Genomic DNA, 105437 nt, shown 5'->3' on the forward strand with positions numbered 1-105437 from the left:
ATGTGCTGCACCAGCTATAGTCTGGGAGCCAATCGTGGTTCAATAAGCAGAAAACTTTTAAGGTCTTAAAAGACGTCTGGAGGAGATCTTAATGATCGGAATTCTGTAAGTTTGTAGAAGAACTCCAGAAGGAGGCAGAGACTAGTGGTAAATGTAAAAGAGTTTGAAATCATCAGGTGTGACATGCAACTCATACTCCAATTTATATTTTATTTCAGTTTTATGACAAATTTTCAAGACTCATGATCCGATGAATGTCATTCATGAAAAGTTCCAAAGACCCTTAGAAGTAAAATTGTTTTAATTACTTTTGGATAGTCACATCTCTCTGAGACAAAAGCTGTTAATCAGAACAAAAACACACCTGAGTGAGCTAGGAAATCATAATAAATATAATCCATTGCATGATTTTCTTTTCAACGACGACTGCTCCTTAAAAACGTGGGCTCAGCAAGGACATTTCATTTTTTGTTTTTGTGAAACCCAGCAGGGTTGGCTCCGTGTTAAGACGTATTTCCTGCAGCACAACAAGGGAAACTTAATAACTGAACGCAATGTTGCTGCACAATAATTTGACCAAAACAAAGTGATAATTTAAGAGTTTCTTTGAATGTGTAGCCATCGGTCCCCAGCTCCAGACATAACCACTGCGTATGAGAGGTGGGCCCCACATTAACTAACTGCTCATTTGATTTATTTTTACAGAAGAGCTCTCCTCAGTCTAATACCCTAATCAGCATTCATACCTTGCCGTGATGATTCGGGACAATGCTTTTTTATTGAGGAAGTGATCTCACCCTTGAGTGCCAGAATCAGCCTTTTTTTACAGCCCATCTCCTCAGGGCCTCATCCATCACCAAGGTGTCTGGGCGACACGGCCGCTAGACACATACTAACTCATTTAAGGAGAGGGACATACAGGGATATATCACTCAAGATCACTAACTCACTTACTGACGGCTGATGTGCTGAAACATCTCCGGCCTGTTCGAAATCCCTTGGTGCACTCCTTGAGTTTTAACCACAGGAAAATAAGGAGATTATTAAACTTCTGCTGACAGATAAGGTGGGAATAAAGGACAAATTCATTTGGATTTGGATTTGTCTTTCCATCTATTCAGCCATCTTTATTCTTCAGGTTTTGCTGGCATTGTCTCCTCTCCTCTCCTCTCTTTGTATATACGAACAATATCGAATGCTTCACGTTACGGAACCAATCGTGACTGAACGTGACTGAAAGCATGCACGTTTCTCCAGTTGATCGTTCCTTTATTGACTGTAAACTCAATCAAAAAGCATGTAATGCTACAAAATAAATGCTTGTTTAATCAACAGTCTACCGCAGGGCGTTGCTCATCATCACTATATTTTTCCAATTACATTTTTAAAATGAGTAGTGACGGCCTAAAACATAGCCCTAAGAAATACTGGCACACTACATTTTATTGCAACACTTCATTTTATTGGAACACATGCTTCGTTTTAAAGGTACTATGTGAAGCAATTTACATGTATTAATTGTTTCGTATTGACAATTGCCGAACGGATTTTAATGTGACTTACATACTGAGATATTCCCCAACTTTCTCGGTGTCTCATAAAAGGCCGTGGACTTGAGATGTCTCGAGTCCACGTGCCATATACCCTGCAGTGGAAATGTGGCACAAGTAAGCAGCAAAATAAGTGCAATAAATTGAGCAAGTATAGTATCTCGAAAAAAACGTCCAAAAAAAATCATGCTATACTACGTCAAAAAAGTTACATTTTCTTTAAAAAAAAATAGTAAAACAAAAATTGTAACGTATTTGGAAAAATGTGAAAATAGTCTTATTATAGTATGTTGAAAGAAGGCAAAAGAAGTCATACTATAGTATCTCGAAAAAAGTCAAAGAATGTATGTTGAAAAAGTTAGAAAAGCTCAAAGTTCAAAGTTAGAAAAGTATAGTGAGTTGAAAAAAGTCAAAAAAAGTCAAAAGGAATAAAAATGTATTTTTCTTAGTATGTCAAAAGAATTCATAGTACAGTACGACGAAAAATGTCTTAAATAAGTCATAGTATTGTCTGTCAAAAACGTATGGTATAGTATGTCGTCAAAAAATCCATAACAAAATGATGGTATAGCATTTAATTAAAAATGTCACTTTGGCATGGAGGTAAAGCATTATGAATGCTGTACTCGTATACATTATGCCCACCACTTGTCACCAAGTTGTCATGCAAATAAATAAACAGCTATAAAGTGTTTTAGGGACACTTTTACAGCAGATGTCATGAATACATCACAGTGTTAGATGGAGGCAAAACAGAGGAAAGGCTGGAGGCAAACACAAATCACCTCAGTGTAGTCGGCCAAAGTTACATATTGAAAATGTCCTCTTTCTTTGTTGTTTGGTGACAGAATCAGTAATGCATACATTTCAAATGGTAAACTGTGATTCTAGGCTCTAGTGAGCTGCAATATCGGTGAAAAGCTTCAGAGATAAAGAGTAAATGCTAACAGTTTAGCGTAGGCTTTTGCTAACCTCCACTGCTGTCACGGCTGCTGCAGGTTAAATTATTAGAGCGATTGATTCTAGGCTAAACTAATAGAAAGATGAAGGAATGGCCGGCTGTCACCAACGTAGCATGAAAGCATGGTGGAATTAGAGAGCTAACTAGCGGACAGATGACTACTTAGCTGGCTTGCTAATTCTGCAATGCTTTCATGCAACTTTGGTTAAAGAAATTGACCTGAAAATATATATAACAGAACGAGCAAACAAAACTAACGTGTTTAGAGAATTATACCATCATTATAAGCGCATCACATCTTATGCATGTGCTTATAATGCATACATAACCTTCATATGAAGTGCACTGCATGTTTTTTCAACGTCAAGAATGAACCTTCCAACTCAGTGTTTTGAGTTTTGAACATACATGTATTTGAACAGTTTTAAACCTGCTTGTGAATAATATATCATTCTATAAAATGACAGTTACAGGATTCTACAGGAGGAGTCATACATGTTCACACATATGTTGATGAGCAGTCTTGCTCTATTTTGTTGACAAAAATGTCCTAATAATATCCTTGTATCTGCTCACAACTACATTATAGTGTGTTTCAAACCATTTATCAAGTGTTATATATACTGCTTATAAATGCTAAATAGGGTTGTTTGAATCAAAAGCATGACCCAAATATTACATTTTAATTTTAAGGTATACATTTTAATGATTGTATGATGATGCGATGAGTCAACCCACCTCTGCTTCCATCAACAGGCATCTGATGACCAGCACTCCCCAGAGCCACTGTTAGACTTCATTACATTATAGCCGTTAATTATAAATCTCCATCCAACTGGGATCTGATGGCCTAAATGTGCAATAAATGTGCTAACTTGGAACTGACAGTCCATTGTCAAACAGTGCAGAATAGACTGTGCTCACTTACCAGCTCTTAATGAATTTGTTTCACAGGCGTTCTCCTCTTTATTGAGAAAGATGACACTCAGATGATATGAGCTTTGCATTAAGGGGATCATCTTTATTGCCTAAGAATCCACCTGAGAATGAAATAACACGGCACGGCTCATCCAAACAAAGCTTATTTGCATCCTTAAACATCTCTGTTGGCATAAGACATGACGTATATACAGCAAAATACAGTACATACATTTAAACCAGCATATTGCTGCCTTCATCTTGTCACAAAAATATGCACATTATATAGCGTCACAGTACCTTGAGTAAAGTAAGGAGAAAGACTTTTACTCATCGTACTGAGCTTCCTTTCGAGTTTAATCCCTTCATTTATCGGGTGCAGAAAAAAAGACAATTTTCAGATATAACTACTCTTCACACAAAACACGCTAACAGATTAACAGAGCGCCATCACCAGTTCCCCCAAACTTTATGGCTAAAAGGAAAAAGTAGTGCACAAATTTCATCCTACACAGACATTCTACCATAGAAAGGACATCAAATGCCTCCCTAATCCAGATTATACAGTATGGCAGCCATTTTACATAAAGTTATACCTACGGGTCTACAATAGCTCTACAACATTATGATCTTTAAGTACGCACTCCAATTATGATCATGTTGCCTCGAATTTCATGATATGGTATACATCAGTGCTGTAGCAGAGAAGCTAGTAAAAATGATCTTACTACGATATCATTTAAAAATCTTTAAAAAAATGATTATCCACTGTAATTGTTTTAATCTACTCTTCATTAATGCCACATTAGTAAATAAAAAACAGCAAACGAACAGAGCCACTTTTGAATAAATATCACTTTGCTGTCGTACAATTGTATAATGTATCATTAAGTACTCTTTCCCTGAAATTTGCAACTAAAATCAGGAGGCCGGTTATTGTTTTGTGAGATGCTGATCACTTAATAGCTTCCCTTTGATTATTTATATATGAATGTAGTGGATAGATAGATACGTTATGCCATACACAACACAGCAGGGATGCAGGTTTACATGAATGACTTACAGGCCACATTATATTATTGTGGACATATGCTGGTATTAATAGTTTGAGTCTTTACTCTTTGGCAAGACTTTCCTCTTAGGACCCATTTACCTTTTCTATACAAAAAGGACAAACGAAATGAAATCATTAAAAGGCTCTCTAAATGCACTAGAATGCAGATTAACAGGTTTCAAGATGGATGAAATAATCCATGAGGATATTCAAGTATCAGGTGGTCTTTTGACAGAAGAAGCTCTACTTTTGGCATGTTACTGTAAATATCTCGAGAAGGCGCTTTCTCCTGCTTTAATGACGTCTTGTCTGTCTGTCTGTCCAGCCGCCTTCGGCCATTCAAAGCAGGTCAACGCGCTTAAATTAGTGTCAAACAGTAAAGATGACAATGTCCTCGTCGTCAAGACACTAAATGCAAATTCGACGGCTCCGCTCAAACTGTTGTTGGGAGAAGGAAAAGATGTTGCTCTAAAAATGCTCCATCTGCTGGAACACACTTCCCGGGAGATTTCAAACTTCTTTTTTTTTTTGTCAAAGCTGAAATGGACAAATACATGGTGTCAAACCTCACCATTACCCGTTATCCTTCACTTCCTGTCATCCTGACCCCCTGCATCGGGTGTCCGGACAAAAGCTGATGGCCGTCTGTGTTCGGGTCAGGCCTTGGCCTCCAGCAGTTCGAGGAACAGTTTGTGCATGGGCACGCGGCCGTCCTGTTTGATGCTGCAGAAGTGCTGGACGGCACGAGAAGCCGTCTGACGGAGGAGAGGGAGGGTCATGATCAGCTTGCCGGCCCGCCGAGGGTCCTCGGGGCGGTGGGTGGCCTCATGGTCCTGGAGGGCCCCGTGAAGGACATCCTGGAGTCTCTGAACTGCCTCTGAGTCCTCAATTTGCATGGAGTCTGTAAGGAAAATGAAATTGAGGAATTCAGGTTGGGAGGAAGAAATTAAATGCTATTTTTTTACAAAGTAAAAGCAGCATTTCGAAAAACCTGATTCGATAATTCAAATAAATGGCACAAATGGGAATGCAATTAGTGTGAAAGTGATTTTGATATAAACCAAATTACAATATGGGACAAATTGAAATTGTGAAATTGAAATTGCTTGAAGAAAAGTCAACGAAAGGATTAGGATTGATCTAATACCTGAATTAGCGAGCGCGATAGCCTTGAGGACCACAAACTCCTCCTTCTCCAGCCCCATAGTTTTATACTTCTTCACCAGCTGCAGGATGGCGTTGTTGAGGTCGAGCAGCCCGGCCAGCTTCGACTGCTCCTCGTCCATGATGTAGTCCTCGGCGTACACCAGCTTGTCCTCCAAGGCCAGCGAGCGGAACACCACTCTAAGAATCAAAATCTCCATCCAGCCGCTCTGCAGTAGACTCATCTGGTCGGCCAGAGAGAGGGAGGGGAAGCCTAGAGGGACGAGAGGATCAAAAATTGACCAGGTACAATTGATTCAATGTTTTTACCAAAACACTGAACACACCTGGTCTAATAAAAGATGCTATTTGGTTGCATTGTGGTAATCAAGCAGACTGACCCATACTAGCGACAAAGGGTATTTCATCCTCTGCTGCACAAATTATTCTTTTAATCTGTCCCCAGCAAGTCCCCCAACTTTATTAAATGGCAATACTAAATTGCTGAAGAACCCTTTTCAATAATTTGGTTAAATTATTTATTGTATTGTATCCAAATTCCCTCAACTTGCTATTTCTAATTCTGTTCGTGTCATTTCTCACAGTTTCCCACATTAATAACAATCATGATAATAATCATAATCATTTGTATTCAATATAATAATGTCATTGATGATACAGATTCCCTCATAAGAAGACCACATTGCAAAGGGCATAACAAAGGACAGGGGGAGTGAATAGGGGGTGAATTTAATTACACTCTGTGGGACACACCCACTTTGATTGACAATTACACCCCACAGGAGCATGATTAAACCTGGTCACGTCCCCCGCATAAACCCGCATACACACACTCACACACACGTTTACTGTAATTAAAACAGATGATTTTATAGAACGAGGGGAGGAGGGGGAGGCGTTTGTGTTTTTGACACCATCGGTGATTGTTATCAGGATCCACTGCTCTTTACAATCACCACCGGGACATGAGTGGCGCCCGTTTCCCCCACTATCGCTCCCTGATTGATTGGAAACGCTGTCTGTGCACAATTTTCATTGGTCGATAGGGATCAGTATTCTGGCACAGGACCATTGATCAGGGACAGAGACCCGTTTGAGAGTGCGTGTTTAGCCCCGTGTGATGAAATTTCGGATAATATATTGATATATTTTAAGGGCAAATACTAGTTAAACCTTCAATAAAGAGAAATGCGCGTGTTTTAAAGGGACAGAGTGAAGGACACTGAGGGCGCTGGGGAGTGCTGACATTTGGGGGGAATTCTCTTGCCAGTGTTAATTGTATCATATCAACAGCAACACGCAGCCAGTAACACCACAGCCGTCTTTAACGCACGCATACTTGACAGCCAACTCGCAGCACGGACTCAAAAAGGGCCAAAAGCAAAGAGGGCAGTTGGTCTTTAGCCAGCTCATCGGCCAGTCTGGCCCTCAGACTTCAGACCACATCACCGTCAATCTGCTTGATAAAAGCGGACACAGAAGAGGGGGGGAGCAGCCAGGACAGTTGCCCCATCGCACTCACCTCCCCCTGGGCAAAGAACTCAGATGGCCCAGGCCACTTCGCCCAGGACCCTGGTTCTCCCAGCGATGGGGGCCTTGTGGCCTGCCACTCATCCAGAGCTGATGTGACATGGCCATTACGCTGCTAGAAGGGGGCAGTCTTTTCTTTTAAATATCCATTCTCTGTGTGTGTGTGTGTTAGTCTCCTCTATGTTCCTCTCTTTCTTTGTCCCCCCGTTAGTTGAGCTGTCGTGGTCTCTTTTACCTCCTAAACCTGCTCCTTGAATGATGCCATTGTCGCTTCCTTTCATTACGTCTGCTGTCACTCATTTTTGCCATTATTATCTTTTCCCTTCATCCTTTTTGTCTTTATCTGCCATATCCTTTGTCTGCATCCCTGCCTCTGTCTCTTTCTGTTAAATTGAAAAAGCTAAAATTCCCTGTCACTGGAAGAACAGTGCTTTCAGGCAACAGTGTCATTTTGTTTGCCAAAAAAAACAATTAATTTATTCTAATGAATAATTGTCTGTAAGGCTCAAACTCACATTTTATTCTCAGCACAGATGCATGCTATTATATTTAAGTCAAGAAAAGGAGCAAGACGCTACAAGAAGAACATACAGATGTTTTGGTATTCTCTGTTGTGTGTATTTTTGTACTGCCTCTGTGTAGTTTTTTTCTCCGACCAAATGAAATCCTTCTTTGATTCATATTTCTATATAATCTCTAAAGTAGAAAAGAAGAAGAAAATGCTCATCATGTTATCCGAGTACAAAATAATGTATTCAATTTAGTCTGACAAGCAACCAAAAATACATTTTATAATGATTTCAAATAGAGGAAAGCTAATTCCAGTATTTGTAAACCTGTGAATGTTATGTTGTTGATATTTATAACTGATAAAGGACTTAATTGCCAATTGATTTCCACAAATCTGTACATATATGTATGCTTATTTGCTTTCTTGTCGAGACTTAGATGAGAAGATTGATACCACACTCATGTCTGTCCGTTGAATACGAAGATACCGTCAGCAGCCAGTTAGCCTAGCTTAGCATAAAGACTGGAAACAAGGGGAAACGGATCGCCTTGCTCTATCGGCAGGTCACAAAATCTGCCTACCAGCCCCTCTAAAGCAGTAACTTATTGAAATATTTGCTGCAGTCCAGCAACGAACAAACAAACATGTTAAACAGCTTATTGTATATTTATATTAGCGGTTTCCCCTTGTGTCCAGTCTGTATGCTAAGCTAAGCTAACCAGCTGCTGGCTCCAGCTTCACATTTATTGTACAGGCATGAGAGTGCTATTGATCCTCTCATCTAACTCTCAGCAATTAACTGACACTAATGAACAGTAACAACCTGCCTGCTATGGACAGGTCGTTAAAAATCCTCTCGTCTTTTTTTAAATGGATGTGAATGGATGATCCTGAGCCTATTTATTCGCCTCCACTGGCCCGATGGAAGTGCGCCTTCTGTTGCATTTTATGTTGTTTTTAGTGACATTTCATAACTTAAAGTAAAAATAGCTTGACAGTCGGATGACTACATGGCTCTCTGTCTCTCCGCCCCCTCAGGTGGGTATCTGCTGTGTGTATGGGCGCTCTCCGAGCCAAACCCTCCACTGGCAGAGGGCTACAAATACACCCATCAGTCGGACTCCGTGTGTCTCGTGCTCTGACAGTAAAGCACCGTCAACGGGAGAAAAGAGGCAGACAGCAACAGCCGTGGGGGGGCGGGGGGGGGACACCAAACACCAACACACACTCTAATGGTTGCTTCATGTCCACTTCTTAAGAAAGAAATACGGGGACAAATATAGCAGAGACACACACACACACACACACACACACACACACACACACACACACACACACACACACACACACACACACACACACACACACACACACACACACACACACACACACACACACACACACACACACACACACACACACACACACACACACACACACACACACACATGCTTTGTTTGTTTTGTAAGCATTTCAGAGATAGGACATCAACAAAAAAACAGGTGTTGTTATGTGTGTGGATAACCACAGCTGATAAAGCAGTCACAGCTTCAGTTAGAGAGAAAAAGGACTAATGGTTATTGCTGGAGAATAATGATTAATTTAATTATTGATTAACATATTGCTGGCTGAAACTTTGTGGTCTGCGCTAGGATTTAAAATGAATTAAGTTTGTAATGACCCATCCACTGGTAGACCACCACTTTGACAAATGACAAAGACTAATGAAAATGCCCATCACAACTCGCCTAAGCCTGCGGGTGACATCTTCAAGTTGCTTGTTTTGTCAAACTTACAGTCCAAAAGTCAAATGTATTCAGTTTACAATCATAAATTGCAAACTGAATAATATTGGGTTTTTGAACTGTTGGTCGATTAAAAGTAAGACATCAACTTGTGCTTTGTAAGATTGTAATGGCAAAGAAGAAATTAGTTTTTGTTGGCCCAAAACACACATGTGAACGTGCTTCTGATTAAAGTGCAAGTGCTGCTTTACCATTGAGAGTGCAGTAAAGGTCTCCAAAGCCAAGTATCAGAAGCAGACCTGCAAACCTCTGTTGCCACCGCATACGATTACAACCGCCAACATAGCTGCAGCGTTTTAATCCCACTAAGCTGTCAGAATGCACTTCCCCTCTCCTTTCCACCCTTCCATCCAATGGAAAACAATTTGGACATCCCTTCTGCTGTTCCTGTGTCAGAGGAGAAGTTAAGTGTGTTCCAAGTGTCAGGAGGATTTCTGTAATTCAGAGGCGGCCCAGGAAATGAATTAAAACTTCCAGGTGGCCACTGCTCATCTGATGATATATTAGGAACAAACGGTCAGCAAGGGCATGGCACACACACACACACACACACACACACACACACACACACACACACACACACATAGAGGATGACAGATAACACACAGCCGCGCCAGCATGCCCTCTCTCCTCTGGGCATCTTGGCCACCACAAATCACAACAATCTCCTACTCTGATCAGATTATAGACTTAATGTGAGTTAATGCGTGCAGTGGAGTGTGTGAGCCAACAACTGCCTGATTGACTGCCTGCCTGATTGACTGACTGATCGTACCTGGGATGTGTTTGGCCCAGCCGATGTTGACCACCAGCTCCCTGTCAGCCAGGTCACACAGTGTGGTCAGAGCCTTGATGTCGCTCTCAGGTACAGTGGGGTCCGGCATGGCGAAGATGCCCTCTGGCTCGGCCACCAGCAGCAGGGACACCACTTTGTTTTCCACCACACCGCCAACAAAGACTGAGAGAGAGACGGAGAGAGTAAAATCAGATTGTTATCAACATAAACACCTTTATTTAATCATTATACAACCAGCTGATATAGCCAGTTACACAAAAGAACATGCAAACAAACAGCTTTGGAAACAATCACAGACCAAAAAAATTCCATGAAATGTTTTTGCCGCCGTCCAGTGAAAACAATGTATCTCCAAATTTGGTGATTTTGAATCAAAAGGGATGCATTGTACCTTTATGGGTTAAGAAAACATCCTCTTAAGCTAAATAAACCATTTGAAACCTCATAGGATTACCAAAGACTTCCATGGCATTATGTAAAACAAAAAGTTTTTTGAAGTTTTGAAGAGACATTCATCCATTCAATGCGTCCCACGTCTCAATTCCAAAACTAGGGTTGGCATTGATTCATGCCAACTCATTAGCAAATACAAGCTATAAAAATGATTCAGTGTTACAACAGACAACATCACAGAGAGCGTGATGTGACTAAAGGAATCCATTAACACAGACTGACCGCTTAACAGCTTCAGTCATGTTCATTATGCACCTCGCAATGCTTATGCGTGGACACTTACATGTTTTTTTCTGAGGCAAGGCATTCTGTGGGTGCAGATACGGGCTGTTCTCAGCGTCTATTCTCCTCTTGTACTTCTGTCTGCCACCTCGGACCCGGTCCAAACGCACACCTACACAAACATAAACATAAACACAAGAATATTAATGATGCATTTGGCATCAGAATAAATATACATGCCGGGTTGTCCTTAAATCACAGGGTGAAGTCACTCACACGCACAATTTATTATTATTATTTCAGGTATTTGATTTAATGATTTTAAAAGGCATCTTGATAATGAGATCACATCGGGTAAAATCCTTTATAAAAAAATATAAAAATAATTAATAATTGTTTAGAAATTCTGTGGAAACTACAAGCAAAAGTAATCAGATTAAGTCATCATATTTTCATTAGCAAAGTGACTCCAAACACTGACTACAGTTCAAACAGATAATCAGTTATCAGAGAAAATACTTCGTATTGAACCCGGTCAATTATCAGGATGTCGCCCAATCATCTGCTCCCGTGTCTCAACGAGCCCAATGAGACATGAACGTGACGTGTCTAATGCTTGCACATGCAGCATGCGCCCTGAAACACGACACCCAAGAATTTCAGAGCAGCCGATGACAACTGCTGATCTTAACGAGCATTGTGGTAGCCTCGTCGCCACGGTGATGGGGATTTAAGAGTGTGAGTGTGTGTGTGTGTGTGTGTTTGTGTGTGTGTGTGCACGGGGAGTAACACCTAGCACTGAGAGTAACAGTCACCAGGTGTATCTCTGAAGAAAATGTGTCCAGCGAGTGTGAACGTGACTCAGGGAGCCTTCAGTAGTGGTGTTGGGTGTCCTGATCCACACACAGGCCATAGTGACCCTGAATAGATCTATAATGGCACTCTGAGGGTATTATTCGCCCACTTGACACCTCACAGAGACACCTCATCCCTTTGAGCCCGCTGCCTCCTGTACATATTCTTACTTGTGCAGATATTTATGGAGCGCATGCATGAACATCCACATTAAATAACATAATGTCCTTTTAATCACGCTTGTGACATATCTTGTAGGGTTGAAAGGGTTCTTCGTTTTTTTGCATCATTGGTTTGAAAAGGCACTTTGTGTCATTTTATTGTTAAGCCATTACAATAACAACAATTTTATAGAATTTCTGCTGTATTAGTTAATGCACCATGAACAGAGATAGGTGAGATGGGAAGAGGGGGCCACTAATAACAGAGCGATGGAGTGAAAATGTGATCCGTGACCTTTTCTATAAGCCAGCAGGCTCTTCCACAAGACTACTATCAAATATTATGCTCAGATGTTGTATGTTTACTTCCACATTTAAAGACATTTTTGACAGATAGACGCATGTACCTTTACAGTGCTGTATGTAAGCCTATTTATCCTGCATGAGCTAAGCATTTTATGCAAAAGTATTTCACATAAGGGATTTCTGTGTTGGAGTTTTTCCTCTCGGCTCTTCATACTGGTTTGAAGTGGCTCAATTGAAGAGAAGTGATATGACGTATTTCGCTGCACCAATCCAGTCAATCAATATTTGAATCAAAGTCCAGTCCAGAATATTTTATATTAATTATTAATCCAGAGAACATAAATTGTAAGCCAGCCCAAGACAAGAAATGTACTTATGTACTTATTGTAATCAAGATAAATGTGATAATTTATCATCACATAGATTTGAGATCATATCGTCGAGACCTACGTCATACTTTTGGGAATCCCATTTGGTCCAATGATGGTAAAATAGGTGAAACGTGAGTTTGCAGTTTCGGGGCTAAGAGGAAAAAGTGAAGAGCTTGTACGCGAGAAGATGAGCGGCGAAATAAAGAAGACATTGGTCAGGCAAACTCAATACCTCCATGTCATGGGGGGGGGGGGGGGGGGGCAAACAGTAAATGTGGATTATCTTGAGCACTCGGCAGGTGGCACTCCGAGGTGTGAGGCGAGGGATGAAGGCGCTTCCTTGTGAATCAGATTACATTACACTGCAGTCGTTTAGCAGACGCTTTTATCCAAAGCGACTTACAATTCAGATTCTATCTATACACCACACCGTAGGCACAGCGACGGGAGAACTTTTGGGGTTAAGTGTCTTGCTCAAGGACACATCGACGTGCGACTAGCGGAGCCGGGGATCGAACCGCCGATCCTCTAATTGAAGGACGGCCCTGCTCTCCACTTAGCCACAGTCGCCCCAAACACAAACAGATCAAACACAAACAGATCAAACACAAACTGCTAGCAAACACTGGATTAACTCAAACTACTTTGGTCACCTAATATGTTGGAAAAGTGTGTTTTATACGGGTCTATTCGTGTGCGTGTTGGCGCTCAGGTCTGACAGTTATTCAAACACACACACACATCAAGCATCAAGGCTAAGTGTAACTCTTCACAGTGGAATGTGCCGACAACAAAAAGGCCAAGAATAGCTTTGGTGGATAACAGACACACAAACCTCCTCCCTGTTCGATAAACACGGACTACTTAGACATTGATCTATTTTTTGCAGCTTTCATCACTCGGCCGTCTTCCGAGGGTGTCTGGATCCTCACATGGGAGGCTTTACAGGTTCCCAAAACGCTCGCAGTAGCCTACAGCAGCATCAGGAACACGGACATCTAGCCACTCATCCGGACTGATCCAGGTTATGGTGTTCTTTGGCAGCACTGCCTCCCGCCTCCATCACTGCTGCCATCATTAGCATGTGTTCAGTACAAACAATCCCCGCGCTTCACAAATATTGTGACAAATGAAGACAGCGCTACTGTGGCGTTACATTCCCAGCACGCTGCTTCTCGAATAAAAAAAGGAAATGGAAAGTTGGCACACATAGTCTCTGCGTTCTTTTCTCAGAATACAGATTAACACACCTGAGACCAGATAACTTCAGGCAGCAGGAAGCGGAGATGAGTCGGTAAAGAAGACTGAGACAGAGGACCCGCTGCACCACTGACCATATCTTAGGAGCATAAAACATTAAAACACAGGATCATACAGTCACATCTGTATGATAAGGTGTATTTTGAAAATATTGCGTACATTTGGCCAACATACACGTTTTTACTGCCCTTAGAAGCGACAGCAAACTGTAGCATTGAGCACTAAACAGGGCTTAATCAAATCACGTCCCGGGGTCTATATGTCTTTTAGCCGTGTATTTAATACGGCTCTGACTCTACCCATTAAACCTCACAGCTCCTCTGTCTCGGCCTTTACTGCGGCCTCTCCGGGGAAGAGGGGCATTACGAGACACGATGAAGCGCGTTATGAGGGCGCTTACGACAGGAGTTACGAGGGGCAGTTCGCATTTCACGGAGGTCCAGGAATCCCACAAGGCATCTGGAGGAATTTACGAGGGGGGAGGGAAAGCAAAAGGGGGTGGCGAGAGGAGAGAGGGAGGGGAGGGGGGGAGGGGGTTGAGAGACGGACTGGGATGCTGTTGATGCCCCTACCCTATTAAAAGCGGCTAATTTACAAAAATTGCGGACACACAGTCACTCACAAAAACACACAGAGGTGTGCGCATAAATGTGAGTGCAGGCTGACATGTGTTTAAACAAACTCATATACACAAACTGATACACGTGTAAAGATGCAATAACTCTGTGTGTCCATAACTCACAAACACACATTTAGGAACACGGCCGCAATAAACAGATGCTGCTGTGTGTTTGGAGATGAGTAGGTGGGATTAAAGGATCATTCAAGTTTATTACAACTGGGATCGTATTTTCATAGTTTTAGCCCCCATTTCTATTGGTTGTGATAAGAATATACGTGGGATAGTAATTGCTGAGATCGGGGAATATGGCGACATCAGCACCACAAAGTCCGACAGCGCAAAAAAGGAAAAAAGTCAGTGATCAGTCGATCACACAGGTTGTAAAGAAGTCAACAATTGAGACACGTTCTCACTTTATTTGGAGGTACAAATAAAAGTGAGTGCACCCAAAATGATGGTAATGAAACTGTGTGTGTGCACTATAGCTCTAGGTTGGTCTAGAATGTTTACGACAGTTTAGGTTAAAATGTAACGGTTGACTTTCATTTTGTCTTCCAAATGTTTGGCTGACATGCAGCTTTGTATAAAGGCCTGAACATACCAGCATTTAAAATGCTAAAATATTGCATCGAAATCAAATCCAATCGTCTCATATCGCGATCTCGATACAAAATCAATAGATTGCCCCACCCTATAGCTTGCTGTGTTGTGCAATCTAATTTAACTTAACCTCCTCTGTCAGAAGCTGCTTCACAAAAGGGGTCGAGGGTACAAATACGTTTTTTGAATGAACTTATTGTCTGCTAACTGACCATTTTAGCAAGCTGTAAGCAAGCATTTTCCTCTTTAATAACTGTTCAATGAATAAGATTTACTATCCCTTGGTCCTAAAATTGTAGCCACCACACACACAAACACACGTGTTTTATATCTTCTCCCGTCTTGATTATCATCTGGAGGCCCCACACAGCGTGCAGCAAGTGGCCGGTACAGTAGGAGGTTGCTAATGTTTTCCTTTTTGAGTCACTTCTAAATCTGGACAGCAATATGTCACCAGACAGGCACACAGTCAGACTAGCGGAGCACCTGATTGCTGTCACAGATTCTCTGTGTGGTATGTATACATGTCACCACCGTCGGTCCATATCTTTGACCAAATGTAACGACCTTCTGCAACATTATGGGTGCAACTAATGACAAATTTCATTATTAATTAATCTGGCCGATTATTTTCTTGATTAATTATAAAATATCAGAAAATAGGGAAAACCGTCCGTCCCAGTTTCTCAAAGTCGATCCAAAACCCAAAGATATCCAGTTTACATAAAACAGAGAAAGGCAGGATATGCATGGGTATTAATACGGTTTAGTAGGGCACCACTGTGTCCATAATTCAGATTCTGAAATAAATTGTATTAAAACGTTGTCAAGCACAAAGCAATAAACTGGTTAAGTTAGGTTAATTGTCCCACTCTCATTACATTTCCTTGTCAAAATGTATCTCAAGCATTTCATTTAAAAGTTCCTACATTTCTATTTTTGTAGTTCCTAGCAATGACTCGCTGCATTATCTAACTAGCTGCTGCAGGTTTGCACACACACACACACACACACACACACACACACACACACACACACACACACACACACACACACACACACACACACACACACACACACACACACACACACACACACACACACACACACACACACACACACACGCAAATTTCCAGAAGTGATTTTTGAGGAACACTGGCGAGGTAAAGACACAATCGAACAATTAGTAGCCCTCTCCTCCATGTCAAAGACACGGCTATGCATTGTTCAGCCTTGTGTTTACAACACATACAAAGACCTACACGCACATCACACCTGGCACGAAATGTCTGAAGTTTAACTGTCAAAGGTTTCAGGTTTCACTGGAGTCTACAGAACTACTGTACATGCCGCCGCCAGTTTATCAGGTGAGACGTATATATAGTGAATCTCAGCCGGTAATCAGGGTGTTGTTTCCAGGAATGCTCAACATAGATATTGACGGACAACGCAGACTTGTGTTAGCCTTCACTCGCTGGGTGCTTTTTTTTTTTTCTTTCTCTCAGCTGTCCAAAGGAGAATGTTAGAACTGCTGCCAAGACTACCAACCGATCAATCCCAGAAAAAGCTAACTCAAACAATGTTTTGACCCAGGTCTAAAAGTGATTTTTGGTGTAGTGCTGACCTTCTCTCAACATGCCCACAGACAGACATTTCACGAATCGACAGGCCTGGCAAGATTTCCTCCTTCTCTTGGTGATTTCACATTCATTGGACGCTGGGCAGCTGTAGTCGATGTTACCTGGAGGAGAAGAGAGGAAGATAAATAAAAACAAGTTGCATTGAAGCAATAATTCAACCGTATTGTTCATGTCTTCACTTCACTCAGATTCAGTCAAAAGGTAGATGTCACTAAAATGTGTCACAGCACAACATCTTAAAGGGGAACTCCAATGATTTAATATCGTACTCCCATAAAGTTGGGGAGAGACATATTTTAAAAAGTATGGTCATTATTGAAGCAGTAGACGCAGGGATATCCTGACTTTTACTTCCTGGTGTGGGTCATGCATCGAAAACACAGGATCCTTCCCATAATGCAGCTGGAAAGAGTCTTTCATTAGACTGTCCCTGCTTGGTAAATACTCACACCTTTTGAACTCTACACCTCCAGTTTTTATGCCTCAGGCTTTCTGTTAATAAACGCGTAATGTCATGCAGACACTGAGATGATGGCACTGTGACACTATGACGTCATCAGGATTATTTTTCTCTGACTTGACAAAGCTCCCTCCAAGCTACAGAGGACATTATACAACTTCAAACATAAAACAAAAATGCTCATTCAGTCCCTCAGTGCAATCACATACAAAAGCACGTTGTCTACACCTAATTGGGAGTAATGTGCGTTAACCCCGATGGCGTTCGGCCAGTTGTAGGCGCTCTCAGCTGCCACCCTCGATTAGAAACAGGAAGTATCTGACGAGCCAGACATCAGATCTCCTTGGTTGATCTGACAGCCGTTCATCCTGTTTGCCTTTTGAACCCATCGTCAGTCGCCAACCTCTAGAGGCCTAAACGCATCACAGCCTGCTGGATCCTCGACCTGGGCGGCGAGCCCACAGAGCACAAGACAATCCTTTTAAAACACCCACACCGCGTGCCACACCGCATGCCGCTGCCTCTCGACTTTTAGGGGCGAAGCCAATGTGCACACATTCATCACCATAATGTTATCTGAGGCTTTAAAGCCTAAACTCAAACATGTTGACTGTATACACGATGCACTGAAAGTTTAACCGCGTATCAGCTGTTTGCAAACAGGTCTTTATTTCCTGCAGTTTGAGGCAGGGGGCGGAGGCTGTTAGCTAACTGATCGGGTTTTGTTTATACCAAAACAAATGACTGCATCTGCACCATGTTGCTATCAAAACAGGTTTATATGATGCAGGAAGGCATTATCAGCAATGCACACTAAACTCTGTTACTAAGTATAAAACTGAATATGTGTGTGTGTGTGTGTGTGTGTGTGTGTGTTGTCTCTGTCTTACCCTGGATGGTCCTCTTGAAGAAGGCCTTGCAGGCTTCACAGGAGGCCACACCATAGTGGTAGCCCGAGGCAACGTCGCCGCACACCAGACAGACACGCTTGGCCACCGAGCCCAGCATGAATTCACACTTCACTTGGCTTTCTCCCTCCACAAACATCCTGGATAGAGGTGGAGAGAAAGAGAGGAGGGGAGGAGGGTAAGGGCACACATTAAGAGGAACGTGCTCAGATAGTAACAGTACTTCCATTGAAACGCACAAAATAAAGGGGACAACGCATTGCATACACCAACCTATTCACTCCTGCATTGTTGGCCAACCCCGCCGTGTGACCATAGAGGCCCGGGGAGTCCAGTCCATTGCTGTGATTGTGGTGGCCTTTGACCAGGGCCCCGTAGCTGGAGTTTGTGTCCGATGAGGTGCTTCCAGGGCTGGGCTGGGCCGGGCTGACGTCCCCCTGAGAGCTGGGGCTGGAGGGCTCACGCTTTATAATGGCGGGACAGGTGGGGTCCAAGCCCCTCACTGACATCCTGCCGAGATGTCTGGAGAAGAGGGAGGGGAAATTTGATTGTGTATGATCGGATATATGCATCTTATTGTAATATTCATGATGGTGAGAGATTTGACTTTCAGGTCAGCTTTATATAATGAGTCACCTTGGTAATGCTATAAATATTAATGACTGGCTAGTTTTATTAAGTCAGGCATAATTAACACAGATTGGAAGAAACCTTACGATGAATCTATGGATTCATATATGTATTTTCAAACCACATACAGAGCATTAAGCTCATGATATTTCTTTCAACGACACCCTTTTCTCCCCCTTCAACAGTCCCCTTCGATGCTTCGAAGACCTCCGCCTCTCCATCACCGCGCCCCTCCATTCATGCATCCATCCATCCCGGTCCAAACTAAACTGGCCGTTTGTGATTTCCAATCCCCACGTATGCAAAGCCGCCGTCCATTGCACTGCTTTGTTTTTAAAGAAAGAGATTGCTTAAGCAAACGTAGGGAAATAGCCAAGTCAGCAATCATCCGCCTCGTCTTTCGCTCTCCATTGTCTCTTTGTGTCTCTCATCATTCTCGACCTGTCAAGCATTACAGCTAACCTGTTGTCACAACAGCTAACAACTTGTATTTACTGTTAGGAAATGTCAGACAATGCGGACAATGGAAATAATCCATTGAATGACACATGAACAAATGCTTTGTGGTGCATTAACTGATATTAAATGTTTGTACTAGTTTGTTGCATATTGTGCATGGACAGCCAACCCCCAAACCACTTAAAAGGACAATAAAGAATGGTTTTAAGAACGACACACTTGGCTTTTTCTGTTGATAATATTAAAACACAGACACAAATACATCCATGTCTTGTGTCTTAGCATTGCTCACATACTTTTGGAAGTATTTTCTATGAATACATCCATTACAACGGCTCAAAATACATTTCCCTGCGTGCTAAAGTGTGCATCATTGCTTTATTATTGGATCAAGATGTGACTACAACAGACTCTCTGTCACCACGACGAGGAGAGAAAAAAGTATCTGAAACCAGTTGAGGTGTGCACCAGGCTCACAGGCATGTGATCTCGGCACACACACACACACACACACACACACACACACCTCTCATCGTGGCGTCAGGCGTCCATGTGTGGATGTAAAAATAAAAACCATAGACAGGCTCCCACTTCTCTACGCACACTTCAGATTCATGTGATCAGGAACATGTTCAAGCTCCATGCGCACGTGCACACACACACACACACACATGCTTGCATACACACTTACAGACACATTTTAAAGCAAGTGTCTTCATAAACACCCCGACACATACTGGCATGCAACTGTTTGTTGCCAGGACAACTTTAAAAAGACCCCTGCTGTCTCACTCTCTGTCACACACTTCCACACAGACACACACACACACACACACACACACACACACACACACACACACACACACACACACACACACAGTATCTCCCACTCTAATCTTGGCTTTGGATGTCCAATTCAGTCTGTTTCCTGCCATGTAAATCAGCGTTTGCTCGGCCACAAGTCATTTGGTAGGCAAAAAGACTGGCTGCTTTTAACCACCTCCAGAGTAAACCACGGGCACGCGCTATTGACCCCTCTACAAAGCCACAAAGACCGACGCACAGACGCACAGCAAGAGACAGACCGACAGCAAGATACCAGCAGAGCCAACAGCAGACTTCTCTATAAGGAAACAAACTACAGCAACGCAATCAGCACACGCTGTCTTAATAATTGTCATCAATTAATTTTTTTATCACTTATGGGCAGTGCAACAATTGTCATGTTTTCACATCATGGCGAACATGCTAGCAAACATTTGCATAATTCCTGTCTCTTTAGCTGCTAAATGCTGCGTTATGTCAACTAGCTAGTTGCTCATGTTTGTCACTTTTTACCTGAAATCTGCTGCCCTCTACGGCAGCAACCTGAGAGCAGAGAGTGAATCACAACAGTGAAGTTGTGGACCGTAAAACCAAAACAACTACGGAGGGTTGAGATGGTGTTAATTCACTGGTTTTTTTTGTTTTTTTTAGACAGAGTTTAAAAAGCTTTAAACATTTGGTTTTGTAGAACAACATTCCTTAAGATAAGGTAGCCAAAACAAATATCATTTTCTCATCATTTACTGAATTTCAGGTATCGTATCAGCGCCTAGTTTTGAAAAATTCCCAACAATACCCGACTCTTAAGCCTTAAACTGAGTCTTAAACCCACCAATTAACACAACATATTAACCCCCCTCCCCCCCTCCCAACTTTCACCTCTCCAATCCACTTTGAAGACTATAAAAACAGTACGGCGAGGAGATTTCAGACTCACTGGTTTACTTATTGGCTATCCATCACAGGCGTCCATATTGCTGTGTCAAGTCTCTGACAGATACAGAGTGAGATATACTTTGTGCTCTCCTATTATAATGCATCACGGGGAGGAAGACGAGGAGGAGGAGAGGGGTGGGGGGGGGGGGGGGTGTTTTGCTTTCATAATGAAATGGCATTAGTGTGGGGTGATCAGATGTGATGTAATATTCACTCTGACAGATTACTAATCTACAACTCCACATAAAAGCCCATCAAAAGACTGTTGGTGCAGCTCCTGCAGCGGCATGCAGCGGGGATAAATCAGAGAGGGTGGGTTTTTGTGTGTGTGTGTCAATAGGTTATTATGTGTGTGCGTGTGTGTATGTGTCAATGGGTATTCAAAGTTATCGTACCTTACCCCTTTGTGTCCCAGAATTCAAAACAACTCTAATTGCACCTTGGCAACAAAGGCCAAAATTCAGCGTGAAACGACGAGGAGACAGAAAGAGAGAAGAAGAAGAGAGGCGGGAGGAAATTACAAGAGCGGCAGACAGATAGAGGGAGTGTGAAAAAGCCAGGGAAGGGACAGAAAGAGAAGGGGGCAGTCCTGTGGCTCATTAACCTGGGGGTGTTGAAAGAAAAGGGAGAAGGCAACACTCACTTCCAAATGAGCGGAGTCATAATGCAGACAATGACCCGACGGATGAAGGAGGGAGGGAGAGAGGGAGGGAGGGAGAGGGAGAAGAAAACAAGGAGGGAAGGAAATACAGAAAACAAGAAGGAAGTGACAAAGAGATATAAAGAAAAGTAAAAGCAGATCTACAGGCCTTGGGGAAGTGGAAATAAAATGCAAAAAAAACACAACTACTGACTAACCTTTTAGCCCTAACCCCAACCCCGAGGAGCAGTTATTTAGGTCAGTGGGGTCTCAGTAGTGGTTCTTTTTTTTTAGTTATTTTTTTTACTAATAAGCCAGTAGGAGATGAGCAGGGATCAGTGGCACCCCAGGCCATCCGTAAGAGCCTTAGTCAGGCTTTGGACGAAGCTGTTAGCAGGGAGATGAGGTGCCTGCTGCTGGAGCTTTGGACCCGCAGGCTCTGGAAACATGGATAGCGTGCCATACAGGGGATCATCTCATGCCCATCGCTGCCTTTTCCCCTATTCTTTATCCGGTCGATTCTGTCACCAGCGATCAGCCGACCTGTACGTCCCCACATGTCTGCTCGTCTTCTGCCTCGCTGTCCCCATCTTTCCCTGCTATAGGCGTTTGTTACTTTCAAGCCCCAAAATGCTTGATGAGATGTGTGATTATGCCACAGCTGATAAAAGCGCAGCAGTGATGATAATGAACATGATTTTTTTTTTTATGATTACAGAAAAGGTTGGCAATCAAAAAGATGTCCCGGGGTAATCAAACAACTGCTTCGCAGGCGTTATTTTGCTTTGTGCATGTCGGGAAGGTTTTCTTTAGATGAAGTCTTACTCACTCACCCTCTACAAACAGTCTGAACAATGTCAACTATAAGCAATGCAAACAAGCCTCCACACCAGAGAAATGTTCATCCAAATGTCCCCAAAGCACAAAGAAAGAAACTTTATGTTACATTTTTATTTCCATAAAACTTTTCCTATTATACCTCAATAGAGCTGAAAGGATTAGTCAATCAACGGAAAACTATCAAAAATATTTCGATCATTGATTAATAGTTTAAGACATTTTTAAGCAAATATAACATTCTCTACTTCCATATATGGAATTGTGAAATCTTTTCTGCTAAACAAAACAAAACGAGCCATTTTTAGACGTCGTCTTGGGCTTTAGAAAGCTGGAGGAGCGTTAATTACTCTTTTCTGATGTTTTATAGACTACAGGAGGAATTCAGTAATCCATAAGGAATAACCAGTTTATTAAATGCTGCAAGATTAAGGAAAAACTGCAAGCCTTAAACTAGTCATTACTGGCAAATATTTACACCGGCTTAATTCAAACGAAGACAAATCGCAAACACAAGGATGCTTTTAAACGTTGTGGCATTCCTCTACAAGACACAAAGAGTCAGAAAACTGACTCTCTAAAGTATTTAAATCACCTGAAAAATCAAAAGCGTGCACTGTAGAATACCTGTGCAGCACAAGCAGACACATATATACGTCATAAACACACACACACACACACATACACAATGTCCCACATATCAAACATGAAATAATATTTGATCTCAATCAAGACATCATAAGGAAGCAGTCAGTCACCTAACTTTCACACTCAACCTGTGTGACACTATGAGAGTACACACACTTCTTGCTCGGTAGAGTCGTTTTGAAAGGTGAAAGTACTTACTCTGTGCCAGAGTGGTAGGTGAAACACTCTGGGAGGTAGAGGTCGACTAAATCCATGTGAACTCTGCCACCATGCTCTGAAGATGAGAAAAGTGCTCGTCTGTTTTCTCTCCTTCTCTTTATCTTTGGTCTCTCCTCTGCAGATTTCATAAACTGTGGCTGTCACCGCAGTGCTTGTCCTTTTCTCTTTACTCTGCCCCCGAACTTTGTCTCCATCTACTGTCCTCTCGTCTGTGGTATAACACCCTCAGCTCCTCTCGTTGTCCCTGCGTCTCGTCTCCCTGTCACTCGCACTTCTCCTTGGCCACTGGCTGCTTTTGAAGTCCTGACTGTTGTGACTAGCTGGCTGTGTGTGTGACAAGGGTCTCCAAGCAGAGCTGGCCCTCATGAGCCACACCATTTGAATGGCCTTCCCTCTGAAGGCTGAGCTGCCAGTTGATTGGCTGTCCTCTGAGCCAATGAGAGGCGGCCTCTCGCTGGGGCAGGTGGATGTGACAACAGAGGATGTTTTGGGGCTTAGCTCTAAGAAATAACTTTATATGGGAATGTAGAAGGTGAATTCTCACATTAATAGCAGCGGTTATTGTTTTTATTATAGTAGCTGGGAAACAAAATAAGGGCTCTAACTAAATGATCTGTATCTATGTGTGTATGAATACAATATACTGCCACATACATCTGCACAGTTGTATGATCTTAATCAATTTATCCAATCTAATGCAGCCCATGCTAAGTTGAGTAACATATTAATAGATCCACAGTAGATATATCCACTTGAAACATCAGTTATAGGCATTTACCAATGAAAAATATATTATTGTTAATTGAACATATTTGAGTTTTGCATTATTGGTTGGAAAAAACAAGAATTACCACGAATATTCTCATTAGTTGTACTCAGACCCGAAGAAAGAGCTTTTGATAATAAACATATGGACCACCACGCATACGCACCGTTTGTAACCAAGCCTTAACTGACTTACTGCTCATACTTTTATCTGCTTTAATCAGCTTTGTCTACGTGCCTGATGTCGTGCTTTCGGCCTTTCACTGACATCACACACGTGCACGCAAAATAAGAAACCCAGTAAGTAGTGCTTGGCATGGGAAGAGGGTTAACAGGTGCAGCAAGATGTAGTGTGATCAACAGAAACACAGGAAAACAGAACTAAATATACAAATTTACTTTGAATTTTGACTGTGAAAGGTTTTCAGATTGTCCTTCCTTGCCTTATGTTCAACCTGATTGGATGCAGCGAAAATTCAGTACATATAAGATTCAACATTTAATAATAACAATATGGTGTATAAACCAATATCCCCTTAACACACACAAGCCCACACTTACTCTCATACACACACACACACACACACACACACACACACACACAGAAACACATCTCGACACAATCACATTTTCTTTCTTTTTTGTTGTTAATAATGTATAGTTTTGTTGTTATTATATATCCTATCTTGTAAAAAAAATACCTTGTCAACAATATTACATGGGCTTTCTGGCTCTTCCTGCCCTGTGATATTATATATCTCTGTTAAGTTTGTGTATTTTTTAAAATTGTTTAAACTATCCTCCAATGAGAGTGAAGTTACAGTAAGAAGCCCGGTGTTAGAGGAGTCAACCTGTTGTCACTACATCCTAATCAACTTAAAAGACAGACGCATAGGGGATCGGTCAGAGTCCATGCCAACAAAAATCCCTGTATGTGCAGAAAACAAGCTTTGGGGAGTGTTTGTCTGTGTGGGGACACACACAGATACACTGCTCAGCCTTGTTGAGAAGTCATGGGTCAAATTCAAATGATGATGGTGAAGTCCCAGCACAGGCCTCAGTGTGGATGCTTGAATAAATGAGTGATATTACAGTATACAGTAGAGTGCTTAATATATGCTCCTTCCACATTGTTCCAGTTGTTTCTGCATCAGCTTGGTACAGCAATGAAGTATTCATCAGTGTACAGGCACTGGACTATATTTTGTATGTTTTAAACTAACAGAACATAAGAGTCCGATAGAGATTCAAATTTTGTGAATTAACTTCCTCACTTATCATAAAAAAAAACGTACAACTTACACAAACTTTAACATACGGTGATGGAAGAACAATAGTCATACATTTCCCAAATGATAACAGTTTGAGCATCAAAAATGCACAAATGCCAAAGGGAGTTTGGTACAGGTAAACCTCAGACTTCCTGCTCTTTTCATGTCAGTCTCGGCCCGTCTCTTCCCCTCTCGTCGAGATGACGTCGGGCTCGTGCTTTGAGCTGACCCTCACCTGACCAACCTCCACAGGAATGAAATCACCTGCGCTAATCTGCCGTGCAGATAAAGGCCCAGACAGCAGACTGCAAGGAGTGGGGCCTTATCTCCTTACGCACCACATGAAACAGCTCGCCAAAGAGCAATACAGCAGCCACATACACCGACATGCAACACATGTAAACAAATGAAACGCGAGCACACAGGGAACACAAAGGAGAGAGCACGAATAAAAAGCCATGAAAGATAAAGAGAGTGTGTTTTTCTAATGGTACATAATTTTATCTCAACCATAAAATGCAAAAAGCCAGACACTGAGTGCTACTATCGTATCAAATCTCCTAAAGTTATTGCATCACATAAACCATTATCTACACTGAGAAATTATCTTTTATAAACCATTTAGGAAACCAAATGTTGACGCTAAAGCCAAGTGGCTCTTATCTCTCGGTGGCTTTTAGTTTGGCAGCTGCCGTCAATGGGTTCTTTATTTGCTCAAAGAAAGCTGGGGAGTTTTTTTCAGATATTCAAGTTGAAATCAAAACTCGAGATTAATAATTTTTATCAATGGTTGATATTTTCCTTGGCACCAGCTCAATGGCCTTCAGACGCACCACAACAATATTTAAGGCACACTTGAGTAAAGCCAGAGTGGCGTCAAGCGAACCACTTGAAAGACCCGACGCACCCGAGTAGTTTGTTCTTCTGATAATTGACTCATTACTGTGTGCCACTGTACAAAAGCTTTTTTGTTGCTTCTATGTCAAAGGTTCATGTTGTGCGAGGTAAAGTAAATAAAAAGGTTACAGACTGAAAAGAAGCAGAACTCATTGAACCTAAATCGGTCGATTGAACCGCTATCAACAAAGAGGTTCAGGATAAATTCAGATCAGGGGCTGCACGTGACGACTATGATGTCAAATAATCCATCACATTTTCAGCCATGCTAGCGGCTAGTCAGTCTATCAGTTGGTTGGGTCCACCATTTCAGTCCAGAGTTAAATGTAATAATAAATGCGATTCCTAAAACTTTCATCTAGCGCCATCATCATGCCGGGATGAGTAAACAAGCTCTGATGTAAGGAGAGCGAGGTTATTGGGACACCTTCGAAACTCCGAGAAATACCCTTCCATTACTCGCAAACCACTGGAAATAATTTGACCCCTGAACAGATACAGGTGTCTGCTAACAATTTATATAAAGATCTTTTAGAGTAAACCTTCACTTAGTGACTTCACAATGGATCTAATTTCATGAGGAAAAGCACAAATGGACTTTCACACTGCAGATTTAAAAACTGTGAATAACTTGTGAGGAATAGTCAGAAGGTCTCAACTTTGAGGTTGAATGTGAAGAGGGTGTGGCTGAGTATGAGCATGGTGAATGGGCATATATGCTCTGTAACCTGCTAAAGAAAGGCACTGTCCCAACTGTCCCCTCGTGTCACTGCAGTTTTATATATTTGTATTGGCCTTGAAAATCAGTGGCGATAAAAAGGAGTTTAAGAGTTACTGAAACCAATTGAAACCCCCTGCTGAAAGTCAAAAATGTATTTAGTAACCAAATAAAAGGGGATAAAAGGGAAGCTTGTAAAGTCCAGATGAAATAAAGACCTATGGGGCTTGTAAAACAACATGTCAACCCAAATGACAAAACCGCAGAAGACAAATGTCAAGGAAACTGAGGACAAAAACATGAACCATAACAAAATCTAGTAATAACAAGAAATGGAAACAATCTCAATGCAGCAAATTAAATTGAACATGCATGGCTGCAGTTAAACGTCAAAAATATTTTTACACTGCTAAAGCTGAACCGAAGACAGGAGCTCAATAGCTGCTCCGGAGGGACGCTGCCTGTAACAGAGCGCCCAGCTGCCAGCTATTGACCCACACACACCAGATGCATCACGTTCTCTCTGACCAAAAGCAAAAGTACAAGTGAAGCAGACACCCTTTGCACGTGTGTGTGTGTGTGTGTGTGCGCGTGTGTTTTCACCCTTTTCTCCTCATCCCTAAACTCACGGCCATCAAATCTCAGCCTCCAGGGACAGCTGTCGGATTGACTTCCAAAACTGGACAGTCACTCTGCAACTCCAACCCCCACCACACACACACACACACACACACACACACACACACACACACACACACACACACACACACACACACACACACACACACACACACACACACACACACACACACCAGTCCTCAGATCTAGTGAGTGTAATCTGCTTAGTTTATGCCTGACTCACAGTCATCCATCAATTACTGAGACAGAGGGAAAGACTATTGACACTGTGTGCAAACACCATTGTCTCGCCGCAGTGGCACAGTACATCTCAGACACTTCAATGGTTTACAAAAGGAGTGGAGGGGCATGGGGAAGTAAAAGTGGAGAAAGAGAGAAAGGAAGAAAGTGGAGAAGAACAATAAGACGAAGAACATGAGAGAAATGTGATATAGAAATGGAGGAGCTTTGTACAGTTCCGCGTCTCTAAATAGATGGATGGGAGGGAAATGATACATAGAATGATGGATTAAGTGACAGATTGGAATAGGATCAGTTTCATTGTATTGATCCGTTGCGCACTGTACAGGGATCAGAGGTCACACACACACACACACACACACACACAGCAGAAGCCCAAGAAAGCCTCTGGGAGAAGCTTAAAGCAACGTAACCAAAGAAATGTCACTTAGAGCTACTGAGACCTGCTGCTGCTATCCTCGGAGGGTCAATGCTCTTTAAATAGTTTTCACTTATCTGGACATCCTGCTTTCCCACTGGGGAGGAAGTTCCGTCAGTGCTGGGACACGTATGTATGCACAGGAAGGCACTCGGGCAGGCAGGATTTCATTAGCGCTAATTCATTTTATGAGTATTTGAGACTCAATGCACGGAGAAACAAGGTGGACTTGCAGGCTCTTACGGCTGGTTTACAGCCTAACAACTTGGCTGGACTGCCCTCTAGTGGACAGATTTATTTGCCATTCACAGCAGCTTTGCTGCCTCGAACTGACCACAAGCCTGATAAGAGTTGATTATTTAAAAGCACTATTAAGGACTGTAATGGAATTGTAATGTGACTGAAGTTTCGCCTGATTATGGCCAGCACATGTCATTGTTTCCCGCTGTCCAATCATCAAGGCCATGTTGTCTTCTGGCACGTGACCATCTGGAGGTTCTTAGGGGCGATTATGTAACCAAGCCTATCCTAACAACACAATGTGGATTACTGCAGCACGGCCCATTCATACTCTCAACAACCTATCGGATTAAGAAGTCAGCCTCTGGTCTCCAGCTCATTAACCTTTACTTGCGATGGAGGATTTTGACGTTGGGTTATTGGTACTTAAGTAACAAATCTCATTACTTCTAAAATGAAATAGATTTTACTTGATTTGAACAGATGTGCTTCATACACATCCTTTTCACAAGTAACCCTCCTTTTACACACACACACCTGGTTCCCAGACCAGTCTTAGGTGAGGAGCCACGGATGCGGGCCCAACACACACATAAAATCCTGGGAGTCAGCACCACACACCTACTGCTGATGTCAGGAACTATTATACACACTTTCACATAACCCCACACACACACACACACACACGCACACACACACACACACACACACACACACAGCATGCCGTCTGATCTATCTCATCATATCACTTTTATCTCCACAGGTGGCAAATTTAGCCCTCTGGCTCACTGTCAGCATGTCTAGAATAAACAAACAGACAGACATACACAGAGACCAAAAGAGCTATCCTGTCATGCTGGTTCAAAAAGGAAAAAGTCTACCACAGCTTTAAGTCTTCGCCTTCTGGCTTTCTTTCTATCTCCCCATCTATCTGGAGCCAGCCCTCTAACGTGGCCTAACACATTCTGTCAGCAGCTCCACAGGTGAGCCAGTCTCGGCTCACGACAGCGTCTCACACCACGGAGAGCGAACGCCAATGCTCGTCTAGCTTTCTCTGATTCCATCACCTCCTTCCCTTCCTCTTTTTAATCCTTCACACAGTGTCGCCATCCCTTCCTTACTGCCCTGCCTCATCTGATCATACAAGATGCACCCCGGGGGTCGCTGCTGGAATTTCCTTGCTTTTTTTTCCTGCAAAATGTGACACCGGGCCCATTTCATCCTACACCACCCTCCTTTCCAGGCTTTGGAGGCTTCCTGTAAGTAACCCAACCTTGCGGTCATCCTTCAGCCCACTCAACACAGTCCACTGGTTCCTGGCCACGCCAAGGTACGCTAGTCAAAATGTAATTTTCTGCAAGATTACACATGATAATGACTCGCTTTTGGAGGGCCGCCATAAATGATGACTTCCAATTATAGATGCACAACTATCGATCGGTCAACAGGAGCAGTGAGGAAGAGGAGAGGAGCTGTAGAGATGTACAGTAATGTTGTGTTTACTGACATCTCTCTTGACGCCCCACACACACACACACACACAAAGACACAGTGGACGCTGCTGCAGGCGAACTAGAATAGCTGAATAATTGCAACTGAACTGCTTACAAAGTCTGACATAGGCTGGAAAGCAAGTATTGATGGGAGCCAATAAAAAGCCTGAGAAATAAGTTCACCTGGGAGCAGAGTAGACCTTCACCTGGCCACACACACACACACACACACACACACACACACACACACACACACACACGCAGATATATATTGTGCGCACCTCTGTTTCCATTCAAACACCACATTGGACTGTTTCTAAGCAGACAGAAACAAAAACACATTTCATTTGCTCCGATTACAAGAAGCTTGCACCTACTTCTTGCCATTCGCTCATCTTAATGCTTTTGCTCAGCACTTACTGTCAGTTTCATCCACTGGCTGGATGGCTGGTCCTCCGCTCTACAGCTGCAGTCAGTCAGTCAGTCTCAAGGACAAACGCTCCGGCTCTCCTCGCCTCCGGTCTCTGTAGCTCAGCGATGCAGCAGCGCACACACACACACACACACACACACACACTCCAAACACACACAAATACATAAACACACACACACACACATGCATTCCCCTCTCCCTCTTTCTCTCCTCTCAGCGTCTCACTCTCATCCAGTGCTGAGTTTACCTACCTGCCTATAGCTTGCTGGCAGGGGGAGTCCTGAGAGTGTGTGTCAGACGGAAAGTGTGTCTAAGAGGGGTTGGGGGGTGGGGGGGCAGGCAGCGTTCCCTTATATGCAGAGGGAGGTGGTGAGTAGAGGGGAGGGTAGAGGACACACAGCGCTCCTGTATTCCCATAGATACAGAGGAGGGATTTCTATTGCAGCCTTGCAAAGACGGGAGACAAGAGGGAGAGAGAGAACAGAGGGAGGGAGACAGAGGGAGCATCATATTTCAGCGATGTTGAGTCAGCATGTGAATGTGATGCATGTGTTGATGGGAGTTGGGCATATTTAGAGGGCATGTTGTGGATTAAAAAAAGAAAGCTGCGAGTGTGTTTGTGCGAGAAAAGCCAACAGACTAGAAAGTTCTCCTAGTTTGTATCTAATCAGTGGATGTTACAAGAGGCTCAAACGCTGACGTACAACCATGAATCAGCTTCACCACCACCGGACGTAAGATGTTTTTCAACAGGTTTCATGTCACAGTTGTATTTCCATCTGATAAGTAACCACTGACTGAGAGAAAAATGAAACCCTCACGAAGGTCTCTGTGGCAGCTGTGAGAGCTAGCGAGTTCTTTTTAAACATTTATTTTTGCCTGTCTGAAATATTGGCATCACCAATATCATTGGCTTTTAACTTACTACAGGTACATCTGTATTGACGTGAATGTTGGCCAATTGGAAACAAGACAACAGGAAACAGCGAGCCTGGCTGCGTCCAAAGGTACAAGGGCCTCTAAAGCTCCGAAATGAAGACGTAAGACGTTGCTTGTTTAAGTTATATTTAGCCAGGTCTCCAGGATTCAATGTTGATATTGTACGTTTCTGCAAACCACGGACAGGTATTGTTTAACTTTTGCAAATCGGTCAGAGAAAGTGACACAATGAGCTTAAAAGTTACGTGGTATAATAACTAGTAGGACAAATGAGAAAGTTACCGAAGATTGGGTGGGTCAAACAAACACGAGACTTTCACGCAGGAGACCGCCGTTCGGGTTCCTGTTCTTATTTAAGCTAGTTACAGTTGTGAGGTTACCAAATATTGTTTTAACACAATTCATGATATTTTTTCAAACCTAAACCAAGTACTTTGTTGCCTAAACCTCACTTCAGAACGTTAACCACGTGGCATTGTGCGATTCTGCAAGCGTGACACAAGACTGATGGTATTTATGAAACATATTTTTGTTTCAGAAACGTTAACATTTAACGTATCCCCTGGTTTGCAGACATTTCTTTTGGGCTACTTGGTGGCCTTTTACCACTTCCGTTTTTCCGAAAAAGATCCGTATTGATTGCTAGACTCTAAACGATGCTGGTTTGTGGATTTTGTTACATTTGGACAGAACAAGGTTAGCCCGTTTCCTGTTATGCTAAGCTAAGCAGCTGCTGGCTTCTTATTCATCTTTTCATCCAATTCTCCGCTAGAAAGAGAAGCACATTTTCCAAGCTTTCACACTACTCCTCAAAGGGATGCTTATCAAAGAAGTTTGATTTGGGTTTTTTTAATATGCACACAGCAAAGTACGTAATTATCCGTTTTTCACGGGAGATAAATATTGGCTTCAAGTTTAATACTTTCACTGACACCTCACACTTCTCTGAACAGGCCTGGTGGGTAAAAGAACACCCACATGGTGCTCAATGGTTACAACAGAGCAAAGGAAAATAATATACTCACAGTACAACTTCCTGCACATTTATAAATTCAGAATTTCAATTTTTATTTTGTTTTTCCAGACATTAACTCTCTAGCTGCTCTTAAAATAATTTCAAATCTGTGTTCAGGACAATCTATGGTTGTAGGTAAACTTTAACCCAATAGCCCAAACAAACAAACAATGGGTCTAAAAGTAAATTAAAAAATATAATTAAAGTAGCACTTCCTCTGTTTTTAAAGGACCTGCCGCTCACAGGTGTTTTCACTTCTACCTGATTAGACCTGAAGCACAGCCTACACTCGCCATTAGTGCTAATTAAGTGGAAACACCTGTGAAACAAACGGTATTAAGGACCTTTATGATAACAGCAATATATATATATATATATATATATATATATATATATATATATATATATATATATATATATATATATATATATATATATATATATATATATATATATATATATATATATATATATATATATATATATATATATATAGAGAGAGAGAGAGATATATATTCAACTTCTGAAGACATTGAAAAGAGCTAAATTTATTAATTCTTTCACTGGGATTTCCATAACTGTAAGGAGACGCTGAGGGCTTGTAACCAGACAATAAAACAGCCATTTCTTCATGTAATGTAGGTGAAGTCATTGAGCACGGCTATGGCAGGCTAAATACTGCAGTATAAACACGTGTCAGGATAAAATACCGAAACAAACTGCATAAAATAGTCAAAAGTCAGCAAGACTTTGACTCCTGTGTTTTCTTAGTAAATGTCAGCAGAACCTGCAGCAGCCACAGCTGTACATGCATACGCAGTGGTGCTACAATCAAGGGGAAAACGTGGGTTTGATTTAATCTTTTTCTTGTTCTTGGGTAGATAAAAAACATTCTGATGATATGACTTTTTCCATTAAATGAAGAACGTAATAGAGGGGGGGGGGGGGGGGAAGATCCAGAGAACACACATCCATACAGTGTACTTTTACTTCATTACCTTAAAAAGAAAGAAAGAAATCTCGAGGTACGACCTGCTCAAACAGCCTTTGATTCCAAATATACTGTGCAATATTGGACAAAACCATTGATGGTTAATCCACTAACCAATACCGTTGACTGAAAACAAACCACACTGTCATCATCGGCTCAGGATAACATTAACTATGGAGGCGTCAACGTCATTTATTTTCTCCAACATGGAGTTTCTTGAGAAGTTTGCAAAAAAGTATTTTCTCCAGCTCAGTTTCGTTCACTTCCACGTCTCTCTCTCTCTCTCTCTCTCTCTCTCTCTCTCTCTCTCTCTCTCTCTCTCTCTCTCTCTCTCTCTCTCTCTCTCTCTCTCTCTCTCTCTCTCTCTCTCTCTCTCTCTCTCTCTCTCTCTCTCTCTCTCTCTCTCTCTCTCTCTCTCTCTCTGTGCGGAAATCCCCGGCTTCTTGCAGTTTCCCCAATATGGGAAAGTTTCTCTTTCATCACAGACTGTTGCTAGGTAAAACCTCATTCCTTCCCTTCTTATGACTCGCATGCCTGGATTATTCTGGACCGTTTTTTTTTTGTTTTTTTAAATCGTTCATCGCCCTGAGCAGCTGTTCCGTCTGCCTCGCTCCTTGTAGGTCTTTGGGCCCGCTTCAAGTTTAGGATGCAGACACCAGGTGTTCAGTTGAAACCTAGACCGGTGCCTTTGGGTCTCTGTGTGGCCCGGACGGGCTCGGTGATGCCCCGGCCCTCTGGACCCAGGCCCATCCCCGGGCTCCAGCCCATGCTCTGTAACATACGACTCCCCATGTTCGAGTCGGGGATCGGAGCCGCGTTCTCCCCGACCACTCCTGAAAAGAGAGGGCACAGGTCAGAAAGGAAAATTGCCATCTCGCGGTTTTATGCCTCCGCCAAACAGTCACGTTGCTGTTCACATCCTCATTATTTTATCCTATTAGACATAGCATATGAATTCATCAGTTATGACCCAAAACATGGTTTTTTTTCCAAGTGGACGTTTGTGTCAAATTTGAAAAAAAAAATCCTTAAAGGGCATTCCTGAGATATCATGTTCACCAAAACGGGACGGATGTGAGGTCACGGTGATCTCGATCTTTGATCACCAAAATCTAAAATCGGTTCATCCTCGAGTCCGAGTGGATGTTTGAAGAAATATATATGGTACATATCTAAAATATAGTTCCAGGTGATCAAGGCTTTGCTGATTTGGTCTTCTTACATCACTATAAATGGGATGTGCTTGTGTTAGAGACGTCACCTTTGGCTCTAGGAACTAGTGACGTGCATGTTTTTAATGTGAATAGATTAATCAATCAAGAAAATAACAAGTTGGTGGTTTTATTCATTTGAGATTCTGTCTACCGTCTGGTGCTGCCTTTATATAAGAGTCTGTAAAACGTGTTGCACCAGAGGATCTCCTCCTGTGACGTCATCCCCACTGCATTAAAACTGTTGATACATCTAAGAATAATTATAATGTAATCACGTAAACACATCCAGTGAGAGAAAGTAGGTTCTCAAACAGTGTTTTTCATCCTCGTTCTTCCTGAAAGTTTCCGGTCCAGTAACAGATGCCGACTTATTGCCCTCTCCCCCCCCATCTTGATTTGTATGAAGCACGGGGCGAAGCCGCACGCTCATTTACACACTCGGTGGTTGAGTGCGCGGTGGATGAAAGCCAAATTCTGACGTCGTGAATTTGGCAGGACCTCTGCTGCCGACCACCCTGCTGGTGCTCGGCACCTGCTGCTCTTGAGCACGACAACGGTGTGAAACGTGTTTGACGTTTGCGACGTAAAATCTTCATGTGCCTGCAAACAAGAGTGTCGCTGAGACGTTGTTACATATTCAACTTGCAATACTTAGTTGTGTGATGGTGCATACAATTCTGGTGTCATGGTCTAAAATATGATCAGAAACGGGACATGGCTTCAGGGTACATATGTTATAATGGGAGTTTGACCGAACAGTAAAAGGCTTAGCTACCTCCTTCCTCTTACAAAAGCATCAACAGGCCCAGAGGTACAGAGAGTGGTTTGGGGGAGGGGGGGTGATACACAAGTGTTACTGGCTAACAGCTAATCCAGTATCTCCGCTCTAAAAGCACGACTAGCCAACTGAGTCTTGTCCAACTTGAGCTACAGCCTGGTGTAATAATAAGAGAGATATGAGTAGTGAAAGGCTCGTTGTTTACATCAGTGTATGTGCGAGACAGAAGGCAATGAGGGAAGCAGGCTGGTGAACATACTGAGCTCAACCAAGAGGGGGGGAGGAAACCAGGCGACAAAGTGAGAGCCAAGAATACAATAAGAAGGGGAAGTAGGTACAAAGTGCCAGATGGTGTGTTAGGTCCAGCTAGGTTTGCATCCAATACCTGAGGGGGCGGTGGAGCCGAGGGGGGCTGCTTTTCGCCTCCGCTTGACATCCCCCGTACACAGAGAGCCCAGGTGCCCGCTGGTCTGTCTGCAAAACCAGCCAAGCGTGACAAAAATATGGGAGCATTAGTTTGAGCTGAAATAACACCGTGGAAAGTAGCTGGAAGAATCGCATTAAACAAGGTGAAAGCTACGGGGAGTCAGGTCGATGAGACCGCAGCAGAATCAAACGCAGGTACTAAATGAAATTAGTCCCGAGTTTTGGTCGTAAATCAGCGGTGTTTAGAGGGAAACTGTGTTTCTCACCTGCTGGCGGTTTTTACCGAGCAGCTTCTCCGATGCCCTTTGTCTGACCGCAGGTCCCAATGCAACTGAAGTGGCAGAGGAAAAACTTAAGTTGACGCTCAAGCAGGTTTGCATTAAATCCTTGCAATAAAACAACAACCACATAGGTCCTTTTTTTTTTTTTAAACTTTGCATTTGAGAGGGAAGACGTTGGTAAAGAAACATGGCTCACCTGTCCGTGCTCTCTCCTCGAGCCCGAGCTAAACCAGGGCCTGTTGGAGATATAATAATATATAATAAGGCCCTCAAAGTCCCACCAAGGCAGCGTTCCAGAGACAGAAAGCAAACTGTGGGTGAGCTGTTGTCCATCACAGAAGCATCTACCTTTATAGACTTTAACTTAGGAACATTACTTGCATTTGAACTGCAGGAAGTTGCAGTTTAACTAACTACGGACAGATGTGGAACCTGTAATATGAAATCAATATTATCCGTGTTCCAGTTTACTTTGCTTTTATATCGTCTCAATAATAAGTCATTTTGTATTGCATGCTGTTGTTTTATCTAACCCTGCTGTCTGCAAACAAATTAGTTTTACATAACAATTAAATCTGAATTGATTCTCGAGGTAAACTGTCGCTACTGTTCTCAGTCTCAACCACTTCATTTGTATCGCACCTTTCATAAAATTAAAATGCGACTGAAAGAGCTACAATCATAACAGTAGATTAAGAAAAAACTAGAATTACCGCCTCGCAGTTGTGTGCCTCTGACAACCAGTCAAGTTGCAGATTACCTCCATGTCTGTCCACAACACCATCAACTCATCATTAGCCATCCTATTAGACATCTGTATGAAAGTGTCATAATTAGCATATGAATGATTGAGTAATGCCCAAAAAACGTGCCGTGTGAGGTAACGGTGAGCACCAAATTAATAATCAGTACAACTTTGAGTCCAGGTGGACGTTTGTGTCAAAATTTGAAGAAATTCGCTCTCGGCGTCCCTGAGGTATCGCGTTTTACTCTGAGCTATACCACCAAAATCGAATCGACTCTCTAGCAACTTGTGATGGTCATGTTTCTAAATGTGAATAGATGAACCAATCAGGAAAATAACAAGTAAGTTGTTTGTTTCACTCGTTTGTGATCCTGTCTACCAGCTGGTGCTTCCTCTATATAACTTAGCACTTATATAAAAGTCTGTGCAACGTCAACAAAGCCTCCGACCACGGCTCTCACAAGACATAAAAGTATGAACAAGAAAAGACAAAAATAGACGACAGAACAATCAGAATTAATTACAATTTGAAAAAAGAAAAGATGGGGACTCACTCGTGGGAGTCCTGGCTTTGTCGGCCCAGTCTGTCATTGAAGCTTTGGCTGGAGCCGCCTGCCTGAGATGCCGGCTGGTTTACATGAAGACGACTCAGCCTGGCCTGGAACCCTGACCAACAGAGTACTGGTTCGTCACCACTTCATTAAATGATGAGGCCTGGTAAACAATAAGGTGGCCACTAAGGAAGAACCGTTATGTGAGTTACTGGGATTTATGTAAAACATGATCAGGTGTGTATCAATCATATGAATAATGGGGTTTTTTCTATTTAGTACTGCTGGTCATGAGTGAGACTGCAACAACAATGACCACATACACTCCTACAGTGTTATAATTTGACTAGATATTTACTACAGTGTGTCCAAGTCTCTAAAAAACAATCAGACTGCTGTTTTTACCTACACCGCCTGTATGTTTCCAGCCTACCTCTCTGTGCTCCGTGGCTCATGAGGGGGAAGGATCCAGTGAGGATGCTGTTGAAGACCGGGTCCGCCAGGTCCAGCTCCTCCGAGCCCGTCTCCCTCTCCCACCAGGGAACCACCCCCGCTATCCCACACGCACCTCCGGGTCCTGAACCGGAGCCCGGCTCACCCTCGTAGAACCAGTCGCTCTGCTCGTCATCAGCTGGGAGGAGAGAGGAAAACGTGACCCGGCGTTTCACTTTACATAAGTTAAATACTACGTATACTACTACTGTCTATGTATACTTTCTTTTGAGTGTGAACAATAATACTAAACATATCTGAGTATTTACCTTGCCTTCCCTCATCATTGGTGTAGAGGCCTCCGTCACTGCTGTTACTCACGCTGCTGGTCTCGCTGAAAAAGAGAAGAGCGGAAGATGGAAATGCAAAGCCTTTTTCCAATTAACAGAAGCCCAGGTTTCTAAATGTTATATGCCATAAAAAGGACATCTGAATACAAAACTTGCCGGAAAAATAGGTCAAACGTCAATCTAATTTGGGAACTTTCTGATCACGAAAACTAACATTTATGTCAAAGCGATGGATGTGTGATAGCCAGCAGTTCTTCCTCACCTGTTGACCTACCGTGTCTCATAAATAAAGTATACAGAAGCATGAAAAAAACAAGTCAAAACACTAACCACCTGTCACTCATGTCCTCGTCCGAACCCTTCTGCTCCTCCAACTCCATCTTGTCCTTGGACCCTTCCGTTGGAGAAGAAATGGGGTCCTCGCTCTCCACCACCACCCCTTCATCTGCAGCCTCCATCCCCAGCCTGTAGGGAGCCAGCTTCCTCTTCTTCACCTGGTTCTTCCCTCCCCCCGGCCCCACCATTCCACCTCCAGAGAGCTCCATGGCACACCTGACGTCGCTCGGACCCAGTCTATGCGGCCTGGCACCCGCGCGGGCTTTGGGAACAGGCGGCGGCCCCAGCATGGTGCAGGAGGGGGGTTCTGGTTCGACAGGTGGGTCCACCACCATACGTTTGACCTTACGTCTCCGCCTGAGGCTGCGCGTTCCCTCTGCGGACCCCAGGACACCCAAGTCGTCAGGCCAAACCGGTCGCTTGCCTCGTCCGGTGTCAGCTGTTAGAAGGGTGCGCCGTTTGGGGCCAAGTTGTTCATCCGAGTCGCTGTTGTCCCGGGCATGGCTGTTGGCAGCAGAGACGCCCCCTGTACTGGCACGGTAGTCCTGCAGCAGACGTGACAGTAAATATCAAACGGGGATTCTGACGCTATATTTAGAGACTTGAGTGAGGCTAAATGTGTGCAACTTATGAATGTCGGTTGGTTTGTTGACACAAGCCCAAAGGTCCCGTGTGAACAACTGTCTTTGTACAAAATTATTGATCCCGACCCACTCGGGCCCAACTTGCCTTGTTGTGTTCTTCCAGACTGGACTCCGAGCCCTCACTGAGGTGGCCCGTCTCCCAGGGCGGGTGCGGGTTGTCCGAGCGTCGTTTTCTGCCCCTGCGCTTTCGAGATTGCCTCTTCAGCAGACAGCCCACGGCCAGCGCGTGGTCTCCTCCATCACCAAAACCACCACGAGCAGCCTGCTCGGAGCTCTCCTCCAGCGCTGACACCAGGTCGTGGACCAGCTCGTCCATCGTCCGGAAAAAGTGCCTTAAGTGGAGGCAAAAGAGAGAGGATCTTATTTCACACATTTCGACACAGGGCTGGACACATTTAGGATCACAACTTGTGCTGTACTTATGTCATCAGTGGGTGCAGGACAGCTATGGGTGCTGTTGGGATTCTTGTTGGTATGTGCGTGTATGTAGGGATGATTTGCAGATTGTCATTGATGGAGAAAGCGACATTTACGTCTGTAACAATTGTCAAGACAGTAGGCCGAAATCAAAGCACCGTGACGTTATTTAGCTAAACGGCGGCAGGGGAGATGTCTAACTGACATTAACAACGTAAGACACGGGCAACTGTGAACTATTCACGTTAGCCAGATAGCTATTTATTCGCATTTTACACATGATTCGTTAAGTTGGACCCTCACTGCGTAATACTTACGTTTATAAACCTTCAGAGGTCTGATTTAAGAGCACTCCTCTGGATTTGACACTAACATTAACGTTACTCTTAGTCTTTAGACTCTTTAGTTAACTGTAAGGGTCGTTAATAGCTTCATGAGCTAACGCTAAAGCTAGCTTAAGTCAACGACAACAAACGTTGATACTAATAACAAATCACTAAAGAAGATAATTAGTCAAACAATAACAACCCAATATTAGTAGCTTTAAATTGTGGATATTTTAAACGACTGTCATCGATAAATAAACAAAGAAGAAGCCCGTCGATAGTTGGATGTGATTTGCTGCTGCTAGCTTTAGCGCGTTAGCTTAGCTGGTTCACGAGAGTTGAGTGGACGTGAACAATATGTGAACGTCTCAGGGATTTCATTTCAAATACCACCTACCAGCCGGTTCCCGCTTTGCCGATGGTTTTTAGATTAGCTGCACGGAACATTAAAGCCCCCAAATTGCCAGATACCTTTAACCAGAAACTACGGACAAACGTGTGCACACCACATACACCATCCTGACACACAAAAGCTAAGCGATCAGCCAGCAGGATCAATACGCGACAGGAGGAGGACAGTGAGAGCAGCGAGAGGTATTATGCTGCCTTCACGTACTGCAGAAAAATCCGAAATTGGCATTGTCACACGAGAGCACGAGCACAGCTGCGTAGCCAAATAATAAATAACTAAGTAACCCTCCTCTTGTCTTGTCTGAAGTTCCAGAAAAGCTAGAATATGGACCAACCTGACTTTAAAAAAATAAATGATATAATGGTTTCCCAAAAAGAGGCATTTTCTTTTTGTTAGTGGATGAAAGTGGACTGTTATTATTCACAGGAAATATGACAAAGAGGGTGCACTTTCTTTTTGGGATATGTTAAGTTATAATTTACAACCAAAGACACATGAAGTCTAACAACCAAAGTATGTCTTTATAAATCGGATTTTAAATGTGGCAACTGAATGCAACGCTTAATCCGCATGTGTTCACATTTTGCCCACTAGAGGGCGATGTAAATGTGTTTATTGAAAAGGCTTCGCAGCAGTAGACGTAGATGCCATGGTTGAAAGCACTCAGCTGGCCTATCAAATACATACTAAAGGTCACCAGTTAAAACCCATCAGTGGCATCAGTGTCATATTAATGACAGTGGTCACTGGAAGAGGCCCTGGTTACAGGGAGACTTGGACCTCAGCCCAATGCGACAGGTGTTCTGATCTTTTCTGAATGTCAGTGATGGCACTGCTGTGGTCAACAAGGGCAGCAAAAGGGGTCACACTCGCTGTGTTAACTAATGACAATTTTTACACTGTCAGGCATGCATTGGGAGGGGGGGCTCCGTGCCAGCCTAGGTAATTTGTCACCTAACTGGTGTGTGATCAAGGGTGACTATGTTTGTGTGTGTACGAAGTCCTCTTAGACCAACATTCTGACAAACAATCCTAACAGGTGTCCCCTTCCACAAATGCCTTACAAGTCAGAGGGCCTGGTGGACGATGACCACTCCAGGACAGTCTCGGATTTCTGACCAGGGGGCCCAGGTAAATTTAGTAAGACGCGGTCCACTTGCAGTCAGACACTTGACATGCTCACAGAGAGAAGACGCAAGTTCTAGACACGACCGGACCTGTGGAGCTTTCTTAATACATACAAATCTGCTTAGAGGGAGCAAAGATCAGAAACCTGCGGCTGGGATCAACTACATGATGTAATTATGACATCAGCAGAGGATGATGAAGAGTTTGATGAGGCTGTCGACCGCTACGCCGCTGACACCACCTGGAGCTGGGTAAAGTAGTTTATAAATCAAATGTGTGGAAGAAAAGCATGAATTGTGGGGTGAAAGAGTGTACATCTTGATGAACACAATCAATGGGTTGGAAAGGTGAAGGATTACACTTTCAAATGTATACATGAACAGAAATGCACAAATAGAAAAAACATCTCTTTTTGCATCTCTCACAATGTACTTACACAGAAATAGAAACTATATACAAGTCAAGTGTGCAAAGAAATACATACATATGATATACATAAGACTGGATGAATGTGTACATGTAAGATTACTAAATATACGTGTGTATGATTTATATCGTCAGTGTAAGATACTATGTACATATTAAAAACAAATTGTGCACTAAAAACTTTAAAAATATAAAGATAATGGCAGCAGTAGACATGATGGTGTTAGAGTTCTCGACAGTGTGTGAACAAGCACTCGTGTTAGTGTGTTTTGTGTCACGACAGGACTAGTAGGGACATACGTTCATTCAAAATGATGCTCTGTTTTTTTTAAATATCTGACCGTTATGTAAAAGTAGCGGGTCCTCTGGTTCTTATGGACAGCAGAGACAGTGAGAACATGAACTTGTTTTTCAGTAATCCTGCCCCGTGTAAGACGATCTGATCCGACTGAAACTCGGGAGGGAGAAGAAGGGTGTGAAAAGGGGGGAGAGAGGGGATAGCCTCGTGGATCAGGGGAACTTTTCACCCCGTCTCCAGGTTATTTGGTTCGAAGGGAATTTACCTCGTAAGAAAACAAGACGTATCAGACAAAATTACATTTGCAACTCAGACTCATTAGGTAAACGTTAGGAGATTGTTGAATGTATTTTTTGTGGAATACTTGATTTAAGAAAGCCCTTAATCATGTGGCCTTTTGTTGGGACCAGAACATCCTAAAAGTTATTTGTGGGTACTTAAATTTATTTTTGAAATTCCCCCAATTTTAAATCTTACATTAATAGGTGTCCATCTCCTTTTCTTCTGCTTTTCTCAGTCCACAGCCATACAATGATTTGCCCAAGAGGGTGTGCTGGCCTCATAATCACTCTAATTACAAACAGTTTTTTTTCCCTTTTAATCAATGTCTCTGAGGTTGGCAGTTCCAGCTAATTTTTCTGTCAGGTCTTGTCACTCTCAGGCCAGAATAACCTGAGCCAATCAGAGGCCTCGCTATCAACCAAGTGTGCCAAAAGATTACGCAATGTATTTGTTAGAGCGTCATGGCCTTGCTGAGTCAACTGAAATGACGTCCGAGCAGAATGCGGACGTGTAGCTACGTGTTGTTTATTGCCGGCTCCAGACACATTGTGAGGAGTTTGTGTTGCGTTCTACCGTTGCATAGCTCAAGTGCAGAAATGATGCATGAACAATACTTGAATGTATCATTTCCGTCACTTGGACTGTTTTTATTATGTTGTTCTTTTTGGACACATGATATCTGTTGCACTTCTGCTCATCCTGGGAGAGCGATCCTCCTCAGTTCCTCTCCCTGAGTTTCTCTCTTTTTGGCAGATGTAGAGTAAACAAATGGTCGCCCTTGCTACAGTGTGATTGGTGCACATGTATGGCAGTGATCAGCTATAGCTACAAATCCGTAAATCCAAAATTGGGATTGGCTGAACCCGAGTGTGAGACCACACTACCCAAGACGCTCCCGCCAGCAGAGAGGGTGAATGATTGGTGCAATGCTAAATAAGGTCAACCTTAAGTCAATCTTAATTAAAAATAACTCAGATTTAAGATATGTGAGGGGAATTCAAGCAAATAAAAACCAAGATGTTTTTGTTTTTACTCTGTTGATAAATGTTGCTGAGTGGTTTAGTGACAGTCATATGTCAACTTGTTTGCCGTAGCCTGATACCAGTCACAGCACTGTCATATGCTGTTTGGTGTCCAGAGTCAATCAGCTGAGCCGAGCTCCTGCTGGCAAAGCAGCTCGTTCTTAGAAACATGTTTACGGGCAGCTGTGCGGCTCGTATATCAGCGACTCTGACCGCTGTCTGTATATGTAGCAGAGCCACAATGTGTGGACCACTGTTAAGAGTTGAGTTGAAACGGTGTGTTCCACGCCTAGTTATTACAGGGTTATTACTGTATCTGAAACCAGGACGGAGACATTTACTGTCACATTTGTAAGCAAGTAACAGAAACTACAAGGAGTTATTATGTTGTTATGTCAGGGAAACATGCAGGGTATTTATGAGTTGTTTAAGTACAATATGATAAAAACTTAGATGGTATACATTCAGGGTGAGACACAAGGGTGAGTTACACTACAAGTGGCTTTGTGCTGCGATGAATGAAACTAAACTGTAGCTGCACAGGGGAGAAGAGCATGCTCACAGGAAATGCCTCAATTTAAATATGGTTTATTGACAAAAAGTGTGAACTACATAGTCATATTTTACATAACTTCTTATGCAGTAAAAGAAGCCACCCATATAGCCATTCATAAAACTGCTTAATGTCAGCTGAGGTTGCCGGTTGGTGCAGGGTCAACAGAGTTCTCAGGCTAAGAACTGGTACTGAAACTAAACATGCAGACGCTGCAAGATTGTAAACCACAATGCAAGAGGAAACCTCAGCTCTGACATTGTACAGTGAGACATGGGGACATGCCAGTCAACACAGTCCAGTGATTTCACAACAGTGTCAACTGGCACGACAATGGTGAACGTTTCAAAAGTACAACATCAGCACGGGGTTCAGCGTCACTAGACTGTGGTGGAAAAAAACCTCTCACAGAGACATGCATTCTTCCTTTTATGGTTTTAGCTAAAAAAAAAAAAAAGAAAGTCTGGAAAAAAAATTAGCTGCCATGCACTGTGAACACACACACACACACACACACACACACACACACACACACACACACACACATACCAGTAGAGCTGGCTCTTGTTACAGAAGAGTGGCACGTGAGGCTGTTGTAGCCTATTAAATGTTTGAGCTGGTGGGGGGAAATCTCCCATGAAGAAAACTTTGTTTTGCTGTCACACAGAGAAAGAGAGAGAGAGAGAGGGAGAGAGAGAGAAAGAGAGGGAGAGAGAGAAAGGGAGAGAGAGAGAGAGTAGATTTGTAACTTGCATACCAATAAAGCTTATTCTAATTTGTGAATTAGAATAATTTGTTCTGTGAGTTTGTAATCGTGCAACAGAAATGCCTTGCTCCTATACATAGTTGAGTTATACATAATGACACCACAAGTCAACCACATTCTCCCGACGTTGCACTTCAAAGGTCCCAGTCTAGGCCGGCTACATCGCATGTGCTCTCATGCAGGCCTGTGATTGGCCGGAGAGATCACCTCACTCCTCCGGGCTGACTGGGTGACTTCAAACGCTGACGTAGAGCCCGCTACTTCCCGCCGTACTGCACTCTGCTGCCGGGTCCTCTGTGCAGGAAACATGTTCCCCCTCGGTGCTCTTTAAACTGAGACGTCACCGCGTGGTGCGGTTGCGCTACAATGTAAAGCATAAGTGCATTATTGTTTTCAGACCATACATAGTAGCTGTTTCACAGACGTTTAGATATCCACTGACTAGTTTAATGTGCCCTAAAGAAGTACGTGCGGAACTCTTGTCTCCTTAATGAACAGGCCGTGACGCTACTTTCACTTTGAGAACACCATTTTTGACGCAACGAGTCAACTGTCTGTTTTTTTTGTTGTTGCCACTGTGGCAGCTGAAACGATGCGTTTGGCAACTCCACGGCTCGACGCTGGTTGGTCAGCGGGCGGGTTCCGCTGGAGATGATGTCATCCACCGACCAAGGCTCGCTGACACAGACGGAGCGAAGAGAGAACACAGGCGCTCAGAGGGAGACGTCAGTATCGCAATCACTTAATAAATAGTCCGCTTTTTTTTTTTTGGTCGCCGTGACTCGGTGACAGAAAGTCGAGGCTTTTGTGGAGCACGCACGCATCACCTCTATCCGCGAATGGCTTCTTCTATAATGTGCAGTTGAGCTGTCATTCACCGCTGTGGAAGCGCCAGTCCCCGTGTGTTGGTAGAGGCTGTCGGCATACTCCACTGAAGGTATGATCCTGTTTTTACAGTGTGTTTGACTGCACCTGCATGTCTGATGATAATTCAGATTTTTCACACGGTTGCACATATCCGTTATGATCAGTACTGCGTCTTTATGCTCATTATATAGGCCTATACTCATCCGTTATCATGCATTACTAACACTTTCCATGTCAGGACGTTATTATGAGTCAGCTATATATGTCTATATGTCTTTCTTTTAAATAGGTGTAGCTGTAGCTGATTGGTGTGAGGCTCATGTATTGCTGAGTGTTCTTAATTAAACTGATAATTCATCACTTCCACCTTCCACTTGGGTTGTTGTTTTCTTAAATAGTCAGGTGGAGTCTATAGTTAGTTTTGTGTGTTTATGGGACTAATGAGACTCGTTGAAAATGAAAGACTCTCTGTGTCTACACATTATCTGCTGAGTGGATCAGCCAGATTCCAGCCTGCAAGGGAAGATTCATAACTGCAGCTTGTAAACCAATTAAATTCATGACCAAACTACAGTTCAACACAAATCACAGGCTTTTAAAAATAGGATTTCGTGAAAAGGCTCAGTTAAGTTTGTCTCAACTCCCATTCCTTTATGAAACCAAGCAGTGGTGTCAGTGTTTTGAGACATTGTTCCTCTTTCTGTTTCATCTGTAACACAAGAAAAATCTATTTTTGGACGGAGCTGCTCTGCATGTAGCAGCGTTCACAGAAAGAAAAAGTCATTAGCTTTGAAAATCAGCAGGGGGTTTGCCGGCAGCCCTGTAACTCAACGCCTCAGTGAAAGGTGAAATTAATAATTAAAGGCGCGTTAAGGTCATCTGCAAGAAGTATTTCATTACTCAGACATAGTTATGGCTCCTCAGATTCACCAGCTGTTCTAAAATTAGGGCTCCTGTTCTCCTCCTGGTCACATGCTCAAAGGAGGAGAGACATGTTGGCATTGTTCCATCTTCCCTGTTCCCAATCATTTTGGGGGCTTACTGCCAAATGAGTCAAGGTCGGACCCCCTTCAGCTGCAAACCCTCAAGGAGTCTTGACCGCTACAAATGGGATTCATCACGTGTGGCTATTGGTGTTTGCATCACAGAAATGTAAATAATTTAGTCTCTGTTTGGCGCCAGCAGGGATGAGATGGAACAGATACTTTTGAAATGGTCTTAGTTCATTTCCATACCTTCTTTATCTCATTGGAAGAAAAGAAAGTATCTTACTTGCATTCCTTTGCAGTAGTTTGTTTTAGAGTTGAGCTGTCCCAACTAGTGACTCAGACAGAACACAAGAGCGTGTTCTTTTCCAGATGTTTTAAAATGTTCACCGTGAAAGCATTTGGGCAGTAAACTGAACTTCTTTGAAAAAAACAAAGATGTGATTGTGATCAACCCCTCGTCTTCCTCCATATGTTACTGTGTTGCTATCATCAAACCAGGGACAGTAACGTACAGCGTATGACTGACTATAAGAGCGCTCTAGCTGTCTGCATTGTCTGACGTCTCTGCTCAACCGATAAATATCGAGGAAAGGCTATGACATCACCTCCGTGGCCTGAGTACAGACTGGTCTAATTTGGTTTGTCCTTTGATCTCAGTTGACGGGGTTTTGCTGTATGGTAAACAATCGGGTCGGATTTCCAGACTTTTCCAGAACCTGATGATCCTCTGGGGAAAGAGGATCATCAGGTTCTTTCTACATTATGTCGGCCAAAGACTACTGAACAGGAACCAGCCTCCATGTCCTCTTTCCATAGCCAGACCGGTCTTAGTGCAGCTCAAAAGCTGACTTCAAATCAGCGTATTGGAATAACTTCACCTCATGGCCCTGAGGGAGAGTAATACGCCATCAGTGAGATGAACATCGTAAACACTTCCTCCTCTGAATGTTCACTGAGTTTGAGTGTTGCGGCACTTAGTGGTCCCCACTATGAAGTAGCAAATTCAGACCTTCTTTTAATGGATGTGGTTGATAGCTATAATGCTAAATAATCTCTTCCGTCCCGTCTTGTCCCCCCTTCTCACTGTTCCCTCCTCCAGACCCGTCAGACCATGAACTACGTGGGCCAGTTGGCAGGGCAGGTGTTCGTCCAGGTCAAAGAGCTGTACCGAGGCCTCAATCCCGCCACCCTTTCTGGCTGCATTGACGTCATCGTGGTGAGACAGCCCGATGGGTCTCTGCAGTGCTCACCTTTCCATGTTCGCTTCGGCAAGATGGGAGTCCTCCGGTCCCGAGAGAAAGTGGTAAGGGCAACCGCCTCTGTTGTCACGTTAAGAGACGTGCAACCTTTCAGATGCTTGAAGTGTTGTTTCCATCTGTTCCTGCTTTTTCTTCTTTTCTTTTTTCTTACACCTCTCTTGCCCCTTTCCCTGCTCCTCAAGGTGGACATGGAGATCAATGGAGAACCAGTGGATCTACATATGAAGCTTGGGGACAATGGAGAAGCATTCTTTGTGCAAGAAACGGAAAACGATCAGGTACGCGTGAATGTAATTGTGTCTGAGCAGTGAATGTCTTTATAAAAATGCTCCGGTTCAAAGTGTGATACAACATTCGTTGAACGGCGGGCATTGATTCAAATAACAACAAGATTAAAATGAAAACACACATCAGTCTCCGCCCCGCTGATGTCCCTGAAACCCAGACACACCCATGTTTACAACCGAGAGATCTTCCTCCTTACATGCAGTCATACAGTAGTAGTTTGAACAAGGTCATGCTGTGTGTACAGAGTTGGCACAGCGGCCATGAATTTTTTCCTTTCCCTTTTGGCTGAACACTATTCTTCTGTTCGTCAATGAGTGAATGAGTTTCTGAATGCAGCATTTACTATCTCAGGCTTTTCTGAACTATATTTAAAGCTGCTGCCTAAAGACTGAGGATCAATCTGGCAAAGAAATAAAGAAGTGGTTATAGGTTGACAAGTTGAAAAGATGTAGTAAAACAATACCCGTCTCTTTTTATGTTTATGAAGCCCTTGAGAACCATTAAAAAAAGAAAGAACAAAACAGAAAAAAACACTATGAACACAACTATAAAAAAGCAGCTGTTTCTCTTGAGTTCTTGGAAAGCATTTGGTTGACAGCCATGTCCCGCGTTTCTTCGCTAAAGTATACATGAGGATGTGTGCAGCTGAAAGACACAAACAAGCGGTGAACTAACTACTGGGGTCGGGGGCCCCGGCACCAACAAGGGAAGTGGGTAATTTATTTTCCCCAGAGTGGTGTCAGATTCCCAGGCCTGGAAGAGAAAGGAGGGGAACGGGGACACCGAGAGTTCTTGGCACAGGGAAGAAAAACGTGAGGGAGAGTATTGTTGTTAGACCACAAATCATATTTTTCCTCCTTCTCCCTCTCCTTCTCTCTCTCTCTCTCTCTCTCTCTCTTTCCAAATGTTTGCACACACATTTAGACTCCCCTGCGCTGGCAGCAGGAGATCCTCCTGGAAAGTATTTTCGTTTCCTAGAAGGAAGCATTATAACCCCCCCCCCCCCCCGCTCCTTTCACAAAACAGAGGACCAGAGTCTGTTTTGGATTGGCTGTTTGGTTTCACTGGCAACGGCTCTCCTCCCAGCAGAAGTGGCTGCAATCAGTGTTGCCGTGATTGCACAATTTTGACTCAGACAAAAACTGTGCAAAACAATAGGGTCATGTTGAAAATTTTGAAATCCAGTTTTTAACCTGCTTACAGAAATTGTTAGGGTGGATGCCAGAGAAGATGTTTTGGATGCAGTCACACTCTCTGACCTTGCACCCTTGCAGTTTTTAATGGCAAGAATCTTGTTGGTGTGTTTTAAGTCTCATCTCAAAACCTATTTATTTCTTAAAGGCATTTTTATCAATGTCCCTGACTTTATTTTATTTCTCACAGGAAGTGGTTCCCTCCTACCTGGCCACCTCTCCGATCTTGTCGGATGGGCCCATCCTGATGAGCTCCTCCCTGATGGGGAAGAGCTCCGGGCCGCCCATACAGAGCCTGGGCTCTGCGGGCTGCATGGGAGAGACTGGCGGCGGGATGATGAAGAAGAGGAGGAAGAGGAGAAGGAAGGCCCGGGCGGACAGCGTGAGGAGGGAGGAGAGCGGGGACTACTCCGAGGACGAAGACATGTTCACCATAGACATCAGCTCAGACGAAATGACGGCGGTGGAGAGCAACAGGTGAGAAAATGTGGAGAGAGGAAAGGATGAAGGGGCGAAGGACGAGAAAGAGGAATAAAGAAAACAAGAAGTAATACATGTGAGGTGCAAGCAAAGAGGAAGAGCAATACATGAGGGAGAACAAGGGAGGGGGGGGGGCAGTGAGGCGGTAAGATAGAAAGTATAATACATCACTGAAATGAACTGTGAGAGCAGCTGGAACAAAATTGGAGTCTGCCAGTTGAGAATAAACAGACCAGTGTATCTGTAGTGGAGAGGCCTCCAGCTGTGGCATTGGCACACACACACACACACACACTGATAAGACAATCAAGACCATATGGAAAACACTAATACTATTTAGATTTTTATTAGATAGAAAAGAAGCTTCCACGTGAAAAGAGGAAACATCTTCACAGTGTGTGTTTTTGTTAAAGGGCGCATGTGCGCACAGTACGCCGACACGTGACTTGGGCTTTTGGTTCAATCTAAACCAGACCACATCAGGCAATAGATTTATTTTGATCTCTGCTCGTGTTTGGGAAAACATTACATCTGAATTCTGGCTCTCTTCTGTACACGACCGTGAAACAACACCAAGCTGACAGTTTTAAAAAGAGATGGTTGTATATGAAGCGTAAACACATTGTTAAAATGCTTTGTTATTAAAGGGAACAGTCGACCTTTAACACCAAGCCAGTATTAGTACATTTTGTGGCATTTATGTTTCAAATACTGTCGATTTTTTATGCTTATTTTCATGTTAACTGATCAAACCGAACATAACAACAATTGGGGAGTCAAAAAGAAACTTACGTTTGTCATGTTTTGAGTGCATGCAGAGAGCAACAAATTCAGGCATGATCTCTGTGGGTGTGAAACGGGTGAAAAGGGAAAGATAAATTATAGACCATTAGTAAAAATTAAAAGACATTACGTTACAGATGAATGATATACATTGATATGGTGTACATATACAGTATTTGTGTGTGTTTCAGGACTCGGGACGTCTTGAGAGACGAGACGACGGTCGGTTCAGCCGGCGGCTCTTTCAAACAGACCGGCATGTACACCCGTTCAGATGGAGATTGGAGCCCAATTCAGAGGTGCTTCATTCACTCATATGACGAAGACCTCTATATTCAGAAGAAACAGCTCTATAATTCTGGTTTATCGTCTGTTCCTCTCTCAGCCCCGGAAACTCTCGTCCCACCTCTCCCAAGAGCGACTCTGAACTAATGACCAAGCCTTCAAACAATCAGAATCCAGCCATGCTCTGGGCGTGGGGGGAGATGCCACATGCTGCTACGGTAACTAAAAGTGTCCACTGTGCATACATAGAGAACAGCAGCTCTAAATATATGTGCAGTAGTTTTTGGTACGTTCATGTTAGTCTGGCTCGCAGTGTTTTCATAATTTTGTCCTCCTCCGTGCTCTTCTAGCCGTCCTTCCTCCCAGTGAAACCCGACCCTCCACTAGTTTTCCCAGTATCCATCCCCGTGTCTGAAAGCACACACTTCCGCGTGATAACTCACGAGACGTCCTCGGAGCAGTGTGGGCCCTGCTCCGAAATATCGGCGCTCAGACTGCTGATGCCAGAGGAAACGGTGGGCATGGAGTCCGAGTCCACGAGGACCGAGTCCCAGACAGCCGGAGGCGTGGCAGCTCGGATGACGTCTGACATGGAGGAGGCAATGTCTCGTCCACCAGGCAAGACAGACTCTCCGTCCAAGAGACAAGGTAACAATCAATGGGCAATACGGTGTATAATTCCTTCAGGAGTTTATCGAATCCGCAGACATTCAAAACCAAAGTGTTATTGTGTTTTGTGGTGAAATAGTTGCTTTTAAAGACATGTACTTCGCAATAAAATTCACTGCACTGCCTATTTTGTATTGCATTTTACTTGCCACTTATTGAAAACCAAGCTGTAAAAAAGGGCCCCTAAACACAAAGAAGCTGTCTCTCTGTTGCAGACAAGAGAAGCCGCCATCTTGGCTCTGATGGAATTTACCTGGATGACATCACAGAGCTAGAGCCTGAAGAGGCGGCCCGTTATTTCCCTAAGAGGTATGAAACAATCACATGTTGTGCGTGCCGTTAAAAGTTTTAACACGTTGCTATAGCCGAGCTTAACGCCTCTCCTCCGTAGTGACGGCAGTGCGGCAGTGAGGAGCATCTCGGACCCGGGTCTCCACAGCACCAGCCTGTCCCCACAGTCGGTCAGCTCTGGAGGAGACAGCGGAGTGGACAGCTACTGCGACCACATGGCCGACATGCCGTCCATCGCCATCTCTTTGTGTGGAGGGCTCAATGACAACAGGGAGATCACTAAAGGTGAGACACGGACACGGCGCAGCTTCATGCTCGTGTTGTCAGCTGCAGGAAAGAGGAAACTGAAACAAAGTGTGTGTGTCTCCTGTACAGAGCATTTCCACGAGAAGATCATCTCTTACCAGCAGTTTTCGGAAAACCCCTCCATCATCGACGACCCCAACTTGGTCGTGAAAATTGGCTCCAAGTAAGACATATTACACCGGAGAAATGAAAACAGCAGCCTATAGGCAGTTTACAATCCACTGCATGCTGTATGGATTTAACTGTCACACACTTGCAGCAGAACCTGCAGCATGTACAGGGTTGTTTGAGCTCATAAAGACATTTTTTGTAAAGACATTTAGCTGACAAAGTGGGGGGGTTTTTTCAATGCGGTGATGAAATTGATAAAAATAAATTTTGTTTCTCCCTCAGATACTATAATTGGAGTTCGGCAGCTCCCCTTATGCTGGCCATGCAAGCCTTTCAGAAACCGCTGCCAAAGGTAAGAAACTAATACTCAGCACAGATATTTGACTGTCGGTCGGTTGGTTGTGTTACATGAATACCACTCCCCTCTGTGGGCTGAAACTGGTATCCGCACCCTGCGTGACTGTATATACACCTATACACCTTATAATTCTGCCCATCCTACATGCATTATGTTGCATAGCACCGAATGCGCAATCGATAAACTTACAGCCTGAATGTTCTGTTATCGCGGTCTTAATGTCGTGTGACAAACATCCACTGAATCTCTTCTCCTTAAACTTTGTCTCCCCCTCTGTTCCCCTCCCCTCCCTCCCCTCCATTAGTCCTCTTGCCTCAGTTATATTCACTCAGCCTTAGAGTTTCTCCTCTGTTGTCTGACTGGTGTGCTGGGCTACAGCTCTGTACGTCACAGACCACATTCCTTTACCCTTTCCTTCCTCATTCCTTGTCCTCTATCGAACTTCCAATCACCGCCCCCTCCCCCCATACATGCTTTAGCTTTAAGTTTGTTTTTTTTAAGTGTGTTTTTTTATGGTGTTGTGTTGTGGTTGTTTTTGGGGTTGTGTGTGCTCCGCTCCAGGCTGCAGTGGAGAACATCATGAAGGAGAAGATGCCCAAGAAAGGAGGGAGGTGGTGGTTCTCCTGGCGGGGCAGAAACAGCGGCTCCAAATCGGTGATTTCCTCTCATCTTGCTGATAACGTTTCTTTTTAGATTCCACTAAGTGAGTGGGCAAAAGCAAATCAACGCTGTTTCTCCTCTCGCAGGATTCCGTCTCTGAGCGCGGGGCCTGCGGTTACTCTGAGCAGGGCGGGAAAATGTCAAGCAGGTGAGGAACCCTCAAAACAAACAAAAAATATCCTCTAAGTTAGTGAGCAATCGAACATCCTGTCTGTCGGGGTGTGAACATCCTTTTAACACACTGTCGACCTGTCCGATGCCAGACACAAAGACGAGTCGTCCTCCAGCGATGAAGACCGCGGGGACGCCATGCAGAGCTCTCCCACCATCCAGTCAGAGCCTGGGCTCACACTAGGAGGCGTGTCTTATAAGAAAACACTCCGACTCACATCAGAGCAGCTGGTGAGCGCACATTTTGAATTGTTCTACTTATTGTAGTTGTTTTTACCATTGTATATTATATCTCTTTCTCCCTTTCTCTCTCTCTCACACAGATGTCCCTCCAGCTGCAGGATGGCCCTAACGATGTTGTGTTTAGTGTGACCACTCAGTACCAGGGAACCTGTCGCTGTCAGGGCACCATCTACCTCTGGAACTGGGACGACAAGATAATCATCTCTGACATAGATGGAACCATCACCAGGTGTGTGATACATGTGAATATAAACATTTTACAACACAGTTGAACTCTGTTTGGAGTGAAAATTAATATATGTATACAAGTGTGGCCCCATATGTAATCTATAGGTTGTGTCCAGTACAGACATTGGCCTGCGCTCACATGTCTAAATGTAATTCATGCGTGTTTGTCTTCAGGTCGGACACATTGGGTCATATCCTGCCCACACTGGGGAAAGACTGGACCCACCAGGGCATTGCAAACCTCTACCACAAAGTCAGCCAGTAAGCACCAACTGTAGTTTCAGTTAAAGCAAAACACCAAAAGGCACACATTGCACACAACAGATTTGTTGTTATTGCCATGGAGTGATCATTATCGATACACACGCTTGTTCTCGCTTCGTCAGAAATGGCTACAAGTTCCTGTACTGTTCGGCGCGAGCTATCGGCATGGCCGACATGACCCGAGGTTACCTCCACTGGGTCAACGAGAGGGGCACCATGCTTCCCATTGGGCCCGTCCTCCTCAGCCCGAGCAGCCTCTTTTCAGCCCTGCACAGGTCTCTCATTCACACAAACACACACGCATGTGTTTCTAAGTTTACGCTCAAGAAGACGCAGGAGACACTGCGACTTAATCGTTGTTGCACTGTGCTGATACTTGGTTACATCTCTGTATGGTGTGTGTGTGTGTGTGTGTGTGTGTTTGACAGGGAGGTGATTGAGAAGAAACCAGAGAAATTCAAGGTGGAGTGTCTCAACGATATCAAGAACCTCTTCTACCCCAATACTCAGCCGTTCTATGCAGCGTTTGGCAACAGACCAACGGTACGCACGCGTTACATAAAGCACAACTCATGGCACACTACGTCATTTAAAGGTTATTCCTGGTGTATAAAATCCATCTGGATATTTTGGGGAGGTTGAAAATGAAAGCCATTAGTGCTGTAGATTCTTGCATAAATGCATGTTACTTTTGCAACGTTTTATTTAAATATACATCATTTCCAACACAGAATTAAATGCTCTTTTACATTGTTTAGGATGTATATTCCTATAAAGAAGTAGGAGTGCCACTGAACAGGATTTTTACGGTAAACCCTAAAGGCGAGCTAGTGCAGGAGCACGCCAAGACCAACATCTCATCGTGAGTCCATTGCGTCCAGTTCACGCGCCGTATTCAAGGAGGAAACATTGTAACGTTTACTTTTCTGAATTCAACGTGTCTGACCGCTGCCCTCTCCTCTCCTCAGTTACGTCCGTCTGGGTGAGGTGGTGGACCACGTGTTCCCTCTGAAGACGAGAGCCTCATCCTCAGACTTCCCTTGCTCTGACACCTACAGCCACTTCACCTACTGGAGGCAGCAGCTCCCCCTGGTGGACCATCCGGGTACTACACCTCCACAGACTCCCCTCCCCAGCAGCTGACTATCTATGGCTGACGGTGTGATGGTGTGTGATAGGAATTTGTATTTTTTTTTACTGTAGAAGAGGATGGAGCACTTTGAGTGCACAGCAGAGAGCAACCTAATTTGGTTAATCTGCTGTTAAAATATTTATAGATGGATGTAAGAGCACTATTATTAAAAGATGGCCTTTTGACTATCTGTATGTATATGAGAAATAATAATAATTTATTCAGGCAGCTTAGCACATGTACTATTTTTGAGTGAGTGTTGACATTATTTCAGTAGCTAGACTTTTCAAGCTATTTATGCAGGCAGTTGCTTCCAGTATTGCTCAGACGGTACCGATGTTCAGAGGTGCATCATACTCGATGTAGAATTTATTTCCTTACTCTGAACTTTTTCAGTCGAGACTGTTACAGATCCTCAATCAACATGGAGTTGCATATATATATACAGTATATATATAAATATATATATATATATATATATATATATATATATATATATGTAGACATTTTACTTTAGAGCAACATATGTGTAATGTATTATTCCGTCAGTATTAGTTACATAGTATGTTAAAATGTATTACACAGCACAATTAATGAGTGAACGTCTATGTGGCTTGACATTATTCTGACAGAGGGTTCATTATAAAGACGGTTTTGAATGCATATTTATTGTTGAGACAAAGTCATGCTGACAGGAGAACAGAAAGCACAACGTTTTGAATGGTCAAAATAACCATTGTTTCCCCTTTAAAAAAAAAAAAGAGTATCTGTGAGAATTGTTGAAACATTTTAATTTTTCTATTGAAATCACACGGTGTGTATATGTTGCGATGTGAAAGTGATTTCTGTGGTGGCCTTCGTGAAATAAATTTATCCAGTTACAGTTCACACGATGTGACTGTTAGGTGCTCAGCTAAATTAAGATGTATGCTTGTTTCCATAAATGCCATTAGATATATTTAGTTTATTCATTTGGTGACATACTGACTGATATGACATGTAGCCTACATCATACATCACCCATTGGTTCTTGTACTGCTGCCATTCCCTTGTAATATCACTTAGAGCAAAACCCAGGTCTGGAAGCCCTTATCAGACATCTTAGAGAGGACAGTATAGGCGACAGTATTAAAAGGAATGTTTGACATTTTTTCCCAAAGTAACAGACACTTGAAAAGTGATCTTTAATTCTTACAACACAGATAACCTGAGGTCATATGCAGGAGCTGCATGCTGTCATGGTGACATGCCTAATGCATCAGTGTTTTGACTGTGAACCACCCGAACAGTACAATCATATTGAGTAAGCGTGTAGTTTATGGAAGAGGATGTGCATATAATGCTTTATGATTCTTTCCATGAAAGAGCTCCAATAGCCTGAAAGCATATTTAACTTTGCCTTAACTGTGAGCGATATGATCAATAATGTGTTCATTTATTCCCTCCACTCCTTCTCCTGACCAGTTCACTGTTTTATTTATGTAAGCAGAGTCAATAAAGAAATGCCTTGATAACAGTGCGTGTGGGTCAATAATTCAGCATGACAGCTCTCCGTTCAACTGAATGCAGCGGTGGAAGAAATATTCATAGAAAAGTAGAAATATCACACTGTGAAAATACTACAAGTAAAAACCTAAGTGTCAGTGTTTTCCTATTACTCATGATGTTTGTGGATTAGTACATTAATGTGTTGCATTTTACGGTTTTAGATGTTTACGGTTTATATACTGTTGGGTAGTTTAATTTACAGCAATGCATCATATTCAATAACAGCCATGTTTTCAACTGTGTGAAGATTCATTTTCCAGCTGATCCAAGGAGGCTTTTAATGAGTTTATTTAGCTTAAGGAGTAGAATCATTTTCTCAACCCATAAAGGAACACGTCACCCCTTCAGTTTTTCAGAAACAAATCATTACATTGCATTTGGTTGCATGCTTTTCACTGAACAGGAAGATGATGAAAAGTTGTAATCTGAAACGTAACTAAAGCTGTCAGACAAATATTGATATTGCTGATGCACAATTTATCATTTTAATAATCTATATGTTTATTTGTTACGTTTAGTTTTACAAAGTTAGGAAAGCCTGATGTTGTCTTACAAATAAAAGAACACATCGGTACTCAAGTAAAGTACAAGTACCTTCATTTGTACTTAAATACAGTACTTGAGAAAATGTTATTTTGTTCTGGAGTTGTCTGTCATCACTGTGATGCATCAGGCTGCTTATAGATACATAGATACATGGATAGATGGATAGATGGATAGATGGATAGATGGATAGATGGATAGATGGATAGATGGATAGATGGATAGATGGATAGATGGATAGATAGATGGATAGATGGATAGATGGATAGATGGATAGATGGATAGATGGATAGATAGATGGATAGATGGATAGATGGATAGATGGATAGATGGATAGATAGATGGATGGATAGATGGATAGATGGATAGATGGATAGATGGATAGATAGATGGATAGATGGATAGATGGATAGATGGATAGATGGATAGATGGATAGATAGATGGATGGATAGATGGATAGATGGATAGACACGCTACCTAAGCCTCGGACATGTGCTTGTTTGGACCTTTAGGTCGTGCACAATACTGTGGGGTTATTTAGAGCAAAGGGCTGCACTTTTCAACAGCAGGAGGAGTTTCTAAAACCCAGCGACACCGCTGATTGGCTCTGGCCCCGTGTGGCTGCTGCTCTCCACGCAGGGAGCCTTGCAGGGCGGCCCTTCAAGTACTGGAAACGAAAGTCGATGAGGACAGCCACCTGCGAGCTTTGTGCTTGTTCCTGTGAAGCATGACGAACACGGTAAGAGAGCCGTCGACGAGCCCGTTTGCATTCATAACAACACCTTCCGTATAAAACCGCACTGTCGCTCGTTCGTGTGCACAGCGCGAGCTCAGTTCCCCTTTCAAAGTTGTACATTTTAAAGTGTGCAAGCGCTGACATCGCGAATGAACGCGCAAAAGACTTTAGATGTGTTTGCTTGTCTTCAAGCTGAGGCTATTGTTGCTATAAATATATCTGTCCAGCTGCTGGAACTTTGGCTGACCGTAAAACATAGTTGAGCAATGTTGCTTAATAGGTCGCTAGCAACCGACATTAGAGGATCATAGTACAAATAAGAGCAGATAAGGAGGCAGTGTGTTGTTTCAGTGTGTAGCCAAGTTAGATAAAAATGCTCCTTTTGTATATAAAGATCTCCTTCAGACATGTCTTAAAACATATAGGACAAGTGTTTGGATTAACAATTTGTGTTTTAATATGTTAAAATGACTTCTAGTCCCTTTCTCTCATTGAAAAATCCAGAATCTATGAATATGCACATCTTTATTTTTTACTGCTGGACACAAGATGTTTCATATTTCATTCAAAGGTTCAGCCAGTAACTTCCCAAAATGTTTCATATTCTCTTCCTTTCGTCTCACATACCTGAGTCAAGTCAGCCATGTTTCTGTGTTCCTATTCTATTAAAAGTTGTCAAACATCAAACGTCACTGTAATGCTTTTAACACAACAATGACGTCCTCCCCCCTCCAGTATAGGGATTCAGGCAGAGCAGGCCTGGAAAATGAGGAGGAGTTTGTGGATATATTGAAGGAGAAGAGGTGCAGCAGTGATCTTTGCCATGCCCTCAGGAACTTCACCCCCAGCCCTTACAAAGGAGGCCCGACCTGCACCGCTGCTGACCTCCCCAAAGCCGTGCTGGAGTCCCAGTATCTCCGCTACGTGGTCGAGGAGGTGGGATGGTGTCTTTTAAAAAAAAAAAAAAAAAAAGATGCAACAAAGAGTTTTTACAGTATTGCTTCATCAATATGGAGTCTTTTCCCTCAGATCGCCACCGAGACGGGGTCGTCGCTGGAGGAGGTGCGAGAGGAGGCCTCTGTGATTTTGGACGAAATGTCTCAGAACCTGCAGCTGGGGTTCATCAGGCTGCTGTCCTACGTACTCACCAAGGTGTTGAAGAGACTCTTCACCGGCATCCATGTCAACATGGAAGGACTCGACGCGGTCAGGACCAAATCCATACTGTGTTTAGAAACAACAGCACAATACCAGATATACACCCGTTTCATACAGCCAGTGAAGGACAGTGTCCACTGTACACACTACAATGTACAGCTTCTAAGTAACTGTTTTATCTCATATACAAATACAGTAGCTCATCCACATTACATTTTTTAAACAACTAAAGCGAACCTTAACAAATACAATGTTTCAGCATATTTAAATGTGTTTAAATGTATGAAATAGTGGCTTGCTCTTTATTGAGACTGACTAATATGATATACACAACATATGATATCTTATGAAAACTAGCACTTGATAAGTAATATTCTATCAAGGGTTCAAAGACTACCAAGAGGCTGCTACTGATACAGCTTTAGATTTCTCCGTCGTCTGTCCCATGCAGCTCCGAAAAGCTGTCGGGGAGAGTCCTGTGATCCTGCTGCCCAATCACAGGAGCTATGTGGACTTCATGGTTATCTCCTACATCCTGTTCACCTACGACATCCCGGTGCCTGTAGTTGCTGCAGGGCTTCGCAAGTATCTATTTTAATCAAAAGAACAGGATATTACAGATCATGTAGAGTTGCATTACAACACCTCTGCTTGATGTAAAATGTTTTCATGATGCTCACTCTTTCTCTTTCTCTTTCTCTTTCTCTTTCTCTTTCTCTCTTCCTCCCTCCCTCCCTCCATTTGTTTCTCTGTTTTTCTCCACTGTAAAGCTCTTGCAGGGATGAAGATGTTCGGAGAGATATTTCGCCGCTCGGGAGCTTTCTATATCCGACGTGCCATCGGCTCTGACAAACTGTACTGGGCAGTGCTGTCGGAATATGTCAGAACCATTGTCAAAGTAAGATGCAAAACATCAGCCGTAACAAACTCAAACTGTCTTTTTGGAAATGGCTTCAGCTTGTTCAAGTATTCCTCAGTCCACCAGCTGCTGTATTTGACTGTCTGTAAAGAGTCTCTCCAACCATGTGTTTTCTGTAGAAGGGATATGCACCTTTGGAGTTTTATGTGGAAGGCCTGCGAAGTCGCACACTGAAGTCCCTGATGCCCAAGTTAGGTAAGTGTCACGTCAGCGCGTTGTGTGTGTTCCAGGGTAAGAGTGTCTCTGTCAGGACGCCTCGTTGCTTAATAATAGACCGTACAAATGAGAAAGATTGTCTTTTCTTCACTCATTTCCTTGTACGAGTCCATCTCAACAAGTTATTTTGTTTCATATTCATTGTTCCAACTTTTGTTACATCATTGTGTGCAGGAGTAGATATTGCCTGCTGCTGCAGGTGTGTGCTACAGTGTATTTAGGTTGATCTGAAGGCCGTATGTTTCCAATCCAGTTGGCCGTAATTTTCCTGTGGCTACCGACTATTGCACCCATGCATTGCCGTTTTGAAAACGGGACACAATTCTAAAGTACTTGCCCGTGTCTGCAGGTATGATGCACATGGTGCTGGAGCCCTACTTTAAAGGCGAGGTGTATGACATCAAGTTGGTCCCCATCAGTATCAGCTACGACCGAGTGCTGGAAGAGTCGCTGCTCGCCCACGAGCTACTGGGTGTCTCCAAACCCAAAGAAAGCACCGCGGTACGTCCTGGTCACGCTACTCACTTCAATCAACACAATCAACTCCATCCAAGAAGCCTTACCTCCTTCCAGCATTCACTGCGATATTACTGTTTATTGTGACGGTTAATTGGGTTCAAGTGCCTCATTAAGCCTGCCTCTCTCTTTTCCGACATGTTTGTTACAGTATGTAAAAATCCATTTTGCATATTTGCAAACAATATTATTCTGTCTCTAACCTCAGTACCTCATAAGTGCAGGTCAGAAGGGTTCGCACATGAGTAAAGGTGATTACTGCTTGCTCGTGATTCACTCCCAGCCTGGCTCGTTCTCCGCAGGGTCTGCTGAAGGCTAGCAAAGTGCTCCAGAACAATTACGGCAGCATGCATGTGAACTTTGGCCGCCCCATGTCAGTCCGACAATTGTGTCGGGGCAAGATAAACCGCTGCCAATACAACCTCGCACCCAGGTAGAAAATACAAGTCCTCCCATTGAGGATTCAGTCTAAAATACAGAATCAAAGTGTAATCATTTGTACTCTTGAAACTCCTCTTTAAGTCATTATAAACCCTCCAACATATACCTGTAGTCATGCGTCTTCCTCCCCCTCTCTCCCTTTTTTTATATCTATTCACAGAGATCTTCCTCAGAAGCCCAGTGCAGATACTCAGGCCTGTGTGAGCTCGCTGGCTCATCTGATGGTACGAATCCAGGAGGACGGCACTCTGATCAGCCCTTGGTCTCTGATGGCCTGCCTGTTGCTCCAGGCTCCTACCGCAGTCTTAACCGAGCAGGGCCTGCCGTGGCATCGGCTCACAGAAAAAACCCTCTGGCTCAGGAAGCTGGCGCTGGACTTCGGGGCTCGCCTGAACTGGCCTGGTGGGTGAAGAAGATAGATGGATTTCTATGTATATGCTGTTAATATTGTATCTTTTTAGTGCTAAATTTTGCACGAATGCCGCTGCATCCAGCGGGAGCATGTGATTTAAGATGAGTGCTCTTCGTTTAGTGAGCCTTTTTTCTTTTTAGGTTTATTTTCACATGAATGACCAGTAGGTGGCGTTTGCATAGTGCATTGCAAGTGAACCAGATAGAGTTAATGCAGAAAAGTAAGTAAGTTGGATCCGTCAGCGTCTTACCTCGGGATACTGAAGGCTCCTTCGACCCGGTCTGAGGTAGATTAGACGAATGCAAGTTGTCACAAGCGTTCGGATTCACTTAGGAGATCTTCAGTGGATTATTGCACTTTAAGTAACTTACCTTAATTAAGAGGACCCCCACTGAACCGCCTCACTTTACAGGTCTGGTGTGTCTGCAAATACACACATGCAAATGTACAAATACATTACAAAACTACTCTGAGGCTGATACAATGACAATATGGACGCCGTTTTCTCCAGGACAAGTCCCTGACCCGGATGTGATGTCGTCCGCCGTGGCTCTTCATCACTCCATAGCTCGCCGTGAAGCGGGGCGTGTCTACCTGGTTCAGGAGGAAGAGCGCGAGAGGAAACGTCCGATCAACCCGGAGGAGGATGTGATCAAGACGGCGGTGGCGGTGCTGATGATGGCAGCCTACAGGAATCAGTCCCTGCATATTTTTGTGCGTCCCGCCCTGCTCGCAACAGCCATACACGTCGCAAAGACAGTGCAGAGAGGTCGGGTTCTACAAGATATATATTTCTCAAATAACACACCGTGACATTTACTGATTTATATTTTCCTCTTGCCTTCTTGTGATCCGCCGTTCCGTTTGCAGACGAGCTCTTCGCCTTCTTTTGCTTCCTACGAGACGTCTTCTCCAACGAATTCATCTTCGTCCCTGGGAAGTCGTCTCAGGTAACAACCTCACCAGCCTCCCTCGGGCATCTCGGGACAGAGACCGCAAGGAGGGCTGTTGTCCTGTTGAACCCTGGTGATAATATATGTGGCGCAAACATGATCACAGCTCTGCCTCTCACAACCTGGGCATGTTTAGGCGTATATGTTTAATGTAGAAACTCGGGTTAGGTAGATGAGTCTGCATTTGCAAGACACATTGGGAGTCATTTTGTAGTCTTTGGAGAGGCTACATATGTGAAAAAGCTGCCCAGGAAAACCAAAATACTCTCCTCTGTCATGATTATCTTCTTGTTACCTGGTCAAAGCTAATAATCCACTTGTTGGATTGTTATTGATATTGTGTGTATCTGCCTGTTGATTTCTGTCTTTCCCTTAATCAGGACTTTGAGGAGGCATGCGTCCTCCTGAGGAAATGTGGAGCGGTCCACATCAGTGAACAGGAAGTGACGGTGTCAGACGCGGGGCTGGAGGTGCTATCCTTCCTGCAGGCACTTCTCCAACCCTTCGTAGACTCTTATCAGGTCGTTTGACTTTTGCCTCGCCTGATTGAGATAACGCACTACGCACATTATGCTGACATGGCCGTAGCTACCTCTGACGTCATGACCTCTGCTTTTGTTCTGGGAGTTGGGGGGTTTTGGCAACTCTGAGGTAGTTTACATTATGCAATCGAACTTATTTTTATGTTGATTCCGGTAGTTTTTTTTTTTTTTTTGTACTTTAGGTCAACAAAAATGTATGAATAAATATAAATAAATAATTCAGAATTTAAAAACGTTATTCCTGGTAGTGTGGAGCAGGCATTGAAACAGAATTGACACCTTAATGTTGAAAATATAAATCAGGAGCGCTTTATTTTACAGGGCTGTAATTTCTCTGAATTTAGCTCATAAGCAGACTGCAGAATGAAAGTATTGCCGATTTTATATATAACAGGTTTCCTCACAAAGTTACTATATTAGACACGGATTTTAATAGTAGAAATAGGCGGTTTATGTCCTCCTGTTTGATCGGGTGTGTTTTTATGTCCAGGTGATGTTCAGGTACCTCTGTGAAGACGGAGTTCACGTGTTCGCCGAGAAACAGTTGCTACCTGCTGTGCGAAACCTGGCTACAAAGCTCATCCTCTCAGGTGAAACAAAGTGACCTCTGACCCCTAGAAACAATCTCCAGCTGTTAAACTCATATCAGCAAATCGATCCCCATCATTATGTGTGTGTATGTGTGTTTCAGGTGAGCTTCACACCTATGAAGCCCTTTCGTCCGACACGCAAAAGAACATTGTGTCGGCCCTGCGGAGGCTGGAGGCCTTGACGAAGTTGAAGGCGTGAGTAACGAGATTAGCTTCGGAAAATCTGTTTGGTTTTAAGCTCATTTTCTGTGGTGGTTGGGAAGCTGTCTGTGTTCCTAATGCCAACGTTTGTAAGATTCTCCGTCTGATTTCTCGTCACAGGTCTGAGCAGAATGAGTACAGAGTGAACAAAGCAGCTGTCAGAAGAATCGACGACATGTTTTGTGAGTCGGTTTACTTCAAATACAACTGATTTTGTGATAAAGACGAACATTGTGACCTCGTTAACCTCACTGTCCTCACCATGGGTTTAGGATTTGGTTTATGTGTTTACCGCACCAACCGACAGCAGCCTAAGGGATTTTTTTTTTCTTTTCCTCTCTCACTGTAGGCGGGAAAATCCCTCCCCAGATGCTCCAGACTACACCTGACGCAAAACTTTAGCCTCCACTGGAACAGATCCATCTTCAGTATCAGCTCACCGTCCTGTTTAGCCCCGCCTGACCCTTTCCACTCCTCCTTCCCTCCGTGCCTTAATGCAGCCATCGGTAGCAATGCTGCACCTTTAACTCTGCATCCTCGACACCAGTGCACAGACTTAACCTGGCAGCGTTCCACTCTTGAACGTCTGCTACCCCCCCCACTCTCTGTGTCCCTATAATCAGAATTAGTTGAAGAAGAAAAGGCTCACAGTATGTATGACTGATGCACTAAAGATAATGAACTATAACTGTATTTTAATCAGTTGCATTGTTAGTATGTTTGTGTCCTGCAGATGTATTGTTATTTGGCAAGGCTGACATGTCTAAAAGAGAATGAATAGAGCCCTTTAAAATAAACTTGATTGCTGTCATAGTAAGTGCAATTAGATAGTAAACACTGAATTATGACTCTTGATTGTATAAACATTGTACCAATAAAAATCTTAATACTGTACCAAATATCATAACAAATCTTTGTTTGAGACATTTATTTGAACTTAGTTACATCTCAACAAATGTAACAAAACGCACCATAGATTGTTGTTTTCCCACACATAGTTATAAAGTATTCTCTGATTCTGTTTGTACTATTCCCTCAACAACAGTGAGTGAAACCCAGAGTTTAAAGTTCAACCTCCTGTCATCTCTGCAAACCAATCGACCCACTGCCTGCACCTGTAAAGCCTCAGCAGTTAGACGAAGGCCTCATATGTGCCAATTCAGCAGGATATCGTTTTAGGCCTACATGGAGGGAACATTATCTATACACAGGTGGTACGTCAACCTTGATGCGTAAAGCGCTGACAGGGTCTTGGCAAAACACCGAGATGTATTCCAACACTCTAGAATTTAGCTTTTTCTCGCCCTCTTTGGCTCTGTGGCGCTCTTTGTCCCACCGATCCTTCTCGCCGTTCATTTGGGAGAACAGGTTGACCTGGATGGTGCGCAGCGTGGCCGCCAGGACGTAGAAGCCGCCCTGCAGCATGTGGCAGAAGGCGGCGCCCAGGCTCAGCGCGGCGCCCATCAGGTTGGGCACCGTCTCGCACACCACGCACACGCCCTCCAGGAAGTGCAGCGTGCCCTTCTTGGCCGGCGGCTGGCCCTGGTGGTAGAGGGAGCTGCCTCCCTGCGGAGCGGGGGTTTGCTGGGCATGGTTGACCAGGTACCGCGCGCAGTCCGCGAAGTGGGTGACGGCCCGGCGCAGCGGGAGCAGGGCCAGGTACAGGTGACATGCGGCTTTGGTCAGCGCGTGGAAGAGCAGCCGCAGCTCGAGCACGGCGTTGCCTGGAGATAAGAGGGCATCTGGGTCAGCTCTAATTTAACACCCTTGGCTAATGTCAGCAACCATTACACACAGCGTCTGACACTGGATTAAAGCGTTCACCAGCCGTGTGTGGACGGAGGTCATCACCTTAGCACGCAAAGCGGTTTGAGCCGAGAGGCGCGAGCTCAGGAAGTCAAAATGTCACAAATCAGTCCAACAGATCCTTACGATTATATTCCCCAAGTATTGTACTTTTATCAAAATAATGTAGGCTAAAATACTTTAAATGTTTAATGTCTCATTAAAACAATAAATAAACATTTTGTGACTCATAAAGTCTACTAAAGCAGACCTTCTTACTAACATACTCTACGCAACACAACTAGGTTGTAGTGGACAGCACTGCTATACATCTGCAGCAACATTTATTCTAATAAAGCTCAATTTTGGAAACACGTATAAAATGAAACTACTGTCCTGATTTCCTGAAGATGTCTCAGTGGGCCATCCTTTCATAGGTTTTTGGCAACTGATTATCAATTCTTAGCAAAACTGCAAGGTCAAATTATTTGTTTTACCCAGCAAATCACACTCTCAGCAGCTTACTATTATAACATGTTATAAAGAGAGATGAGTAGTCTTATATCTTGTGCTATAAATGTATGACAGTTTCTGCCATAAGGTTGTAAACCGGTGCCACGTCGTTCCTGAAACACTTCCAAATCTCCTTTTACAAAATATTCTCTTACCGTCTATAAAGCAGAAAATCCAGAGCAAGGCAATAATCGCTGCCAACGAAGTCCACCAATCCATGTGGTCTCCCCCCTGTCCAGGACTCGGCAACGAGAAAGAAGGAAAGCAGTGAACTCCCCAAGTTATGATCTGGCCAAGCCCTGCCCTGCCCTGCCTTCACGCGGCTAATTCCTAAACATTAAGTAGGCCTAGTCCCAGTCTCTGTAGGTGTCGGACAGTTGCAGCCTGAAGTTCACCTGAGGTGTCAACAGGCGTATTAGGACCATATGAGTAGGCCTACAACCCTTGAACTCACAGCACCATGTTGTGTCTCACAGAAATGGGCACTTTGCTCCAGTAGAGTATACCAAATAGTTGCAATCAATGATTCATTGGATTATTTCAAACAAGGATAGCCTAATTAGTGATTGGATGCAAACCAGAGCCAAGATTAATCTTACATAACACATGCTTTTTACAGGACAGATTCTTTCTCATGCCTAAAGAGGACACCTTCTCTGCGTGTACAAATATAGCCATCATGAGTTTACTACCTGGATAAACTCCAAGTTAGTCTAGACACACCTGAGTGCCAGACAACGTGCAATCACCTTGCCTAAGATATTGTAGTTGTTGCCAATTTAAAAGGAAGAAAGAAATCTAAAAGTCAAGATATTAATTTGGGTGTTACACTCCAAAAACTCTGAACAATGGTTACTTAAAAAAATTGTGACACGTAATATAATTGATTAGATTTTAATACTACAACTTTGAGTAAAAAGTATTGAATAAATAAATTTAATCTAAACAAAAAAAATATGTAAATAATAATAAAAGCAACGGTTAAAATGTGTTGGATTTAGTAACAGCACAAATTTACATTTACTGAATATTTGGGTGAAATTGATTTACATTCAATACGTACACACACACACACACGCACACACACACGCACACGCCGAAGTGCGTCTTTGTCATGGCAACAAAAAAGCTTCAGACGGCAGGACACGTGGAGGAGTAGCTCTCCCCCTCCCTCCCTCTCTCTCTCTCTCTCCCTCCCTCTCCCTCCCTCCCTCTCTCTCTCCAAGTCACCGCCTCTGTTGAATAGTCTGAAGGGGAAACCAAAGGTTAGCAGTCGCCCCACGTTTAAAATGTTACGTGTGTTTTATGTGACGATGTGCTGACCCCAAAACCAGAGAAGTTTCGGTTCATTTTGGCGCATTTCTGCCGTTTTTTCCCCACGAACTTCGGACCCAAACGTCCCTCAAGTCAACGAAGGTAAGACACCACAACATTACTATGGTGACACGGGCTGGTAAATCCTGACATTACCAGACACAATGTACTGTTAGAGTAATACGATGCAACTACTTTGCATGTACTAACTGGCACAAGTTAGTACATGCATACACATGTACTAACTTGTGCCAGTTTGCATACACAAACTGGCACAAGTCACCTCTGATGGCTCAAACCGTTTTATTCCCTCATGATTTAGGTGATGGGCCCCAAGACGATGAACACAGCCAGTGGTGTGATCACCTTCCACACACCTTTTCCTGTCAACCTGTTGAAATCAGAGGTAAAAAAAAAAAAACTAACAATCATTACTTGCCTCTAAATGTCAACGAGGCTGCCTAGAAACAGTGTGTGTACCCTGGGCAGCCTACTCGTCTGAATGCCTGGCTGCTCCTCTTCATCATCTGTCTGTACGGTGTCATGTCTGAATGTGCAATCATGGAATCTCAGTGGCCTTGGAAAAGATGAATGGAAAGGTTTCAGGTTATATTGACATGAAAGATATACGGTAGCCACTGTTATCCTCTCTTGACTCTGGACAATAGGGGGGGGATGCTCGGCAGGGATCAGATGACATGCAGATGAACAAACCAGCCCAGCATCCAGATCCAGAGTTAAACTGGTATTATTTCAGAAAAGCACAACAGAAAGCACAGCAAGGACATTTGGACTGATGTGTTAAATCATTTAAAAACATGCACCGACATACATGTCCCATGAGATTACGTAACAGTGAGATGCAGCTCAGGTTTCCTGGTAGTGACATGATCTGTCAGTACCTGCTGTGCTGGCCTCTGTTGCCTTCTGTTCACCTACATAATTGTGTCTGGTCTGTCTGTGAACTCCAGCTGGGATTTGTAAGAGTTGATCATCCACATGGAGCTCTGCAATTTGTGTGGTTTTCTTTCTTGTACATTGTGATCCTACACTACAGTATATGTGCTGGTATTGACAGTTACAGAAGATAGTAGTGAGTGACCACAGACTCGATCAACGCTCTTTTTTTTCAGGAGTGCAGGGCAGATGCGAGGGACGCTGCAGGCCGCAGAGGGAGCCCGTCTCATCCGAGGACGAGGAGCCCCGCTAGGAGCCCCGCTAAATGTGTAAGAGCAGGGCCAAGGGATGAGGCCTCACCCTCCGGGCCACAGCCGGGAGCCAAACAGGACCGGCTCTCTCACACCTCCCTCAGACGACTGAAGGTATTGCACTCAACCAAACTCAGACCTGCACAAAAAGACAGTGGATGATTTTACCGCATGTATTACTATTTAGGCCAAGATGGAGGCTGAAAATCAACAGGCGAAGGAAATAACCCAACCCTTACTGGACACAGAAAATGGTTTAGTGAAGGTAAGAAAGCTGGAAAACAGACAGCACAATGTTTGTTGTTTTGTATGAGCTTACATTCTCCAAATTATGTGGTTTTCCAGTCTTTTTAATTTAAAGTTTAATGCAGCTTTTTTACATTTTAATTACCTACAAAAAGAGACTTTGAATCTGTAACTTTGTGTCTTTACTTCCCACATTGTTTGGAATGTTTCTCCATTGAGGACTTGGAGAGGTTTCTGAGCCAGCGAGACGTGACGGAGCTGAGGAGGAGGGAGCTGCTGCACAAGCGCTGGACTGAGCGCGTCTGGCTTCCCCTCCAGAGGAGAGTGGAGGAACACGCGTCCAGCTGCAGCCCCGCGGCGGTCAAGAGGCGCCAGAGCTTATACAGGCACTACCTCCATCACTGCAACACCAAGGTGATGCCGATCTCACCATACGATCCGCTTGTGCTTGCTTTAGACTGGAAACAGCTTCACAAAACCTCACACAAGTGATGTGTAATTATCTAACTGCTGTAATGTATTTCATCTTCAGGGCCGTGTGTTTCTAGACACCTATGATCTAAGGGAATACAATCCGTTTCTTCTACACATCAAAAAGCCACACTTTTTTAAGGTGAAGATTATTTATTTTTATTTCACTTAATATATAGAAGCTTTGGACATACTGAAGTATTCCGAATGTGTCCGTTACTGACACCATTTTCACTGCTCTATTCCTTTAGCTCAGTCCAGCTGACTTAAAGGACCCACTGTACCTTCAGTTACATGAACGACTGAAGGAAAAGAGAACAGCCGGTTCTTGTGAAGCAGGTAATTTCCTTTTTTTTCTCACTTGGTCTGGTATGACCAGTAGCTTATTGCGGCTAATTGTAGCTAACCAATTTCAGGATGTAAATACACAAGGAGACCAGTGCAGAGCGATCCTCCTCTTTGTGAGTCTGTGACGTCTCAGACCAACAAACTGCTCCAGGCCTCATCTAATCATCCAGTCACTGCATTCAGAAACACTCCAGTGGGGGATGAGACAGAAGGAAAGAAGTCCAGCAGGTACAAATATACATTATTATGATAACTGTTATTGTCAAAACATATTTTCTAGAACAAAGCAGGATCTGCGGTGACAATGTGATAACTGCTGCAGCACAACGGCACTTCATTCACTTAAAATAACGTTAATAACGTTGTGCATCCAGGCTCGACACCATACCATACCACATCAGTGCAACTGCCACACTAGATGGAAGGTGCCATCAGACCGGCTGCTGGCTGCTCGGACGTGGACGTCGGCAACAACCAGCGAGTTAACGGCTTCAGCCCTCGCCTGCATCCAAATAAAATCCATTTTAACCGTGAATCTTCACCTCTGCTCGCTTCAAACTAACTCACATTCTTTCCCCCAGACACTGTACTAGAAAGGGTTAATCGTGTAGGAATACAGGAAACCAGGAATGTGTTGACAAAGTAGCGAAACATTCAGCCGCAATAAAGAAAATGTTTTTCTGTATGCACATTTTATTCATGCCATTTTCAGGACGTAAATGGCAAACCTAGGGTTAACATTGGACGTTACATTGTACAGTAGTGTGCAGCATTTTAAATGACGGCATAACAAGGACGTGTGGCAGTGTGCAGGCGAATGTATTACAGGACGTACGTCTTCATATAAACAAAGAAAACATGTTGGACAGGCGGTATTCCTCCATGAAGAGTAAAATAGTATTGTTTACAAATTTGTAAAAAATATTTTTACATTTTAGCTGGTTTGTTGGTAACAAGAACACCCTTTTTTGGCTGAAGGCAGAATAAGGCAGTGTCAGTAAAATCAGGAGTTCTTCACTGATTGCACTGCTACAGATAGGCACTTATAAATGTGTGCGGCTGTTTATGCAAAATGTCTTCTCTTCATTACTATAAAAATAAGTGGTGCGAGTGCCCTGAGGGAATGATTTGGCTGCGTGTTGTCCTCATTTGATTGGCTCGTAAAGCTGTAGGTCTAGTTTGACCCAGACTTCTCCAGTAGGGACTTCGTGCAGTAGTAGGCGACGGTTCGCTGCACCTTTGCTCTCCATCTCTTTCTTTATAGTGGCCACGGGAACTTCAGTACGACCCAGGAAATCTGAAGAGGCAGAAAACTGTCATTTAGTAAAACTGATAAAATGACAAAGAAATGCACGTCTTCAAGGGATTTCAAATATTAGTCGAGGCTGATTGATACAGCTTTTGAGGATAATACCAATGTCAGTATGTCAACAGATCTTTTGCAGGTAGGATATACTATATGTGATGAGCAAAGAACAAAAAGACAGAACACAGAAAAAAAGGATTGCATACCAAAACCAAAGATGGAAAGGGTAATGTCTGTCGCTTAAAAAGCTAAAAAAGCAAACATCGGAGTCTGCTTTGCAACCAGTGATTATGTGCGTTTCCTTCATTCTGCACAGGCAGGTTCAAATTGGACAAAAAGCCTAACAATCCATTCTGTTTGTGTGTCTCTGATCCACTGACCGTCTGGTGAGAACTGGTCTTTCTCAAAGACAGTGATACACAGGATGTCCTGGTAGAGGTCTTTGACAAAGAACTGGCAGTTGAAGTTCCACTTTGGGTTCAGAGTGTCGCCGATCGGTCGGGACGTGTAGCACTGGGCCCCCATTGTCAGCTCACAGTACGGATTGCTCTTACCTGGAGGGAAGTTATATGGGTCGTTAAATTAACAAGAGGCAACAGGGAGGAGCGGTGGGCTCTGCATTCCTTCACAAGGCCTTACCGTTGGGCTTACAGGCTTTGAGCTCCTGGGCTTCAGTGACGGTTACCAGCAGTCGGCCGATACCGCTGGTCTTCAGGGAACGTGCTAAAACAAAACACACAGACATGAGATGTCGGCCCAAAACACTCCCATCACATATTTTGCAGCTGAAATGGCTGCTGCTGTGACTAATGTGTGAACAAAACAGGTGCTTATACAATTCGGGGCGATTACAAAATTATTCTGGGAGGATAATTATTATAATTTTCTGAAGGGAGGGTAGGGAGAGCAGGTGTGGGTCTTTTAACAAAGTTATATTTTAGCCATTGCCTGCTAGATTGATTAAAGCAAATCTAAAAAAGTACTTTTTCCCATCACAATACACAGTACAGTTGGTTCCTTCCTTAACTTTAGTTTCACAAAATAAAGGGTCCAAAGATAATATCAATAATGCAAGGGAGGGTCTTGTAATATATTCAACCACAATAATTACTGTACAGTGTGCTGAGAATACGTATGTGGTTATTAATTCAGTGTAATTCAATATGTGTATGTACATTGTCAGACTTTCCAGCACACACTCACATGGTCATTAGGTTCACTGTGTTTACCTTGGTAAGCCTTCTCTCTCTTTTTCTTCTCCGTCTCTATGAATTGTTCAGATGCTGCTTTGATTTTCTGGACCCACGTTGTCCTACCGACACAGTACATACATGTATCCTTTAGAGACAATACGATCAGTTGATTGGTTATTAAGTTTGTGAATGTTAACATGTGCATGCGTACCTCTCGTTCAAGGTCTCAGTTTTGAGTGTGTAGACTCGATCGATGTGCGAGACGTGGAAGATTGGCTCATCGCTGGACGGGTCCGCTGGCATTTTTACCAACACCTCATTGAGGAACAGTGGCTGGGGAAGAAAATTAAGTGATGAATCACTTATGGACAGAAGACCAGAGAAGGAAAACGATAAGAAGACTTCACCTGCTGTATGTCATAAATAATCAAAGCAGCGCGTGTACTATTTTAACACCACAAAAAGGTATTTATATTCCTGTCTACGGTCAGCGCCGAGCCTCTCGCTTACTGTTTTGTACATCTTCAGCTGTATGCTGGTCTTGAGGCTGAATAGCTTGTCTGGTCCTGAGGAGGAGAAGGACTTGGCGCTGTGCGTGAGGAGGAGGAAATCATTGAAGAGGAAAGCCCACAGCTCCCTGCTGCTTTTGGTTTTGTAGAGCCGACCGCTGTGGAGCAGCTTGCGAGGCCCGAGGCAATTAGTCAGCGAATTGAAGAGCAAGTGCTGAAAGACAGTAAAGACGGGCATGACTGAGGAGAGAGGTAGGAAAGGACGAAAACTATCAAGTACAGTCAGTGCTTTAGTGGAAAAATGCTACTAATGCTATCTATCTATTTGTTTTGGTAACAGGATAAATTCTGATGTGAAAGAGACGTGAAACTGAGTTATTGCAAAGCAATCGAGCAGAATCCATCACAGTGGCATCCAACATAAAACGCACTGTAGAGGATGTTTACAACTGTACTTTACTGCAGCGAATAAAATATTGACATTTATAGACTCCTTAAAAAAATGTCTGAAAGTGTTTACCTCTATCGGTCCGTCACACTGCACGTGGCTCTGTATCCACTCCAGCCTGTCTGAGTTCTCCTTCTCCCGGACCCCCTCGTTGACCTGAGAGCACAGCTCCTCGGCCCGCTCCAGAGCTTCTCTCAGGGGGCTGCGGTCCGCGTGACCGTCTGGGGTGTGCTCCAGGATCTGACCAACCGGGAAGAGGAAAGGAGGGAGAAGTGGAATCACACAATGAATATCAGGGGAGAAAAAAAAGTAGTGGGTGGGGGGGGAGCGTTGTAATTAGACATACAGTGAGTATATTTTCCACATACGTTCTTTATGAGCAGGGGGTAGCGCGTGATCCTCTGCATGGGCTTGAGCAGGAAGCTGGACAGTGGCATTCCTTTACAGCGGTAGTTAGTAGCTATCTTCTGCTCAAGGACAGGCACACAGTGAGAGAGAAAAAGGTATCTTATTGTCTGTTTTTGTCACTTTGTTTCTCTCTTGTCACTATCCATTATCGGCAACCCGTACCTTGAGGAAGTCTTTGAAGTCAGGCTGGTTGTGGGTTCTGCTCTGCAGCAGGGCGGCGGCGTTGAGCTGGCAGGAGCAGAAGCCGATGTAGGGCTGCATGTGCGCGAGCTCCGACGCCAACAGGTCGCCTATCAGCTGAACCGGCATGTTCTCTCCTTCGGTCTTTTTACGGACACGCAGCGCTCTGGAAAACAATGGATGATGATGATGTAGAACATGATCCTTCTTACATCTTCATTAGTAGATCAAAATCTGTTTTACGGTGGATTTTCAATTAAATCACTTTTAATCATTCAATCATTTGCAGTTGCTTCCTTTAAAACATAGTTAGACAACAACCTCCAATGAAGAAGCTCATGCACATAACATTTCCCAGCATGCTTCATAAAAGGTGGTTAGTGGTATCTACTTGAGTAATTTGGTGTTGCACATAATCAACTCCCTCCAGTTAACAAAGATCACTCCCATCTCAGCTTCTGTTAGCCGGCCTGACTCGGACATGGGCTTGTAGAAGACCTAATGCAAATAGACAGAAAAATTAAACACTATAGAAAAACACCAGGTCCTGTATGTTTGTGTGTGTGTGTGTGTGTGTGTGTACGTTCGTACCTCTAGAACCAGCTCCAGGTCTTCCACGTAGGTCTCCTCGGTCTGGATGAGCTCGTGGATGTAACCCTGCCTCTTCCTCTCCTGAGGGGTCATTGTGTCCAACGTCATCAGGTCAGCGCACCCTACGGCGCACGCACGTGCAAACATGCATGCATGCACGCATGCACGCGACACACAAGCATGTGCATCACACACAAATACTTTTCTGTCAATCATCAATACAGTGAGGAAATTACAGCAAGCACTCTCGTCAGAAACACGACACACGGAGCATGTTAAAATCTGCATTTATTATCGGCTCTATATTTTATTTACATTTAATGCACAGACAGAAGAGTGAGGCACGTTGTAGTCGCAGTACATGAACTCAGGGATCATAGCAGGCAATGCTAACGCTAAGGTCGCTGCTACCGAGGACACTGAATTAAAGGAAAGTGAAGCACCTTTCATGGTGGGGTGCTCACCCCTAATGATTGCATAGGTGTGAATGAGTAAAGGAGCAAATGCTCAAAGGAAAGAGCAGTGGAAGACTCCGTTAGTAGTCTTTGAGGTTCAAACTTGGCAGAAGTTGGACGTGAATGTCAGCAGTGTGGCGTCATTATCTCTGAATCTACTCGTACCAGTTGGCACGCTAATATTTGTGAGTTTGTTTTAGGTTTTTTTTGCTGGTGATATCACAGTTCAGTACAGGATGAGTGTCGACCTTAATCGCTTGGAAGCATTAATAAATGGAGTGCATCAGAAGAGAATAATAAAATCACAATTAATTGTTTTTTTTAGTACGAGCAACGCGGCAGCAAGCAGCAATAAAGGTTATTGGTGAATTAAGCAACAGTGAGTCTTCACGTTGGTCCATTTTTAGCAAGGTTTAGTGTCGTTAGTGCAAGAATGAGTGACCCTGTTGAAGAAGTCGTACTAATTCATAGCCTTTAGAAAACTAAATGACTTCAGTCTGATTATATTTACAGATTATTTTCATTATACTATGTAACTAAACTTTTGTGATATTATATATTCCCATTCATATTTAGCAAAACGGCACATTTCATGCTTTTGTATCAGAGGGACAAAAAGCCTCTAAAACACATCTAGCTGCCTCTGCCTCCCCCCCGGTTAATTAGTTAGTTAAAGAAACAACAAGGGGAACACAGAAGAGGAGAGAGCGAGGGGGACAAGGGGGAGAAATAAATGCCTTATAGAAAATGACAGAGGAGAAGGTAAAGGAAGCAAAATAAAATTTATAAAGAGACCAAAAACATAGAGAAGCATAGAACAACACAGTCCTAAACGAGTGAGGCGGAAAGCGCAGAGACGGGCTGTTCTTGCAGACGGCTGGGCTTCCTGTTGCGATAGGGCAATTCAGATTGGCTCAGACAGAAGGGGGAGGAGGAGGAGGAGGAGGAGGAAAAAGAAGAGAAGGAGTAGAGAGGAAAGCCAGCATTACTGTCCTACAGAGGAAACAGAAAAAAAAGAGATGAAGTGGAGGGGCGGGAGGGGGAGGTGAGTGAGATGAAGGAGAGACGGAGAGACATTAATATAGTTTTTATATTAATGCTGGACTCTTACATGCAAATGCATTAATAATGTATCCTGGAAATGTAAATGTTGTTACTAATTTGTATCAGCTGGAGCATGATGGTAATTTCTTCCTTTTTCTCTCTCTCTCTCTCTCTGATGAAGCGCAGGCCTCGTGTGTGCTCGGGTGTGTATGAGTTCATTAGAATTAAAATTTCATTGTGTTTTGTGTCTGCGGCTTTAACAAGTTCATCCTAATTAAACGTCCAGAGCGTTCGCTCTTGTTAACAGAGATCGACTGCTGTGGGGAGAACACGCAGGCTATGAATACTAATTCAAACACACACCTCTTGCTTAAGAATGGGCACTTAAAAAGAAAAGAAAGAAATCAGGCCAGCTATGTGAATAAGTAAATTACACCCAACAGAGCAGTCATCAGTGTACTGTACACACAACAGTATGCAAAGTGGAAAAAGTGCATTGTACATTATCTTTACCTACCTTATCAATCTCCCAGTCCAAATTAAGCTTCCAAAATGTGACCGATTACGAAACAGATCAGTGGTTGTTCCCTTCTCTTCTGTGACCCAGTGATTTGTTGGAAAGACATTTTGGGCAAAATGCTCATTCACTTTCTTGCCGAGAGTTAGATTCCCACTCTCATACCTGTACGCTAAGTATGAAGCTATAGCAGAAGCTTAGCTTAACATAAAGAGTGAAAACGTGGACATCTAGCGTTCTATTTAGTGAGCGTTACAGGTAAATGTTAGTTTTAACTTTTGGATAGAGGTTTTCTCCCTGCTTCCTGTCTTTATGCTAAGCTAACCGCCTGCTAGCCCTAGTTTTAATTTATATAACAGACAGACATTCTCGGCAAGAAGATGCATAAACGTTGTTCCCAAAACGTCAAACTATACCTTTGAATGATTTTAAATTCACACCCAAAGTATGTGGAGATTGAGCCTCTTTAGTGCAGTGGGTTCATGTTCAACAATTATCCGTGTGTCTCTTTTAATCTTACCGTCGGTCTCTCCATGCTCTGACATGGAGAAGGAATCTACTGTGCTTGCAGTGAACCAAGCCAACCAATCATATTGTCAGCAACAAGAGAGAAGTTTCTTTCTCCAGCTGATAAATGTTTTATCATTTTCCATTTGTCTTATTTTCCCCCCCAACCGCACTCCCACAATAATTCAAACTACATGTGTGCATTATTGATTTTCTCTCAAGTAGACAGAGAAATATTGTCCCTCTGTGAATAAAGCCGTAAAGGCAGAAAGAAAACTTGAGGTTTACTCACATTGCTGACTGGGGTCTGATTCTGTTGTCATCTTTACATAATTGGTTGGCAGCAGGCCTGTGACCCCATTGGCGTCTCCTTTCCACCAGTCAGGGTTGGTCTTGTCCAGGATGCTGATCAGCTGACCCTTGGAGAAGCTCAGCTCATCCCGATTGGCAGCGGTGTAGTCGTACATTGCAATAACTTGGCACACTGAGGGTTCAGAGGCACAAATGGGGTTTTGTAAGGACGTGAGTTTAAGCATGTTCATAAATTAGATGGTTCAATTTACTGGATTTTTGCTCGCGGAGTGGATCCAGCAATGGCAATGTTGCTCCACCACTTTGGATCAGACTGAATTATCTCAACAACTGTTTGATAGAAAGCTATGACCTTTTCTACATACATTCTGGGTCCCCAGAGGATGAATCCTACTGACTTTGGTGATCCCTTGACTTTTCATCTAGCACCACCACGAGGTTGACATTTGGGATTTTAAGTGAAAGGTCTTGACAACTATTGGATGGATTGTACATTAGCATTTAGCTCACGGAACTGCTAGCATGGCTGTAGACTCTAAATCTTGTTAAATGTCATCAATCTATTGATAAAACCAAGATTTTTTGGGGGTTTTACTGGACATAATAGAGCAGTAATTGGATATTTGTGAAATTCACAACAATATAGTTTTACCATAATTCACAAAATGACAGAAACTACATTACGCAACTCTGAATTGTATACACTCATTCCAGATTAATCAGTCACTGTAATTTAATAGCATTTTGGTACCATACTTGTTTCATGCATTAAAGCATATTTTTGTGTTTAATGTCAAAATCAGAAACACAGAAACTCATATTGGCAGCGTTGTCAAAGTAATCGTGGCCAAGAAATGTGTGCCCGCTTGACCATGTAAGACAGAATGATTTATCACTGTGTTCAAAGTGTGTCAGCACCTGGCAGGGGGGAGGGGGAGGACTTGCTGCTGGAGGGGCCGAGGAGCTTGACGTGAGAGGAATGAAACCAGCCTCTCTGCCGCTTCTTGCCTCGAGCCTGGAGGGCAAAGAGCCAGTGAGAGTAAATCAGTCACCTGCTGGTTCAATTCTGAAATCTAAAATTGATGAATTAGTTTTGTCGGATTTGAGTCTCAGCAGGTAAAAAAACAACCTATACTGAATCGCGACAGGTCTTTACTGTGAATTTATATTCGCTGCAGTCATAAATCAAGCCAAAGCTCAACCTAAAGTCTGTGAAATGACTAATCCTACTTGACCGAACTTAATACAAATCTAAATCAGTTTATTCTTTACTTAGGGTAATGAACAATTTGACAAAGCTGTGGTAATCCTCCAACAATGTTTATTCAAATTGTGACTGTCCTGTCTGAACTGTCCCCCAGCTGCAAACTTGACTCATTACTGTGTCAAACTGTTCACTGAGAGTTTTAACAGCTACAGCGGCTGCATCAGCACTAAGTAGGCAGTTAGGATCGACCTCTCGCTGCTGCAGATGCACGACCTATAGACAACCCTGTTATTACTCCTCTTACCTCACCAGCTCTTCATTGATCCGACAAGTCAGCAGATACAAAAACATCGACAGCACCAGCAGCGGTAAATCTACTGACATTGAGTCATTTTTCACATGATACATTAAACCTGTCTGTGCACCGTGTTGCAACACATGTTTCTTTTGAATCTATGAATCAAGCATTTGATATTTTTCATATTATTATATATTATTAATTTATATTTTCTTAGCATTCCTTGAACTGCACATCAGCATTAAGAGCCAAATTAATTCTTGTAAAACGTTGTTAATGACATTTTAAAGTTTTAATATTATTCTTGTATTCTTATAGATGTATATATACATAAATATAGTATATACACACACTGACCTGCAGTTCCCCGAGCCACCAGCCAGTGGAGTTTTTGGCCAGGACTACAATCAGTTGCCCTGGAGAAAGATGCAGCTGATGCATCATCGGGCCGACGGCGGTGGTGGTGACTGCCTGGGCTATCTCTGTTGACAAAACAGAGATAGCCCAGGGTGGATTTAGATCAAGTGAATGTCAATAGCATAATAGAGTTAATCAGCAGACTGTGACAGTCTTTGTGTGTGTGTGTGTGTGTGTGTGTGTGTGTGTGTGTGTGTGTGTGTGTGTGTGTGTGTGTGCAGTATTTGTGAGTCTCACCAGGCTTTTTGATTGGAGCTCCAGGTTTTGACACCTAAATTAATAAAGTTGCAGTACATTAAGGAGTAAAGTAACAAATAAGTGAATTGCATTCAAAATTAAAGAACATATATATATATATAAGGTTTACAGATGACTAATCTTTGCAATATCCCTTAATATATAATACACTTTATACAATTAATAAAATTACAAACACAAATCTGTGTCACCTCTGGTTCAACAGGTCGGACATAGTTGGAGGGGAAAACCCCGGTCCGATCCCCGATGCATCCTCGCCACCATTCTCCTTCTCTCTCCGTCACCATGACAAGATCTCCCTCAACAAACGTCAGGTCCCCCGTCTCTGGGCTCTCATACGTGTACAAAGCAACATACTCTGGTTTGGATAGAACACAAGAGCGTATGTCAGAGCAACATATCCGACAGTTGGCTTGTTGTCATGATTAAACGTAGAGACATATAAACTATTCTTACCTTCTAGCTGAACAGAGTCAGATGTGTCAAATGCATCCACACTGGAATGGGAACAACACAAAGTCAATATAGTGTTACGATCAGCTTAAAGTTGGCATCACAGAGGTGCGTGTACTCTTGTGTGTCCTCGTACTCCGTGTTGCCTCCCGTCTCCAAAGTGACGTAGCTTTTGGGGAACCATCCCTGAGTCCCGTTGAGCTGTCCCAACCACCAGTCTTCCCTCTGCTGCAGCACGCCGATGATGTCACCCTGGGAGAAGCTCAGCATTGCAGTGATGACGTCGCCCGTGCCGGAGGCCAGGTTGAGGTTCGTTTCCGAGGTGGCTGACCACGAGGAGACGGCTCGAGCCAACAGAGGGACGGAGGACTGAGGAGTGGGATGAGAAGGGAACCAGCGGTTTCACATTAGAATTAAACAATTCTTCTATGAAATCAAGGAAAACATAAAATCGACCTCTGGGCGAGTCATCCTGATGTAAAGCAACTTAAAATATCTCAGATCACTTGACAATTTCTGACCATGAGATCTACTAACTTGGACTCAAGTCGTAGTTGAGTTCCACACACAGCAATTGCATTGCTGAAACTGTATGCTAATTCTTTAGATAAAGCTATGCCCTGTTCTAAGCAGACCGGATGGCATGCAGTAGATGATAGAACCTTCATTACAAAACACAAGAGACTTGAGACTTGACCCACAAAGACTTGACTTGGACTTGCCAAAAATGACTTGCGAGCGTCTCTGCTACTAACACTGATGTTATTTATTGGGAGATGGAAATCTGTAAATGTCTGTGTGACCCACAGAAAGGCAAACAGAGAGAGGAACTCTCATAGGGAATAGCTATAAATATACAGCCATGCTGCTGAAGATGTATACGTGTGTGTGTGTGTGTGTGTGTGTGTGTGTGTGTGTTGGTGACAGCAGCAGTGCGTGTTCCAAGCCAGGCCTAGATACTTGCCTGCCAAAGCCTGTTTATAGCTCAGATATACTATAGAGGCAGACATCACTAAACCGACAGAGCAACAAGCTGTAATCACAACCGTGACATAAAATCACCGTACAAAGTTGATATGGCAACATGTTTATCAAACAGTTGCTTATTTACACATGCAAACAGATATAGAGAAACACTAGCATTCATTTAGAGTCATGTCTTTGGTCACCTGATGAAAACAAGTCCAATATTCACTCTCCTTTTAGCTCTGTTTTGGTTGCCACCAACTCCTGAGGGTAATATCTGGCTTTTTAGCTGCCAATATACTTTGTCTGTGAATATATAACAGCTGGAAATGATGTTGATGAGAGCGGTGTGACTGAGCGAAACCAGTAAAGTTGCGGGACGGAAAACCAAAACAATGAGCTGAAAGAAACTAAAAAGCTCCATATAGCTGAGTTGTATAATTATTTGGGTGTTTTTCCATTACAAGTGACTTCTTTCACATTAGCATTTATTTGATCCATTATTAAAATAAAAAATAGTAATTATAGCAGGTTCAATCTGATAAAATGGCAGCACAGGGAGGCCTTAAATATTCCAACAGCTCATGACAAGTGCTTTTGAAAATACATTACGAGAACTTTTATTCTAACGTTGCTCCTGTATAAACGTGGCTACTCTATCCAGAGGTAGAATGCTAATCTCTGAACTGACACAGCAACAAAACAGAGTTTCAATTTGCATCTAGAGTAGGTCACCAAAAAGTGTATCTGTTCATTAGGAGGGAGCTTTCTTTTAAGGAAACTAAGTTAGACCCAATTCACTGTGTGCCTGGAGTTAAAAGTAAACACAAGTGGAGCTTTACCTGTGAAGCGTCCGATCGGGCAGGAACAGTGCTGTCACATGCTACCTTCTTGTCTGGGATTCTGGGTTAAACAGGAGGGACAAACCATTAGGGAAGGAGCCAACACGAGAATAAAAGCAACCCAAGAGAAGGGTAGCAGAACATGCAATGCCCAAAGCACGACTGTTATAAAAGGTCGTCCCATCCCGTGTCTTCCCGTTACCTTGTGTTAAGTGGCGGTGGCGGCGGACAGGACGATTTTCCAGGCGAAGAAGGGGCCGTTGTCTCGGTAGTAGAGGGGGTCGGACATTTCTCCGCGTAACTCTGGGGGAACCAGCCCCTGTTTCCCTGGTAACTCCCGCAAAACCAGCCAGGCTCACCGACGGTCTGCTCATCCACCTGCATCATGAAAAACGCTGCTTAATCACCGGCAATCAGGCATAACACGGTGATGATGATAAACGTGCTGTTTCCCAGCTGCAGTCAGGAACAATAACTATTACAGAGCAATCGTACATAAAGACATCCATCACACCAAAAAAAACATTTTTTTTTTGTCCACTTAACTGTGTTTATCCATCAAATATTGTTTTACAAACTAATAAATAATACTACAAAACTATATGTTATTGCAATGCTCAGCATATCGGAAATTGTTTGAAATCGCAATAAGTTTGTTTTGTGACATGATAATATTGTATCGAGGGGCTTCTGGTGATTCCCAGCCCTAATGGTAAATGTGTGAATATGTGATTCAAACACAGTGAGAGTGTGTCTCGTACCTCTATAAGGCCGTCTGCGTCTATACTCAGCTCGTCTGCGTTTCGGGCAACAAACGAGTACAGAGCTCGATACGTGGTCAGCTTGGACGGTCGCTGAGCCACCAACACCTGCTGTTGTTCTCCTCTTTCATGCTCTTCTTTGCTGCTACTCCTCCTCTGCTCCTCCTCCTCCTCCTCTTTCCGTTTCCTTTCCTGCTCCTCCTCCCTCTTCCTCTTCTCCTTCTCCTTCTCCTCCTCTCTCCGTCTTCTCTCCTCTTCCTGCGCTTTCTCCTGGGCGGCTTGGAGGCAAGCCTGTGCCTCCCTCTCCTCCTCCTCCCTTTGTCTGGCCCTCTGCTCCTCCAGAAGCCTCCTTTGTCGCGCCTCCTCTTCCTCCTTCTCCTTCTCTCTTCTCTCTTGCTCTAACTTTGCCTGTCTGTGGAAAGTACATTTTTAAAGCCAGACATAGAAAATGCGTTTCATCTGGGAATGAAGGTCACCTAAAATATCTTGAAAAACAAAAGCCGATTCAAGCAAAGTACAGTGTGAGTCATTTTGCAGTCACACTCACCTGGCTGCCTCTTCTTCCTCCCTCCTCTTCCTCTCCATCTCCTCCTCCCTGCGCCTCTGCAGCTCCCTCAGTTTCTCCTCTTTGACTCTGTGCAGGTCGTCCAGGACAGCCTGCTGCCTCACCTGCTTCTCCCTCAGCTCCTGATGCAGCCGTACAGAATGTACAATGCGTTAGAGAGAAATAAAAGACAGTAAACAGTGTTGTGATTGGACACAAAACACAACACAAGTCGGTGCAAGCTTACATTCTGCTCCAACCACAAACAAGCCAAAGTAGTGGACGCACAGGCTGTACATTACATTTGCATTCAATGCATAGAAAGATTTGGATGTGTTGCAAAAGTCATCCCTACATACAGTATGTGGTGGTTTGAAAAAATAGACATTGTTGGTGCAATAGTACAAATACAATCATGTCCAAACATGCAAAACTGATCTAAAATAAGTCCACACACCAGCAGCCATTCACAGACACATGCAGATGTGTGTGTATATGTACAAGCCAAGTTCATTTTCTTTCCCTTTTCTAACACATACATTGTGCAGGTTAAGCATTCCGTGTGTGTGTTTTACCCTCAGGGTGCATCCTGTTTATACAAACAACACAGGCTAGAACAAAACCCGCAACAAAAAAGGGAAGACATGGTACCAAAGCAGAGCGCCATTTAATAATGAGTCCCAGGGATGAGCGAACAGATCGAATCACCACGGGATGAAAAGGAGAGGAAGATTGAGGCAAGAGGTGAGATGAAAAAAAACAACAAGTAAAAAGGAGGAGGGGTGAGAGAGAGAGAGAGAGAGAGAGAGAGAGAGAGAGAGAGAGAGAGAGAGAGAGAGAGAGAGAGAGAGAGATAACCTTGATGAGAAGGAAGAGCTGGCTGAGGCAGGCCAGCAGAGACAGAAGGCCCCGCAGGACACAGTCATCCATATCCCCGAGCTATGAAACACACAGTGTGATGATGGAGGGAAGGAAAGTGGGAGGAGAATAGAGGAGGGGTAGATATTCAAGATAAAAGGAGGAATACAAAGGTGAGTTATGAGACGGATAAAAGAAGAAAAGGAAAGCAGAAAGAAAAGAAGCATCAGAAAGAAACACAATAAATGGAAAAAACATAGACGAGAAGAAACATTTCCAGTTGGAGGGAAGCAGAGGGGGAAAAACAGAGGAGAGAAGGAAAGGTGTTAAAAGCTTTAAAAAAGCAGTTAAGAAAAGAAAACAATAGAAGAGACCAAAAAAGAGAGAGAGAGCAACTATTGATGCTGCAACTATTAGTATTAGATTGGCGATATGTTGTAAGAAGATATGACATCATTCATCACAGGTATTGGATTTTCAGGCTGTCTACCAGCGAGCGTGCACGTCCGAGTCTGTATGTATGTGTGCAATAACGTTCGGTAACAAGGTTTTCTTTCCCTTCCTGAGGGGTGAAACTCAAAGACCCGCTGAACAAGATTTCACAGCTGCGTTCTCACTTTTTTATTCTATTCCAATAAACCATTGCTGAAGGAAAAACAATAAAAAGAATGTTCTGCTTCCTAATATTGGTGTAATCCATTATATAGTTTTATTGGGAAACTTATTTGCTTTCTTGCAGAGAGTCAAATGAGAAAATTACCACTTTCGTGTCTGCGCATTCATTTTGGAATGAGCCAGTTGATTAGCTTAGCTAGCTGTCTAAGGACTGGAAACAGGGGAATACGGCTCGTCTGGCTTTGTAGGTGATCCTAAACTTATTCAAAGCGAAGCTGTGTTACCTAAAATAATCTATGAGTGGTCTGAACTACTCTGTAGTGGCCTGATCTGGCTCTTCCTGGGCTAATATGAATTGAATCGAACATAAATATTCTAAACTCTGTTGAGATGGGCTAAAAAGGTCATTACCAGCCTCCACATCCTGAACAAGTCTGTGCCGATCACTGACCTTCAGGTCCTTGTTGTACTGCTCCATCTGGGCCAGTTTGTCGGTGGTCTCCCTCTCCAGAGTGTCGAGCTGGTCCTTCAGCCTCCGGCAGTTCCCTCCTTTCTCCGTCACAGTCCCGGCCAGCGAGGTCAGAGTCACCGCTGCAAGGCGAAATGTCAAAAGGTCAGAGGCAAGTGTCGAGAATTCAGTGACCGACGAGGTGTCCTGTGCGTCGTGCGACAGGCGTTTGTCACCCACGGGAGATTTTGTTGAGGTTGATGATTCGCAGCTTTTCTGTCAGCCTGTGTTGTTCTGGGACCAGCTGGGAGAGCTTCCTCTGCCAGTCCTAAGGCAAACACAGAGGCATACATACGAGCAGAAAATGAAGAAAAGAACAAACATTCATGGGAATGATTGAATAAATGTTTGACAGGGAGGAAGTTAAAGCAAACGCATTTCTTTAACCTCAAACTGAAGCTGCAACGCGTTGACCTCTACGATGCGCGAGTCCCTCTTCTGATTGACGAGATCCACCTCGGCCTTCAGAATCCGCCTCTTGCTCTGAGCGTCACGGAGACGGTCTGAGATCAGCTTGTGCTTGTTACCCTGCGAGACCAGGCAAGAGGTATCAGTGTGCTCCCAGTGCTTTCCAATGAGTGCTCATTTCTGAATGTCTCACCACATCCTGCAGCTCCAACTCTAGACTCTTCTTTTTGGCCCTGAGTCGAGAGATCTCCTCCTGCTCCCCCTCTTTCCTTCTGCCCAGCTCCTCTCTCTTCCCATGCTCCCACTCCGCCCTCTGGTGGCGCTCCATCTCCTGCTTCGCCGCCTGAAAGCACGAAGGAACATGGTCATCACAGAGGCATGGCGGTTCAGATGTTCGGCATCTCACAGGTGAGGTCATTTTCTCCAGCTCACCTCCTTCCTCTCCAGCTCTCTCAGCCTCTCCTCCTCCCTCTGTCTCTCCATTTCTCTCCGCCTCTCCTCCTCAAGCCTCCTCCGGTTTTCCTGCTCCCTTGCCTCCCTCTCCCTCCTTTCATGAGCCTCCCTCTCCTCCCTCTCTCTCCTCTCCCTCTCCTTTCGCCGCTCTTCCTCCAGAGCCAGCCGGCGTTTCTCCAGCTCGGCGCTGCCTCGCGCAAAGTTCTCCTTCAGCTTGTCCTCAAAGGACACTAAGGAGAGGAAAAGACAGACAGAGAGGTATGACACAGAGGAAGACTAAAGACTCAAATTATAACACAACAAACTGTGTGCAGGACATGCCATACCACTGCTCTTGGTCTTTAGTGCAGGTTCTATCTCTGGTGTGTCTATTAAACAGGGAGTTATGTAGGGCCCCGTTCCATTAACAAGCTCACTGGGCTTGATTCCTCCTCTGAAATATATTTTAAAAACGATAATAATGAAAATGTAATAATGAATGTATAAAATAATCCATTGATGTCAATCTGTGTGTGTGTTACCTGAGAGAAGGAGGCACCATGTCTTGAGGCAGTGTGAGGGGTAGCGGTCGGCCAGTTTTAGCCATGTCCACAAGGTGCATGGCCAGAATGAACTCATCAGCTTGCAGCTGACCGTCCTTGTCCACGTCTGCCAAGGACCTGTGTACGCACAACATAGTAACTCACGTCGTAAAGCGGTAAAGATAAAAAACTTTCTTTGGTGAGAATATCATGATTTTAAAGCAGCATAACGGTCTTCTTTAGAGGCAGCGAGACAAGCTGTCAAGTTGTGATTGTGTACGACTTGGCAAACAGTTGCCTATTTACTCATCCAGCAGACAAAGAGCAACATTTAGATGCATTAGCAGCAATGTTACTGACACACCTGGCTCATAAGTCCTTTACTAGCCTTTTGGTGCTGGGCCAGTAGTGAATGTTTGATTCGTAAGAGCCTTTTTTGCTTCAATAAACCACAAAATGAGCTAAAATACAAAAAAAACATATTTTATTGCTAGCTGGATCGCTGTTTATAGTATGTATATCTGTAGTTATTAAGAGGTATGATTTTAGATCATTTTTAGTTGTTTTTTTGGTAAATGATAAACCAAGTGGCATTAAATCCTATTCATGGAAAGGTTTTGTGCCGTAAATCATGGAATTAAGCTTCACATAAAGGGAAGAAATTTGATTTAATGGTATTATGCATCTACATGTTCTGCCTGTCTAGTGATCAATAGATACCAGTATGAAGTTAATAAGGCACACAGCCAGAGATGTGGCTACCTGGCTACACACACACACACACCTTATACTCACCAGATGGCGGCGAGCTGAGTCTGGGTCAGGTTGGATGCAATCAGCGCATTTCTAACCTGAGGTCCTGCAAAGTAAAGATAACATCAGAAATAATAACACAGTGAATTATCACGTCACCTGATGTGGACATGTTTGCCTACGTCCCGTCAAGCGGGGTTAAGAGCAATCACAAGAGTTCCGTGAGTGCATGTGTGTGTAAAGTGAAGCTGACGCAGAGTAGGCCTACGCTCTGTCAAACTTTAACCAAAAGTCCGCTCATGAGCAGCCAAGCGGTCCTGAGAACCTCCTGTTTGTTTTGGCTGGAGTGTGTAGGTATGCGTGTGTCCGTGCGGGACCTACCAGACAAGTAGCCACTCATGAGCTTGTCTAGCGTGTTGAACTGCTGACGGTACTTGAGCCTCGCGCCCTGCGGGACGGCCCAATCGCTTGCACCCGTCTTCGGAGAGTTACTGGCCAGCGACGTGGTGGAGGAAGAGTTTGAACTATGGACGAAGAGAAAAACAAACAAAAAAAGGCATGAGGTTACACCAAGATATCACCTAAAGGGAAATTACAAAATAATATTACATGGTCAGCGTTCCCTTTCTCCTTTGTATTCAAGCCTCGACTTAAACTCACTAATTGCTCCGAGACTCCCTGGTGTTATCTCTCAGCTCTTAATTAGCTGTAGAGGAAGCAACCGACCACGTAGACAATGACTCTCTGCAACGAGACAGCGCTGTACACTCGGGCTACGCTAATCAGCCCTTCTGTTTTTATAGTAAACAACGCCTCTGCAGGAATAGCAATAGCATAGGCTGGGTCGATGATGTTCATTTGAAAAGAATGTAATAGAAGAGGGTTCAGGGAGACAATGGGCGATGCAGTGCGGGATCCTCCCTCTGCCTTGGGGATATTTTTCAGTGTGTGTATGTGAATGTGTGTGTGTGTGCGCGTGCGTGAATGACTTAGTGCCACCAGGAGGGTAAAAGTCACTTATACTAAAACTTGTTATGGTTCTGGGAAGAAAAAAAAACAGGACAAGATGCTTTTGCACACTGTGGAAATGCGAGTCGCATAGCAGTGACTGCTGTTGTTTGACTTCTAGCCCACTTGCATTCAGGACGCCTCTCCTTTCCCTTACTGTACTGTACTGTTCATGTATTGTTATATGCGTTGCTGTAAAAAACATTTGCCCTTCTGGGACAAAAATAAGGCTGAAAGTTGAAATGTTAAAGTGATGTGGATGGCAGCTGGATCAACCTGTACTGGTATTTGACTCCCCAACACTACTTTTTTTATACTTGCCACCACCTACACCTGAGGCCAGGACAAACACTGGGCCATTTAAAAACAATACATTCAAAATGAAATCAGACACTACTCCTACTCATTTCCCCAAAACCACACATAACACCATGTGAAGGATCCAGGATATTAGATATGCTATTGTCTTTCTTAAGGGAATCTGGCCGTCACTGAAACTGCACCTCCCGGACTCTGATTTCTTCTTTGTTTACTCCTCATTACATCCCACTGCTGTAACTAATCCAGGCAGAGCTAAAGTGCTTCGTGCAAAAACACAAATGACAGTGGCAGTTTGAGTGCCATGGATGTAGGACTGCGAACCCCTCCAGTCGCTGTCTCCTATTTCCACTTCCCTTTGAGATATGGCAACATTCACGGCTGATAATGTATATATGACATTATTACCATTTAATGGGACAACCCAAGTTATTAGAACCTAAACAACAGCGTATATATCTCGCTCAGTCCACTCTCTAACATGTTTTACAGACCTCATCTTACACACAAACACAATTCTTCCTAAACTTTAGCAAGACTAAGAGTCTACAGCCACGCTAGCAGCTCTATGCATAGATACAGCAGTAATTTGAAATGCTAACATTAGCGTGTTATATTTTTAGCATTAGCTCTTGGGACTGATGAAAATTTCATCATTTTTGCAAGTATGCAAGGTTCTGTCATAAAGTCTAGAGGAAACGCCAGGGGATCACAAGCCAGCTCGGCTTTGATGGAAACTTCACAGTAACAGTGACCTCCTCCCGTAAGAATGCCCTTTGCCTCTAATGTCTGCGAGTCTAAACAAGCCCACTTCCTAATGTTGCAATCTGATTTCAAAATGCCCTTCCTGCTCTCTCTGTTATCTAAGGGTTTCATCTCTGCCTGCATTCTGATCCTCGTCCCTTCCCTGCAAAAGCTCTGCTTCTTCGTAAGCACAGGGCGAATGGGCTGGTAGTGTGCGACACAGACCGGTGTTAACAGCAGCCATTCCCTCAAAATCTCTGCATAATAAATGTTGCATTTTAGAAATCGTCACATCTCCCCATGAACTTGGAAATTGAGTGCTTGATTCTAAATTTATGTTTCAGGAGGAACTTGTGCTGATGTGCTGACAGAGGACATTCAAAATGAGCAAAATTCTCTATTTTGGGGGAGCTGACAGTGACAATCTATTTACACTCTCACCTGCTGGATCCAAGGTCCAGAAGAGAGTTGGCCTTCGACATGCCGGTGGATGGAGAGAACGCCATGGGAGAGGAAAAGCCAGAGAGAGGGAGCGCTGCAAATAGGGTTGGAGGCAGCTGGTTAATAGTCAAATATCATTTTTTAACAAACATATGAGAAAACAATCTGCTGAATGCTTTAGTGCATGCATGTGAACACAAGTGTGCATGTGCATTTTTTTTTATATATGCAATCAATCTCTGACATACTATGTAAAGAGTGCAGCTGCCCTTGAACGTGTGTACCTCTAATCTTATCTCCTCATACTTTACAGTCGCAGCACACAGAGCTCCAGCAGCAAGGTTATTGACATCTGGTTAAAAACAAACCGATCGCTGCAACTCTGCGCCACAGAGGGTTTAGTCTGGAAAGCTTTTTCACCATTTCAGAGAGGAAGGATGAAGATCGAGGGAGCACCAAATAGGAGAGAAATGTCACGCTAATTAGGTTGCACATTTCACAGCCGGAAAGGAATCTCGAACAGGGTGAGAATAAAAAGAGCCGCCAAAGGACAGACGGAGGAGGTGAGAGAGGAAGATACAGATACAAGATAAAACAGACTCAATGAGTATGTGTGTGCATCCGATAGGTGCATCCACACCTGATATCAATGTTTTACTGTGGTGACTTATCTCCTTGGTGGTAAAAACAGCTGTTACTGCACACTGCAAGACACATGCACATACAGTAGCCTATGTTCAGATACTTCCATATTCCATTCAAGTCAGATAGAAACCCTCAGGGGGTGGATAAGCTGCAGCCCTTTCATCTTACATGTGTTACATTAACACCGCACCATAAATGCACAAGACCTGAATAAATAACTGACCCTGCTACACTGAACATTACACACCAGGATTGGGCTGCACCAAGCTATTCATTATTCCTTCCTAACCTCTAAGCTCTTAGTAACGACTATTTTCAAACTAGTGATCGACTCAATCAGGCTGCACCAAACTTAAAAAGGCACAGTGTGTAGGATTTGGTGGCTTTATCGGTGTGGTTGCAGATTGCAACCAACTGAATAGCCCTACGCTCACTCCTCCTTTTCCAAGACTGCATATGTTAGCTCGCTAACGTTAGCTTTGGCAGTTGGTTCAGTTAGCCATGAAGCAGATGAACCTGGTGGTTACTTGGTTTAAACGTTAAGTGACAACCAATCTCTTCATAAGAACTAGACTGGGATGTAACCCATTTTAATGTATTAATGCATAATCTCCATTTCGTAATAAGTCATGTTATGATTAGAATTGTAGTTTGAATCTACAATGAGCTGCTGCAACAACATCCAAGGACCCCTAAACGTTTTCAGTAGATTTACACCTACAATTTCCAGCACGGAAAAAGATGAGAACAGACATAAACACATGTGTTCCTCTCACTTTACCTGGACCAGCTGTAATGCTATGGTAATGGGTTTATTTGCATGTGTAGAAGTTATCAATAGCATAAACCTCTTATCTATGCTGTTCTGGCAGGCTCGTTTTTGTTTATGTTCTCCTTTTTTGCATTTAATCTCATTTTGGGACATGTGCCAGTGAAATATCTCGGTTACTCTGGAACATAATCCAAAATCTTCCGCGCACATTCACTTTTTATAATCCCAGGTTAAATTGGAAAGAATTGGTGCTAATCCACTAATCAATATCTAGCTGTATTTGTCCCTGGAGCAAATCGGAATGGTTCCACTGCAGAACCAACCTGAATTGTTGGGAACAAGGGGTGGGGTGAGGAGGTTGACATTGCCGTTGGGGAGTCCACAGCTTCCCAGGCAGTGGATGACGGGCAGAGTCATTGGCGTTGGCAGAAGGGTTTGCATGGAGTGCATGGAGTGGTTAGCTGGGAAGGGTGTTAGGATGGGCATGGCTGACATAGTTGACATGGATGACAGACCGATTGACAGGTTTGGCATAGAACCCATTCCTGCAAGGAGGAAACACACACATGTAAACATGAACTGATCCAGAAGACCGTTTCAGAAGAGAGACTAACTTATAGTTGAATTTAAAAATGGGAAACTTCCATTTTTACCAAAGCTCAACTGCGTGAAGATCACTTTGTGAGAGGAGCTATTTCTTTTTCAAATACATAAGCATCCCATTTTGAAATACAACTAAAATGCATGAGTTATTATTCTTTGTGAAACAACACTTCTACTCAGACACAGTCGTGAGACAAAGAGTTGAGATGTCGTGGTTTTGAAACTGGATTGTGGCTGTAAAAATCCTCCGACAAATCTTTACCAAAACGTGCTGATGAAGGGATGGTTGACGCTGAACTGGAGACGGGAGGTTGCTTTATGGTGATTGGCAGGACAGACGGTAAGTTCCGCCCCTGAAGTGTGAGTTTAATGAGCTTCATAGCGATGGAAAACTCCTGTCTGTCCATCTTCCCATCGCTGTCCATGTCAGCTAGGTTCCTACAGGAGAAGGAGAAAGAGAGAGCTGATTTACAATATGATCCGTTTATAGCAAAGTGTGCATTCCTAGTCTTTCTTAGACAGTATAAAGGGCGAGGGTTACACAAGGTTCTGTTCACAGCACACACACACACACACACACACACACACACACACACACACACACACACACACACACACACACACACACACACACACACACACACACACACACACACACACACACACACACACACACACACACACACACACACACACTTTCTCCCCCCTCTTACACATTCACTTTACTAGGTGGGGCAGGCTGTGAAGGAAGTGAGTGCTCGACAGGAAATAAAAAGCAGTCCGAGAAGACCAAACTAACTCTGGCCAAAAACAAAGGTTGGACCTGCTGACCTACTTGCTCTGTCTTAACATTGTGATTCAATGGTGCTTACCAGATCTCAGCCAGGACAGCAGCAGGCAGGCCAGACTGGAGGAAGAATTTCCTGGCTTGTTCTCCTGGAAACAGACAAAAATCACTAGAATTAAGAGAGACGGGCATTTGATAGAGCTTAAAAACCACTTCTGTTTGTTGTGACAACAGCCTACCAGAGACATAGCCGAGGACGGGGGCGAGGGTGTCAAACTGTTTGTCGTGTTTCCCCCTCTCCTCTGGAGTGATGGCCCACACACTGGCTCCGCCTGGACAAAAGCCAAGAGATGTTCTTTGAAATCTCAATGAAAACAGGATTAAAGTTGGTGCGAATCTTGTTCAAACACAACATCTTTAATAAGCAATAACAGGGTAAAGGATCACTAAAAACGGTGAGCCACTGGTTGAGATGCATACCACATAACCGAAATGTCCACAGTTGGATTTTGGCCACGGACCTTTGTTGCCTGTCATACCCCTCTGTCTCTTTCTCTCGCTATGTTTCCTGTCTCTCACTGCACTTGCAAATATCATAAGCAAAAAATGCCTTATGGAGAAAAAAGGTTACATCAGGATATCTTAAAAACAGAAATGTCCACCTTACGGTGGAGTGAGAAGAAAAGTCAGGGGATCGCCAAAGTCAGTTGCTCTGATCCTCTGGAGACCATGAATGTGGGTAAAAAAATGCTACGGCATCGACCGACATTGCCATCCAAAGAGCTACGCCTCCAACACGAGTAAAAAGTAATACAAGCACTGCAAAAAACTCAGACAGAGATGCAAACTAACAAATGCATACGGTATATACACCACACATTATCATTTCAATAGACTGTAATTCTACACTGCGTCAACGGCCGTCACTGGTGCTGCTATGTAAAAAGAGCTCAAATCCAAAAAGATCCTGCTTTATTATAATGCCAGCTACATTTTGGAGCCCCAAACTTTCCTAAATATGACAGCGCCAGTTCTTAGGAAGAAAGAGAAAGAGAAGAAAGCTATTTTAAACCCTTATGCGTGGGCTGCGCTCCACTCGTCAACACACACACAAATGCAGCAACACGTTGAAAGTCCCCAAAGCGGAAATGCTAATACCGAATTCAGTTTACAGTGTTTTTTTAACTCCGCCACCCAAAAAGTCTGCATAATTTCCATCCCAAATGAGACCCCCCCCCCTCAGATGAAACCACTCACCACCAACTCCCAACAATGATTAATGAGTAAAAATGTCCAGTCAGCTTTTTTTTCCCCACTTCGCTCCACTCATGCATTTCTCAAGGTAAGTTCAGGGTTGTCCATGAATTAAATATGAAGTTGAATGTGCTGTGTGAGGGGCTCGAAACTTAATTCTTACTCATTTTCCTAAGACGTCTTTAATTGAGGGGGGGGGGTGAGAGATTATCATCGGAGCTGATAATCAATTAATCATCAGGGAATCCACGAAATTAATCAAATCACCATCAGGGTACACTCAAAGTCTTTTCCCTTCGTTTCGTTTTTCGTAACTTGGGAGCCTTGAGGCCATTTTTAATTAAAGGAGGGACTGTATGGACGTTGTACACAGCTGGATCTCCCCATATGGCAGTAATTGAAGGACAGAGATGCAGATAAGGAGACAATGACAGATAACGAGCCCAGACAGCGGAGACATAGACGTAGAGTGACGGACGAGTTAATCGACTGTAACCTACATTCAGACGGTAGAAACAGATGGTTTCATGTGAGAAACGCTTCGGTTGTAAAGTGGATAGTTGCGATGTTACAGATGGAAAACAACTGGGTGGGAAAAAAAAAAGAACAAACTTTGTCTATGAGCTCCTTCTGTAGCTCAGTAAACAGCTCATTCTCTGCCCGACAGCGACAGACGGGCCTCGCTGGTGCCAGTCAACCCTCAAACGAAATGTTTAGACGGATTTCTTACAACAGTGAGTTTAGTGTGAAATGAAGACAACGTGTTGAGAGTTTGTCTTTTAAATGAATTCACCGCCTATCATTGTGAGCGCATCGTTGTAGATTCTGCAGTGATTAATTGATCATTTGTCATCTTTTAAATTATTCGCCAACTGAGTAGAAGAAAAGTCAAAATCCAAGCAATTTGTCTTTCAAGCAATTTGATAATTGAGTCTTTTTAAGCAATTTGATAAAGAAAACTAAAATAACTTGCTTAAAGACGCTGAATTCAACCCCAAGCAAAAGAAAATCTAAATGTAATTGGAGGCCATGATTTAGATACTTGTCATAACAACTCATGGCAAGGCAACTCAAAAAGAAATGTTCGTGCAGTGTACACAAAGATTAAATTAAACATAATATGCATTTCCACATATTGCTTTCCCTGCTTTCAATCAATGTTTAAAAAAACGTAAAGGAAAGAAAAGATGAAACACTGGGTCAAAAGTATATAAATTCGAACTTTAAATTGACCGAATCTAAAGATGTTATTTGGCCTTGGGACATTGTTTTGTTAGATAATCTAAAATAATTAATCATGCGATTGATTTTATTAATTTGCATGATAATCACATATTTCCGCTCGATAAGCGACATGCTTGAGAATAAAGTCACTCTGATTCTGATTTCTTCTTACACAGGAAGTTCTCTCTAAACTTTCCACTTCAACATGAACAACGACACCATTATCAGGGGAGGGTATCTCTGGTAGATGCAAAAGATTCAGAGAAGTAGGAATGAAGTCTGCAGAGATAAGGACAAAGAAATATAGTTGTAATATTGTAGCTGTAATATTGTTATTTGGCAAAATGCAAAACTTTGTGCTATTTGTGAGTGCATGTCTTTAGAGGCCTGGTATCTAGAGTGTAATTTATTCACCAGCTTCAGGAAATGCCACCCTGCCCATGATGGAACTTCCTCCCCTTTTGCTAACCCAAACACCCCACTGGCCACTGTTGACACAGAACACACACACACACACACACACACACACACACACACACACACACACACACACACACACACACACACACACACACACACACACACACACACACACACACACACACACACACACACACACACACACACACCTCTGAGGAATGACACAAAGTTACAGCCCATCAGTCCCTTCTAAGCGGCCAGCAGATGAAATGTCACACTCCGGACTGATTGCCTTGAACTGGTCTCAGTACCAGAACCAACTCACTCTTCTCTAAACCACCACGGTAACACTTTAGCACCTTGCGGCCCCCGACCTAGATTTGGCACCGTCAGCAAAATTGCAGCCACGAAAAGGCGAAAAGTAATTAATCTCTCACGGAGATGTGAGTATTCTCCGCACTGTCTCGTTGGCTTTGAGAGACCTCATTTAGAGGCTATTGTAAGTGAGGGAAAAAGGGGAGGGGATATTTAGCACAGGGCCACTGGGACATGTAGCTAGCATGGCCGCATCCACAGGCCTGTCAGTCGATCCAGCATGTGTGCATCAGCTCGGCGAATAAGTGGGGCACCGCAAAGCTCCTTACACACCAATCCATGGGGGTCTTGACAGCATAAGACCACTCAATGTGCGACCAGATAAAACGGTGCCAACTTTTGGAATATTTAGCAAATAAGAGCGGATTATAATGAGTCTTTTGGCTATTTAATCAGTTTTTTTAAAGACTCCAAATATGAAGCTGGAGCCAGGTGACGATTGGCTTAGCTTGGCATAAAAGGCTAAAAGCAGGAGGCCCATCAGCAGCTCTGAAGCTCCCCATTTAACAAGTAATATCTTGTTTGTTTAGTTGTTTTCTTATTTTGTTTCTCCGTTATTCCTTCCCTGGGTTTCTGTTAGCATCCTGACAGGCCGTCACTGTGAACCCATCCCGACAGACACCGTCAAGACCGCCACCTGGACTGTAATATAAGAGGAACAGCTTCCTGCACAGAAACCTAGAACACAAACTCTCAGCGAACACACAAGAGCCGGTCAGCAAATATTGGGACAACATATTGGGACAACATTGGAATAGCACACAGTCGGTCCATCTACAGAAAACAAACACACACACAAAAAAAAAACTGGCAGTAACACTCTCATGGAATAGCTTCCACAGCGACGATTGGCTGCGCAGAATTTAAACCAACTGTGCCGCAGCAGCTGCGACACAAAGAGCCTCTGCTTGTGTGGTGTAACTTCCCTTTGTCAGCCAGTGCGCTTGTTGTCTAGGTGCTGTACAGTCCTTAGGGGGACGCTGGAGTCAAACCTCCAGACACCCATCGCCTGCCGTGCCTTCTGGGGGAAACCACATCACTGCTTCCGTAACTATTTACACATCAAACGCTTCGGATCGCTTCGATGGATGAACAGTCTGTGCACGCTGCAGCATGTCTGCAGACACTGTTGCATGCCGTGTCCACCTGTTTTGGAAATCAACTTACTAATGACTCTACAATTGGCTCATTACAGATTCAACGCAATGAAGCAAAGAGCTCGGCCTTCCCCGCTCGACGGAGTAGCTCATCACATACTGATGCTGCGAGTCGGAATTGCTCTCTCCTAGCATTTATTTACTGGATGGGATTGAAGCAGAGAGTGTAGTTGTTGGGGGGGGGGGGGGGGGGTGTTAGCACTTTGTTAAAATGCAGGATTAGTCATGTGGACGAGATGCATCCGACACACACACAAACATACACAAACCTCCTCCGAGGCATTTCCCATAGAGGCCCTTAAGGAGCGGCAACTACTGTTCTATGATCAAAGGCTGTGAAACAAGAGGATTAACACACACACACACACACACACACACACTTTTGAGCAAATCTGTCCACACACCGAGGACAAAAGCAATGCATAACATCCAAGAGTGAGCACAACAGAAACAGAGGCAGTTCCCCATGAAAAACATACGCAAGAATAGCTCATGATTCGCATTAAATTAATTAAAGACATAGAAATGCCTGTAATTTCTTGCGCGAAATGTCACGGGATCAGAGACGTGGTTCAGTTTTAAGTCTGATCCTTCACTCCAGCACCAGATCAATATCCTATATACCCGATCTCAGGGTCCAGTTTACAGCTGACAGTAGGGACAAGCAGTCACGCAAACATCCAAACATCCCGAGAGACTGACGCAAACGCACCTTCCAGTCTCGACAGGAAGATAACCAGAGAGAACGATTAAAGTTTAAAGAAGTGGCACGACACAACTGCTGCTTATTGGTCAGCTCTGTCTCTCCATTTCTGGCTTTTTTTCGTTAAAGATTTTTAAAAAAGTCTGTTAAATTCTAATTTCCACCCTGACCTCTCCCCACAAAGTACATAATTGCCTCCCGCAGACGAAAATATCACATGCAAGACAAAGTGTTCTTACCATTCATGGCTGCAGGTGGAGAGCACGGGCGGAGAGGTGAGTCCTCTACTCAGCTGGCTAGCTCTCAGACATCTGCAGAGAAAGAGAGAGGGAGGAAGACGTGAGTGTGTGTGCGTGTGTGTGTGTGTGTGTGTGTGTGTCACGGAGCAGCGGCGTATATGTGAGGAACGCAAGCATGCGTGTGTGAGTGAGAAAGAGAATGGAAACGATATAAATGCGGGCAAGAGGGGGAATAATTTCATCCCCCGGTTGAAAATGCAAGGGAGGCACAGTGAATGGCTAACACGGAGAGGGATGACAGAGCGATAGAGGGACAGAGGAGGGGAAATAGAGAGAGAGAAATAGAGAGAGAGAGAGAGAGAGAGAGAGAGAGAGAGAGAGGAGGGGGGACAAAATGACAGAGAGAGAAGAGGAAGAGAGAGGATGAGGAGAAAAGAAGGAAGACAATGCTACCGGGGAGAAGTAGGCAAGAGGAGGACAGACAGCTGAAGGATACAGAGGAAGGAAGAATGATGGTAGTCTGAGAAGAGAGGGAGCATCTATCGTTGTCTGCTCTCGCATCACAGATGGCGGCTTTTTGCAAATATAAGAGTATCTTTATATCTGCAGTGGTTTTAGTGGTTTTCTTCAATTGTCACTGAGTCACAGTTTAGCACTTATTGGGAATATGTATTTGAATATAAAGATACATATTTGTCTTGACAGGAATTTAAACATTTGTCTTTTTTTCCAATACAAATATTTGTTTTATCAGGATTGGAAATATTTCTCTCATTAGGAATATACATATTTGTCTTATTAGGACTGAAACCTGCATTATTCGGAGTATAAGAATTTCTTTAATTAGGAATATGAATATTTCCTGTTTTAGTAGTATAAACATTTACATTATTAGGAATGTATGCATCTTCCTTGTTGTGAAAACACATTTGTTTTATTAGGAATATAAATATTAGTCTTTTTGGGGTTATACATATTTGTCCTAATAGGAGCATCTATATAGGAGCCTCTCATCAAGGGCATTTCTGATTAAGTTGAAAGATAAAACATGGATGTATTGAGTGCAGTTTGCATCCACTGTTGTCATCAGTGGGCATGGAGCCTGGCCCACCTGATGAGATATTCCTCTGTGGGATCTCTGGCAGAGACCCAGGAGGTAGAGGGGACAAATGAGCCCATGCAGGTAATACTCTTAAATTGGAAAATGAGCCCTGTGTGCACGGGCTTTCATTTCTCAGCGTTACGGCATGCCCTGCCACATAAAATATCCAGGTCTAGTCTATTGTTCCTCTTGCCATTTATCCTTTTCCTTTGCTATGCCATTGTTGCCAAATCATTTTTCAGTCCAATTACTCCAGCAATACACACCCCATATTCTCGATCATTTGTGTTTCCTCCATCTTCAAATTGAAATTTATAGAGGCAGTTTCCCTCCTTTTTCATCCCAAACTGAGTTCCCCATTCCCTTAATCTAGCCACCCCTTCAATCCTGTTCTTTAGATTCTATTAGTCCCTCCACTCAGACCTAACCCTTTATTTCCTCTTGTTTCATCCATCTATCTACAAGCCTATAGCTAAGGAGCAAGCTCTCTCATCAGCTGTGATTCCTGTCAGGTCGAAGCAATCTCCTCTCCGCCTCCACACTTTTTTTTTTTTTTTTTTTTACCTCACTTCACTTTCCTTTTCATTTCTGTTCCCCTACTTCTTAATCATGTCTCACTCGAACATGCATCCCCTCTTCTATGACTCCCACCAAATTTATTTCATCCCTCTCCTCTCCTTCTGCTCTTGTTACACTATTGCTCCATCATCGGCTTCCCTTCTTTGCGTGTGAATTCCTGGAGGGGGAGCTGAGGTTGTTGTAGTATAAATCATTCTCTGCACATGCCGGCACTGCCAATTACTTAAGAGCAATGAACTGTGGCGTATGCCTCCGCACACACAGGCAAACAATACTGGCATTCCAAGTACAAAGAAAACAACATGACTCCATCCAGGGAAATACAAACAAAAATGTTTGGACAATACAAAGAAAGCAGTTGCTCTGAGAAAATCTTGGTAATCCTAATAAATGAACACTTAAGGCTAACTGTGAGTAGCCATCTTAATGTGTCACTGCATGATGAACTGGGATTTTAGACACAGTATCCACCCATAGCTCTTAGAAACCACTAAACTAGCTAGCATCACTAGCTAGTTTCAAACTAGCTCGCATCACTAGCTAGTTTCAAACTAGCTCGTATCACTAGCTAGTTTCAAAATGTATAAATCTTCCCAGTTCACATAATTATTAAACACAAATGTATTAAGTGTCAGGTTAGATTTGTTACATTCTACATTATCTCTTTTCCTCTGCGCTCTAAACAGGTCATATGTTTGCTTTGTCAGTTACCTCAGGCCAACCCAGAAGTTAGCATAGCCAATCAGGTTTTTCCATTGGATTTTGGATTATTGCAGAAAATAATCTCTCTGGCAAACACAAGTTTATGATACCGACACGTTTTATTCAGCAAGATAATCTTCAGAAATGAACACCACTTAATTGATTTTTGAAGCGTGAATGCACTCGGCAGAAGTAAAAAGCTAACGTTAGGCTTTAAACAAACTATACATCGCATGAGCGTAAGTATGCACAACAAGGCCGTAAAGGTGGACTAGTCAGTCGTTTTTTAGTCTCATTGTTATCAATCTGAAGACAGGTAGCTTCAAAATTCACATGAGGGGTGTTTACTGACATATCTTATATCGTAGAACAAAACTTTTATATCTCTTAAGCTTGTGTTATCCATAGACCTTATTTTGAGCGTCCAAACAAAAACCCATTGAAAAAAACTGACTTTGAGACTAGCGAACCGAAAGTGCAGTTTGTAGGACTCATTCCTGCAACACTTACACCTGGCTGTCTTGGTGTCCAGTGTTATTAAATATGAATGTTTATGTAAAATAGGTTTGTGTACTGTAACCTGTTGAAAGAAATAATTCTAGGGGGCTAAAATAAAGCTGCGCTACAGTAGTAACTCACCGTGCGTTATGTATTAAAGCTTCACAGTGTTTCAACTGACATGAGGCAAAGTAGATAATACCAAAATAATCATTACTAGGTAAAACATTCATTTATAAAACTACAAAAGCATTCTCTTAATGGGCCCCTGAGCTATGTGGGTGTATGTCTGTGTAAATACTGTATGTGTGCGCCTTAAACTCGCTTATGTAAACACTTTTCATGATGGTATTTAGCAGACTCCCATCCGTCCTCACACACACACAAACACTTTGGTACCCTGAGGTGTGTGTGGTTTAAAACACAAGATATTATCTATCGCCTATTGGCCCCGTTAGAGAGCCGTCTCTGTTCAAACGGGACACATCCTGGATTAAAGCAACACAGAATCAACACGAGGCTCAGAGGACACCCTCTACATCAACACTGACAGCACCTTCAGAGGCTCACGACTTGATGTCTCCATCTGTCATCCCTAAAGACCCGTGAGCACTTTAGAAATGTGTGCATTAAAAAAAAACAAAAAACCTGATTTACCTTTTGGCTCAGTCCGTGTTGATGTGACTGATGTTACGTTACAGAGACATATCACGTTATCTCACAGTGATGATTTAAATGTCGCTTCAAGTCTCGTCCATTTCCTGGCAACGGTCTTAAAGAAACCTTACAAACGACGACAAAAAAACCCCTGGTCTGTTCAAAACAAACTAATCCCTGTGTTCATGTAATGTAACTTGGCCTGTGATTATTGACACGTTTTGTTTTTTGGAAGGGTGGAAGGATATACAGCAACATTTCTTGAATATGTTTTCATAAAGACACCATCTCATCCATGCTTTCATTTACAAAACTAGTCTTGACCCAAGACCCACTGACTTTTTCTGCAGCTTAAAACCCGGGTATCACATGACAGAAGTTCTATGCTTTGATTACGTGATTAAGGCTTGATTAACTATTGGCCAAGGGATATTTGGGGCCACAGACTCGCAGGGGTACACTTCATGTCAAGTGGTTAGTTAATATTGAAGAACAGCTTGTAAAGAGTCCCTGCGTCTAGTATTATGATCTTTTATTATCAAGAAAGGCTGCGGCCTCGGCAGTAACAGGAGTACTGTGTGCACGGAGACCTTGAATGCGACAGGGAACATACACAATGATTGGGGGGGTGACCAATAGGGATCCACACCAAAATGTCTGCCCTGTAGGCCTCCTGACAGGTTAATCTGGTCATGCACGTGATGGCAACTGAATCAAACAAACATTGGGTTAAAATGATTGTGTCAACATCAAACACTAAGGCCTGTAACACTAAGTATTGTGCTTCTTGTGTGGGCACATGTCAGCATTGATGGTATATTGACGTTTAACAATTCTAGCACTTGAAAAGTTTTTCATTTGGGGGAACAGCGCGAGTCAACTTTAAAAGGGCCAGGCGTTTGCTGATCCACTGCACTGAGGGAGGGAAAAATGAGTCAAAGAACCTTTGACTCTGCCCTGCATGCTGATTGACACCTGTGTGCGGCACACTGGAGCGCTCGGATGTGCGTATCAATGCGTCGGCCTGTGTGCACGAGTGTGTTCGACACACACTCCACAAACAGAGGGGGACCCTGTTCAGGCAGACACAGCCCAGGAAGCTTTGCTGAGCCCGGGGAAGAAAGAGGCCTGTGTGTGTGTGTGTGTGTGTGTGTGTGTGTGTGTGCTAGTATTTTCTGCCTGTTCACAAGAGCACAGAAACACACAAAGACATCCACACACACGTTCCTCTGCTGTGCTGCAGGTGAAAAATCGGGAAGCGGAAGAAATCCGTCTTATATTTATCATCCCTTTGATACATTTGTGGGTCAGCTTGAGCAATGATTCACCGAAGCCTCTTTTTTTACTTCCTTTAAACTCCCAACACTTCAAACATACACTCAACAGCATGCCCCACCTCAGCTTCTTACCTAAACAACCCTTTGGCACAAGATTTCTTCTCTCGATTTAAAGTATAACACCAAAATGTCTTCAATAAAGCATTGGCATTCTCGCTTACTGCGTCTGTCATGTTTAACTGGACCCTGAAAGTCTGCATTTACGCTCCAACCTTCAATACAACAATGAATGTATGTACAGTATGCATGTATGCTTGTGTGCATTTATGTGCATGTGTGCGTTATGCAGTGCATCTCTTCTTGGCGGGTGGATGTGCAGCGGCCCCCTGCTGGGATGAGGCCAGATGTCATTTGGGAAGTGCAGTTTAGATGGACTTTGCCACTTCAGCAAAGAAAGGCCTCCTCTTTGTGTTTCCAACCGAGAGCAGCAGAACACACACACACACACAAACAAACGCACGCACGCTTTAATCTCTATAATTAGTCTATGCTGCAGTGAATGAACACGAGCGCGGATGGACTGCTGCACCTGCCTCAACATCTCCTTATTGATGAATGGAAAACTGCAGTGACGTGAAACAACGCAAACGTCTGATAACATCTTTCCATTTCAAATGCTTTACAGACACTCACTCCTCTCTGGGGAGCTCCAGAGACGTCCTGGTGGACATATTATTATTATTGGGCTGGATTTTTTGGGACACTGAATGTTTAGGGAGCATTGTGTCATTTGTCTCTGTGAATGGTAACTTTACTTCAGGGAAAAATATGTGAATAACCTCTGGATTTATGTTTCCTGGCATGAAACAATAAAGCCAGTGTACATGGCCCATAGCATATTTGTGCCAGGTAATATGCTGTATGGATAATAAATATATATAAGAAACATTCATCACACCACACTAGATATACTGTCACTGACTGACAACATTCTTGACAACATAGAGGCAATTTGCAGCCAACAGCCCTTATTTTGGTGATTTTAAAAAGATTTATCTTGAAATGTGATTTTAGCACATCTGTTGAAATACATTCAAGCATTTATTCCGGTCTAATTGTAGCCACTGACAGGCGTTTTCAGCCATATGGTGTGTTCCTAATCTTAAAACACAGACAAGAAGCCATTACTGAGGGTTTAGTGTAGTGACAGGTGTCAGGAATTCACATTTTTTAGGGTAGACAAAAAATGTATCACCTCAAGGCTACAGTGTTAATACGCTACACTGCCTCGGCTGTTAAAATTAGGATTATTAAAGCAGGATATCTCCCATTACCTTCTATGAAGAGGTAAAACAAACAACAAGGGCAACAGCGATGGTGTCCAGTAGTGTCACATCTGTCCGGTCCCGATAAATGCATTAAAAATGATTTCTTGTCATTTACCTGTTGCGGTTGAACTGCGGTGGTGATCCGACATCCAGGCAGGAAAAATTAGCTACTGAAGAGGGAGGAACCGACCCAGCGGCCGGGGTGGGTGTGGACTGGAAATGGGCGTCTCCAGAGAGTCAAGCCCCACAGATATAGGACTTCCGGTAATGGCTTTCACAATAAAACTACTTGACCCTCATGATGTGACATTTTGGTAAAAACAACAAAAACACTCAAACCACACCTTTATCAAATATACTAATTCAGTTATTCACGCATATACTTTCCTGGACTCAATGCTTCTCCCCTTTTCAATGTGCTTTCAGTGAGTCAAAGTCATTATCTTGTTGGATGTTTACCCCTGAAAGACATTTAAAAACAAACATTGGTGATTTCCCATTTACAGTGTTTATTTTGGATAGCTGGAGAGATGGGAAATTCTTCCTTTTTATGTCTGTTGAGTGCCATTCTGTCATGTTTATCTTGCCTCGAGCATTTGAGAGGTTTCTGTACATTCTACCTCCCCTGCACAGGCTTTAAAAAATAGAAGTAGACCATTGAGTGTATATCTGAGTTTGTATGCATGTGGTGGACTCAGTTTATACATTTTACTTTGCTTTATTTTAAGTGTGGAATCAAATAAACTAAATTAAAAAGTACTTTTTAAGAAAGTAATTGTTGAACCTCTGTAGATTAATGTCAAAACTCAGCAGGTCACGAGGCTAAGTGTGTTGTAATGTCTGACTGACAACACTACCACATGTGTCCACTTTAATAATCTCCTTTCACTTACAATGTTGGACACTTTTAAGACTTTTACTATGAAGGGACAACCACTTACCGTCAGTGCTCTGGCTGTTAATTGATGATTTGACTGGCCAGTCAGACTGGTCAAAGCCATATTACTGTTAAACCTGTGTGTTTCATTCACACTCATTACTGAGACAAACACGTGTACTTAAAGGCCAAAAGTCAAAGTTGTACAATATTTTTAGATGAAGCCTATTTAGAGTACCATGTAATTCTATTGAACCTACTTTCCATATCTGTCCCATGTGATGAGTGAATCCCTCTGAGATGTAGTTATCTGTAGTAAATTTCATCTCCCTGGTTCATAATGTTAGCAGTGGAAAGTGTTTGCTGCCCC

The 105437-nt window shown here is 43.4% G+C and overlaps 6 protein-coding genes across 12 annotated transcripts; 3 read left to right on the top strand and 3 right to left on the bottom strand.

Annotated features, from left to right (window-relative positions):
• Positions 1-3768: 3768 nt before the first annotated feature.
• LOC142942217 (estrogen-related receptor gamma-like) lies at positions 3769-31768 on the bottom strand. Of its 3 annotated transcripts, none has more exons than XM_076084454.1 (8): positions 30443-31768; positions 18421-18669; positions 18130-18287; positions 16764-16880; positions 11026-11136; positions 10269-10451; positions 5631-5900; positions 3769-5384 (listed from the first exon to the last, which is right to left on the bottom strand). In XM_076084454.1, the coding sequence occupies exons 2-8, from the start codon at positions 18654-18656 to the stop codon at positions 5140-5142; spliced, it is 1320 nt and encodes a 439-aa protein (XP_075940569.1). In that variant the 5' UTR covers positions 18657-18669; positions 30443-31768; the 3' UTR covers positions 3769-5139. The 3 variants fall into 3 exon arrangements, with proteins under 3 accessions (XP_075940569.1, XP_075940570.1, XP_075940568.1); XM_076084455.1 differs by lacking the exon at positions 30443-31768 and adding an exon at positions 23321-23726; XM_076084453.1 differs by lacking the exon at positions 30443-31768 and having other exon boundaries at positions 18421-20046.
• Positions 31769-32937: 1169 nt separating this feature from the next.
• gpatch2 (G patch domain containing 2) lies at positions 32938-40469 on the bottom strand. Of its 3 annotated transcripts, none has more exons than XM_076084046.1 (10): positions 40298-40469; positions 39243-39489; positions 38511-39058; positions 38157-38221; positions 37829-38026; positions 37399-37510; positions 36296-36335; positions 36085-36149; positions 35778-35866; positions 32938-34233 (listed from the first exon to the last, which is right to left on the bottom strand). In XM_076084046.1, exons 1-10 carry the CDS (start codon positions 40345-40347, stop codon positions 34064-34066), a joined length of 1584 nt encoding a protein of 527 aa, XP_075940161.1. In that variant the 5' UTR covers positions 40348-40469; the 3' UTR covers positions 32938-34063. The 3 variants fall into 3 exon arrangements, with proteins under 3 accessions (XP_075940161.1, XP_075940160.1, XP_075940162.1); XM_076084045.1 differs by having other exon boundaries at positions 38508-39058; positions 40298-40468; XM_076084047.1 differs by lacking the exons at positions 36085-36149; positions 36296-36335 and having other exon boundaries at positions 38508-39058.
• A 4882-nt stretch (positions 40470-45351) lies between these two features.
• LOC142942169 (phosphatidate phosphatase LPIN1-like) lies at positions 45352-56878 on the top strand. Its single transcript, XM_076084388.1, has 20 exons — positions 45352-45724; positions 47743-47946; positions 48085-48180; positions 49574-49860; positions 50838-50945; positions 51032-51149; positions 51282-51579; positions 51816-51909; positions 51992-52176; positions 52267-52360; positions 52591-52660; positions 53228-53320; positions 53413-53474; positions 53590-53728; positions 53821-53969; positions 54143-54229; positions 54355-54507; positions 54661-54775; positions 54991-55094; positions 55201-56878. The coding sequence occupies exons 2-20, from the start codon at positions 47755-47757 to the stop codon at positions 55373-55375; spliced, it is 2619 nt and encodes an 872-aa protein (XP_075940503.1). The 5' UTR covers positions 45352-45724; positions 47743-47754; the 3' UTR covers positions 55376-56878.
• Positions 56879-58091: 1213 nt separating this feature from the next.
• Positions 58092-65051, top strand: gnpat2 (glyceronephosphate O-acyltransferase 2). 3 transcript variants are annotated; one of them, XM_076084394.1, is made up of 16 exons: positions 58092-58195; positions 58928-59128; positions 59222-59398; positions 59802-59931; positions 60121-60248; positions 60389-60464; positions 60835-60986; positions 61304-61434; positions 61603-61844; positions 62366-62623; positions 62725-62804; positions 63188-63328; positions 63840-63939; positions 64041-64134; positions 64261-64322; positions 64490-65051. In XM_076084394.1, exons 1-16 carry the CDS (start codon positions 58184-58186, stop codon positions 64540-64542), a joined length of 2037 nt encoding a protein of 678 aa, XP_075940509.1. In that variant the 5' UTR covers positions 58092-58183; the 3' UTR covers positions 64543-65051. The 3 variants fall into 3 exon arrangements, 2 of the variants coding, with proteins under 2 accessions (XP_075940509.1, XP_075940508.1); XM_076084393.1 differs by having other exon boundaries at positions 58928-59398; XR_012951568.1 differs by lacking the exons at positions 64041-64134; positions 64261-64322; positions 64490-65051 and having other exon boundaries at positions 58928-59398; positions 63188-63458; positions 63840-63929.
• Positions 65052-69153: 4102 nt separating this feature from the next.
• fam228a (family with sequence similarity 228 member A) lies at positions 69154-70511 on the top strand. Its single transcript, XM_076084016.1, has 5 exons — positions 69154-69225; positions 69426-69620; positions 69739-69819; positions 70159-70253; positions 70400-70511. The coding sequence occupies exons 1-5, from the start codon at positions 69154-69156 to the stop codon at positions 70509-70511; spliced, it is 555 nt and encodes a 184-aa protein (XP_075940131.1).
• A 211-nt stretch (positions 70512-70722) lies between these two features.
• Positions 70723-93212, bottom strand: itsn2a (intersectin 2a). The gene is made up of 39 exons (XM_076084017.1): positions 93197-93212; positions 92915-93007; positions 92761-92824; positions 92151-92326; positions 91609-91830; positions 89869-89962; positions 87739-87881; positions 87400-87463; positions 86605-86742; positions 86410-86516; positions 86063-86313; positions 85824-85973; positions 85610-85750; positions 85403-85490; positions 85166-85305; positions 84100-84180; positions 83245-83384; positions 82698-83109; positions 82139-82314; positions 81937-81997; positions 80265-80497; positions 80132-80172; positions 79867-80033; positions 79655-79688; positions 79358-79482; positions 78414-78510; positions 77472-77667; positions 77197-77240; positions 74661-74782; positions 74461-74567; positions 74052-74235; positions 73850-73948; positions 73554-73721; positions 73035-73247; positions 72736-72857; positions 72561-72643; positions 71971-72054; positions 71712-71885; positions 70723-71322 (listed from the first exon to the last, which is right to left on the bottom strand). The coding sequence occupies exons 1-39, from the start codon at positions 93210-93212 to the stop codon at positions 71171-71173; spliced, it is 5202 nt and encodes a 1733-aa protein (XP_075940132.1). The 3' UTR covers positions 70723-71170.
• Positions 93213-105437: the final 12225 nt, after the last annotated feature.

Source organism: Anarhichas minor, unplaced genomic scaffold, assembly GCF_050575085.1.
Source record: "Anarhichas minor isolate MPS153535 unplaced genomic scaffold, ASM5057508v1 ptg000136l, whole genome shotgun sequence".
NCBI classification, from domain to species: Eukaryota; Metazoa; Chordata; class Actinopteri; order Perciformes; family Anarhichadidae; genus Anarhichas; species Anarhichas minor.

Bases quoted from the DNA above. Each gene is read 5' to 3' on its own strand.
- LOC142942217 (XM_076084455.1), bottom strand. From the start codon at position 23,469: ATGAAATCTGCAGAGGAGAGACCAAAGATAAAGAGAAGGAGAGAAAAC. The intron at 10,452-11,025 runs GTAAGTGTCCAC...TCTCTCTCTCAG, and splicing joins CTTGCCTCAGAAAAAAACAT to TCTTTGTTGGCGGTGTGGTG. The intron at 5,385-5,630 runs GTATTAGATCAA...TTTTCCTTACAG, and splicing joins TATCGCGCTCGCTAATTCAG to ACTCCATGCAAATTGAGGAC.
- gpatch2 (XM_076084045.1), bottom strand. From the start codon at position 40,347: ATGTTCCGTGCAGCTAATCTAAAAACCATCGGCAAAGCGGGAACCGGC. The intron at 38,222-38,507 runs GTTAGTGTTTTG...TCTCTTTTTCAG, and splicing joins GAGGACATGAGTGACAGGTG to CGAGACCAGCAGCGTGAGTA. The intron at 34,234-35,777 runs GTATTGGATGCA...CTCTCTTTTCAG, and splicing joins CGGCTCCACCGCCCCCTCAG to GAGTGGTCGGGGAGAACGCG.
- LOC142942169 (XM_076084388.1), top strand. From the start codon at position 47,755: ATGAACTACGTGGGCCAGTTGGCAGGGCAGGTGTTCGTCCAGGTCAAA. The intron at 51,580-51,815 runs GTAACAATCAAT...TCTCTGTTGCAG, and splicing joins CTCTCCGTCCAAGAGACAAG to ACAAGAGAAGCCGCCATCTT. The intron at 53,729-53,820 runs GTGAGCGCACAT...TCTCTCACACAG, and splicing joins GACTCACATCAGAGCAGCTG to ATGTCCCTCCAGCTGCAGGA.
- gnpat2 (XM_076084393.1), top strand. The intron at 60,249-60,388 runs GTAAGATGCAAA...TGTTTTCTGTAG, and splicing joins ATGTCAGAACCATTGTCAAA to AAGGGATATGCACCTTTGGA. The intron at 60,465-60,834 runs GTAAGTGTCACG...CCGTGTCTGCAG, and splicing joins GTCCCTGATGCCCAAGTTAG to GTATGATGCACATGGTGCTG.
- fam228a (XM_076084016.1), top strand. From the start codon at position 69,154: ATGGAGGCTGAAAATCAACAGGCGAAGGAAATAACCCAACCCTTACTG. The intron at 69,621-69,738 runs GTGATGCCGATC...TTTCATCTTCAG, and splicing joins TCCATCACTGCAACACCAAG to GGCCGTGTGTTTCTAGACAC. The intron at 69,820-70,158 runs GTGAAGATTATT...GTGACGTCTCAG, and splicing joins AAAAGCCACACTTTTTTAAG to ACCAACAAACTGCTCCAGGC.
- itsn2a (XM_076084017.1), bottom strand. The intron at 92,825-92,914 runs GTAGGCTGTTGT...GTCTGTTTCCAG, and splicing joins CGTCCTCGGCTATGTCTCTG to GAGAACAAGCCAGGAAATTC. The intron at 85,751-85,823 runs GTGAGACATTCA...CTGGTCTCGCAG, and splicing joins AGTTGGAGCTGCAGGATGTG to GGTAACAAGCACAAGCTGAT.